The sequence below is a fragment of the Urocitellus parryii genome, chromosome Y, assembly GCF_045843805.1.
Source record: "Urocitellus parryii isolate mUroPar1 chromosome Y, mUroPar1.hap1, whole genome shotgun sequence".
Classification (NCBI taxonomy): domain Eukaryota; kingdom Metazoa; phylum Chordata; class Mammalia; order Rodentia; family Sciuridae; genus Urocitellus; species Urocitellus parryii.
Window position 1 is genome coordinate 48,542,265 of NC_135548.1, and position 144,179 is coordinate 48,686,443.

Below are 144,179 nucleotides of genomic sequence, written 5' to 3' on the forward strand. Positions count from 1 at the left end.
AAATGTCTCACAGGACATAGGAGGGGAATGACCCAAAGGATGAGAGAATGGCTGGAACCGTTCTCAAATGTGCCCATGTAGCCTAAAGTTTGAAGGCATCTAATTGTACTCTAAAACAATTATGAACCTATTCGATCCATTATTAATAAATATCACCACTTTACCACTTGAACCAAATCACAGAAAATTGGAAACAGATGATCATTGGCTTTGATACCTTTACTTCTGTTTCATTACTCAGAGTCGATCAACTCTATACTTCAAGTGACACAGATTTATTACAGAATGCCTAAGATCCTAAGGATCTATTTTAGCTCAGCCCATGGTATTGCTTCATTATTTTATTATTTTGTAAGTAATAAAATATAACTTCATGTTGGATGATATATTCAAGCCATGAATATATCATCCAACATTGTTCTTCCCAAAATATTAGCCCAATTTCTGCGCGCGCTCACTTACTGTTCAGGAATTTTACTAATTGTTTGAAGGTTCTAGAGGACCTGTTAGACTCCTAATGGACAAACCATTACAACATACTCCAGAGAACGGACCAGTGCCATAAGAAGAAAATAAGGTCAGCCTACAGCAATGGGCAGCTGCCTGCCCTCGGCTGGGAGGAGCCCTGGCCATGGCACCAGGGCTGCTGGGCAGCAGAAGCCTCCACAGCCCTGCAGGGAGCCTGGAGCACAGCTCTGCCTAACCATGCTCAGCCCTGGACAGATGCACATGAGTTCCCATCACAGGCTCGAGTGTGACAGTCCCAGGTGCATGCCTGTCATGCCAGCCACCAGGGAGGCTGAGGCAAGAGGAACGTTTGAGGTCAGCCTTGGCAACTTAGACCCCGAGGCAAAGGGGAAATACTTTTACAGGGGTCTCTGAGGGTGTAGCTCAGGTAGGTCACTTGCCTCACAGGCTCAAGGTCCTGGGTTCAATCCCCAGAACCCACGTACACACAAAAAGTGAACTTGGAATATTGTTTAAAATGATGGGTCAGGTACACACAAGGACTTCAATATGACCTCTCAGAGGAGCTCAATTTGAGATCAGACTGAACAAAAGACCACCTGGACCATTGACTCAGTGTCTGAAACCCTCTGTGAGCATGGGAAGCACTGCTGGCAAGACACCAGAGGGCCAAAGCACTTGTGCCCCCTGCAGGGGCGTCTCTTGTCTACCGCCAAAGACTGTTCCCCTCCTGGGGCAGCTGAGAGCAAGCTGGGCCTTGGAGCAAGGACTAGTGCTTTAGATATAGACTATGCAAGCAAGGGGCAATGTCTTTAATAAAACTAAAATTAAAAAGTCACATTGAAAAAATTTTAAAAAGAAGAAAATAAGGTCAAGTAGAGGAAGCCCATTTTCACAGGAAAAAATCCCCCAGTGAAAAGCATCAGAATAGATACCAAGAAAAATACCAACAAAAACAGTGTGCTCCCTCTATGTATCTACTCAACATGCAAAAGTTAGAAAGCTAGATAATACAATCCTGGCCACAGGTAGAGCTATGCAGAAGAGCCACCTGGCAGTGCTTAGTCAAAGAAGTAAACATGCACACTTTGACCTAGAAATTCCACCTGTGTGTAAACCAGGCGGTGCTTAAGCAGTTTCACAAGGGGACATGCACAGGGAAATTTATCCTCAGGTTCTTATAGAGTTGTCTGTGCTTACAGGGAGTTGATGGTTGTCAAGATGCCCACAGCTGCGAAAGTCAAAAGCTAAAAAAATAATAGATGCCAACCTGGATATATTAATAATCCCGTATCTATGATCACCTTCATAAGGTAGCTTCCCAACTTCTGTGTGGAAGTGAGTTTCTCCTTGGCCCATACACTGTTGTGGAGACCACTAGGAGTTCAGCTTTGTGCAGGATCATCTGACCTGGACTTTTGGCAAGACCTGTACAGCCCTCACACATGCTCAGATGCTACAGGACTTTTCAGACCAGTCCAGACAACAGTAGGCATCCATTCATTGTCTGCACTCTACAGATTCCTAGATGCACGACATTCATTACCATCAAATGCAGAATTTTCATCAAAAACTAATATATATATCATTCCAATCTGAATCAAGAAAATCGGAAATATCCCCAAATCCAAAGAGTGGATCCCCATTGTGATGCTACAAGTTGAAAATTCCACAGCTGACCTCATGGGATGGTTCACAGTCAAAAGACAGCTGCATGAAAAATATTGCATGACCTTCCTGCTATTTGAAAAGTGGCATGTGAAGTACACATGCATGTCTTCCTCAGACATGGGTTCATTTGCAAGACACCTTGTGCAATTGAAAATACTCCAAAAGGGGAGAAATCAGAACCATGTCTCCAAAGTATTTCAGCAGAGACCAACTCCATCTGTCTATCTATCTCTCAGTGAGTGTGTGTGCTCTTGTGTGTGTTTGTGTGTCTTTGTTTGTGTTTGTACCATCACAGCTGATACTTCATTGCCCCCATTGGAAAACTGACTCAGATAATGCCATCTGCCAAACTCCTAAAAACCAAAGTTCTTGCTGATAGAATGAAGCATTCCTTCCTGTTGGTTTGGATGTGTCCTTTAGGAATCACTGCTACATTTAGTATACTCAAATCATCACAGTAGATCAGGTAACAAAAACATATATATTTTAAAATAATAATAATATATTAATGGAAACAACAAATACAGGATAGAGTAACAACTGTGTTACTAAACAAGGTCAAGGACAATGGCAAACTATAGATTCAAACTTTGAAGAAAATAGTAATCAATGTAAATATTCCTGGGCTGCCTCAGCCCCGCCCAGGCACACAGCAACAGAATGGTTTTGCAAGCATCCTCAGGAGGGCAGGAGCCTTCTTTGCAGGACGAGAGGGAGGTTGAGGCTCGATCCACCCATCATTCTTTTGGGAGAGGCTCCTTTTCCTCAGCACAAAGTTGGATTTTTTGTGAGGATTCTTGGCATCAAATACGTTGGCCTCTGCTGGAATCCTCAGCTCTGGGGAGAGAGGGGTGTACAAAAAGAAGGTGGCACTCAGGAGGTGCTCCCTAGGACACGCCAACATCTGAGAGCCTGTGCCAGAAAAGGCCAGAGCCACACACCTGAGAGCTCTCCAATTCAGCACCAATACCAACAAAGACAGCCTCCACAGTCCTCCCTGAGGAAGAACTAGGCAGAGCACTTCAACAGACCTAATGTCTGTTCCTACCGAAGGCTTTGGACTCCAGAATATCTCAGGTCCTCTTGCATCTGCCAAAGCACACCACTAGGGTTTGCATCTGAAATCTCCCACAAAAGGCTCCTGTGCCGAAGATTCAGTCCCCACATGAGCCATCTTCATAGGTGGGTTTGGAGGGAAGCATTGGATGGTGAGTGCTCTGATGTCAACATGAAATTCTCATTCAAGATGAATACACTACTGGGGGGTGGGAGGGACTGGAAGAAAGGTTGAGCATGGTTGGAGTAAGACCTAAACAGGGTTGTGCCCTGGGCAACAGTACCTTGTTCCTGTTGGCTCCACTGAATCCTCATTCTCCAAGGAGAGGTCCTCCCTCTCCATCTTTCTCTCTCTCCCTCTCTGCCAGCCTCGTTCTCTCTCTCCCAGTCTATGCCTTTGTGGCAAGGGCTGAGGAGCTCTCCACTGCCACGCACTAGAGCTTTATGGACAGCCTCAGTGCACAACCAAAGAGAAAGCTATGAAACCCAGAGAAAAAAGGCCTAGGATTCCTCCTCTGAGTTATTTTCCTCAAGTATGGCCACAGTGAGGACAGGCTGACCAGCGCGGATACCACGTTAGAGCCATGCTTCTGCGTTGGTGGAGCCCGCCTCCATGTGAACCAGGCTTCTGAGAATGGAGGCCACATTCCAAATACTGCCCTACTGAGAACAATGGTTCCAAAGACCAGCAAAGGGACTGCTTCCCTCCAACAAGGTGTATGGCCCAGTGGTGCCATGACCCCGAGTGGGGGAATACAACATCTGCTTCTCCTTCCTCTGAACATGTGTTTCCTGTCGCCCTCCTCTAACCTAGAGCCTGTTCTCCATCCCTTCTGGGTTGGATGTGGAGATCTCTGCTATGAATTTCTTAGGCTACCAAGGCCCCAGAGAGACTTCCTCTTCCATAGACTCTACTAACCTAACAGTAGGTTAAGATAGGAGACAAGTGATCCTAGAACTCATAGGGATGGTGGTCTTCAGGGTACATAGGCTGGGATAATGGCTGCTGTGGTGTTTGGCTCACAAAAACCAACCAACCAACCAACCAACGAAAAAGCGCTGGCATTATTATCAGATGAGCTCTGTGGCTACGTGCTCAGGAAGCCCTCATCTGACTTTAGTTAGGGATCACAACCTGGCTATTGTGATCACTCCTTGCCTAGTGGACTCAGGTGCGTAAGACCATGGAATTTATGCAAAAACAGATGATTCAGGCTGTCTCCCAGGCTGTGTTTTCTTCCCAATTTCATCCTGTTACTGCTTGCTAGAATCCTGGCAATGCTCTGCCCAGGCAGTGGTTTTTTGGTCACACAGAAGGCTTTCAATAGTACTGCTTCAGTCCACAAAATGCCAGTTCCCTCTTTAGCCCATGCATTCCCATGTTCCTTTGAAACCACTCCTATCCCAGACCATGAAAACATACTGCTCCTGGAGAGAGGCTTTCCTCCTCACTCCTCAAAGATGTCAGCTTTGGATGCCTGTTCATGTCCAGGGGAGGGCACCTGGTGGGGAGCCGCAATATCCACCGGGGTATACCATTGGACCTCAAGACCTTCCACCAGCAGAAGTGCAGTTGGCTTTTTGCACGAACCCAACACACCTGTTGGAGTGTTCTTGGGGGTCAGAGACTACTCTTTGTTGCTAAGAGTTGACCTGAGTCCACATCCTGACCCTTGCTCTCTGCTATCTGATTGTCTCACTTACTCTGATGGCGAGAGATGATTTGGCCCAGCTCATAATCCTCTGGAGTCTCCTCAGTAAGGAAGTGTAGGTCGAGGGCGCTGCGGATGACGACAGGAGCCCTATCGTGGCAGGTCACCTGGAGCAGCATGGGAGACAGGCCTTCAGGAAATGGGCCTTGAAGTGACTACTCAAGGACAGTGGGCAGGGGCATTCTGGAGGCACCTCCACTCTAAATACAAGGGCAACATCCATGACCCTACTACCCGAGGCTGACCTCCTGCTCATCGTGTGGGCTCTTCCCACAGGCTACTAGCCCAATCCTTGTACATAGGACTTCCTGGGCCTGCCATTGCTCTTTGTGGAGCTGCACTCCTCTCGGAGTGAAAGGACCCCACTACCTGCATACAGATGCAATCTCATCCCACAAGTTGGGAGGAATGGGACAATAGCCTCCAAGATCCCAGGTCTGCCCGAGGATGCAGGCGGCATTGGGAATGGCCTAGGCACAAAACCTAGAGGCTTTGGTCTGGATTGCCAGGGCCAAAAACAGACCCAGGAACATGACCACACACAGGAGAGCTGAAAGATAGCCACGAGAGCTCCTGGCCTCCAGAGGCTCAGTGCTGGCTGGGATGTAGGAGGGCACCTCATCCGGCAAGGGTGGTCATTGGGTTACCTGGACATTTAGTGTGCTTGCTCCACATCCATATCGACTCTGCAGAGAGACTCTCTCAGCTCCTTGTTCAAGGAACATGGAGAACCTCACACTGCTGTCCTCCTCCATAGACGTCAGCATCCCATACAAGGGAACCTGCAACCTAGTTCCTGTCCTATTCTCATCTGTCACCCATACCTGTCCCTGCCCTTCTGGACTGCATGCTGCCACCTGACACACAGACTCCCTCAGACATGGCAGTGGACAAGCTGCTGCACTCGCTCATCTCAGCTCCAGCCCTTCACACTGACCTCTCCCTTCTTGATTCCCATCTATCCTCCTGATCATCCAGAAGCTCCAAATTCAAGAGGGCATGAGTAGTCCATGGTATTGGACCAGTGTCTGCTCCCCACCCAGGTGTAAGCACCACGGGACACCCCTGCTCCCAGGCTTACCAGAACACTCTTGGCCATCTCTGGACTTTGTGTTTCTAAGTGGACACGAATTAAGCAGGTGTCTCCCACCTGCTTGTGGGAAAGCGGCCTGGAGGACTTGCAGGTTGATTCTGAGAACTGTGGGGGATGGAACATCAGCAAACCCAGAAACAGAAAGCCACCCCAGACTGTCAGTTGGCTCTATGGGCTTCCAGCAAATATGTCCAGGTGCTGAGGCTTCTTATTTCCTCAGGTCGGAGTGGAATGGCAGCACATGCACAGCTTGAATAAGGTAGGTGTTTACCTCCTTTCCCTTGACCTGGGGGCGTTTCCTCACGATGAAATATTGTATTCCCAGATTCATGGACAGACACACGAGTGAGTGGTCAGAGACCTTGATTTCTGCAGAGCGAAGTGGAGAGAATTGTTAGGTGGCACTCAAGGATTATACCACAAAACACCCACAACCCCTGAGAGTCTCCGCCAGGCCCATCACACTTTGGTATTTTGGGGCCAAGGCCCACTTTCTCTTGGCTGTCAGTTATCCTGAGCCCACTGTGGATCATGTCTCCCCACTGTCTGATTGTCCTACTTACTCTCATCCTCAGACATCATATACAGCAGCTCAAAGTTGTCCACATCCTCATGCTGCAACAAATTTTGGTCCAAGGCCCTGCGGATGAGGCTTGTCACCGTCTCCTGAAAGGTCACCTGGATCAGGGTGGGACAAATGTCATCAGAGAATGGCTTTTAGAAGAGCTACCCAGAAGACTGTGGTCAAACATTCAGGAGAAATCTCAGCTACATATACAAGGGCACAATCTTGTTATCCTGCTACCTGAGTGTGTCCTCCATATACCACCTGGGTTCTTGCAATGTGCTACTAGAACAATCCTGGTACAAATATCTGCCCGTACCTGCCATCTCCCCTCCCCCTGGGGAGCCACATTCCACTCATGTCAAAGGACCAAACTGCCTATGCACAGACACACTCTCATCTCACTGAGATGAGAGCAATGGGCCAGGGATCTGCGCACCAAGTGTGATCTGGGATGCAGGCTGCCTTTGTGGGTGCAAGAGGCAGATGCACTGAAAATTTGGGTCCTGACTGCCACGACACAAAACAGACTCAGATACAAGAGTGTGCACTTGAGTGCTTCATGATAGCTTTGAGAGGCCCTGGCCTCTGGAAGCTCGGTGCGGGTCTGGTTGTCATGATGTACTTGACTCAGCACTGGCAGTCACTGAACATGTCTCCTCTGCAGCTGGACACCTGCAGCATTAGCGTGTCTACTGCACATCCATAGAAATTCTGCCAAGAACCCCTTTAGCTCCGTATTTACCTACATGCAAAGCCTAACATTCCGAAGCTTTGGCATGACCCCCCAGGTGATCCCGACCCCAAAATCCTACACCTAGTCATGCTAAGGAGGATCTCTTCCCTGCCACCAGGAACATATCCCCTCCTACACTTGTGACAAGTCACTGCCACCTCCTCAGCTCCAACTTCACTCATTGAGAATACCAAGTTCTAGGCACTGCAGCCTGCACCCTGGACATATCTCTGCCTTCATCTGTCCACAGCACTTCCGTCTGCACTTCTGGCCTGCAAAACCCACAATGCACAGGCCCACTCACCACTGAAGCTGGGCATGCTGATGCTCTCCCTCCTCAGGTCAAGGCCTTAAGACGGACCTCTCTCTTCTTTATTTCCCACCATAGCCCTGGGGTTGGCTGTGTCTCCTGCCTTCCACTGTGTGAACACCCAGGAGGCAGCCCTGCTGTCGGGCTTACCGGGATGCGCTTTGTCTCCCTCAGGCTCTGTCCCTCTAGGAGGACGTGTACAATGCGGCTGTCTTCCACCTGCTCGCTGGAGTGAAGCAGTGAGGAGCTGCTACTCACAGCTGCTGGGGTCCTGGATGCCACTGCCACAGAAGGTTCCAAGAACTGTGGGGGATGACAACATCAGCAAAGCCCAGCAACTGCACCCCACCCAGCCTGGCAGTTGGCTCTGTGGGCATTCTACAACATCCATCCAGAACCTGAGGTTCTTGTCCCCTTGGAGGATGTGGAGTGGCACCAGGAGTAAAGACTGAAGAAGGTGGCTGTTTTGGGAACAAGAGATCCAGCACCTGCTGGGTGGGGATGAAATCCCAGGAGATTAACCCCATGTTGCTGCTGAAATGTAGGTTCCTCCCACAAATGACAGGCAGGAGCTCATTCCTAAGCTGGTGCTGCCTGTAAGGTTCAAGGCTCTGAACCCTGAAGGGCTCCTCCGTGTTCTGATCATTTTCACCCTGGGTTGGGACCAAGAATGGTGGGTTCAAAATGGAAATGGTGACAAACAGAAAAATGACTTGTGCCAATACACTAGAGTCAAAGCACAATGGGACAGTTCCCATCAGTACAAACACACACACACACACACACACACACACACACACACACACACACACACAGAGTCAGAATAGGAGTTCTGGGCCATTCATCAGGGATCAGACTAGAGGGCCTGCTGGGCTCACCTGCCCTGTGCTACTCACTGTTACTCTTGAGCTCCTCTGCGACAATCGCCAGAGGCTCTGGCGTCTAAGATGAAGCCTCACCCAGTGTATCCACAAAAGGGCTAGTTGGCCCCCCTGAGATTCCTGGGAGCCTGAGGCTCGGCATTGTCTGCAACCACAGGAGAACATCCTTCTCCCTCCAGTGGCTCCAACCAAGTGAGCTCGGATGGCTTGGTCAGTGAAGTGGGTGCCTGGATACCAGGGTTCCATGTTCTGTTTGATCCATTGTCAAGGCAATGATGTCATTTCCTGTGCCCATACCTGAGCCTCTTTTCACATAAGACCACTTTCAACAGCCCTATGGGCTGCCGATTTCTCCTCCATGCCTACCCATCTCAGGTGCGCAGGTGTTCACCAACAACTACCCAACCATCCCCACCAGCATCTGCCCTGCTTGGTGCCACTAGAGTTCCAGCTTGGAGCCTTCAAAAATGCATTCACAACCAGTCCTTCCCTCTCAGCAGCTTTTGGACCCTGGTCCCATCATTGTGCAACTCATGGTGTGCCAGTCTTTTCTGGAAAGTAGGGTAGCATCTAATCTCTAGGGTTTATTGTGTCTATTGGCCCATAACACCCTCTGTTCTCTCTGAAATCAGAGATGGGACTCACAGGTGGCTAAAGCACGAATGTAGAGATGGGATAATCACAAGAAAGGGAGAGACAAAGAATGCACCCTAACTCAATCAGGCCTGTGTCCCACGCAGGGACATGGCCAATGTCCGTCCCATCGTGGCTGCAGTTCCCTCTCTACACCATGGCAAGTTGGAGGGGACTGAGATGCAGAGGCTGCTCCCCTCTGCCATACAACTTCCCAAGGCTTCTCCTAAGATTTCAAAAGGGCCAAGTGTGTCTAGTGTTGTGGTCTCACAGAGACTCCGAGGTACCACAGCATCCTGCTGCCCAGAACCGGTTCACCCCTCACCTCAAGGGGGCTCAGCCTCTGGATTCATGGGAATTGAAGTGGGTACAGGTGATGGGATATCACCTCCAAGACTGAGTTATGCCAAGTCCATGACCCCTGTCTGCATCCCTGTCTCCAGCACCACTCCCCCCTCTCTCTTTCCTCCTCAGAGCAAACAAATCCATTTAGCAAGTGTGTCCTGTGATAAAGACATGACGGTCACCCATCCTCTCATTACAAAAACACTGAGGCTCAGCCAACATGGATCCTACAGGGAACACAGGCATAAACTCAGACTCCGATCCTCCCAGCCGAGCCTCAGTGGAGCCTGGACTCCCAGCCTCCTGAGTCAAGGAAACAGAGGTTCCTAGCCGAGCCACCTTGGATGCAGCCGCACACAAACTGAACTCATCAATGCCCCTTGCTCTCAGTTGTGAGTAAGAGGGGAAGTGGTGTTTCACAACCCTGGACATCAAGGGCAGTCTCCAGGCTTTGGGGTGTGCCCTGGCCTCTGTCTATCTGCCCAGGCTCTCCAACCCACACTGGCCTCTTACCCAACCTCCTCCTAGGGCCAAACTCAATCCTGCCTCTCAATTTCTGCTGCCTTCCCCAACACACTGCTCCCCAAAATGAGCAGGGCTGGCTCTCGGTTATCATGCTGGTGCCAGCAGCAATGCCACCCCACTGACATAATTCTGAGTCCCAACCTAGGCACTCCAGCTGTCTTTGCCACACCTGGCCTGTTTGGGCTCTGGCTCTTGCTCTTTTCTTTCATGTGCATGTGTTTTGAGGTTTTGAGTTTCTCCCACTGCAGAACTGCAGCTGTGGCAGGGTAGAGCTCATGAGGGTGACATTCTGAGCCACATCCAATCCCATCAGGACTGTTCACTGGGGTGACTGCTGGAACACAGTGATGAGTGAACACATGGGAGGTGGTTGGACCCACCTTGCCTCTGAGTGGCTTCGTTTCAGGACAGGAATGTAGGCATGGGAGCCCCTGGCGTGGGATGCTTTGCACAAGGCGTGACCATGGGCTCTCTTTCCTGGCAAAAATGGCTCCACTCAGCATGGAGAGCACTGTCATTCCTGGTGGCTAACAACAGCCCTGGACCCCAGAAAGGAACCCACACTCAAGATTAACGTCTGAGTGTGCGTGTCCTCGAGGAAATGAGGTCTCCTGATCCCAGGTGCAAAGGGGTAAGTCCTCTAACTCCAGGGGCCATGAAGGGACATCTGAGTTTCCCTCGTCCTTCTTTCCCTCTCTAACTAACCACAGTTAGGACCCTGGCCTCATTCCCCAGTGAGGATCATTAGGCTCCATAAAGGACAGTCTCTAAGATGCTCAGTGGACCAACACCCTCTGCACAACCCATAACCCTATTCACCCAAGAGGCAAGAGGATTTCTATTCAGGAAAACCAGGAAAGGGAGAGCCTTTCTCAAGGACACAAGGACATTAGTGAGTGAGGGAGTGATTAATGGATGGAGAACTATTTCCAACACCAACTTCCAGGAGCATATATGGCCCCCTGGAGAATTCTGCAGTGTGTTGGTGATTAAGGAGAACGTGTGAATTCAGGGGTCACTAGGTCCTCTCAGCCATAAGGAGGGAAACTGCCATAAAGGAACTAGGACAAGGGTGCGAGGAATGCTCACTGGTGGGAGATCGGAAGGAAGGAAAGTGTACTCATTAGAAAAGTGTCGCCTGAAAATTCTTAGCCAGCCAAAAGTCGTGCGAACTTGTGTGGGAAAAGAGTCTTTGCACAGTGATGAAGCTAAGAGCTCACATGATGGAACACAGCATCAACTGGGACCAAATCCAATATCTGATATTCTTGTAGGAAGAGGAGAGTCTGGACCCAGATACCAGGGAGACTGGGGGATACCGGATATGTGAGGTTGGAGCCAGGGCGGGATGCCCATATGGGAACCACAGATCGTGGGCAGCAATAGGAGAGTGGGCAAGGGCTGGGAGAGTTGGGGAGACAGTCCCCTTGAAACCTGGGAGGGGTTATGGCACTGGGACAGCCCAACACCTACTGTGTTGAGCCTCTGGAGCTCAACGGAAGACACTTCCTCTGTTGTCGGCCACCCAGTTAACAGAGTTGGGTTGCAGCAGCCTAGGACCCAGCTGAAGGTCTGAGCATGTTGGCCATGCAGGTTGGATCTGGACCACAGACACCCTCATCAGAGATTGTAGGGTCTCAGCCCTGAGGCAAGACAGGCACTAAGTCAGGCCAGGTGGGGAAACGGATAGGCACACACTCTGGGGCCTGGTGCCTGTGTTACTGGGAGCACTTCTGATCGCAATTCCCTCATCTGCTGCCAACACAGGCTACAGAGGAGGGTACAGAAACACAGACCACGGATCCGCCCCACTCAGTGGGCCCAGGCCAACACCACACCCAGCAGCCTCCTGCCATACCCAATGAGTCTCGAAGCGGCCCCCTCTTGCCATCCTGAGAGCTCTTCCCTTCGTCATGTGCCAATAGCTCCCTACTGTCACTGGCAATATCTACTCTGTGAGATGTCAACATCCGTGGGTACTGTTCTCTCATCCCAGGACAGTGTGGTCCCACACACCCTGGTGAAATGGGCCACCTGGAGGCTGGACCTGGAGGTTGTTGAGGCTGAATGGCAGCAGTGGTCCTCTGGCACTTAATATTATTTAAGTTAAAAAAAAAACAAAAACAAAAACAAAAAACGGGTCTTGGTGCTCAAAAATGTTTGATTTGCATATTCTCATCCCCTAACCCCAATATTTTCATTATTTCCTCACATATGAAATCTTACTAGCATAAAGGTAATTTCGTATTAAACAAAGTGGATTGAAATAACATTGGTAAAAATAATCAATCACCATACTTTCAATTTTTGTTCTGCTTTCCTATTAGAAACCACTTGGATACAAGAGAACAGAGGACAGACTCATGGAAATGCTTGAAATGACAAGAAGCTCCCACTCAAGCTCAGCATTCAGTCCTGGACAGGGTAAGACCAGGCCACTTTGACATCTGTGCCAAAGAGTCTACCAGACAGAATCCTCTGACTGATCCCTGACTGAGCCATAGGAACTGGCTAGAAAAGCCTTCACATCCTCAATACATTCTTCACGTCAGAATACTTGACAACCATTGATATCCATCTCTCGTTAACTTGCTCCCCAGCCAACCATTCTTCAACAAATTCAAAGGAGTAACTCATGCAAGCACACAGAAAGGGGTGTTCACTACACACATCCATGTGCGAAAAAGACAACTGGTATTTCTTGTTTGGGCTATTTCAAATGAAATCCCTTCTGCATGACCTCCACAAACCAAAGGAAAATATTTGTGAAATTCCCACGTAGAAGACAAGATACACTTGCCAAGGAGGCAGTGGCAAGAATTTTGACACTCCAAATGTAGAGTGTGTGTTTAGGAAGCAGTCACAGTTTCCATGAGAGAGTCCCATGAAATCAATTAGGAAGATCCATGCTCTAGCCCTACCATGCAAGTGATGTGACTTGAAAGAGTCACTTAGTCTTAGTAACCATCATCACTAACAACTAAGTCAATGAATAAAGGTCCTCAGGTGCCAAGCTACAAAATGTGGGATGAGCATGGATGAGGATGGGTGGGAGAAGTCTCCAACTCTAACACAATTAGGGAAGGATGTGCTGACCTCAAGTGCCTGGGGGGCTGGGATCCTGCCACAGAGGGGGATTCCAAACCTCACATCCCCTGACCCAGGCCAGAAGACCAGGTAGAGTCCAAGGACCCTGGGGTGGCCCAATGGCAATAAAGGTCAAAAGGAACTAGGGATCTGCCTGGTCCCTCAATCCCCTACTCTGAGCAGGGCTGCATGACGAGGCCAGAGGCCATCCACAGCAATCTGCCTTTACAGGAAAACAGGGACTGCAGGCTGCCTCTGGCTCACTGAATCAGGGTGGTGTTTTCATAAAGCAAGACCACTTCCTCACATTTGACCAGCAGCTCATGTGTTGACAGCACAATGACTGACTTGACTCAGGCCCTGATGAATGAAATAGAAAATTCATAGCAAACCCATCTTTAGCTCTTCCACATCATCAGGGGCTCTGATTCAATTCCGTCCAGAAAGGTGTCTGAAATGATTTCTAAACATGCTGGGGACTCACCTCTGTGTGGAACTTTTCAGGAAAAAGGGGATCAAATCTCATGAAGCAACTCTTCTCTCTTCTAGCCCATGGGCAATGCAAGGAACCTGCATGATACCAGAGGCTCACTTCTCTCTTCTCATGTCTTCTGGAAAGGATTCGTTAATGCTTCCTGCAAGGTGAAGCAGAAGCCTGCATCCCCAGCTGCACAGAAGTGTTTTAGGGCAGTGTCTCCCTTAAAACCCAAAAATAAAAAAACAGGTCATTCAACAGGCACATGGATTCGAGTACATGTTCAATGATCCCTCCTCCCTGGAGCCTTCCACATGCCCATCTTCCACATTCACAGAGCAATGCTTGGCCATTCTCAAGACCAGGAGACCATGTTGCTCCTCACCAGGAAGTCAATAAGGAACATGAAGAGAGCAGCATGGATTGCAGAAGGTGGCACATCAAGGATCTTCAGCTCTGCTGCTAGAACACAAGAGCTTAACTTCAGTATTGACTTTTTGCCAACTACCAAGTACGATAGCAGTGTCAAGCCCAATATGCAGATATGCAAGTAGTAGGTGACACCCCGCATCCATTCACAAAAGTGGGCAACATCTGCATCAGAACAAGGAAGTATCTTACCCTTACTCATAAAAATCATCAGAAACAAAATAAAATGGATGCAAGACTTCTCATTTCACTATTAGGTAGCTGTTGGAATTCCCTATTAAATAATACCTCCTCCAAAATAAAAAGTATCTCAGACATGTGTCAACTATTCAATGGATGACATTTTAAAAACTATGGACTTTACTTAATATTTATGTATGCTATATCCCTGCCTAAGGCTCTATGAGAAAGGAGCACATAGAATTGGATCTTTGAAAATCTCACATTTGCTGATAAATATTACTGCTGATCTCAGGCATGGCGAAGTGAAAAGTGGGACTTTGGATATTCCAAGAATGCTATGTTGTGGGCTTGGTGTCCCTGATTCATACATAGCATATGGTTTCTATGAAATCCAGTGAGGGAGCAGGAGTAACGAAGCTGATTGCACAGATGACCTCAGGGAATACTGACAGATAGGCCAAATGAAAAATATGCTCCAGCTAACCATTGGTATTTGGGCTTCTGATCCCAGTCCTGTTTTTAAAAAAGGTGCAGACAGGCAGTGTTCATTAAAAACTGTCTACCATGTAAAAGTGGGTAATTTAAATGGCATCTAGTTACACATCTGATAGAATGGTCTGGCAACATATGAATTTCATTCTAACAACAACAACAACAACAAAACATAGAAAATGAGACATAAAGATAAAACCTTGTCTTCACCAGGATGCCTAAAAATAGGTTTTATTTGGCTCATGCCAATAAATATCTTTCAATAGAATTTCTGATTTCTGAATGAATCCATTCAACTTCATACTGCACAGATCACAAGGTTTTCTTTACAGAATATTCTCTTCTTCTTCTTAAAGCCTCACATAGAAAATGTCTCACAGGACATAGGAGGGGAATGACCCAAAGGATGAGAGAATGGCTGGAACCGTTCTCAAATGTGCCCATGTAGCCTAAAGTTTGAAGGCATCTAATTGTACTCTAAAACAATTATGAACCTATTCGATCCATTATTAATAAATATCACCACTTTACCACTTGAACCAAATCACAGAAAATTGGAAACAGATGATCATTGGCTTTGATACCTTTACTTCTGTTTCATTACTCAGAGTCGATCAACTCTATACTTCAAGTGACACAGATTTATTACAGAATGCCTAAGATCCTAAGGATCTATTTTAGCTCAGCCCATGGTATTGCTTCATTATTTTATTATTTTGTAAGTAATAAAATATAACTTCATGTTGGATGACATATTCAAGCCATGAATATATCATCCAACATTGTTCTTCCCAAAATATTAGCCCAATTTCTGCGCGCGCTCACTTACTGTTCAGGAATTTTACTAATTGTTTGAAGGTTCTAGAGGACCTGTTAGACTCCTAATGGACAAACCATACAACATACTCCAGAGAACGGACGAGTGCCATAAGAAGAAAATAAGGTCAGCCTACAGCAATGGGCAGCTGCCTGCCCTCGGCTGGGAGGAGCCCTGGCCATGGCACCAGGGCTGCTGGGCAGCAGAAGCCTCCACAGCCCTGCAGGGAGCCTGGAGCACAGCTCTGCTTAACCATGCTCAGCCCTGGACAGATGCACATGAGTTCCCATCACAGGCTCGAGTGTGACAGTCCCAGGTGCATGCCTGTCATGCCAGCCACCAGGGAGGCTGAGGCAAGAGGAACGTTTGAGGTCAGCCTTGGCAACTTAGACCCCGAGGCAAAGGGGAAATACTTTTACAAGGGTCTCTGAGGGTGTAGCTCAGGTAGGTCACTTGCCTCACAGGCTCAAGGCCCTGGGTTCAATCCCCAGAACCCACGTACACACAAAAAGTGAACTTGGAATATTGTTTAAAATGATGGATCAGGTACACACAAGGACTTCAATATGACCTCTCAGAGGAGCTCAATTTGAGATCAGACTGAACAAAAGACCACCTGGACCATTGACTCAGTGTCTGAAACCCTCTGTGAGCATGAGAAGCACTGCTGGCAAGACACCAGAGGGCCAAAGCACTTGTGCCCCCTGCAGGGGCGTCTCTTGTCTACCGCCAAAGACTGTTCCCCTCCTGGGGCAGCTGAGAGCAAGCTGGGCCTTGGAGCAAGGACTAGTGCTTTAGATATAGACTATGCAAGCAAGGGGCAATGTCTTTAATAAAACTAAAATTAAAAAGTCACATTGAAAAAATTTTAAAAAGAAGAAAATAAGGTCAAGTAGAGGAAGCCCATTTTCACAGGAAAAAATCCCCCAGTGAAAAGCATCAGAATAGATACCAAGAAAAATACCAACACAAACAGTGTGCTCCCACTATGTATCTACTCAACCTGCAAAAGTTAGAAAGCTAGATAACACAATCCTGGCCACAGGTAGAGCTATGCAGAAGAGCCACCTGGCAGTGCTTAGTCAAAGAAGTAAACATGCACACTTTGACCTAGAAATTCCACCTGTGTGTAAACCAGGCGGTGCTTAAGCAGCTTCACAAGAGGACATGCACAGGGAAATTTATCCTCAGGTTCTTATAGAGTTGTCTGTGCTTACAGGGAGTTCATGGTTGTCAAGATGCCCACAGCTGCGAAAGTCAAAAGCTAAAAAAATAATAGATGCCAACCTGGATATATTAATAATCCCGTATCTATGATCACCTTCATAAGGTAGCTTCCCAACTTCTGTGTGGAAGTGAGTTTCTCCTTGGCCCTTACACTGTTGTGGAGACCACTAGGAGTTCAGCTTTGTGCAGGATCATCTGACCTGGACTTTTGGCAAGACCTGTACAGCCCTCACACATGCTCAGATGCTACAGGACTTTTCAGACCAGTCCAGACAACAGTAGGCATCCATTCATTGTCTGCACTCTACAGATTCCTAGATGCACGACATTCATTACCATCAAATGCAGAATTTTCATCAAAAACTAATATATATATCATTCCAATCTGAATCAAGAAAATCGGAAATATCCCCAAATCCAAAGAGTGGATCCCCATTGTGATGCTACAAGTTGAAAATTCCACAGCTGACCTCATGGGATGGTTCACAGTTAAAAGACAGCTGCATGAAAAATATTGCATGACCTTCCTGCTATTTGAAAAGTGGCATGTGAAGTACACATGCATGTCTTCCTCAGACATGGGTTCATTTGCAAGACACCTTGTGCAATTGAAAATACTCCAAAAGGGGAGAAATCAGAACCATGTCTCCAAAGTATTTCAGCAGAGACCAACTCCATCTGTCTATCTATCTCTCAGTGAGTGTGTGTGCTCTTGTGTGTGTTTGTGTGTCTTTGTTTGTGTTTGTACCATCATAGCTGATACTTCATTGCCCCCATTGGAAAACTGACTCAGATAATGCCATCTGCCAAACTCCTAAAAACCAAAGTTCTTGCTGATAGAATGAAACATTCCTTCCTGTTGGTTTGGATGTGTCCTTTAGGAATCACTGCTACATTTAGTATACTCAAATCATCACAGTAGATCAGGTAACAAAAACATATATATTTTAAAATAATAATAATATATTAATGGAAACAACAAATACAGGATAGAGTAACAACTGTGTTACTAAACAAGGTCAAGGACAATGGCAAACTATAGATTCAAACTTTGAAGAAAATAGTAATCAATGTAAATATTCCTGGGCTGCCTCAGCCCCGCCCAGGCACACAGCAACAGAATGGTTTTGCAAGCATCCTCAGGAGGGCAGGAGCCTTCTTTGCAGGACGAGAGGGAGGTTGAGGCTCGATCCACCCATCATTCTTTTGGGAGAGGCTCCTTTTCCTCAGCACAAAGTTGGATTTTTTGTGAGGATTCTTGGCATAAAGTACGTTGGCCTCTGCTGGAATCCTCAGCTCTGGGGAGAGAGGGGTGTACAAAAAGAAGGTGGCACTCAGGAGGTGCTCCCTAGGACACGCCAACATCTGAGAGCCTGTGCCAGAAAAGGCCAGAGCCACACACCTGAGAGCTCTCCAATTCAGCACCAATACCAACAAAGACAGCCTCCACAGTCCTCCCTGAGGAAGAACTAGGCAGAGCACTTCAACAGACCTAATGTCTGTTCCTACCGAAGGCTTTGGACTCCAGAATATCTCAGGTCCTCTTGCATCTGCCAAAGCACACCACTAGGGTTTGCATCTGAAATCTCCCACAAAAGGCTCCTGTGCCGAAGATTCAGTCCCCACATGAGCCATCTTCATAGGTGGGTTTGGAGGGAAGCATTGGATGGTGAGTGCTCTGATGTCAACATGAAATTCTCATTCAAGATGAATACACTACTGGGGGGTGGGAGGGACTGGAAGAAAGGTTGAGCATGGTTGGAGTAAGACCTAAACAGGGTTGTGCCCTGGGCAACAGTACCTTGTTCCTGTTGGCTCCACTGAATCCTCATTCTCCAAGGAGAGGTCCTCCCTCTCCATCTTTCTCTCTCTCCCTCTCTGCCAGCCTCGATCTCTCTCTCCCAGTCTATGCCTTTGTGGCAAGGGCTGAGGAGCTCTCCACTGCCACACACTAGAGCTTTATGGACAGCCTCAGTGCACAACCAAAGAGAAAGCTATGTAACCCAGAGAAAAAAGGCCTAGGATTCCTCCTCTGAGTTATTTTCCTCAAGTATGGCCACAGTGAGGACAGGCTGACCAGCACGGATACCACGTTAGAGCCATGCTTCTGCATTGGTGGAGCCCGCCTCCATGTGAACCAGGCTTCTGAGAATGGAGGCCACATTCCAAATACTGCCCTACTGAGAACAATGGTTCCAAAGACCAGCAAAGGGACTGCTTCCCTCCAACATGGTGTATGGCCCAGTGGTGCCATGACCCCGAGTGGGGGAATACAACAGCCGCTTCTCCTTCCTCTGAACATGTGTTTCCTGTCGCCCTCCTCTAACCTAGAGCCTGTTCTCCATCCCTTCTGGGTTGGATGTGGAGATCTCTGCTATGAATTTCTTAGGCTACCAAGGCCCCAGAGAGACTTCCTCTTCCATAGACTCTACTAACCTAACAGTAGGTTAAGATAGGAGACAAGTGATCCTAGAACTCATAGGGATGGTGGTCTTCAGGGTACATAGGCTGGGATAATGGCTGCTGTGGTGTTTGGCTCACAAAAACCAACCAACCAACCAACCAACGAAAAAGCGCTGGCATTATTATCAGATGAGCTCTGTGGCTACGTGCTCAGGAAGCCCTCATCTGACTTTAGTTAGGGATCACAACCTGGCTATTGTGATCACTCCTTGCCTAGTGGACTCAGGTGCGTAAGACCATGGAATTTATGCAAAAACAGATGATTCAGGCTGTCTCCCAGGCTGTGTTTTCTTCCCAATTTCATCCTGTTACTGCTTGCTAGAATCCTGGCAATGCTCTGCCCAGGCAGTGGTTTTTTGGTCACACAGAAGGCTTTCAATAGTACTGCTTCAGTCCACAAAATGCCAGTTCCCTCTTTAGCCCATGCATTCCCATGTTCCTTTGAAACCACTCCTATCCCAGACCATGAAAACATACTGCTCCTGGAGAGAGGCTTTCCTCCTCACTCCTCAAAGATGTCAGCTTTGGATGCCTGTTCATGTCCAGGGGAGGGCACCTGGTGGGGAGCCGCAATATCCACCGGGGTATACCATTGGACCTCAAGACCTTCCACCAGCAGAAGTGCAGTTGGCTTTTTGCACGAACCCAACACACCTGTTGGAGTGTTCTTGGGGGTCAGAGACTACTCTTTGTTGCTAAGAGTTGACCTGAGTCCACATCCTGACCCTTGCTCTCTGCTATCTGATTGTCTCACTTACTCTGACGGCGAGAGATGATTTGGCCCAGCTCATAATCCTCTGGAGTCTCCTCAGTAAGGAAGTGTAGGTCGAGGGCGCTGGGGATGACGACAGGAGCCCTATCGTGGCAGGTCACCTGGAGCAGCATGGGAGACAGGCCTTCAGGAAATGGGCCTTGAAGTGACTACTCAAGGACAGTGGGCAGGGGCATTCTGGAGGCACCTCCACTCTAAATACAAGGGCAACATCCATGACCCTACTACCCGAGGCTGACCTCCTGCTCATCGTGTGGGCTCTTCCCACAGGCTACTAGCCCAATCCTTGTACATAGGACTTCCTGGGCCTGCCATTGCTCTTTGTGGAGCTGCACTCCTCTCGGAGTGAAAGGACCCCACTACCTGCATACAGATGCAATCTCATCCCACAAGTTGGGAGGAATGGGACAATAGCCTCCAAGATCCCAGGTCTGCCCGAGGATGCAGGCGGCATTGGGAATGGCCTAGGCACAAAACCTAGAGGATTTGGTCTGGATTGCCAGGGCCAAAAACAGACCCAGGAACATGACCACACACAGGAGAGCTGAAAGATAGCCACGAGAGCTCCTGGCCTCCAGAGGCTCAGTGCTGGCTGGGATGTAGGAGGCCACCTCATCCGGCAAGGGTGGTCATTGGGTTACCTGGACATTTAGTGTGCTTGCTCCACATCCATATCGACTCTGCAGAGAGACTCTCTCAGCTCCTTGTTCAAGGAACATGGAGAACCTCACACTGCTGTCCTCCTCCATAGACGTCAGCATCCCATACAAGGGAACCTGCAACCTAGTTCCTGTCCTATTCTCATCTGTCACCCATACCTGTCCCTGCCCTTCTGGACTGCATGCTGCCACCTGACACACAGACTCCCTCAGACATGGCAGTGGACAAGCTGCTGCACTCGCTCATCTCAGCTCCAGCCCTTCACACTGACCTCTCCCTTCTTGATTCCCATCTATCCTCCTGATCATCCAGAAGCTCCAAATTCAAGAGGGCATGAGTAGTCCATGGTATTGGACCAGTGTCTGCTCCCCACCCAGGTGTAAGCACCACGGGACACCCCTGCTCCCAGGCTTACCAGAACACTCTTGGCCATCTCTGGACTTTGTGTTTCTAAGTGGACACGAATTAAGCAGGTGTCTCCCACCTGCTTGTGGGAAAGCGGCCTGGAGGACTTGCAGGTTGATTCTGAGAACTGTGGGGGATGGAACATCAGCAAACCCAGAAACAGAAAGCCACCCCAGACTGTCAGTTGGCTCTATGGGCTTCCAGCAAATATGTCCAGGTGCTGAGGCTTCTTATTTCCTCAGGTCGGAGTGGAATGGCAGCACATGCACAGCTTGAATAAGGTAGGTGTTTACCTCCTTTCCCTTGACCTGGGGGCGTTTCCTCACGATGAAATATTGTATTCCCAGATTCATGGACAGACACACGAGTGAGTGGTCAGAGACCTTGATTTCTGCAGAGCGAAGTGGAGAGAATTGTTAGGTGGCACTCAAGGATTATACCACAAAACACCCACAACCCCTGAGAGTCTCCGCCAGGCCCATCACACTTTGGTATTTTGGGGCCAAGGCCCACTTTCTCTTGGCTGTCAGTTATCCTGAGCCCACTGTGGATCATGTCTCCCCACTGTCTGATTGTCCTACTTACTCTCATCCTCAGACATCATATACAGCAGCTCAAAGTTGTCCACATCCTCATGCTGCAACAAATTTTGGTCCAAGGCCCTGCGGATGAGGCTTGTCACCGTCTCCTGAAAGGTCACCTGGATCAGGGTGGGACAAATGTCATCAGAGAATGGCTTTTAGAACAGCTACCCAGAATACTGTGGTCAAACATTCAGGAGAAATCTCAGCTACATATACAAGGGCACAATCTTGTTATCCTGCTACCTGAGTGTGTCCTCCATATACCACCTGGGTTCTTGCAATGTGCTACTAGAACAATCCTGGTACAAATATCTGCCTGTACCTGCCATCTCCCCTCCCCCTGGGGAGCCACATTCCACTCATGTCAAAGGACCAAACTGCCTATGCACAGACACACTCTCATCTCACTGAGATGAGAGCAATGGGCCAGGGATCTGCGCACCAAGTGTGATCTGGGATGCAGGCTGCCTTTGTGGGTGGAAGAGGCAGATGCACTGAAAATTTGGGTCCTGACTGCCACGACACAAAACAGACTCAGATACAAGAGTGTGCACTTGAGTGCTTCATGATAGCTTTGAGAGGCCCTGGCCTCTGGAAGCTCGGTGCGGGTCTGGTTGTCATGATGTACTTGACTCAGCACTGGCAGTCACTGAACATGTCTCCTCTGCAGCTGGACACCTGCAGCATTAGCGTGTCTACTGCACATCCATAGAAATTCTGCCAAGAACCCCTTTAGCTCCGCATTTACATACATGCAAAGCCTAACATTCCGAAGCTTTGGCATGACCCCCCAGGTGATCCCGACCCCAAATTCCTACACCTAGTCATGCTAAGGAGGTTCTCTTCCCTGCCACCAGGAACACATCCCCTCCTACACATGTGACAAGTCACTGCCACCTCCTCTGCTCCAACTTCACTCATTGAGAATACCAAGTTCTAGGCACTGCAGCCTGCACCCTGGACATATCTCTGCCTTCATCTGTCCACAGCACTTCCGTCTGCACTTCTGGCCTGCAAAACCCACAATACACAGGCCCACTCACCACTGAAGCTGGGCATGCTGATGCTCTCCCTCCTCAGGTCAAGCCCTTAAGACGGACCTCTCTCTTCTTTATTTCCCACCATAGCCCTGGGGTTGGCTGTGTCTCCTGCCTTCCACTGTGTGGACACCCAGGAGGCAGCCCTGCTGTCGGGCTTACCGGGATGCGCTTTGTCTCCCTCAGGCTCTGTCCCTCTAGGAGGACGTGAACAACGCGGCTGTCTTCCACCTGCTCGCTGGAGTGAAGCAGTGAGGAGCTGCTACTCACAGCTGCTGGGGTCCTGGATGCCACTGCCACAGAAGGTTCCAAGAACTGTGGGGGATGACAACATCAGCAAAGCCCAGCAACTGCACCCCACCCAGCCTGGCAGTTGGCTCTGTGGGCATTCTACAACATCCATCCAGAACCTGAGGTTCTTGTCCCCTTGGAGGATGTGGAGTGGCACCAGGAGTAAAGACTGAAGAAGGTGGCTGTTTTGGGAACAAGAGATCCAGCACCTGCTGGGTGGTTTGAAATCCCAGGACATTAACCCCATGTTGCTGCAGAAATGTAGGTTCCTCCCACAAATGACAGGCAGGAGCTCATTCCTAAGCTGGTCCTGCCTGTAAGGTTCAAGGCTCTGAACCCTGAAGGGCTCCTCCGTGTTCTGATCATTTTCACCCTGGGTTGGGACCAAGAATGGTGGGTTCAAAATGGAAATGGTGACAAACAGAAAAATGACTTGTGCCAATACACTAGAGTCAAAGCACAATGGGACAGTTCCCATCAGTACAAACACACACACACACACACACACACACACACACACACACACACACACAGAGTCAGAAGAGGAGTCCTGGGCCATTCATCAGGGATCAGACTAGAGGGCCTGCTGGGCTCACCTGCCCTGTGCTACTCACTGTTACTCTTGAGCTCCTCTGCGACAATCGCCAGAGGCTCTGGCGTCTAAGATGAAGCCTCACCCAGTGTATCCACAAAAGGGCTAGTTGGCCCCCCTGAGATTCCTGGGAGCCTGAGGCTCGGCATTGTCTGCAACCACAGGAGAACATCCTTCTCCCTCCAGTGGCTCCAACCAAGTGAGCTCGGATGGCTTGGTCAGTGAAGTGGGTGCCTGGATACCAGGGTTCCATGTTCTGTTTGATCCATTGTCAAGGCAATGATGTCATTTCCTGTGCCCATACCTGAGCCTCTTTTCACATAAGACCACTTTCAACAGCCCTATGGGCTGCCGATTTCTCCTCCATGCCTACCCATCTCAGGTGCGCAGGTGTTCACCAACAACTACCCAAACATCCCCACCAGCATCTGCCCTGCTTGGTGCCACTAGAGTTCCAGCTTGGAGCCTTCAAAAATGCATTCACAACCAGTCCTTCCCTCTCAGCAGCTTTTGGACCCTGGTCCCATCATTGTGCAACTCATGGTGTGCCCAGTCTTTTCTGGAAAGTAGGGTAGCATCTAATCTCTAGGGTTTATTGTGTCTATTGGCCCATAACACCCTCTGTTCTCTCTGAAACCAGAGATGGGACTCACAGGTGGCTAAAGCACGAATGTAGAGATGGGATAATCACAAGAAAGGGAGAGACAAAGAATGCACCCTAACTCAATCAGGCCTGTGTCCCACACAGGGACATGGCCAATGTCCGTCCCATCGTGGCTGCAGTTCCCTCTCTACACCATGGCAAGTTGGAGGGGACTGAGATGCAGAGGCTGCTCCCCTCTGCCATACAACTTCCCAAGGCTTCTCCTAAGATTTCAAAAGGGCCAAGTGTGTCTAGTGTTGGGGTCTCACAGAGACTCCGAGGTACCACAGCATCCTGCTGCCCAGAACCGGTTCACCCCTCACCTCAAGGGGGCTCAGCCTCTGGATTCATGGGAATTGAAGTGGGTACAGGTGATGGGATATCACCTCCAAGACTGAGTTATGCCAAGTCCATGACCCCTGTCTGCATCCCTGTCTCCAGCACCACTCCCCCCTCTCTCTTTCCTCCTCAGAGCAAACAAATCCATTTAGCAAGTGTGTCCTGTGATAAAGACATGACGGTCACCCATCCTCTCATTACAAAAACACTGAGGCTCAGCCAACATGGATCCTACAGGGAACACAGGCATAAACTCAGACTCCGATCCTCCCAGCCGAGCCTCAGTGGAGCCTGGACTCCCAGCCTCCTGAGTCAAGGAAACAGAGGTTCCTAGCCGAGCCACCTTGGATGCAGCCGCACACAAACTGAACTCATCAATGCCCCTTGCTCTCAGTTGTGAGTAAGAGGGGAAGTGGTGTTTCACAACCCTGGACATCAAGTGCAGTCTCCAGGCTTTGGGGTGTGCCCTGGCCTCTGTCTATCTGCCCAGGCTCTCCAACCCACACTGGCCTCTTACCCAACCTCCTCCTAGGGCCAAACTCAATCCTGCCTCTCAATTTCTGCTGCCTTCCCCAACACACTGCTCCCCAAAATGAGCAGGGCTGGCTCTCGGTTATCATGCTGGTGCCAGCAGCAATGCCACCCCACTGACATAATTCTGAGTCCCAACCTAGGCACTCCAGCTGTCTTTGCCACACCTGGCCTGTTTGGGCTCTGGCTCTTGCTCTTTTCTTTCATGTGCATGTGTTTTGAGGTTTTGAGTTTCTCCCACTGCAGAACTGCAGCTGTGGCAGGGTAGAGCTCATGAGGGTGACATTCTGAGCCACATCCAATCCCATCAGGACTGTTCACTGGGGTGACTGCTGGAACACAGTGATGAGTGAACACATGGGAGGTGGTTGGACCCACCTTGCCTCTGAGTGGCTTCCTTTCAGGACAGGAATGTAGGCATGGGAGCCCCTGGCGTGGGATGCTTTGCACAAGGCGTGACCATGGGCTCTCTTTCCTGGCAAAAATGGCTCCACTCAGCATGGAGAGCACTGTCATTCCTGGTGGCTAACAACAGCCCTGGACCCCAGAAAGGAACCCACACTCAAGATTAACGTCTGAGTGTGCGTGTCCTCGAGGAAATGATGTCTCCTGATCCCAGGTGCAAAGGGGTAAGTCCTCTAACTCCAGGGGCCATGAAGGGACATCTGAGTTTCCCTCGTCCTTCTTTCCCTCTCTAACTAACCACAGTTAGGACCCTGGCCTCATTCCCCAGTGAGGATCATTAGGCTCCATAAAGGACAGTCTCTAAGATGCTCAGTGGACCAACACCCTCTGCACAACCCATAACCCTATTCACCCAAGAGGCAAGAGGATTTCTATTCAGGAAAACCAGGAAAGGGAGAGCCTTTCTCAAGGACACAAGGACATTAGTGAGTGAGGGAGTGATTAATGGATGGAGAACTATTTCCAACACCAACTTCCAGGAGCATATATGGCCCCCTGGAGAATTCTGCAGTGTGTTGGTGATTAAGGAGAACGTGTGAATTCAGGGGTCACTAGGTCCTCTCAGCCATAAGGAGGGAAACTGCCATAAAGGAACTAGGACAAGGGTGCGAGGAATGCTCACTGGTGGGAGATCGGAAGGAAGGAAAGTGTACTCATTAGAAAAGTGTCGCCTGAAAATTCTTAGCCAGCCAAAAGTCGTGCGAACTTGTGTGGGAAAAGAGTCTTTGCACAGTGATGAAGCTAAGAGCTCACATGATGGAACACAGCATCAACTGGGACCAAATCCAATATCTGATATTCTTGTAGGAAGAGGAGAGTCTGGACCCAGATACCAGGGAGACTGGGGGATACCGGATATGTGAGGTTGGAGCCAGGGCGGGATGCCCATATGGGAACCACAGATCGTGGGCAGCAATAGGAGAGTGGGCAAGGGCTGGGAGAGTTGGGGAGACAGTCCCCTTGAAACCTGGGAGGGGTTATGGCACTGGGACAGCCCAACACCTACTGTGTTGAGCCTCTGGAGCTCAACGGAAGACACTTCCTCTGTTGTCGGCCACCCAGTTAACAGAGTTTGGTTGCAGCAGCCTAGGACCCAGCTGAAGGTCTGAGCATGTTGGCCATGCAGGTTGGATCTGGACCACAGACACCCTCATCAGAGATTGTAGGGTCTCAGCCCTGAGGCAAGACAGGCACTAAGTCAGGCCAGGTGGGGAAACGGATAGGCACACACTCTGGGGCCTGGTGCCTGTGTTACTGGGAGCACTTCTGATCGCAATTCCCTGATCTGCTGCCAACACAGGCTACAGAGGAGGGTACAGAAACACAGACCACGGATCTGCCCCACTCAGTGGGCCCAGGCCAACACCACACCCAGCAGCCTCGTGCCATACCCAATGAGTCTTGAAGCGGCCCCCTCTTCCCATCCTGAGAGCTCTTCCCTTCCTCATGTGCCAATATCTCCCTACTGTCACTGGCAATATCTACTCTGTGAGATGTCAACATCCGTGGGTACTGTTCTCTCATCCCAGGACAGTGTGGTCCCACACACCCTGGTGAAATGGGCCACCTGGAGGCTGGACCTGGAGGTTGTTGAGGCTGAATGGCAGCGGTGGTCCTCTGGCACTTAATATTATTTAAGTTAAACAAAAACAAAAACAAAAACAAAAAACGGGTCTTGGTGCTCAAAAATGTTTGATTTGCATATTCTCATCCCCTAACCCCAATATTTTCATTATTTCCTCACATATGAAATCTTACTAGCATAAAGGTAATTTCGTATTAAACAAAGTGGATTGAAATAACATTGGTAAAAATAATCAATCACCATACTTTCAATTTTTGTTCTGCTTTCCTATTAGAAACCACTTGGATACAAGAGAACAGAGGACAGACTCATGGAAATGCTTGAAATGACAAGAAGCTCCCACTCAAGCTCAGCATTCAGTCCTGGACAGGGTAAGACCAGGCCACTTTGACATCTGTGCCAAAGAGTCTACCAGACAGAATCCTCTGACTGATCCCTGACTGAGCCATAGGAACTGGCTAGAAAAGCCTTCACATCCTCAATACATTCTTCACGTCAGAATACTTGACAACCATTGATATCCATCTCTCGTTAACTTGCTCCCCAGCCAACCATTCTTCAACAAATTCAAAGGAGTAACTCATGCAAGCACACAGAAAGGGGTGTTCACTACACACATCCATGTGCGAAAAAGACAACTGGTATTTCTTGTTTGGGCTATTTCAAATGAAATCCCTTCTGCATGACCTCCACAAACCAAAGGAAAATATTTGTGAAATTCCCACGTAGAAGACAAGATACACTTGCCAAGGAGGCAGTGGCAAGAATTTTGACACTCCAAATGTAGAGTGTGTGTTTAGGAAGCAGTCACAGTTTCCATGAGAGAGTCCCATGAAATCAATTAGGAAGATCCATGCTCTAGCCCTACCATGCAAGTGATGTGACTTGAAAGAGTCACTTAGTCTTAGTAACCATCATCACTAACAACTAAGTCAATGAATAAAGGTCCTCAGGTGCCAAGCTACAAAATGTGGGATGAGCATGGATGAGGATGGGTGGGAGAAGTCTCCAACTCTAACACAATTAGGGAAGGATGTGCTGACCTCAAGTGGCTGGGGGGCTGGGATCCTGCCACAGAGGGGGATTCCAAACTTCACATCCCCTGACCCAGGCCAGAAGACCAGGTAGTGACCAAGGACCCTGGGGTGGCCCAATGGCAATAAAGGTCAAAAGGAACTAGGGATCTGCCTGGTCCCTCAATCCCCTACTCTGAGCAGGGCTGCATGACGAGGCCAGAGGCCATCCACAGCAATCTGCCTTTACAGGAAAACAGGGACTGCAGGCTGCCTCTGGCTCACTGAATCAGGGTGGTGTTTTCATAAAGCAAGACCACTTCCTCACATTTGACCAGCAGCTCATGTGTTGACAGCACAATGACTGACTTGACTCAGGCCCTGATGAATGAAATAGAAAATTCATAGCAAACCCATCTTTAGCTCTTCCACATCATCAGGGGCTCTGATTCAATTCCGTCCAGAAAGGTGTCTGAAATGATTTCTAAACATGCTGGGGACTCACCTCTGTGTGGAACTTTTCAGGAAAAAGGGGATCAAATCTCATGAAGCAACTCTTCTCTCTTCTAGCCCATGGGCAATGCAAGGAACCTGCATGATACCAGAGGCTCACTTCTCTCTTCTCATGTCTTCTGGAAAGGATTCGTTAATGCTTCCTGCAAGGTGAAGCAGAAGCCTGCATCCCCAGCTGCACAGAAGTGTTTTAGGGCAGTGTCTCCCTTAATACCCAAAAATAAAAAAAAACAGGTCATTCAACAGGCACATGGATTCGAGTACATGTTCAATGATCCCTCCTCCCTGGAGCCTTCCACATGCCCATCTTCCACATTCACAGAGCAATGCTTGGCCATTCTCAAGACCAGGAGACCATGATGCTCATCACCAGGAAGTCAATAAGGAACATGAAGAGAGCAGCATGGATTGCAGAAGGTGGCACATCAAGGATCTTCAGCTCTGCTGCTAGAACACAAGAGCTTAACTTCAGTATTGACTTTTTGCCAACTACCAAGTACGATAGCAGTGTCAAGCCCAATATGCAGATATGCAAGTAGTAGGTGACACCCCGCATCCATTCACAAAAGTGGGCAACATCTGCATCAGAACAAGGAAGTATCTTACCCTTACTCATAAAAATCATCAGAAACAAAATAAAATGGATGCAAGACTTCTCATTTCACTATTAGGTAGCTGTTGGAATTCCCTATTAAATAATACCTCCTCCAAAATAAAAAGTATCTCAGACATGTGTCAACTATTCAATGGATGACATTTTAAAAACTATGGACTTTACTTAATATTTATGTATGCTATATCCCTGCCTAAGGCTCTATGAGAAAGGAGCACATAGAATTGGATCTTTGAAAATCTCACATTTGCTGATAAATATTACTGCTGATCTCAGGCATGGCGAAGTGAAAAGTGGGACTTTGGATATTCCAAGAATGCTATGTTGTGGGATTGGTGTCCCTGATTCATACATAGCATATGGTTTCTATGAAATCCAGTGAGGGAGCAGGAGTAACGAAGCTGATTGCACAGATGACCTCAGGGAATACTGACAGATAGGCCAAATGAAAAATATGCTCCAGCTAACCATTGGTATTTGGGCTTCTGATCCCAGTCCTGTTTTTAAAAAAGGTGCAGACAGGCAGTGTTCATTAAAAACTGTCTACCATGTAAAAGTGGGTAATTTAAATGGCATCTAGTTACACATCTGATAGAATGGTCTGGCAACATATGAATTTCATTCTAACAACAACAACAACAACAAAACATAGAAAATGAGACATAAAGATAAAACCTTGTCTTCACCAGGATGCCTAAAAATAGGTTTTATTTGGCTCATGCCAATAAATATCTTTCAATAGAATTTCTGATTTCTGAATGAATCCATTCAACTTCATACTGCACAGATCACAAGGTTTTCTTTACAGAATATTCTCTTCTTCTTCTTAAAGCCTCACATAGAAAATGTCTCACAGGACATAGGAGGGGAATGACCCAAAGGATGAGAGAATGGCTGGAACCGTTCTCAAATGTGCCCATGTAGCCTAAAGTTTGAAGGCATCTAATTGTACTCTAAAACAATTATGAACCTATTCGATCCATTATTAATAAATATCACCACTTTACCACTTGAACCAAATCACAGAAAATTGGAAACAGATGATCATTGGCTTTGATACCTTTACTTCTGTTTCATTACTCAGAGTCGATCAACTCTATACTTCAAGTGACACAGATTTATTACAGAATGCCTAAGATCCTAAGGATCTATTTTAGCTCAGCCCATGGTATTGCTTCATTATTTTATTATTTTGTAAGTAATAAAATATAACTTCATGTTGGATGATATATTCAAGCCATGAATATATCATCCAACATTGTTCTTCCCAAAATATTAGCCCAATTTCTGCGCGCGCTCACTTACTGTTCAGGAATTTTACTAATTGTTTGAAGGTTCTAGAGGACCTGTTAGACTCCTAATGGACAAACCATACAACATACTCCAGAGAACGGACGAGTGCCATAAGAAGAAAATAAGGTCAGCCTACAGCAATGGGCAGCTGCCTGCCCTCGGCTGGGAGGAGCCCTGGCCATGGCACCAGGGCTGCTGGGCAGCAGAAGCCTCCACAGCCCTGCAGGGAGCCTGGAGCACAGCTCTGCCTAACCATGCTCAGCCCTGGACAGATGCACATGAGTTCCCATCACAGGCTCGAGTGTGACAGTCCCAGGTGCATGCCTGTCATGCCAGCCACCAGGGAGGCTGAGGCAAGAGGAACGTTTGAGGTCAGCCTTGGCAACTTAGACCCCAAGGCAAAGGGGAAATACTTTTACAGGGGTCTCTGAGGGTGTAGCTCAGGTAGGTCACTTGCCTCACAGGCTCAAGGCCCTGGGTTCAATCCCCAGAACCCACGTACACACAAAAAGTGAACTTGGAATATTGTTTAAAATGATGGATCAGGTACACACAAGGACTTCAATATGACCTCTCAGAGGAGCTCAATTTGAGATCAGACTGAACAAAAGACCACCTGGACCATTGACTCAGTGTCTGAAACCCTCTGTGAGCATGGGAAGCACTGCTGGCAAGACACCAGAGGGCCAAAGCACTTGTGCCCCCTGCAGGGGCGTCTCTTGTCTACCGCCAAAGACTGTTCCCCTCCTGGGGCAGCTGAGAGCAAGCTGGGCCTTGGAGCAAGGACTAGTGCTTTAGATATAGACTATGCAAGCAAGGGGCAATGTCTTTAATAAAACTAAAATTAAAAAGTCACATTGAAAAAATTTTAAAAAGAAGAAAATAAGGTCAAGTAGAGGAAGCCCATTTTCACAGGAAAAAATCCCCCAGTGAAAAGCATCAGAATAGATACCAAGAAAAATACCAACAAACACATTGTGCTCCCACTATGTATCTACTCAACATGCAAAAGTTAGAAAGCTAGATAATACAATCCTGGCCACAGGTAGAGCTATGCAGAAGAGCCACCTGGCAGTGCTTAGTCAAAGAAGTAAACATGCACACTTTGACCTAGAAATTCCACCTGTGTGTAAACCAGGCGGTGCTTAAGCAGTTTCACAAGGGGACATGCACAGGGAAATTTATCCTCAGGTTTTTATAGAGTTGTCTGTGCTTACAGGGAGTTGATGGTTGTCAAGATGCCCACAGCTGCGAAAGTCAAAAGCTAAAAAAATAATAGATGCCAACCTGGATATATTAATAATCCCGTATCTATGATCACCTTCATAAGGTAGCTTCCCAACTTCTGTGTGGAAGTGTGTTTCTCCTTGGCCCTTACACTGTTGTGGAGACCACTAGGAGTTCAGCTTTGTGCAGGATCATCTGACCTGGACTTTTGGCAAGACCTGTACAGCCCTCACACATGCTCAGATGCTACAGGACTTTTCAGACCAGTCCAGACAACAGTAGGCATCCATTCATTGTCTGCACTCTACAGATTCCTAGATGCACGACATTCATTACCATCAAATGCAGAATTTTCATCAAAAACTAATATATATATCATTCCAATCTGAATCAAGAAAATCGGAAATATCCCCAAATCCAAAGAGTGGATCCCCATTGTGATGCTACAAGTTGAAAATTCCACAGCTGACCTCATGGGATGGTTCACAGTCAAAAGACAGCTGCATGAAAAATATTGCATGACCTTCCTGCTTTGTGAAAAGTGGCATGTGAAGTACACATGCATGTCTTCCTCAGACATGGGTTCATTTGCAAGACACCTTGTGCAATTGAAAATACTCCAAAAGGGGAGAAATCAGAACCATGTCTCCAAAGTATTTCAGCAGAGACCAACTCCATCTGTCTATCTATCTCTCAGTGAGTGTGTGTGCTCTTGTGTGTGTTTGTGTGTCTTTGTTTGTGTTTGTACCATCATAGCTGATACTTCATTGCCCCCATTGGAAAACTGACTCAGATAATGCCATCTGCCAAACTCCTAAAAACCAAAGTTCTTGCTGACAGAATGAAACATTCCTTCCTGTTGGTTTGGATGTGTCCTTTAGGAATCACTGCTACATTTAGTATACTCAAATCATCACAGTAGATCAGGTAACAAAAACATATATATTTTAAAATAATAATAATATATTAATGGAAACAACAAATACAGGATAGAGTAACAACTGTGTTACTAAACAAGGTCAAGGACAATGGCAAACTATAGATTCAAACTTTGAAGAAAATAGTAATCAATGTAAATATTCCTGGGCTGCCTCAGCCCCGCCCAGGCACACAGCAACAGAATGGTTTTGCAAGCATCCTCAGGAGGGCAGGAGCCTTCTTTGCAGGACGAGAGGGAGGTTGAGGCTCGATCCACCCATCATTCTTTTGGGAGAGGCTCCTTTTCCTCAGCACAAAGTTGGATTTTTTGTGAGGATTCTTGGCATCAAATACGTTGGCCTCTGCTGGAATCCTCAGCTCTGGGGAGAGAGGGGTGTACAAAAAGAAGGTGGCACTCAGGAGGTGCTCCCTAGGACACGCCAACATCTGAGAGCCTGTGCCAGAAAAGGCCAGAGCCACACACCTGAGAGCTCTCCAATTCAGCACCAATACCAACAAAGACAGCCTCCACAGTCCTCCCTGAGGAAGAACTAGGCAGAGCACTTCAACAGACCTAATGTCTGTTCCTACCGAAGGCTTTGGACTCCAGAATATCTCAGGTCCTCTTGCATCTGTCAAAGCACACCACTAGGGTTTGCATCTGAAATCTCCCACAAAAGGCTCCTGTGCCGAAGATTCAGTCCCCACATGAGCCATCTTCATAGGTGGGTTTGGAGGGAAGCATTGGATGGTGAGTGCTCTGATGTCAACATGAAATTCTCATTCAAGATGAATACACTACTGGGGGGTGGGAGGGACTGGAAGAAAGGTTGAGCATGGTTGGAGTAAGACCTAAACAGGGTTGTGCCCTGGGCAACAGTACCTTGTTCCTGTTGGCTCCACTGAATCCTCATTCTCCAAGGAGAGGTCCTCCCTCTCCATCTTTCTCTCTCTCCCTCTCTGCCAGCCTCGTTCTCTCTCTCCCAGTCTATGCCTTTGTGGCAAGGGCTGAGGAGCTCTCCACTGCCACACACTAGAGCTTTATGGACAGCCTCAGTGCACAACCAAAGAGAAAGCTATGAAACCCAGAGAAAAAAGGCCTAGGATTCCTCCTCTGAGTTATTTTCCTCAAGTATGGCCACAGTGAGGACAGGCTGACCAGCACGGATACCACGTTAGAGCCATGCTTCTGCGTTGGTGGAGCCCGCCTCCATGTGAACCAGGCTTCTGAGAATGGAGGCCACATTCCAAATACTGCCCTACTGAGAACAATGGTTCCAAAGACCAGCAAAGGGACTGCTTCCCTCCAACATGGCGTATGGCCCAGTGGTGCCATGACCCCGAGTCGGGGAATACAACAGCCGCTTCTCCTTCCTCTGAACATGTGTTTCCTGTCGCCCTCCTCTAACCTAGAGCCTGTTCTCCATCCCTTCTGGGTTGGATGTGGAGATCTCTGCTATGAATTTCTTAGGCTACCAAGGCCCCAGACAGACTTCCTCTTCCATAGACTCTACTAACCTAACAGTAGGTTAAGATAGGAGACAAGTGATCCTAGAACTCATAGGGATGGTGGTCTTCAGGGTACATAGGCTGGGATAATGGCTGCTGTGGTGTTTGGCTCACAAAAACCAACCAACCAACCAACGAAAAAGCGCTGGCATTATTATCAGATGAGCTCTGTGGCTACGTGCTCAGGAAGCCCTCATCTGACTTTAGTTAGGGATCACAACCTGGCTATTGTGATCACTCCTTGCCTAGTGGACTCAGGTGCGTAAGACCATGGAATTTATGCAAAAACAGATGATTCAGGCTGTCTCCCAGGCTGTGTTTTCTTCCCAATTTCATCCTGTTACTGCTTGCTAGAATCCTGGCAATGCTCTGCCCAGGCAGTGGTTTTTTGGTCACACAGAAGGCTTTCAATAGTACTGCTTCAGTCCACAAAATGCCAGTTCCCTCTTTAGCCCATGCATTCCCATGTTCCTTTGAAACCACTCCTATCCCAGACCATGAAAACATACTGCTCCTGGAGAGAGGCTTTCCTCCTCACTCCTCAAAGATGTCAGCTTTGGATGCCTGTTCATGTCCAGGGGAGGGCACCTGGTGGGGAGCCGCAATATCCACCGGGGTATACCATTGGACCTCAAGACCTTCCACCAGCAGAAGTGCAGTTGGCTTTGTGCACGAACCCAACACACCTGTTGGAGTGTTCTTGGGGGTCAGAGACTACTCTTTGTTGCTAAGAGTTGACCTGAGTCCACATCCTGACCCTTGCTCTCTGCTATCTGATTGTCTCACTTACTCTGACGGCGAGAGATGATTTGGCCCAGCTCATAATCCTCTGGATTCTCCTCAGTAAGGAAGTGTAGGTCGAGGGCGCTGCGGATGAAGACAGGAGCCCTATCGTGGCAGGTCACCTGGAGCAGCATGGGAGACAGGCCTTCAGGAAATGGGCCTTGAAGTGACTACTCAAGGACAGTGGGCAGGGGCATTCTGGAGGCACCTCCACTCTAAATACAAGGGCAACATCCATGACCCTACTACCCGAGGCTGACCTCCTGCTCATCGTGTGGGCTCTTCCCACAGGCTACTAGCCCAATCCTTGTACATAGGACTTCCTGGGCCTGCCATTGCTCTTTGTGGAGCTGCACTCCTCTCGGAGTGAAAGGACCCCACTACCTGCATACAGATGCAATCTCATCCCACAAGTTGGGAGGAATGGGACAATAGCCTCCAAGATCCCAGGTCTGCCCGAGGATGCAGGCGGCATTGGGAATGGCCTAGGCACAAAACCTAGAGGCTTTGGTCTGGATTGCCAGGGCCAAAAACAGACCCAGGAACATGACCACACACAGGAGAGCTGAAAGATAGCCACGAGAGCTCCTGGCCTCCAGAGGCTCAGTGCTGGCTGGGATGTAGGAGGGCACCTCATCCGGCAAGGGTGGTCATTGGGTTACCTGGACATTTAGTGTGCTTGCTCCACATCCATATCGACTCTGCAGAGAGACTCTCTCAGCTCCTTGTTCAAGGAACATGGAGAACCTCACACTGCTGTCCTCCTCCATAGACGTCAGCATCCCATACAAGGGAACCTGCAACCTAGTTCCTGTCCTATTCTCATCTGTCACCCATACCTGTCCCTGCCCTTCTGGACTGCATGCTGCCACCTGACACACAGACTCCCTCAGACATGGCAGTGGACAAGCTGCTGCACTCGCTCATCTCAGCTCCAGCCCTTCACACTGACCTCTCCCTTCTTGATTCCCATCTATCCTCCTGATCATCCAGAAGCTCCAAATTCAAGAGGGCATGAGTAGTCCATGGTATTGGACCAGTGTCTGCTCCCCACCCAGGTGTAAGCACCACGGGACACCCCTGCTCCCAGGCTTACCAGAACACTCTTGGCCATCTCTGGACTTTGTGTTTCTAAGTGGACACGAATTAAGCAGGTGTCTCCCACCTGCTTGTGGGAAAGCGGCCTGGAGGACTTGCAGGTTGATTCTGAGAACTGTGGGGGATGGAACATCAGCAAACCCAGAAACAGAAAGCCACCCCAGACTGTCAGTTGGCTCTATGGGCTTCCAGCAAATATGTCCAGGTGCTGAGGCTTCTTATTTCCTCAGGTCGGAGTGGAATGGCAGCACATGCACAGCTTGAATAAGGTAGGTGTTTACCTCCTTTCCCTTGACCTGGGGGCATTTCCTCACGATGAAATATTGTATTCCCAGATTCATGGACAGACACACGAGTGAGTGGTCAGAGACCTTGATTTCTGCAGAGCGAAGTGGAGAGAATTGTTAGGTGGCACTCAAGGATTATACCACAAAACACCCACAACCCCTGAGAGTCTCCGCCAGGCCCATCACACTTTGGTATTTTGGGGCCAAGGCCCACTTTCTCTTGGCTGTCAGTTATCCTGAGCCCACTGTGGATCATGTCTCCCCACTGTCTGATTGTCCTACTTACTCTCATCCTCAGACATCATATACAGCAGCTCAAAGTTGTCCACATCCTCATGCTGCAACAAATTTTGGTCCAAGGCCCTGCGGATGAGGCTTGTCACCGTCTCCTGAAAGGTCACCTGGATCAGGGTGGGACAAATGTCATCAGAGAATGGCTTTTAGAAGAGCTACCCAGAAGACTGTGGTCAAACATTCAGGAGAAATCTCAGCTACATATACAAGGGCACAATCTTGTTATCCTGCTACCTGAGTGTGTCCTCCATATACCACCTGGGTTCTTGCAATGTGCTACTAGAACAATCCTGGTACAAATATCTGCCTGTACCTGCCATCTCCCCTCCCCCTGGGGAGCCACATTCCACTCATGTCAAAGGACCAAACTGCCTATGCACAGACACACTCTCATCTCACTGAGATGAGAGCAATGGGCCAGGGATCTGCGCACCAAGTGTGATCTGGGATGCAGGCTGCCTTTGTGGGTGCAAGAGGCAGATGCACTGAAAATTTGGGTCCTGACTGCCACGACACAAAACAGACTCAGATACAAGAGTGTGCACTTGAGTGCTTCATGATAGCTTTGAGAGGCCCTGGCCTCTGGAAGCTCGGTGCGGGTCTGGTTGTCATGATGTACTTGACTCAGCACTGGCAGTCACTGAACATGTCTCCTCTGCAGCTGGACACCTGCAGCATTAGCGTGTCTACTGCACATCCATAGAAATTCTGCCAAGAACCCCTTTAGCTCCGTATTTACATACATGCAAAGCCTAACATTCCGAAGCTTTGGCATGACCCCCCAGGTGATCCCGACCCCAAATTCCTACACCTAGTCATGCTAAGGAGGTTCTCTTCCCTGCCACCAGGAACACATCCCCTCCTACACATGTGACAAGTCACTGCCACCTCCTCTGCTCCAACTTCACTCATTGAGAATACCAAGTTCTAGGCACTGCAGCCTGCACCCTGGACATATCTCTGCCTTCATCTGTCCACAGCACTTCCGTCTGCACTTCTGGCCTGCAAAACCCACAATACACAGGCCCACTCACCACTGAAGCTGGGCATGCTGATGCTCTCCCTCCTCAGGTCAAGCCCTTAAGACGGACCTCTCTCTTCTTTATTTCCCACCATAGCCCTGGGGTTGGCTGTGTCTCCTGCCTTCCACTGTGTGGACACCCAGGAGGCAGCCCTGCTGTCGGGCTTACCGGGATGCGCTTTGTCTCCCTCAGGCTCTGTCCCTCTAGGAGGACGTGAACAACGCGGCTGTCTTCCACCTGCTCGCTGGAGTGAAGCAGTGAGGAGCTGCTACTCACAGCTGCTGGGGTCCTGGATGCCACTGCCACAGAAGGTTCCAAGAACTGTGGGGGATGACAACATCAGCAAAGCCCAGCAACTGCACCCCACCCAGCCTGGCAGTTGGCTCTGTGGGCATTCTACAACATCCATCCAGAACCTGAGGTTCTTGTCCCCTTGGAGGATGTGGAGTGGCACCAGGAGTAAAGACTGAAGAAGGTGGCTGTTTTGGGAACAAGAGATCCAGCACCTGCTGGGTGGGGATGAAATCCCAGGAGATTAACCCCATGTTGCTGCTGAAATGTAGGTTCCTCCCACAAATGACAGGCAGGAGATCATTCCTAAGCTGGTCCTGCCTGTAAGGTTCAAGGCTCTGAACCCTGAAGGGCTCCTCCGTGTTCTGATCATTTTCACCCTGGGTTGGGACCAAGAATGGTGGGTTCAAAATGCAAATGGTGACAAACAGAAAAATGACTTGTGCCAATACACTAGAGTCAAAGCACAATGGGACAGTTCCCATCAGTACAAACACACACACACACACACACACACACACACACACACACACAGAGTCAGAATAGGAGTTCTGGGCCATTCATCAGGGATCAGACTAGAGGGCCTGCTGGGCTCACCTGCCCTGTGCTACTCACTGTTACTCTTGAGCTCCTCTGCGACAATCGCCAGAGGCTCTGGCGTCTAAGATGAAGCCTCACCCAGTGTATCCACAAAAGGGCTAGTTGGCCCCCCTGAGATTCCTGGGAGCCTGAGGCTCGGCATTGTCTGCAACCACAGGAGAACATCCTTCTCCCTCCAGTGGCTCCAACCAAGTGAGCTCGGATGGCTTGGTCAGTGAAGTGGGTGCCTGGATACCAGGGTTCCATGTTCTGTTTGATCCATTGTCAAGGCAATGATGTCATTTCCTGTGCCCATACCTGAGCCTCTTTTCACATAAGACCACTTTCAACAGCCCTATGGGCTGCCGATTTCTCCTCCATGCCTACCCATCTCAGGTGCGCAGGTGTTCACCAACAACTACCCAAACATCCCCACCAGCATCTGCCCTGCTTGGTGCCACTAGAGTTCCAGCTTGGAGCCTTCAAAAATGCATTCACAACCAGTCCTTCCCTCTCAGCAGCTTTTGGACCCTGGTCCCATCATTGTGCAACTCATGGTGTGCCCAGTCTTTTCTGGAAAGTAGGGTAGCATCTAATCTCTAGGGTTTATTGTGTCTATTGGCCCATAACACCCTCTGTTCTCTCTGAAACCAGAGATGGGACTCACAGGTGGCTAAAGCACAAATGTAGAGATGGGATAATCACAAGAAAGGGAGAGACAAAGAATGCACCCTAACTCAATCAGGCCTGTGTCCCACACAGGGACATGGCCAATGTCCGTCCCATCGTGGCTGCAGTTCCCTCTCTACACCATGGCAAGTTGGAGGGGACTGAGATGCAGAGGCTGCTCCCCTCTGCCATACAACTTCCCAAGGCTTCTCCTAAGATTTCAAAAGGGCCAAGTGTGTCTAGTGTTGGGGTCTCACAGAGACTCCGAGGTACCACAGCATCCTGCTGCCCAGAACCGGTTCACCCCTCACCTCAAGGGGGCTCAGCCTCTGGATTCATGGGAATTGAAGTGGGTACAGGTGATGGGATATCACCTCCAAGACTGAGTTATGCCAAGTCCATGACCCCTGTCTGCATCCCTGTCTCCAGCACCACTCCCCCCTCTCTCTTTCCTCCTCAGAGCAAACAAATCCATTTAGCAAGTGTGTCCTGTGATAAAGACATGACGGTCACCCATCCTCTCATTACAAAAACACTGAGGCTCAGCCAACATGGATCCTACAGGGAACACAGGCATAAACTCAGACTCCGATCCTCCCAGCCGAGCCTCAGTGGAGCCTGGACTCCCAGCCTCCTGAGTCAAGGAAACAGAGGTTCCTAGCCGAGCCACCTTGGATGCAGCCGCACACAAACTGAACTCATCAATGCCCCTTGCTCTCAGTTGTGAGTAAGAGGGGAAGTGGTGTTTCACAACCCTGGACATCAAGTGCAGTCTCCAGGCTTTGGGGTGTGCCCTGGCCTCTGTCTATCTGCCCAGGCTCTCCAACCCACACTGGCCTCTTACCCAACCTCCTCCTAGGGCCAAACTCAATCCTGCCTCTCAATTTCTGCTGCCTTCCCCAACACACTGCTCCCCAAAATGAGCAGGGCTGGCTCTCGGTTATCATGCTGGTGCCAGCAGCAATGCCACCCCACTGACATAATTCTGAGTCCCAACCTAGGCACTCCAGCTGTCTTTGCCACACCTGGCCTGTTTGGGCTCTGGCTCTTGCTCTTTTCTTTCATGTGCATGTGTTTTGAGGTTTTGAGTTTCTCCCACTGCAGAACTGCAGCTGTGGCAGGGTAGAGCTCATGAGGGTGACATTCTGAGCCACATCCAATCCCATCAGGACTGTTCACTGGGGTGACTGCTGGAACACAGTGATGAGTGAACACATGGGAGGTGGTTGGACCCACCTTGCCTCTGAGTGGCTTCCTTTCAGGACAGGAATGTAGGCATGGGAGCCCCTGGCGTGGGATGCTTTGCACAAGGCGTGACCATGGGCTCTCTTTCCTGGCAAAAATGGCTCCACTCAGCATGGAGAGCACTGTCATTCCTGGTGGCTAACAACAGCCCTGGACCCCAGAAAGGAACCCACACTCAAGATTAACGTCTGAGTGTGCGTGTCCTCGAGGAAATGAGGTCTCCTGATCCCAGGTGCAAAGGGGTAAGTCCTCTAACTCCAGGGGCCATGAAGGGACATCTGAGTTTCCCTCGTCCTTCTTTCCCTCTCTAACTAACCACAGTTAGGACCCTGGCCTCATTCCCCAGTGAGGATCATTAGGCTCCATAAAGGACAGTCTCTAAGATGCTCAGTGGACCAACACCCTCTGCACAACCCATAACCCTATTCACCCAAGAGGCAAGAGGATTTCTATTCAGGAAAACCAGGAAAGGGAGAGCCTTTCTCAAGGACACAAGGACATTAGTGAGTGAGGGAGTGATTAATGGATGGAGAACTATTTCCAACACCAACTTCCAGGAGCATATATGGCCCCCTGGAGAATTCTGCAGTGTGTTGGTGATTAAGGAGAACGTGTGAATTCAGGGGTCACTAGGTCCTCTCAGCCATAAGGAGGGAAACTGCCATAAAGGAACTAGGACAAGGGTGCGAGGAATGCTCACTGGTGGGAGATCGGAAGGAAGGAAAGTGTACTCATTAGAAAAGTGTCGCCTGAAAATTCTTAGCCAGCCAAAAGTCGTGCGAACTTGTGTGGGAAAAGAGTCTTTGCACAGTGATGAAGCTAAGAGCTCACATGATGGAACACAGCATCAACTGGGACCAAATCCAATATCTGATATTCTTGTAGGAAGAGGAGAGTCTGGACCCAGATACCAGGGAGACTGGGGGATACCGGATATGTGAGGTTGGAGCCAGGGCGGGATGCCCATATGGGAACCACAGATCGTGGGCAGCAATAGGAGAGTGGGCAAGGGCTGGGAGAGTTGGGGAGACAGTCCCCTTGCAACCTGGGAGGGGTTATGGCACTGGGACAGCCCAACACCTACTGTGTTGAGCCTCTGGAGCTCAACGGAAGACACTTCCTCTGTTGTCGGCCACCCAGTTAACAGAGTTGGGTTGCAGCAGCCTAGGACCCAGCTGAAGGTCTGAGCATGTTGGCCATGCAGGTTGGATCTGGACCACAGACACCCTCATCAGAGATTGTAGGGTCTCAGCCCTGAGGCAAGACAGGCACTAAGTCAGGCCAGGTGGGGAAACGGATAGGCACACACTCTGGGGCCTGGTGCCTGTGTTACTGGGAGCACTTCTGATCGCAATTCCCTGATCTGCTGCCAACACAGGCTACAGAGGAGGGTACAGAAACACAGACCACGGATCTGCCCCACTCAGTGGGCCCAGGCCAACACCACACCCAGCAGCCTCGTGCCATACCCAATGAGTCTCGAAGCGGCCCCCTCTTCCCATCCTGAGAGCTCTTCCCTTCCTCATGTGCCAATAGCTCCCTACTGTCACTGGCAATATCTACTCTGTGAGATGTCAACATCCGTGGGTACTGTTCTCTCATCCCAGGACAGTGTGGTCCCACACACCCTGGTGAAATGGGCCACCTGGAGGCTGGACCTGGAGGTTGTTGAGGCTGAATGGCAGCAGTGGTCCTCTGGCACTTAATATTATTTAAGTTAAAAAAAAAACAAAAACAAAAACAAAAAACGGGTCTTGGTGCTCAAAAATGTTTGATTTGCATATTCTCATCCCCTAACCCCAATATTTTCATTATTTCCTCACATATGAAATCTTACTAGCATAAAGGTAATTTCGTATTAAACAAAGTGGATTGAAATAACATTGGTAAAAATAATCAATCACCATACTTTCAATTTTTGTTCTGCTTTCCTATTAGAAACCACTTGGATACAAGAGAACAGAGGACAGACTCATGGAAATGCTTGAAATGACAAGAAGCTCCCACTCAAGCTCAGCATTCAGTCCTGGACAGGGTAAGACCAGGCCACTTTGACATCTGTGCCAAAGAGTCTACCAGACAGAATCCTCTGACTGATCCCTGACTGAGCCATAGGAACTGGCTAGAAAAGCCTTCACATCCTCAATACATTCTTCACGTCAGAATACTTGACAACCATTGATATCCATCTCTCGTTAACTTGCTCCCCAGCCAACCATTCTTCAACAAATTCAAAGGAGTAACTCATGCAAGCACACAGAAAGGGGTGTTCACTACACACATCCATGTGCGAAAAAGACAACTGGTATTTCTTGTTTGGGCTATTTCAAATGAAATCCCTTCTGCATGACCTCCACAAACCAAAGGAAAATATTTGTGAAATTCCCACGTAGAAGACAAGATACACTTGCCAAGGAGGCAGTGGCAAGAATTTTGACACTCCAAATGTAGAGTGTGTGTTTAGGAAGCAGTCACAGTTTCCATGAGAGAGTCCCATGAAATCAATTAGGAAGATCCATGCTCTAGCCCTACCATGCAAGTGATGTGACTTGAAAGAGTCACTTAGTCTTAGTAACCATCATCACTAACAACTAAGTCAATGAATAAAGGTCCTCAGGTGCCAAGCTACAAAATGTGGGATGAGCATGGATGAGGATGGGTGGGAGAAGTCTCCAACTCTAACACAATTAGGGAAGGATGTGCTGACCTCAAGTGGCTGGGGGGCTGGGATCCTGCCACAGAGGGGGATTCCAAACCTCACATCCCCTGACCCAGGCCAGAAGACCAGGTAGAGTCCAAGGACCCTGGGGTGGCCCAATGGCAATAAAGGTCAAAAGGAACTAGGGATCTGCCTGGTCCCTCAATCCCCTACTCTGAGCAGGGCTGCATGACGAGGCCAGAGGCCATCCACAGCAATCTGCCTTTACAGGAAAACAGGGACTGCAGGCTGCCTCTGGCTCACTGAATCAGGGTGGTGTTTTCATAAAGCAAGACCACTTCCTCACATTTGACCAGCAGCTCATGTGTTGACAGCACAATGACTGACTTGACTCAGGCCCTGATGAATGAAATAGAAAATTCATAGCAAACCCATCTTTAGCTCTTCCACATCATCAGGGGCTCTGATTCAATTCCGTCCAGAAAGGTGTCTGAAATGATTTCTAAACATGCTGGGGACTCACCTCTGTGTGGAACTTTTCAGGAAAAAGGGGATCAAATCTCATGAAGCAACTCTTCTCTCTTCTAGCCCATGGGCAATGCAAGGAACCTGCATGATACCAGAGGCTCACTTCTCTCTTCTCATGTCTTCTGGAAAGGATTCGTTAATGCTTCCTGCAAGGTGAAGCAGAAGCCTGCATCCCCAGCTGCACAGAAGTGTTTTAGGGCAGTGTCTCCCTTAAAACCCAAAAATAAAAAAACAGGTCATTCAACAGGCACATGGATTCGAGTACATGTTCAATGATCCCTCCTCCCTGGAGCCTTCCACATGCCCATCTTCCACATTCACAGAGCAATGCTTGGCCATTCTCAAGACCAGGAGACCATGATGCTCCTCACCAGGAAGTCAATAAGGAACATGAAGAGAGCAGCATGGATTGCAGAAGGTGGCACATCAAGGATCTTCAGCTCTGCTGCTAGAACACAAGAGCTTAACTTCAGTATTGACTTTTTGCCAACTACCAAGTACGATAGCAGTGTCAAGCCCAATATGCAGATATGCAAGTAGTAGGTGACACCCCGCATCCATTCACAAAAGTGGGCAACATCTGCATCAGAACAAGGAAGTATCTTACCCTTACTCATAAAAATCATCAGAAACAAAATAAAATGGATGCAAGACTTCTCATTTCACTATTAGGTAGCTGTTGGAATTCCCTATTAAATAATACCTCCTCCAAAATAAAAAGTATCTCAGACATGTGTCAACTATTCAATGGATGACATTTTAAAAACTATGGACTTTACTTAATATTTATGTATGCTATATCCCTGCCTAAGGCTCTATGAGAAAGGAGCACATAGAATTGGATCTTTGAAAATCTCACATTTGCTGATAAATATTACTGCTGATCTCAGGCATGGCGAAGTGAAAAGTGGGACTTTGGATATTCCAAGAATGCTATGTTGTGGGATTGGTGTCCCTGATTCATACATAGCATATGGTTTCTATGAAATCCAGTGAGGGAGCAGGAGTAACGAAGCTGATTGCACAGATGACCTCAGGGAATACTGACAGATAGGCCAAATGAAAAATATGCTCCAGCTAACCATTGGTATTTGGGCTTCTGATCCCAGTCCTGTTTTTAAAAAAGGTGCAGACAGGCAGTGTTCATTAAAAACTGTCTACCATGTAAAAGTGGGTAATTTAAATGGCATCTAGTTACACATCTGATAGAATGGTCTGGCAACATATGAATTTCATTCTAACAACAACAACAACAACAAAACATAGAAAATGAGACATAAAGATAAAACCTTGTCTTCACCAGGATGCCTAAAAATAGGTTTTATTTGGCTCATGCCAATAAATATCTTTCAATAGAATTTCTGATTTCTGAATGAATCCATTCAACTTCATACTGCACAGATCACAAGGTTTTCTTTACAGAATATTCTCTTCTTCTTCTTAAAGCCTCACATAGAAAATGTCTCACAGTACATAGGAGGGGAATGACACAAAGGATGAGAGAATGGCTGGAACCGTTCTCAAATGTGCCCATGTAGCCTAAAGTTTGAAGGCATCTAATTGTACTCTAAAACAATTATGAACCTATTCGATCCATTATTAATAAATATCACCACTTTACCACTTGAACCAAATCACAGAAAATTGGAAACAGATGATCATTGGCTTTGATACCTTTACTTCTGTTTCATTACTCAGAGTCGATCAACTCTATACTTCAAGTGACACAGATTTATTACAGAATGCCTAAGATCCTAAGGATCTATTTTAGCTCAGCCCATGGTATTGCTTCATTATTTTATTATTTTGTAAGTAATAAAATATAACTTCATGTTGGATGACATATTCAAGCCATGAATATATCATCCAACATTGTTCTTCCCAAAATATTAGCCCAATTTCTGCGCGCGCTCACTTACTGTTCAGGAATTTTACTAATTGTTTGAAGGTTCTAGAGGACCTGTTAGACTCCTAATGGACAAACCATACAACATACTCCAGAGAACGGACGAGTGCCATAAGAAGAAAATAAGGTCAGCCTACAGCAATGGGCAGCTGCCTGCCCTCGGCTGGGAGGAGCCCTGGCCATGGCACCAGGGCTGCTGGGCAGCAGAAGCCTCCACAGCCCTGCAGGGAGCCTGGAGCACAGCTCTGCCTAACCATGCTCAGCCCTGGACAGATGCACATGAGTTCCCATCACAGGCTCGAGTGTGACAGTCCCAGGTGCATGCCTGTCATGCCAGCCACCAGGGAGGCTGAGGCAAGAGGAACGTTTGAGGTCAGCCTTGGCAACTTAGACCCCGAGGCAAAGGGGAAATACTTTTACAGGGGTCTCTGAGGGTGTAGCTCAGGTAGGTCACTTGCCTCACAGGCTCAAGGCCCTGGGTTCAATCCCCAGAACCCACGTACACACAAAAAGTGAACTTGGAATATTGTTTAAAATGATGGGTCAGGTACACACAAGGACTTCAATATGACCTCTCAGAGGAGCTCAATTTGAGATCAGACTGAACAAAAGACCACCTGGACCATTGACTCAGTGTCTGAAACCCTCTGTGAGCATGAGAAGCACTGCTGGCAAGACACCAGAGGGCCAAAGCACTTGTGCCCCCTGCAGGGGCGTCTCTTGTCTACCGCCAAAGACTGTTCCCCTCCTGGGGCAGCTGAGAGCAAGCTGGGCCTTGGAGCAAGGACTAGTGCTTTAGATATAGACTATGCAAGCAAGGGGCAATGTCTTTAATAAAACTAAAATTAAAAAGTCACATTGAAAAAATTTTAAAAAGAAGAAAATAAGGTCAAGTAGAGGAAGCCCATTTTCACAGGAAAAAATCCCCCAGTGAAAAGTATCAGAATAGATACCAAGAAAAATACCAACACAAACAGTGTGCTCCCACTATGTATCTACTCAACCTGCAAAAGTTAGAAAGCTAGATAACACAATCCTGGCCACAGGTAGAGCTATGCAGAAGAGCCACCTGGCAGTGCTTAGTCAAAGAAGTAAACATGCACACTTTGACCTAGAAATTCCACCTGTGTGTAAACCAGGCGGTGCTTAAGCAGCTTCACAAGAGGACATGCACAGGGAAATTTATCCTCAGGTTCTTATAGAGTTGTCTGTGCTTACAGGGAGTTCATGGTTGTCAAGATGCCCACAGCTGCGAAAGTCAAAAGCTAAAAAAATAATAGATGCCAACCTGGATATATTAATAATCCCGTATCTATGATCACCTTCATAAGGTAGCTTCCCAACTTCTGTGTGGAAGTGAGTTTCTCCTTGGCCCTTACACTGTTGTGGAGACCACTAGGAGTTCAGCTTTGTGCAGGATCATCTGACCTGGACTTTTGGCAAGACCTGTACAGCCCTCACACATGCTCAGATGCTACAGGACTTTTCAGACCAGTCCAGACAACAGTAGGCATCCATTCATTGTCTGCACTCTACAGATTCCTAGATGCACGACATTCATTACCATCAAATGCAGAATTTTCATCAAAAACTAATATATATATATCATTCCAATCTGAATCAAGAAAATCGGAAATATCCCCAAATCCAAAGAGTGGATCCCCATTGTGATGCTACAAGTTGAAAATTCCACAGCTGACCTCATGGGATGGTTCACAGTTAAAAGACAGCTGCATGAAAAATATTGCATGACCTTCCTGCTATTTGAAAAGTGGCATGTGAAGTACACATGCATGTCTTCCTCAGACATGGGTTCATTTGCAAGACACCTTGTGCAATTGAAAATACTCCAAAAGGGGAGAAATCAGAACCATGTCTCCAAAGTATTTCAGCAGAGACCAACTCCATCTGTCTATCTATCTCTCAGTGAGTGTGTGTGCTCTTGTGTGTGTTTGTGTGTCTTTGTTTGTGTTTGTACCATCACAGCTGATACTTCATTGCCCCCATTGGAAAACTGACTCAGATAATGCCATCTGCCAAACTCCTAAAAACCAAAGTTCTTGCTGATAGAATGAAACATTCCTTCCTGTTGGTTTGGATGTGTCCTTTAGGAATCACTGCTACATTTAGTATACTCAAATCATCACAGTAGATCAGGTAACAAAAACATATATATTTTAAAATAATAATAATATATTAATGGAAACAACAAATACAGGATAGAGTAACAACTGTGTTACTAAACAAGGTCAAGGACAATGGCAAACTATAGATTCAAACTTTGAAGAAAATAGTAATCAATGTAAATATTTCTGGGCTGCCTCAGCCCCGCCCAGGCACACAGCAACAGAATGGTTTTGCAAGCATCCTCAGGAGGGCAGGAGCCTTCTTTGCAGGACGAGAGGGAGGTTGAGGCTCGATCCACCCATCATTCTTTTGGGAGAGGCTCCTTTTCCTCAGCACAAAGTTGGATTTTTTGTGAGGATTCTTGGCATCAAATACGTTGGCCTCTGCTGGAATCCTCAGCTCTGGGGAGAGAGGGGTGTACAAAAAGAAGGTGGCACTCAGGAGGTGCTCCCTAGGACACGCCAACATCTGAGAGCCTGTGCCAGAAAAGGCCAGAGCCACACACCTGAGAGCTCTCCAATTCAGCACCAATACCAACAAAGACAGCCTCCACAGTCCTCCCTGAGGAAGAACTAGGCAGAGCACTTCAACAGACCTAATGTCTGTTCCTACCGAAGGCTTTGGACTCCAGAATATCTCAGGTCCTCTTGCATCTGCCAAAGCACACCACTAGGGTTTGCATCTGAAATCTCCCACAAAAGGCTCCTGTGCCGAAGATTCAGTCCCCACATGAGCCATCTTCATAGGTGGGTTTGGAGGGAAGCATTGGATGGTGAGTGCTCTGATGTCAACATGAAATTCTCATTCAAGATGAATACACTACTGGGGGGTGGGAGGGACTGGAAGAAAGGTTGAGCATGGTTGGAGTAAGACCTAAACAGGGTTGTGCCCTGGGCAACAGTACCTTGTTCCTGTTGGCTCCACTGAATCCTCATTCTCCAAGGAGAGGTCCTCCCTCTCCATCTTTCTCTCTCTCCCTCTCTGCCAGCCTCGTTCTCTCTCTCCCAGTCTATGCCTTTGTGGCAAGGGCTGAGGAGCTCTCCACTGCCACACACTAGAGCTTTATGGACAGCCTCAGTGCACAACCAAAGAGAAAGCTATGAAACCCAGAGAAAAAAGGCCTAGGACTCCTCCTCTGAGTTATTTTCCTCAAGTATGGCCACAGTGAGGACAGGCTGACCAGCGCGGATACCACGTTAGAGCCATGCTTCTGCGTTGGTGGAGCCCGCCTCCATGTGAACCAGGCTTCTGAGAATGGAGGCCACATTCCAAATACTGCCCTACTGAGAACAATGGTTCCAAAGACCAGCAAAGGGACTGCTTCCCTCCAACATGGTGTATGGCCCAGTGGTGCCATGACCCCGAGTGGGGGAATACAACAGCCGCTTCTCCTTCCTCTGAACATGTGTTTCCTGTCGCCCTCCTCTAACCTAGAGCCTGTTCTCCATCCCTTCTGGGTTGGATGTGGAGATCTCTGCTATGAATTTCTTAGGCTACCAAGGCCCCAGAGAGACTTCCTCTTCCATAGACTCTACTAACCTAACAGTAGGTTAAGATAGGAGACAAGTGATCCTAGAACTCATAGGGATGGTGGTCTTCAGGGTACATAGGCTGGGATAATGGCTGCTGTGGTGTTTGGCTCACAAAAACCAATCAACCAACCAACGAAAAAGCGCTGGCATTATTATCAGATGAGCTCTGTGGCTACGTGCTCAGGAAGCCCTCATCTGACTTTAGTTAGGGATCACAACCTGGCTATTGTGATCACTCCTTGCCTAGTGGACTCAGGTGCGTAAGACCATGGAATTTATGCAAAAACAGATGATTCAGGCTGTCTCCCAGGCTGTGTTTTCTTCCCAATTTCATCCTGTTACTGCTTGCTAGAATCCTGGCAATGCTCTGCCCAGGCAGTGGTTTTTTGGTCACACAGAAGGCTTTCAATAGTACTGCTTCAGTCCACAAAATGCCAGTTCCCTCTTTAGCCCATGCATTCCCATGTTCCTTTGAAACCACTCCTATCCCAGACCATGAAAACATACTGCTCCTGGAGAGAGGCTTTCCTCCTCACTCCTCAAAGATGTCAGCTTTGGATGCCTGTTCATGTCCAGGGGAGGGCACCTGGTGGGGAGCCGCAATATCCACCGGGGTATACCATTGGACCTCAAGACCTTCCACCAGCAGAAGTGCAGTTGGCTTTGTGCACGAACCCAACACACCTGTTGGAGTGTTCTTGGGGGTCAGAGACTACTCTTTGTTGCTAAGAGTTGACCTGAGTCCACATCCTGACCCTTGCTCTCTGCTATCTGATTGTCTCACTTACTCTGACGGCGAGAGATGATTTGGCCCAGCTCATAATCCTCTGGAGTCTCCTCAGTAAGGAAGTGTAGGTCGAGGGCGCTGCGGATGACGACAGGAGCCCTATCGTGGCAGGTCACCTGGAGCAGCATGGGAGACAGGCCTTCAGGAAATGGGCCTTGAAGTGACTACTCAAGGACAGTGGGCAGGGGCATTCTGGAGGCACCTCCACTCTAAATACAAGGGCAACATCCATGACCCTACTACCCGAGGCTGACCTCCTGCTCATCGTGTGGGCTCTTCCCACAGGCTACTAGCCCAATCCTTGTACATAGGACTTCCTGGGCCTGCCATTGCTCTTTGTGGAGCTGCACTCCTCTCGGAGTGAAAGGACCCCACTACCTGCATACAGATGCAATCTCATCCCACAAGTTGGGAGGAATGGGACAATAGCCTCCAAGATCCCAGGTCTGCCCGAGGATGCAGGCGGCATTGGGAATGGCCTAGGCACAAAACCTAGAGGCTTTGGTCTGGATTGCCAGGGCCAAAAACAGACCCAGGAACATGACCACACACAGGAGAGCTGAAAGATAGCCACGAGAGCTCCTGGCCTCCAGAGGCTCAGTGCTGGCTGGGATGTAGGAGGGCACCTCATCCGGCAAGGGTGGTCATTGGGTTACCTGGACATTTAGTGTGCTTGCTCCACATCCATATCGACTCTGCAGAGAGACTCTCTCAGCTCCTTGTTCAAGGAACATGGAGAACCTCACACTGCTGTCCTCCTCCATAGACGTCAGCATCCCATACAAGGGAACCTGCAACCTAGTTCCTGTCCTATTCTCATCTGTCACCCATACCTGTCCCTGCCCTTCTGGACTGCATGCTGCCACCTGACACACAGACTCCCTCAGACATGGCAGTGGACAAGCTGCTGCACTCGCTCATCTCAGCTCCAGCCCTTCACACTGACCTCTCCCTTCTTGATTCCCATCTATCCTCCTGATCATCCAGAAGCTCCAAATTCAAGAGGGCATGAGTAGTCCATGGTATTGGACCAGTGTCTGCTCCCCACCCAGGTGTAAGCACCACGGGACACCCCTGCTCCCAGGCTTACCAGAACACTCTTGGCCATCTCTGGACTTTGTGTTTCTAAGTGGACACGAATTAAGCAGGTGTCTCCCACCTGCTTGTGGGAAAGCGGCCTGGAGGACTTGCAGGTTGATTCTGAGAACTGTGGGGGATGGAACATCAGCAAACCCAGAAACAGAAAGCCACCCCAGACTGTCAGTTGGCTCTATGGGCTTCCAGCAAATATGTCCAGGTGCTGAGGCTTCTTATTTCCTCAGGTCGGAGTGGAATGGCAGCACATGCACAGCTTGAATAAGGTAGGTGTTTACCTCCTTTCCCTTGACCTGGGGGCGTTTCCTCACCATGAAATATTGTATTCCCAGATTCATGGACAGACACACGAGTGAGTGGTCAGAGACCTTGATTTCTGCAGAGCGAAGTGGAGAGAATTGTTAGGTGGCACTCAAGGATTATACCACAAAACACCCACAACCCCTGAGAGTCTCCGCCAGGCCCATCACACTTTGGTATTTTGGGGCCAAGGCCCACTTTCTCTTGGCTGTCAGTTATCCTGAGCCCACTGTGGATCATGTCTCCCCACTGTCTGATTGTCCTACTTACTCTCATCCTCAGACATCATATACAGCAGCTCAAAGTTGTCCACATCCTCATGCTGCAACAAATTTTGGTCCAAGGCCCTGCGGATGAGGCTTGTCACCGTCTCCTGAAAGGTCACCTGGATCAGGGTGGGACAAATGTCATCAGAGAATGGCTTTTAGAAGAGCTACCCAGAAGACTGTGGTCAAACATTCAGGAGAAATCTCAGCTACATATACAAGGGCACAATCTTGTTATCCTGCTACCTGAGTGTGTCCTCCATATACCACCTGGGTTCTTGCAATGTGCTACTAGAACAATCCTGGTACAAATATCTGCCTGTACCTGCCATCTCCCCTCCCCCTGGGGAGCCACATTCCACTCATGTCAAAGGACCAAACTGCCTATGCACAGACACACTCTCATCTCACTGAGATGAGAGCAATGGGCCAGGGATCTGCGCACCAAGTGTGATCTGGGATGCAGGCTGCCTTTGTGGGTGCAAGAGGCAGATGCACTGAAAATTTGGGTCCTGACTGCCACGACACAAAACAGACTCAGATACAAGAGTGTGCACTTGAGTGCTTCATGATAGCTTTGAGAGGCCCTGGCCTCTGGAAGCTCGGTGCGGGTCTGGTTGTCATGATGTACTTGACTCAGCACTGGCAGTCACTGAACATGTCTCCTCTGCAGCTGGACACCTGCAGCATTAGCGTGTCTACTGCACATCCATAGAAATTCTGCCAAGAACCCCTTTAGCTCCGTATTTACCTACATGCAAAGCCTAACATTCCGAAGCTTTGGCATGACCCCCCAGGTGATCCCGACCCCAAATTCCTACACCTAGTCATGCTAAGGAGGTTCTCTTCCCTGCCACCAGGAACACAACCCCTCCTACACATGTGACAAGTCACTGCCACCTCCTCTGCTCCAAATTCACTCATTGAGAATACCAAGTTCTAGGCACTGCAGCCTGCACCCTGGACATATCTCTGCCTTCATCTGTCCACAGCACTTCCGTCTGCACTTCTGGCCTGCAAAACCCACAATACACAGGCCCACTCACCACTGAAGCTGGGCATGCTGATGCTCTCCCTCCTCAGGTCAAGCCCTTAAGACGGACCTCTCTCTTCTTTATTTCCCACCATAGCCCTGGGGTTGGCTGTGTCTCCTGCCTTCCACTGTGTGGACACCCAGGAGGCAGCCCTGCTGTCGGGCTTACCGGGATGCACTTTGTCTCCCTCAGGCTCTGTCCCTCTAGGAGGACGTGAACAACGCGGCTGTCTTCCACCTGCTCGCTGGAGTGAAGCAGTGAGGAGCTGCTACTCACAGCTGCTGGGGTCCTGGATGCCACTGCCACAGAAGGTTCCAAGAACTGTGGGGGATGACAACATCAGCAAACTGCACCCCACCCAGCCTGGCAGTTGGCTCTGTGGGCATTCTACAACATCCATCCAGAACCTGAGGTTCTTGTCCCCTTGGAGGATGTGGAGTGGCACCAGGAGTAAAGACTGAAGAAGGTGGCTGTTTTGGGAACAAGAGATCCAGCACCTGCTGGGTGGGGATGAAATCCCAGGAGATTAACCCCATGTTGCTGCTGAAATGTAGGTTCCTCCCACAAATGACAGGCAGGAGCTCATTCCTAAGCTGGTCCTGCCTGTAAGGTTCAAGGCTCTGAACCCTGAAGGGCTCCTCCGTGTTCTGATCATTTTCACCCTGGGTTGGGACCAAGAATGGTGGGTTCAAAATGGAAATGGTGACAAACAGAAAAATGACTTGTGCCAATAAAGTAGAGTCAAAGCACAATGGGACAGTTCCCATCAGTACAAACACACACACACACACACACACACACACACACACACACACACACACAGAGTCAGAATAGGAGTCCTGGGCCATTCATCAGGGATCAGACTAGAGGGCCTGCTGGGCTCACCTGCCCTGTGCTACTCACTGTTACTCTTGAGCTCCTCTGCGACAATCGCCAGAGGCTCTGGCGTCTAAGATGAAGCCTCACCCAGTGTATCCACAAAAGGGCTAGTTGGCCCCCCTGAGATTCCTGGGAGCCTGAGGCTCGGCATTGTCTGCAACCACAGGAGAACATCCTTCTCCCTCCAGTGGCTCCAACCAAGTGAGCTCGGATGGCTTGGTCAGTGAAGTGGGTGCCTGGATACCAGGGTTCCATGTTCTGTTTGATCCATTGTCAAGGCAATGATGTCATTTCCTGTGCCCATACCTGAGCCTCTTTTCACATAAGACCACTTTCAACAGCCCTATGGGCTGCCGATTTCTCCTCCATGCCTACCCATCTCAGGTGCGCAGGTGTTCACCAACAACTACCCAAACATCCCCACCAGCATCTGCCCTGCTTGGTGCCACTAGAGTTCCAGCTTGGAGCCTTCAAAAATGCATTCACAACCAGTCCTTCCCTCTCAGCAGCTTTTGGACCCTGGTCCCATCATTGTGCAACTCATGGTGTGCCCAGTCTTTTCTGGAAAGTAGGGTAGCATCTAATCTCTAGGGTTTATTGTGTCTATTGGCCCATAACACCCTCTGTTCTCTCTGAAACCAGAGATGGGACTCACAGGTGGCTAAAGCACAAATGTAGAGATGGGATAATCACAAGAAAGGGAGAGACAAAGAATGCACCCTAACTCAATCAGGCCTGTGTCCCACACAGGGACATGGCCAATGTCCGTCCCATCGTGGCTGCAGTTCCCTCTCTACACCATGGCAAGTTGGAGGGGACTGAGATGCAGAGGCTGCTCCCCTCTGCCATACAACTTCCCAAGGCTTCTCCTAAGATTTCAAAAGGGCCAAGTGTGTCTAGTGTTGGGGTCTCACAGAGACTCCGAGGTACCACAGCATCCTGCTGCCCAGAACCGGTTCACCCCTCACCTCAAGGGGGCTCAGCCTCTGGATTCATGGGAATTGAAGTGGGTACAGGTGATGGGATATCACCTCCAAGACTGAGTTATGCCAAGTCCATGACCCCTGTCTGCATCCCTGTCTCCAGCACCACTCCCCCCTCTCTCTTTCCTCCTCAGAGCAAACAAATCCATTTAGCAAGTGTGTCCTGTGATAAAGACATGACGGTCACCCATCCTCTCATTACAAAAACACTGAGGCTCAGCCAACATGGATCCTACAGGGAACACAGGCATAAACTCAGACTCCGATCCTCCCAGCCGAGCCTCAGTGGAGCCTGGACTCCCAGCCTCCTGAGTCAAGGAAACAGAGGTTCCTAGCCGAGCCACCTTGGATGCAGCCGCACACAAACTGAACTCATCAATGCCCCTTGCTCTCAGTTGTGAGTAAGAGGGGAAGTGGTGTTTCACAACCCTGGACATCAAGTGCAGTCTCCAGGCTTTGGGGTGTGCCCTGGCCTCTGTCTATCTGCCCAGGCTCTCCAACCCACACTGGCCTCTTACCCAACCTCCTCCTAGGGCCAAACTCAATCCTGCCTCTCAATTTCTGCTGCCTTCCCCAACACACTGCTCCCCAAAATGAGCAGGGCTGGCTCTCGGTTATCATGCTGGTGCCAGCAGCAATGCCACCCCACTGACATAATTCTGAGTCCCAACCTAGGCACTCCAGCTGTCTTTGCCACACCTGGCCTGTTTGGGCTCTGGCTCTTGCTCTTTTCTTTCATGTGCATGTGTTTTGAGGTTTTGAGTTTCTCCCACTGCAGAACTGCAGCTGTGGCAGGGTAGAGCTCATGAGGGTGACATTCTGAGCCACATCCAATCCCATCAGGACTGTTCACTGGGGTGACTGCTGGAACACAGTGATGAGTGAACACATGGGAGGTGGTTGGACCCACCTTGCCTCTGAGTGGCTTCCTTTCAGGACAGGAATGTAGGCATGGGAGCCCCTGGCGTGGGATGCTTTGCACAAGGCGTGACCATGGGCTCTCTTTCCTGGCAAAAATGGCTCCACTCAGCATGGAGAGCACTGTCATTCCTGGTGGCTAACAACAGCCCTGGACCCCAGAAAGGAACCCACACTCAAGATTAACGTCTGAGTGTGCGTGTCCTCGAGGAAATGAGGTCTCCTGATCCCAGGTGCAAAGGGGTAAGTCCTCTAACTCCAGGGGCCATGAAGGGACATCTGAGTTTCCCTCGTCCTTCTTTCCCTCTCTAACTAACCACAGTTAGGACCCTGGCCTCATTCCCCAGTGAGGATCATTAGGCTCCATAAAGGACAGTCTCTAAGATGCTCAGTGGACCAACACCCTCTGCACAACCCATAACCCTATTCACCCAAGAGGCAAGAGGATTTCTATTCAGGAAAACCAGGAAAGGGAGAGCCTTTCTCAAGGACACAAGGACATTAGTGAGTGAGGGAGTGATTAATGGATGGAGAACTATTTCCAACACCAACTTCCAGGAGCATATATGGCCCCCTGGAGAATTCTGCAGTGTGTTGGTGATTAAGGAGAACGTGTGAATTCAGGGGTCACTAGGTCCTCTCAGCCATAAGGATGGAAACTGCCATAAAGGAACTAGGACAAGGGTGCGAGGAATGCTCACTGGTGGGAGATCGGAAGGAAGGAAAGTGTACTCATTAGAAAAGTGTCGCCTGAAAATTCTTAGCCAGCCAAAAGTCGTGCGAACTTGTGTGGGAAAAGAGTCTTTGCACAGTGATGAAGCTAAGAGCTCACATGATGGAACACAGCATCAACTGGGACCAAATCCAATATCTGATATTCTTGTAGGAAGAGGAGAGTCTGGACCCAGATACCAGGGAGACTGGGGGATACCGGATATGTGAGGTTGGAGCCAGGGCGGGATGCCCATATGGGAACCACAGATCGTGGGCAGCAATAGGAGAGTGGGCAAAGGCTGGGAGAGTTGGGGAGACAGTCCCCTTGAAACCTGGGAGGGGTTATGGCACTGGGACAGCCCAACACCTACTGTGTTGAGCCTCTGGAGCTCAACGGAAGACACTTCCTCTGTTGTCGGCCACCCAGTTAACAGAGTTGGGTTGCAGCAGCCTAGGACCCAGCTGAAGGTCTGAGCATGTTGGCCATGCAGGTTGGATCTGGACCACAGACACCCTCATCAGAGATTGTAGGGTCTCAGCCCTGAGGCAAGACAGGCACTAAGTCAGGCCAGGTGGGGAAACGGATAGGCACACACTCTGGGGCCTGGTGCCTGTGTTACTGGGAGCACTTCTGATCGCAATTCCCTGATCTGCTGCCAACACAGGCTACAGAGGAGGGTACAGAAACACAGACCACGGATCTGCCCCACTCAGTGGGCCCAGGCCAACACCACACCCAGCAGCCTCCTGCCATACCCAATGAGTCTCGAAGCGGCCCCCTCTTGCCATCCTGAGAGCTCTTCCCTTCCTCATGTGCCAATAGCTCCCTACTGTCACTGGCAATATCTACTCTGTGAGATGTCAACATCCGTGGGTACTGTTCTCTCATCCCAGGACAGTGTGGTCCCACACACCCTGGTGAAATGGGCCACCTGGAGGCTGGACCTGGAGGTTGTTGAGGCTGAATGGCAGCAGTGGTCCTCTGGCACTTAATATTATTTAAGTTAAAAAAAAAACAAAAACAAAAACAAAAAACGGGTCTTGGTGCTCAAAAATGTTTGATTTGCATATTCTCATCCCCTAACCCCAATATTTTCATTATTTCCTCACATATGAAATCTTACTAGCATAAAGGTAATTTCGTATTAAACAAAGTGGATTGAAATAACATTGGTAAAAATAATCAATCACCATACTTTCAATTTTTGTTCTGCTTTCCTATTAGAAACCACTTGGATACAAGAGAACAGAGGACAGACTCATGGAAATGCTTGAAATGACAAGAAGCTCCCACTCAAGCTCAGCATTCAGTCCTGGACAGGGTAAGACCAGGCCACTTTGACATCTGTGCCAAAGAGTCTACCAGACAGAATCCTCTGACTGATCCCTGACTGAGCCATAGGAACTGGCTAGAAAAGCCTTCACATCCTCAATACATTCTTCACGTCAGAATACTTGACAACCATTGATATCCATCTCTCGTTAACTTGCTCCCCAGCCAACCATTCTTCAACAAATTCAAAGGAGTAACTCATGCAAGCACACAGAAAGGGGTGTTCACTACACACATCCATGTGCGAAAAAGACAACTGGTATTTCTTGTTTGGGATATTTCAAATGAAATCCCTTCTGCATGACCTCCACAAACCAAAGGAAAATATTTGTGAAATTCCCACGTAGAAGACAAGATACACTTGCCAAGGAGGCAGTGGCAAGAATTTTGACACTCCAAATGTAGAGTGTGTGTTTAGGAAGCAGTCACAGTTTCCATGAGAGAGTCCCATGAAATCAATTAGGAAGATCCATGCTCTAGCCCTACCATGCAAGTGATGTGACTTGAAAGAGTCACTTAGTCTTAGTAACCATCATCACTAACAACTAAGTCAATGAATAAAGGTCCTCAGGTGCCAAGCTACAAAATGTGGGATGAGCATGGATGAGGATGGGTGGGAGAAGTCTCCAACTCTAACACAATTAGGGAAGGATGTGCTGACCTCAAGTGGCTGGGGGGCTGGGATCCTGCCACAGAGGGGGATTCCAAACCTCACATCCCCTGACCCAGGCCAGAAGACCAGGTAGAGTCCAAGGACCCTGGGGTGGCCCAATGGCAATAAAGGTCAAAAGGAACTAGGGATCTGCCTGGTCCCTCAATCCCCTACTCTGAGCAGGGCTGCATGACGAGGCCAGAGGCCATCCACAGCAATCTGCCTTTACAGGAAAACAGGGACTGCAGGCTGCCTCTGGCTCACTGAATCAGGGTGGTGTTTTCATAAAGCAAGACCACTTCCTCACATTTGACCAGCAGCTCATGTGTTGACAGCACAATGACTGACTTGACTCAGGCCCTGATGAATGAAATAGAAAATTCATAGCAAACCCATCTTTAGCTCTTCCACATCATCAGGGGCTCTGATTCAATTCCGTCCAGAAAGGTGTCTGAAATGATTTCTAAACATGCTGGGGACTCACCTCTGTGTGGAACTTTTCAGGAAAAAGGGGATCAAATCTCATGAAGCAACTCTTCTCTCTTCTAGCCCATGGGCAATGCAAGGAACCTGCATGATACCAGAGGCTCACTTCTCTCTTCTCATGTCTTCTGGAAAGGATTCGTTAATGCTTCCTGCAAGGTGAAGCAGAAGCCTGCATCCCCAGCTGCACAGAAGTGTTTTAGGGCAGTGTCTCCCTTAAAACCCAAAAATAAAAAAACAGGTCATTCAACAGGCACATGGATTCGAGTACATGTTCAATGATCCCTCCTCCCTGGAGCCTTCCACATGCCCATCTTCCACATTCACAGAGCAATGCTTGGCCATTCTCAAGACCAGGAGACCATGATGCTCCTCACCAGGAAGTCAATAAGGAACATGAAGAGAGCAGCATGGATTGCAGAAGGTGGCACATCAAGGATCTTCAGCTCTGCTGCTAGAACACAAGAGCTTAACTTCAGTATTGACTTTTTGCCAACTACCAAGTACGATAGCAGTGTCAAGCCCAATATGCAGATATGCAAGTAGTAGGTGACACCCCGCATCCATTCACAAAAGTGGGCAACATCTGCATCAGAACAAGGAAGTATCTTACCCTTACTCATAAAAATCATCAGAAACAAAATAAAATGGATGCAAGACTTCTCATTTCACTATTAGGTAGCTGTTGGAATTCCCTATTAAATAATACCTCCTCCAAAATAAAAAGTATCTCAGACATGTGTCAACTATTCAATGGATGACATTTTAAAAACTATGGACTTTACTTAATATTTATGTATGCTATATCCCTGCCTAAGGCTCTATGAGAAAGGAGCACATAGAATTGGATCTTTGAAAATCTCACATTTGCTGATAAATATTACTGCTGATCTCAGGCATGGCGAAGTGAAAAGTGGGACTTTGGATATTCCAAGAATGCTATGTTGTGGGATTGGTGTCCCTGATTCATACATAGCATATGGTTTCTATGAAATCCAGTGAGGGAGCAGGAGTAACGAAGCTGATTGCACAGATGACCTCAGGGAATACTGACAGATAGGCCAAATGAAAAATATGCTCCAGCTAACCATTGATATTTGGGCTTCTGATCCCAGTCCTGTTTTTAAAAAAGGTGCAGACAGGCAGTGTTCATTAAAAACTGTCTACCATGTAAAAGTGGGTAATTTAAATGGCATCTAGTTACACATCTGATAGAATGGTCTGGCAACATATGAATTTCATTCTAACAACAACAACAACAACAAAACATAGAAAATGAGACATAAAGATAAAACCTTGTCTTCACCAGGATGCCTAAAAATAGGTTTTATTTGGCTCATGCAAATAAATATCTTTCAATAGAATTTCTGATTTCTGAATGAATCCATTCAACTTCATACTGCACAGATGACAAGGTTTTCTTTACAGAATATTCTCTTCTTCTTCTTAAAGCCTCACATAGAAAATGTCTCACAGGACATAGGAGGGGAATGACCCAAAGGATGAGAGAATGGCTGGAACCGTTCTCAAATGTGCCCATGTAGCCTAAAGTTTGAAGGCATCTAATTGTACTCTAAAACAATTATGAACCTATTCGATCCATTATTAATAAATATCACCACTTTACCACTTGAACCAAATCACAGAAAATTGGAAACAGATGATCATTGGCTTTGATACCTTTACTTCTGTTTCATTACTCAGAGTCGATCAACTCTATACTTCAAGTGACACAGATTTATTACAGAATGCCTAAGATCCTAAGGATCTATTTTAGCTCAGCCCATGGTATTGCTTCATTATTTTATTATTTTGTAAGTAATAAAATATAACTTCATGTTGGATGATATATTCAAGCCATGAATATATCATCCAACATTGTTCTTCCCAAAATATTAGCCCAATTTCTGCGCGCGCTCACTTACTGTTCAGGAATTTTACTAATTGTTTGAAGGTTCTAGAGGACCTGTTAGACTCCTAATGGACAAACCATACAACATACTCCAGAGAACGGACGAGTGCCATAAGAAGAAAATAAGGTCAGCCTACAGCAATGGGCAGCTGCCTGCCCTCGGCTGGGAGGAGCCCTGGCCATGGCACCAGGGCTGCTGGGCAGCAGAAGCCTCCACAGCCCTGCAGGGAGCCTGGAGCACAGCTCTGCCTAACCATGCTCAGCCCTGGACAGATGCACATGAGTTCCCATCACAGGCTCGAGTGTGACAGTCCCAGGTGCATGCCTGTCATGCCAGCCACCAGGGAGGCTGAGGCAAGAGGAACGTTTGAGGTCAGCCTTGGCAACTTAGACCCCGAGGCAAAGGGGAAATACTTTTACAGGGGTCTCTGAGGGTGTAGCTCAGGTAGGTCACTTGCCTCACAGGCTCAAGGCCCTGGGTTCAATCCCCAGAACCCACGTACACACAAAAAGTGAACTTGGAATATTGTTTAAAATGATGGGTCAGGTACACACAAGGACTTCAATATGACCTCTCAGAGGAGCTCAATTTGAGATCAGACTGAACAAAAGACCACCTGGACCATTGACTCAGTGTCTGAAACCCTCTGTGAGCATGAGAAGCACTGCTGGCAAGACATCAGAGGGCCAAAGCACTTGTGCCCCCTGCAGGGGCGTCTCTTGTCTACCGCCAAAGACTGTTCCCCTCCTGGGGCAGCTGAGAGCAAGCTGGGCCTTGGAGCAAGGACTAGTGCTTTAGATATAGACTATGCAAGCAAGGGGCAATGTCTTTAATAAAACTAAAATTAAAAAGTCACATTGAAAAAATTTTAAAAAGAAGAAAATAAGGTCAAGTAGAGGAAGCCCATTTTCACAGGAAAAAATCCCCCAGTGAAAAGCATCAGAATAGATACCAAGAAAAATACCAACACAAACAGTGTGCTCCCACTATGTATCTACTCAACCTGCAAAAGTTAGAAAGCTAGATAACACAATCCTGGCCACAGGTAGAGCTATGCAGAAGAGCCACCTGGCAGTGCTTAGTCAAAGAAGTAAACATGCACACTTTGACCTAGAAATTCCACCTGTGTGTAAACCAGGCGGTGCTTAAGCAGCTTCACAAGAGGACATGCACAGGGAAATTTATCCTCAGGTTCTTATAGAGTTGTCTGTGCTTACAGGGAGTTCATGGTTGTCAAGATGCCCACAGCTGCGAAAGTCAAAAGCTAAAAAAATAATAGATGCCAACCTGGATATATTAATAATCCCGTATCTATGATCACCTTCATAAGGTAGCTTCCCAACTTCTGTGTGGAAGTGAGTTTCTCCTTGGCCCTTACACTGTTGTGGAGACCACTAGGAGTTCAGCTTTGTGCAGTATCATCTGACCTGGACTTTTGGCAAGACCTGTACAGCCCTCACACATGCTCAGATGCTACAGGACTTTTCAGACCAGTCCAGACAACAGTAGGCATCCATTCATTGTCTGCACTCTACAGATTCCTAGATGCACGACATTCATTACCATCAAATGCAGAATTTTCATCAAAAACTAATATATATATCATTCCAATCTGAATCAAGAAAATCGGAAATATCCCCAAATCCAAAGAGTGGATCCCCATTGTGATGCTACAAGTTGAAAATTCCACAGCTGACCTCATGGGATGGTTCACAGTTAAAAGACAGCTGCATGAAAAATATTGCATGACCTTCCTGCTATTTGAAAAGTGGCATGTGAAGTACACATGCATGTCTTCCTCAGACATGGGTTCATTTGCAAGACACCTTGTGCAATTGAAAATACTCCAAAAGGGGAGAAATCAGAACCATGTCTCCAAAGTATTTCAGCAGAGACCAACTCCATCTGTCTATCTATCTCTCAGTGAGTGTGTGTGCTCTTGTGTGTGTTTGTGTGTCTTTGTTTGTGTTTGTACCATCACAGCTGATACTTCATTGCCCCCATTGGAAAACTGACTCAGATAATGCCATCTGCCCAACTCCTAAAAACCAAAGTTCTTGCTGATAGAATGAAACATTCCTTCCTGTTGGTTTGGATGTGTCCTTTAGGAATCACTGCTACATTTAGTATACTCAAATCATCACAGTAGATCAGGTAACAAAAACATATATATTTTAAAATAATAATAATATATTAATGGAAACAACAAATACAGGATAGAGTAACAACTGTGTTACTAAACAAGGTCAAGGACAATGGGAAACTATAGATTCAAACTTTGAAGAAAATAGTAATCAATGTAAATATTTCTGGGCTGCCTCAGCCCCGCCCAGGCACACAGCAACAGAATGGTTTTGCAAGCATCCTCAGGAGGGCAGGAGCCTTCTTTGCAGGACGAGAGGGAGGTTGAGGCTCGATCCACCCATCATTCTTTTGGGAGAGGCTCCTTTTCCTCAGCACAAAGTTGGATTTTTTGTGAGTATTCTTGGCATAAAATACGTTGGCCTCTGCTGGAATCCTCAGCTCTGGGGAGAGAGGGGTGTACAAAAAGAAGGTGGCACTCAGGAGGTGCTCCCTAGGACACCCCAACATCTGAGAGACTGTGCCAGAAAAGGCCAGAGCCACACACCTGAGAGCTCTCCAATTCAGCACCAATACCAACAAAGACAGCCTCCACAGTCCTCCCTGAGGAAGAACTAGGCAGAGCACTTCAACAGACCTAATGTCTGTTCCTACCGAAGGCTTTGGACTCCAGAATATCTCAGGTCCTCTTGCATCTGCCAAAGCACACCACTAGGGTTTGCATCTGAAATCTCCCACAAAAGGCTCCTGTGCCGAAGATTCAGTCCCCACATGAGCCATCTTCATAGGTGGGTTTGGAGGGAAGCATTGGATGGTGAGTGCTCTGATGTCAACATGAAATTCTCATTCAAGATGAATACACTACTGGGGGGTGGGAGGGACTGGAAGAAAGGTTGAGCATGGTTGGAGTAAGACCTAAACAGGGTTGTGCCCTGGGCAACAGTACCTTGTTCCTGTTGGCTCCACTGAATCCTCATTCTCCAAGGAGAGGTCCTCCCTCTCCATCTTTCTCTCTCTCCCTCTCTGCCAGCCTCGATCTCTCTCTCCCAGTCTATGCCTTTGTGGCAAGGGCTGAGGAGCTCTCCACTGCCACACACTAGAGCTTTATGGACAGCCTCAGTGCACAACCAAAGAGAAAGCTATGTAACCCAGAGAAAAAAGGCCTAGGATTCCTCCTCTGAGTTATTTTCCTCAAGTATGGCCACAGTGAGGACAGGCTGACCAGCACGGATACCACGTTAGAGCCATGCTTCTGCATTGGTGGAGCCCGCCTCCATGTGAACCAGGCTTCTGAGAATGGAGGCCACATTCCAAATACTGCCCTACTGAGAACAATGGTTCCAAAGACCAGCAAAGGGACTGCTTCCCTCCAACATGGTGTATGGCCCAGTGGTGCCATGACCCCGAGTGGGGGAATACAACAGCCGCTTCTCCTTCCTCTGAACATGTGTTTCCTGTCGCCCTCCTCTAACCTAGAGCCTGTTCTCCATCCCTTCTGGGTTGGATGTGGAGATCTCTGCTATGAATTTCTTAGGCTACCAAGGCCCCAGAGAGACTTCCTCTTCCATAGACTCTACTAACCTAACAGTAGGTTAAGATAGGAGACAAGTGATCCTAGAACTCATAGGGATGGTGGTCTTCAGGGTACATAGGCTGGGATAATGGCTGCTGTGGTGTTTGGCTCACAAAAACCAACCAACCAACCAATGAAAAAGCGCTGGCATTATTATCAGATGAGCTCTGTGGCTACGTGCTCAGGAAGCCCTCATCTGACTTTAGTTAGGGATCACAACCTGGCTATTGTGATCACTCCTTGCCTAGTGGACTCAGGTGCGTAAGACCATGGAATTTATGCAAAAACAGATGATTCAGGCTGTCTCCCAGGCTGTGTTTTCTTCCCAATTTCATCCTGTTACTGCTTGCTAGATTCCTGGCAACGCTCTGCCCAGGCAGTGGTTTTTTGGTCACACAGAAGGCTTTCAATAGTACTGCTTCAGTCCACAAAATGCCAGTTCCCTCTTTAGCCCATGCATTCCCATGTTCCTTTGAAACCACTCCTATCCCAGACCATGAAAACATACTGCTCCTGGAGAGAGGCTTTCCTCCTCACTCCTCAAAGATGTCAGCTTTGGATGCCTGTTCATGTCCAGGGGAGGGCACCTGGTGGGGAGCCGCAATATCCACCGGGGTATACCATTGGACCTCAAGACCTTCCACCAGCAGAAGTGCAGTTGGCTTTGTGCACGAACCCAACACACCTGTTGGAGTGTTCTTGGGGGTCAGAGACTACTCTTTGTTGCTAAGAGTTGACCTGAGTCCACATCCTGACCCTTGCTCTCTGCTATCTGATTGTCTCACTTACTCTGACGGCGAGAGATGATTTGGCCCAGCTCATAATCCTCTGGATTCTCCTCAGTAAGGAAGTGTAGGTCGAGGGCGCTGCGGATGAAGACAGGAGCCCTATCGTGGCAGGTCACCTGGAGCAGCATGGGAGACAGGCCTTCAGGAAATGGGCCTTGAAGTGACTACTCAAGGACAGTGGGCAGGGGCATTCTGGAGGCACCTCCACTCTAAATACAAGGGCAACATCCATGACCCTACTACCCGAGGCTGACCTCCTGCTCATCGTGTGGGCTCTTCCCACAGGCTACTAGCCCAATCCTTGTACATAGGACTTCCTGGGCCTGCCATTGCTCTTTGTGGAGCTGCACTCCTCTCGGAGTGAAAGGACCCCACTACCTGCATACAGATGCAATCTCATCCCACAAGTTGGGAGGAATGGGACAATAGCCTCCAAGATCCCAGGTCTGCCCGAGGATGCAGGCGGCATTGGGAATGGCCTAGGCACAAAACCTAGAGGCTTTGGTCTGGATTGCCAGGGCCAAAAACAGACCCAGGAACATGACCACACACAGGAGAGCTGAAAGATAGCCACGAGAGCTCCTGGCCTCCAGAGGCTCAGTGCTGGCTGGGATGTAGGAGGCCACCTCATCCGGCAAGGGTGGTCATTGGGTTACCTGGACATTTAGTGTGCTTGCTCCACATCCATATCGACTCTGCAGAGAGACTCTCTCAGCTCCTTGTTCAAGGAACATGGAGAACCTCACACTGTTGTCCTCCTCCATAGACGTCAGCATCCCATACAAGGGAACCTGCAACCTAGTTCCTGTCCTATTCTCATCTGTCACCCATACCTGTCCCTGCCCTTCTGGACTGCATGCTGCCACCTGACACACAGACTCCCTCAGACATGGCAGTGGACAAGCTGCTGCACTCGCTCATCTCAGCTCCAGCCCTTCACACTGACCTCTCCCTTCTTGATTCCCATCTATCCTCCTGATCATCCAGAAGCTCCAAATTCAAGAGGGCATGAGTAGTCCATGGTATTGGACCAGTGTCTGCTCCCCACCCAGGTGTAAGCACCACGGGACACCCCTGCTCCCAGGCTTACCAGAACACTCTTGGCCATCTCTGGACTTTGTGTTTCTAAGTGGACACGAATTAAGCAGGTGTCTCCCACCTGCTTGTGGGAAAGCGGCCTGGAGGACTTGCAGGTTGATTCTGAGAACTGTGGGGGATGGAACATCAGCAAACCCAGAAACAGAAAGCCACCCGAGACTGTCAGTTGGCTCTATGGGCTTCCAGCAAATATGTCCAGGTGCTGAGGCTTCTTATTTCCTCAGGTCGGAGTGGAATGGCAGCACATGCACAGCTTGAATAAGGTAGGTGTTTACCTCCTTTCCCTTGACCTGGGGGCGTTTCCTCACGATGAAAGATTGTATTCCCAGATTCATGGACAGACACACGAGTGAGTGGTCAGAGACCTTGATTTCTGCAGAGCGAAGTGGAGAGAATTGTTAGGTGGCACTCAAGGATTATACCACAAAACACCCACAACCCCTGAGAGTCTCCGCCAGGCCCATCACACTTTGGTATTTTGGGGCCAAGGCCCACTTTCTCTTGGCTGTCAGTTATCCTGAGCCCACTGTGGATCATGTCTCCCCACTGTCTGATTGTCCTACTTACTCTCATCCTCAGACATCATATACAGCAGCTCAAAGTTGTCCACATCCTCATGCTGCAACAAATTTTGGTCCAAGGCCCTGCGGATGAGGCTTGTCACCGTCTCCTGAAAGGTCACCTGGATCAGGGTGGGACAAATGTCATCAGAGAATGGCTTTTAGAAGAGCTACCCAGAAGACTGTGGTCAAACATTCAGGAGAAATCTCAGCTACATATACAAGGGCACAATCTTGTTATCCTGCTACCTGAGTGTGTCCTCCATATACCACCTGGGTTCTTGCAATGTGCTACTAGAACAATCCTGGTACAAATATCTGCCTGTACCTGCCATCTCCCCTCCCCCTGGGGAGCCACATTCCACTCATGTCAAAGGACCAAACTGCCTATGCACAGACACACTCTCATCTCACTGAGATGAGAGCAATGGGCCAGGGATCTGCGCACCAAGTGTGATCTGGGATGCAGGCTGCCTTTGTGGGTGGAAGAGGCAGATGCACTGAAAATTTGGGTCCTGACTGCCACGACACAAAACAGACTCAGATACAAGAGTGTGCACTTGAGTGCTTCATGATAGCTTTGAGAGGCCCTGGCCTCTGGAAGCTCGGTGCGGGTCTGGTTGTCATGATGTACTTGACTCAGCACTGGCAGTCACTGAACATGTCTCCTCTGCAGCTGGACACCTGCAGCATTAGCGTGTCTACTGCACATCCATAGAAATTCTGCCAAGAACCCCTTTAGCTCCGCATTTACATACATGCAAAGCCTAACATTCCGAAGCTTTGGCATGACCCCCCAGGTGATCCCGACCACAAATTCCTACACCTAGTCATGCTAAGGAGGTTCTCTTCCCTGCCACCAGGAACACATCCCCTCCTACACATGTGACAAGTCACTGCCACCTCCTCTGCTCCAACTTCACTCATTGAGAATACCAAGTTCTAGGCACTGCAGCCTGCACCCTGGACATATCTCTGCCTTCATCTGTCCACAGCACTTCCGTCTGCACTTCTGGCCTGCAAAACCCACAATACACAGGCCCACTCACCACTGAAGCTGGGCATGCTGATGCTCTCCCTCCTCAGGTCAAGCCCTAAGACGGACCTCTCTCTTCTTTATTTCCCACCATAGCCCTGGGGTTGGCTGTGTCTCCTGCCTTCCACTGTGTGGACACCCAGGAGGCAGCCCTGCTGTCGGGCTTACCGGGATGCGCTTTGTCTCCCTCAGGCTCTGTCCCTCTAGGAGGACGTGAACAACGCGGCTGTCTTCCACCTGCTCGCTGGAGTGAAGCAGTGAGGAGCTGCTACTCACAGCTGCTGGGGTCCTGGATGCCACTGCCACAGAAGGTTCCAAGAACTGTGGGGGATGACAACATCAGCAAAGCCCAGCAACTGCACCCCACCCAGCCTGGCAGTTGGCTCTGTGGGCATTCTACAACATCCATCCAGAACCTGAGGTTCTTGTCCCCTTGGAGGATGTGGAGTGGCACCAGGAGTAAAGACTGAAGAAGGTGGCTGTTTTGGGAACAAGAGATCCAGCACCTGCTGGGTGGGGATGAAATCCCAGGACATTAACCCCATGTTGCTGCAGAAATGTAGGTTCCTCCCACAAATGACAGGCAGGAGCTCATTCCTAAGCTGGTCCTGCCTGTAAGGTTCAAGGCTCTGAACCCTGAAGGGCTCCTCCGTGTTCTGATCATTTTCACCCTGGGTTGGGACCAAGAATGGTGGGTTCAAAATGGAAATGGTGACAAACAGAAAAATGACTTGTGCCAATACACTAGAGTCAAAGCACAATGGGACAGTTCCCATCAGTACAAACACACACACACACACACACACACACACACACACAGAGTCAGAATAGGAGTCCTGGGCCATTCATCAGGGATCAGACTAGAGGGCCTGCTGGCCTCACCTGCCCTGTGCTACTCACTGTTACTCTTGAGCTCCTCTGCGACAATCGCCAGAGGCTCTGGCGTCTAAGATGAAGCCTCACCCAGTGTATCCACAAAAGGGCTAGTTGGCCCCCCTGAGATTCCTGGGAGCCTGAGGCTCGGCATTGTCTGCAACCACAGGAGAACATCCTTCTCCCTCCAGTGGCTCCAACCAAGTGAGCTCGGATGGCTTGGTCAGTGAAGTGGGTGCCTGGATACCAGGGTTCCATGTTCTGTTTGATCCATTGTCAAGGCAATGATGTCATTTCCTGTGCCCATACCTGAGCCTCTTTTCACATAAGACCACTTTCAACAGCCCTATGGGCTGCCGATTTCTCCTCCATGCCTACCCATCTCAGGTGCGCAGGTGTTCACCAACAACTACCCAAACATCCCCACCAGCATCTGCCCTGCTTGGTGCCACTAGAGTTCCAGCTTGGAGCCTTCAAAAATGCATTCACAACCAGTCCTTCCCTCTCAGCAGCTTTTGGACCCTGGTCCCATCATTGTGCAACTCATGGTGTGCCCAGTCTTTTCTGGAAAGTAGGGTAGCATCTAATCTCTAGGGTTTATTGTGTCTATTGGCCCATAACACCCTCTGTTCTCTCTGAAACCAGAGATGGGACTCACAGGTGGCTAAAGCACAAATGTAGAGATGGGATAATCACAAGAAAGGGAGAGACAAAGAATGCACCCTAACTCAATCAGGCCTGTGTCCCACACAGGGACATGGCCAATGTCCGTCCCATCGTGGCTGCAGTTCCCTCTCTACACCATGGCAAGTTGGAGGGGACTGAGATGCAGAGGCTGCTCCCCTCTGCCATACAACTTCCCAAGGCTTCTCCTAAGATTTCAAAAGGGCCAAGTGTGTCTAGTGTTGGGGTCTCACAGAGACTCCGAGGTACCACAGCATCCTGCTGCCCAGAACCGGTTCACCCCTCACCTCAAGGGGGCTCAGCCTCTGGATTCATGGGAATTGAAGTGGGTACAGGTGATGGGATATCACCTCCAAGACTGAGTTATGCCAAGTCCATGACCCCTGTCTGCATCCCTGTCTCCAGCACCACTCCCCCCTCTCTCTTTCCTCCTCAGAGCAAACAAATCCATTTAGCAAGTGTGTCCTGTGATAAAGACATGACGGTCACCCATCCTCTCATTACAAAAACACTGAGGCTCAGCCAACATGGATCCTACAGGGAACACAGGCATAAACTCAGACTCCGATCCTCCCAGCCGAGCCTCAGTGGAGCCTGGACTCCCAGCCTCCTGAGTCAAGGAAACAGAGGTTCCTAGCCGAGCCACCTTGGATGCAGCCGCACACAAACTGAACTCATCAATGCCCCTTGCTCTCAGTTGTGAGTAAGAGGGGAAGTGGTGTTTCACAACCCTGGACATCAAGTGCAGTCTCCAGGCTTTGGGGTGTGCCCTGGCCTCTGTCTATCTGCCCAGGCTCTCCAACCCACACTGGCCTCTTACCCAACCTCCTCCTAGGGCCAAACTCAATCCTGCCTCTCAATTTCTGCTGCCTTCCCCAACACACTGCTCCCCAAAATGAGCAGGGCTGGCTCTCGGTTATCATGCTGGTGCCAGCAGCAATGCCACCCCACTGACATAATTCTGAGTCCCAACCTAGGCACTCCAGCTGTCTTTGCCACACCTGGCCTGTTTGGGCTCTGGCTCTTGCTCTTTTCTTTCATGTGCATGTGTTTTGAGGTTTTGAGTTTCTCCCACTGCAGAACTGCAGCTGTGGCAGGGTAGAGCTCATGAGGGTGACATTCTGAGCCACATCCAATCCCATCAGGACTGTTCACTGGGGTGACTGCTGGAACACAGTGATGAGTGAACACATGGGAGGTGGTTGGACCCACCTTGCCTCTGAGTGGCTTCCTTTCAGGACAGGAATGTAGGCATGGGAGCCCCTGGCGTGGGATGCTTTGCACAAGGCGTGACCATGGGCTCTCTTTCCTGGCAAAAATGGCTCCACTCAGCATGGAGAGCACTGTCATTCCTGGTGGCTAACAACAGCCCTGGACCCCAGAAAGGAACCCACACTCAAGATTAACGTCTGAGTGTGCGTGTCCTCGAGGAAATGAGGTCTCCTGATCCCAGGTGCAAAGGGGTAAGTCCTCTAACTCCAGGGGCCATGAAGGGACATCTGAGTTTCCCTCGTCCTTCTTTCCCTCTCTAACTAACCACAGTTAGGACCCTGGCCTCATTCCCCAGTGAGGATCATTAGGCTCCATAAAGGACAGTCTCTAAGATGCTCAGTGGACCAACACCCTCTGCACAACCCATAACCCTATTCACCCAAGAGACAAGAGGATTTCTATTCAGGAAAACCAGGAAAGAGAGAGCCTTTCTCAAGGACACAAGGACATTAGTGAGTGAGGGAGTGATTAATGGATGGAGAACTATTTCCAACACCAACTTCCAGGAGCATATATGGCCCCCTGGAGAATTCTGCAGTGTGTTGGTGATTAAGGAGAACGTGTGAATTCAGGGGTCACTAGGTCCTCTCAGCCATAAGGAGGGAAACTGCCATAAAGGAACTAGGACAAGGGTGCGAGGAATGCTCACTGGTGGGAGATCGGAAGGAAGGAAAGTGTACTCATTAGAAAAGTGTCGCCTGAAAATTCTTAGCCAGCCAAAAGTCGTGCGAACTTGTGTGGGAAAAGAGTCTTTGCACAGTGATGAAGCTAAGAGCTCACATGATGGAACACAGCATCAACTGGGACCAAATCCAATATCTGATATTCTTGTAGGAAGAGGAGAGTCTGGACCCAGATACCAGGGAGACTGGGGGATACCGGATATGTGAGGTTGGAGCCAGGGCGGGATGCCCATATGGGAACCACAGATCGTGGGCAGCAATAGGAGAGTGGGCAAAGGCTGGGAGAGTTGGGGAGACAGTCCCCTTGAAACCTGGGAGGGGTTATGGCACTGGGACAGCCCAACACCTACTGTGTTGAGCCTCTGGAGCTCAACGGAAGACACTTCCTCTGTTGTCGGCCACCCAGTTAACAGAGTTGGGTTGCAGCAGCCTAGGACCCAGCTGAAGGTCTGAGCATGTTGGCCATGCAGGTTGGATCTGGACCACAGACACCCTCATCAGAGATTGTAGGGTCTCAGCCCTGAGGCAAGACAGGCACTAAGTCAGGCCAGGTGGGGAAACGGATAGGCACACACTCTGGGGCCTGGTGCCTGTGTTACTGGGAGCACTTCTGATCGCAATTCCCTGATCTGCTGCCAACACAGGCTACAGAGGAGGGTACAGAAACACAGACCACGGATCTGCCCCACTCAGTGGGCCCAGGCCAACACCACACCCAGCAGCCTCGTGCCATACCCAATGAGTCTCGAAGCGGCCCCCTCTTGCCATCCTGAGAGCTCTTCCCTTCCTCATGTGCCAATAGCTCCCTACTGTCACTGGCAATATCTACTCTGTGAGATGTCAACATCCGTGGGTACTGTTCTCTCATCCCAGGACAGTGTGGTCCCACACACCCTGGTGAAATGGGCCACCTGGAGGCTGGACCTGGAGGTTGTTGAGGCTGAATGGCAGCAGTGGTCCTCTGGCACTTAATATTATTTAAGTTAAAAAAAAAACAAAAACAAAAACAAAAAACGGGTCTTGGTGCTCAAAAATGTTTGATTTGCATATTCTCATCCCCTAACCCCAATATTTTCATTATTTCCTCACATATGAAATCTTACTAGCATAAAGGTAATTTCGTATTAAACAAAGTGGATTGAAATAACATTGGTAAAAATAATCAATCACCATACTTTCAATTTTTGTTCTGCTTTCCTATTAGAAACCACTTGGATACAAGAGAACAGAGGACAGACTCATGGAAATGCTTGAAATGACAAGAAGCTCCCACTCAAGCTCAGCATTCAGTCCTGGACAGGGTAAGACCAGGCCACTTTGACATCTGTGCCAAAGAGTCTACCAGACAGAATCCTCTGACTGATCCCTGACTGAGCCATAGGAACTGGCTAGAAAAGCCTTCACATCCTCAATACATTCTTCACGTCAGAATACTTGACAACCATTGATATCCATCTCTCGTTAACTTGCTCCCCAGCCAACCATTCTTCAACAAATTCAAAGGAGTAACTCATGCAAGCACACAGAAAGGGGTGTTCACTACACACATCCATGTGCGAAAAAGACAACTGGTATTTCTTGTTTGGGCTATTTCAAATGAAATCCCTTCTGCATGACCTCCACAAACCAAAGGAAAATATTTGTGAAATTCCCACGTAGAAGACAAGATACACTTGCCAAGGAGGCAGTGGCAAGAATTTTGACACTCCAAATGTAGAGTGTGTGTTTAGGAAGCAGTCACAGTTTCCATGAGAGAGTCCCATGAAATCAATTAGGAAGATCCATGCTCTAGCCCTACCATGCAAGTGATGTGACTTGAAAGAGTCACTTAGTCTTAGTAACCATCATCACTAACAACTAAGTCAATGAATAAAGGTCCTCAGGTGCCAAGCTACAAAATGTGGGATGAGCATGGATGAGGATGGGTGGGAGAAGTCTCCAACTCTAACACAATTAGGGAAGGATGTGCTGACCTCAAGTGGCTGGGGGGCTGGGATCCTGCCACAGAGGGGGATTCCAAACCTCACATCCCCTGACCCAGGCCAGAAGACCAGGTAGAGTCCAAGGACCCTGGGGTGGCCCAATGGCAATAAAGGTCAAAAGGAACTAGGGATCTGCCTGGTCCCTCAATCCCCTACTCTGAGCAGGGCTGCATGACGAGGCCAGAGGCCATCCACAGCAATCTGCCTTTACAGGAAAACAGGGACTGCAGGCTGCCTCTGGCTCACTGAATCAGGGTGGTGTTTTCATAAAGCAAGACAACTTCCTCACATTTGACCAGCAGCTCATGTGTTGACAGCACAATGACTGACTTGACTCAGGCCCTGATGAATGAAATAGAAAATTCATAGCAAACCCATCTTTAGCTCTTCCACATCATCAGGGGCTCTGATTCAATTCCGTCCAGAAAGGTGTCTGAAATGATTTCTAAACATGCTGGGGACTCACCTCTGTGTGGAACTTTTCAGGAAAAAGGGGATCAAATCTCATGAAGCAACTCTTCTCTCTTCTAGCCCATGGGCAATGCAAGGAACCTGCATGATACCAGAGGCTCACTTCTCTCTTCTCATGTCTTCTGGAAAGGATTCGTTAATGCTTCCTGCAAGGTGAAGCAGAAGCCTGCATCCCCAGCTGCACAGAAGTGTTTTAGGGCAGTGTCTCCCTTAAAACCCAAAAATAAAAAAACAGGTCATTCAACAGGCACATGGATTCGAGTACATGTTCAATGATCCCTCCTCCCTGGAGCCTTCCACATGCCCATCTTCCACATTCACAGAGCAATGCTTGGCCATTCTCAAGACCAGGAGACCATGATGCTCCTCACCAGGAAGTCAATAAGGAACATGAAGAGAGCAGCATGGATTGCAGAAGGTGGCACATCAAGGATCTTCAGCTCTGCTGCTAGAACACAAGAGCTTAACTTCAGTATTGACTTTTTGCCAACTACCAAGTACGATAGCAGTGTCAAGCCCAATATGCAGATATGCAAGTAGTAGGTGACACCCCGCATCCATTCACAAAAGTGGGCAACATCTGCATCAGAACAAGGAAGTATCTTACCCTTACTCATAAAAATCATCAGAAACAAAATAAAATGGATGCAAGACTTCTCATTTCACTATTAGGTAGCTGTTGGAATTCCCTATTAAATAATACCTCCTCCAAAATAAAAAGTATCTCAGACATGTGTCAACTATTCAATGGATGACATTTTAAAAACTATGGACTTTACTTAATATTTATGTATGCTATATCCCTGCCTAAGGCTCTATGAGAAAGGAGCACATAGAATTGGATCTTTGAAAATCTCACATTTGCTGATAAATATTACTGCTGATCTCAGGCATGGCGAAGTGAAAAGTGGGACTTTGGATATTCCAAGAATGCTATGTTGTGGGATTGGTGTCCCTGATTCATACATAGCATATGGTTTCTATGAAATCCAGTGAGGGAGCAGGAGTAACGAAGCTGATTGCACAGATGACCTCAGGGAATACTGACAGATAGGCCAAATGAAAAATATGCTCCAGCTAACCATTGATATTTGGGCTTCTGATCCCAGTCCTGTTTTTAAAAAAGGTGCAGACAGGCAGTGTTCATTAAAAACTGTCTACCATGTAAAAGTGGGTAATTTAAATGGCATCTAGTTACACATCTGATAGAATGGTCTGGCAACATATGAATTTCATTCTAACAACAACAACAACAACAAAACATAGAAAATGAGACATAAAGATAAAACCTTGTCTTCACCAGGATGCCTAAAAATAGGTTTTATTTGGCTCATGCCAATAAATATCTTTCAATAGAATTTCTGATTTCTGAATGAATCCATTCAACTTCATACTGCACAGATCACAAGGTTTTATTTACAGAATATTCTCTTCTTCTTCTTAAAGCCTCACATAGAAAATGTCTCACAGGACATAGGAGGGGAATGACCCAAAGGATGAGAGAATGGCTGGAACCGTTCTCAAATGTGCCCATGTAACCTAAAGTTTGAAGGCATCTAATTGTACTCTAAAACAATTATGAACCTATTCGATCCATTATTAATAAATATCACCACTTTACCACTTGAACCAAATCACAGAAAATTGGAAACAGATGATCATTGGCTTTGATACCTTTACTTCTGTTTCATTACTCAGAGTCGATCAACTCTATACTTCAAGTGACACAGATTTATTACAGAATGCCTAAGATCCTAAGGATCTATTTTAGCTCAGCCCATGGTATTGCTTCATTATTTTATTATTTTGTAAGTAATAAAATATAACTTCATGTTGGATGACATATTCAAGCCATGAATATATCATCCAACATTGTTCTTCCCAAAATATTAGCCCAATTTCTGCGCGCGCTCACTTACTGTTCAGGAATTTTACTAATTGTTTGAAGGTTCTAGAGGACCTGTTAGACTCCTAATGGACAAACCATACAACATACTCCAGAGAACGGACGAGTGCCATAAGAAGAAAATAAGGTCAGCCTACAGCAATGGGCAGCTGCCTGCCCTCGGCTGGGAGGAGCCCTGGCCATGGCACCAGGGCTGCTGGGCAGCAGAAGCCTCCACAGCCCTGCAGGGAGCCTGGAGCACAGCTCTGCCTAACCATGCTCAGCCCTGGACAGATGCACATGAGTTCCCATCACAGGCTCGAGTGTGACAGTCCCAGGTGCATGCCTGTCATGCCAGCCACCAGGGAGGCTGAGGCAAGAGGAACGTTTGAGGTCAGCCTTGGCAACTTAGACCCCGAGGCAAAGGGGAAATACTTTTACAGGGGTCTCTGAGGGTGTAGCTCAGGTAGGTCACTTGCCTCACAGGCTCAAGGCCCTGGGTTCAATCCCCAGAACCCACGTACACACAAAAAGTGAACTTGGAATATTGTTTAAAATGATGGATCAGGTACACACAAGGACTTCAATATGACCTCTCAGAGGAGCTCAATTTGAGATCAGACTGAACAAAAGACCACCTGGACCATTGACTCAGTGTCTGAAACCCTCTGTGAGCATGAGAAGCACTGCTGGCAAGACACCAGAGGGCCAAAGCACGTGTGCCCCCTGCAGGGGCGTCTCTTGTCTACCGCCAAAGACTGTTCCCCTCCTGGGGCAGCTGAGAGCAAGCTGGGCCTTGGAGCAAGGACTAGTGCTTTAGATATAGACTATGCAAGCAAGGGGCAATGTCTTTAATAAAACTAAAATTAAAAAGTCACATTGAAAAAATTTTAAAAAGAAGAAAATAAGGTCAAGTAGAGGAAGCCCATTTTCACAGGAAAAAATCCCCCAGTGAAAAGCATCAGAATAGATACCAAGAAAAATACCAACACAAACAGTGTGCTCCCACTATGTATCTACTCAACCTGCAAAAGTTAGAAAGCTAGATAACACAATCCTGGCCACAGGTAGAGCTATGCAGAAGAGCCACCTGGCAGTGCTTAGTCAAAGAAGTAAACATGCACACTTTGACCTAGAAATTCCACCTGTGTGTAAACCAGGCGGTGCTTAAGCAGTTTCACAAGGGGACATGCACAGGGAAATTTATCCTCAGGTTCTTATAGAGTTGTCTGTGCTTACAGGGAGTTGATGGTTGTCAAGATGCCCACAGCTGCGAAAGTCAAAAGCTAAAAAAATAATAGATGCCAACCTGGATATATTAATAATCCCGTATCTATGATCACCTTCATAAGGTAGCTTCCCAACTTCTGTGTGGAAGTGTGTTTCTCCTTGGCCCTTACACTGTTGTGGAGACCACTAGGAGTTCAGCTTTGTGCAGGATCATCTGACCTGGACTTTTGGCAAGACCTGTACAGCCCTCACACATGCTCAGATGCTACAGGACTTTTCAGACCAGTCCAGACAACAGTAGGCATCCATTCATTGTCTGCACTCTACAGATTCCTAGATGCACGACATTCATTACCATCAAATGCAGAATTTTCATCAAAAACTAATATATATATATCATTCCAATCTGAATCAAGAAAATCGGAAATATCCCCAAATCCAAAGAGTGGATCCCCATTGTGATGCTACAAGTTGAAAATTCCACAGCTGACCTCATGGGATGGTTCACAGTCAAAAGACAGCTGCATGAAAAATATTACATGACCTTCCTGCTATGTGAAAAGTGGCATGTGAAGTACACATGCATGTCTTCCTCAGACATGGGTTCATTTGCAAGACACCTTGTGCAATTGAAAATACTCCAAAAGGGGAGAAATCAGAACCATGTCTCCAAAGTATTTCAGCAGAGACCAACTCCATCTGTCTATCTATCTCTCAGTGAGTGTGTGTGCTCTTGTGTGTGTTTGTGTGTCTTTGTTTGTGTTTGTACCATCATAGCTGATACTTCATTGCCCCGATTGGAAAACTGACTCAGATAATGCCATCTGCCAAACTCCTAAAAACCAAAGTTCTTGCTGACAGAATGAAACATTCCTTCCTGTTGGTTTGGATGTGTCCTTTAGGAATCACTGCTACATTTAGTATACTCAAATCATCACAGTAGATCAGGTAACAAAAACATATATATTTTAAAATAATAATAATATATTAATGGAAACAACAAATACAGGATAGAGTAACAACTGTGTTACTAAACAAGGTCAAGGACAATGGCAAACTATAGATTCAAACTTTGAAGAAAATAGTAATCAATGTAAATATTCCTGGGCTGCCTCAGCCCCGCCCAGGCACACAGCAACAGAATGGTTTTGCAAGCATCCTCAGGAGGGCAGGAGCCTTCTTTGCAGGACGAGAGGGAGGTTGAGGCTCGATCCACCCATCATTCTTTTGGGAGAGGCTCCTTTTCCTCAGCACAAAGTTGGATTTTTTGTGAGGATTCTTGGCATCAAATACGTTGGCCTCTGCTGGAATCCTCAGCTCTGGGGAGAGAGGGGTGTACAAAAAGAAGGTGGCACTCAGGAGGTGCTCCCTAGGACACGCCAACATCTGAGAGCCTGTGCCAGAAAAGGCCAGAGCCACACACCTGAGAGCTCTCCAATTCAGCACCAATACCAACAAAGACAGCCTCCACAGTCCTCCCTGAGGAAGAACTAGGCAGAGCACTTCAACAGACCTAATGTCTGTTCCTACCGAAGGCTTTGGACTCCAGAATATCTCAGGTCCTCTTGCATCTGCCAAAGCACACCACTAGGGTTTGCATCTGAAATCTCCCACAAAAGGCTCCTGTGCCGAAGATTCAGTCCCCACATGAGCCATCTTCATAGGTGGGTTTGGAGGGAAGCATTGGATGGTGAGTGCTCTGATGTCAACATGAAATTCTCATTCAAGATGAATACACTACTGGGGGGTGGGAGGGACTGGAAGAAAGGTTGAGCATGGTTGGAGTAAGACCTAAACAGGGTTGTGCCCTGGGCAACAGTACCTTGTTCCTGTTGGCTCCACTGAATCCTCATTCTCCAAGGAGAGGTCCTCCCTCTCCATCTTTCTCTCTCTCCCTCTCTGCCAGCCTCGTTCTCTCTCTCCCAGTCTATGCCTTTGTGGCAAGGGCTGAGGAGCTCTCCACTGCCACACACTAGAGCTTTATGGACAGCCTCAGTGCACAACCAAAGAGAAAGCTATGAAACCCAGAGAAAAAAGGCCTAGGATTCCTCCTCTGAGTTATTTTCCTCAAGTATGGCCACAGTGAGGACAGGCTGACCAGCACGGATACCACGTTAGAGCCATGCTTCTGCGTTGGTGGAGCCCGCCTCCATGTGAACCAGGCTTCTGAGAATGGAGGCCACATTCCAAATACTGCCCTACTGAGAACAATGGTTCCAAAGACCAGCAAAGGGACTGCTTCCCTCCAACATGGCGTATGGCCCAGTGGTGCCATGACCCCGAGTGGGGGAATACAACAGCCGCTTCTCCTTCCTCTGAACATGTGTTTCCTGTCGCCCTCCTCTAACCTAGAGCCTGTTCTCCATCCCTTCTGGGTTGGATGTGGAGATCTCTGCTTTGAATTTCTTAGGCTACCAAGGCCCCAGACAGACTTCCTCTTCCATAGACTCTACTAACCTAACAGTAGGTTAAGATAGGAGACAAGTGATCCTAGAACTCATAGGGATGGTGGTCTTCAGGGTACATAGGCTGGGATAATGGCTGCTGTGGTGTTTGGCTCACAAAAACCAACCAACCAACCAACGAAAAAGCGCTGGCATTATTATCAGATGAGCTCTGTGGCTACGTGCTCAGGAAGCCCTCATCTGACTTTAGTTAGGGATCACAACCTGGCTATTGTGATCACTCCTTGCCTAGTGGACTCAGCTGCGTAAGACCATGGAATTTATGCAAAAACAGATGATTCAGGCTGTCTCCCAGGCTGTGTTTTCTGTTACTGCTTGCTAGAATCCTGGCAATGCTCTGCCCAGGCAGTGGTTTTTTGGTCACACAGAAGGCTTTCAATAGTACTGCTTCAGTCCACAAAATGCCAGTTCCCTCTTTAGCCCATGCATTCCCATGTTCCTTTGAAACCACTCCTATCCCAGACCATGAAAACATACTGCTCCTGGAGAGAGGCTTTCCTCCTCACTCCTCAAAGATGTCAGCTTTGGATGCCTGTTCATGTCCAGGGGAGGGCACCTGGTGGGGAGCCGCAATATCCACCGGGGTATACCATTGGACCTCAAGACCTTCCACCAGCAGAAGTGCAGTTGGCTTTGTGCACGAACCCAACACACCTGTTGGAGTGTTCTTGGGGGTCAGAGACTACTCTTTGTTGCTAAGAGTTGACCTGAGTCCACATCCTGACCCTTGCTCTCTGCTATCTGATTGTCTCACTTACTCTGACGGCGAGAGATGATTTGGCCCAGCTCATAATCCTCTGGATTCTCCTCAGTAAGGAAGTGTAGGTCGAGGGCGCTGCGGATGACGACAGGAGCCCTATCGTGGCAGGTCACCTGGAGCAGCATGGGAGACAGGCCTTCAGGAAATGGGCCTTGAAGTGACTACTCAAGGACAGTGGGCAGGGGCATTCTGGAGGCACCTCCACTCTAAATACAAGGGCAACATCCATGACCCTACTACCCGAGGCTGACCTCCTGCTCATCGTGTGGGCTCTTCCCACAGGCTACTAGCCCAATCCTTGTACATAGGACTTCCTGGGCCTGCCATTGCTCTTTGTGGAGCTGCACTCCTCTCGGAGTGAAAGGACCCCACTACCTGCATACAGATGCAATCTCATCCCACAAGTTGGGAGGAATGGGACAATAGCCTCCAAGATCCCAGGTCTGCCCGAGGATGCAGGCGGCATTGGGAATGGCCTAGGCACAAAACCTAGAGGCTTTGGTCTGGATTGCCAGGGCCAAAAACAGACCCAGGAACATGACCACACACAGGAGAGCTGAAAGATAGCCACGAGAGCTCCTGGCCTCCAGAGGCTCAGTGCTGGCTGGGATGTAGGAGGGCACCTCATCCGGCAAGGGTGGTCATTGGGTTACCTGGACATTTAGTGTGCTTGCTCCACATCCATATCGACTCTGCAGAGAGACTCTCTCAGCTCCTTGTTCAAGGAACATGGAGAACCTCACACTGCTGTCCTCCTCCATAGACGTCAGCATCCCATACAAGGGAACCTGCAACCTAGTTCCTGTCCTATTCTCATCTGTCACCCATACCTGTCCCTGCCCTTCTGGACTGCATGCTGCCACCTGACACACAGACTCCCTCAGACATGGCAGTGGACATGCTGCTGCACTCGCTCATCTCAGCTACAGCCCTTCACACTGACCTCTCCATTCTTGATTCCCATCTATCCTCCTGATCATCCAGAAGCTCCAAATTCAAGAGGGCATGAGTAGTCCATGGTATTGGACCAGTGTCTGCTCCCCACCCAGGTGTAAGCACCACGGGACACCCCTGCTCCCAGGCTTACCAGAACACTCTTGGCCATCTCTGGACTTTGTGTTTCTAAGTGGACACGAATTAAGCAGGTGTCTCCCACCTGCTTGTGGGAAAGCGGCCTGGAGGACTTGCAGGTTGATTCTGAGAACTGTGGGGGATGGAACATCAGCAAACCCAGAAACAGAAAGCCACCCCAGACTGTCAGTTGGCTCTATGGGCTTCCAGCAAATATGTCCAGGTGCTGAGGCTTCTTATTTCCTCAGGTCGGAGTGGAATGGCAGCACATGCACAGCTTGAATAAGGTAGGTGTTTACCTCCTTTCCCTTGACCTGGGGGCATTTCCTCACGATGAAATATTGTATTCCCAGATTCATGGACAGACACACGAGTGAGTGGTCAGAGACCTTGATTTCTGCAGAGCGAAGTGGAGAGAATTGTTAGGTGGCACTCAAGGATTATACCACAAAACACCCACAACCCCTGAGAGTCTCCGCCAGGCCCATCACACTTTGGTATTTTGGGGCCAAGGCCCACTTTCTCTTGGCTGTCAGTTATCCTGAGCCCACTGTGGATCATGTCTCCCCACTGTCTGATTGTCCTACTTACTCTCATCCTCAGACATCATATACAGCAGCTCAAAGTTGTCCACATCCTCATGCTGCAACAAATTTTGGTCCAAGGCCCTGCGGATGAGGCTTGTCACCGTCTCCTGAAAGGTCACCTGGATCAGGGTGGGACAAATGTCATCAGAGAATGGCTTTTAGAAGAGCTACCCAGAAGACTGTGGTCAAACATTCAGGAGAAATCTCAGCTACATATACAAGGGCACAATCTTTTTATCCTGCTACCTGAGTGTGTCCTCCATATACCACCTGGGTTCTTGCAATGTGCTACTAGAACAATCCTGGTACAAATATCTGCCTGTACCTGCCATCTCCCCTCCCCCTGGGGAGCCACATTCCACTCATGTCAAAGGACCAAACTGCCTATGCACAGACACACTCTCATCTCACTGAGATGAGAGCAATGGGCCAGGGATCTGCGCACCAAGTGTGATCTGGGATGCAGGCTGCCTTTGTGGGTGCAAGAGGCAGATGCACTGAAAATTTGGGTCCTGACTGCCACGACACAAAACAGACTCAGATACAAGAGTGTGCACTTGAGTGCTTCATGATAGCTTTGAGAGGCCCTGGCCTCTGGAAGCTCAGTGCGGGTCTGGTTGTAATGATGTACTTGACTCAGCACTGGCAGTCACTGAACATGTCTCCTCTGCAGCTGGACACCTGCAGCATTAGCGTGTCTACTGCACATCCATAGAAATTCTGCCAAGAACCCCTTTAGCTCCGTATTTACATACATGCAAAGCCTAACATTCCGAAGCTTTGGCATGACCCCCCAGGTGATCCCGACCCCAAATTCCTACACCTAGTCATGCTAAGGAGGTTCTCTTCCCTGCCACCAGGAACACATCCCCTCCTACACATGTGACAAGTCACTGCCACCTCCTCTGCTCCAACTTCACTCATTGAGAATACCAAGTTCTAGGCACTGCAGCCTGCACCCTGGACATATCTCTGCCTTCATCTGTCCACAGCACTTCCGTCTGCACTTCTGGCCTGCAAAACCCACAATACACAGGCCCACTCACCACTGAAGCTGGGCATGCTGATGCTCTCCCTCCTCAGGTCAAGCCCTTAAGACGGACCTCTCTCTTCTTTATTTCCCACCATAGCCCTGGGGTTGGCTGTGTCTCCTGCCTTCCACTGTGTGGACACCCAGGAGGCAGCCCTGCTGTCGGGCTTACCGGGATGCGCTTTGTCTCCCTCAGGCTCTGTCCCTCTAGGAGGACGTGAACAACGCGGCTGTCTTCCACCTGCTCGCTGGAGTGAAGCAGTGAGGAGCTGCTACTCACAGCTGCTGGGGTCCTGGATGCCACTGCCACAGAAGGTTCCAAGAACTGTGGGGGATGACAACATCAGCAAAGCCCAGCAACTGCACCCCACCCAGCCTGGCAGTTGGCTCTGTGGGCATTCTACAACATCCATCCAGAACCTGAGGTTCTTGTCCCCTTGGAGGATGTGGAGTGGCACCAGGAGTAAAGACTGAAGAAGGTGGCTGTTTTGGGAACAAGAGATCCAGCACCTGCTGGGTGGGGATGAAATCCCAGGAGATTAACCCCATGTTGCTGCTGAAATGTAGGTTCCTCCCACAAATGACAGGCAGGAGCTCATTCCTAAGCTGGTCCTGCCTGTAAGGTTCAAGGCTCTGAACCCTGAAGGGCTCCTCCGTGTTCTGATCATTTTCACCCTGGGTTGGGACCAAGAATGGTGGGTTCAAAATGGAATTGGTGACAAACAGAAAAATGACTTGTGCCAATACACTAGAGTCAAAGCACAATGGGACAGTTCCCATCAGTACAAACACACACACACACACACACACACACACACACAGAGTCAGAATAGGAGTCCTGGGCCATTCATCAGGGATCAGACTAGAGGGCCTGCTGGCCTCACCTGCCCTGTGCTACTCACTGTTACTCTTGAGCTCCTCTGCGACAATCGCCAGAGGCTCTGGCGTCTAAGATGAAGCCTCACCCAGTGTATCCACAAAAGGGCTAGTTGGCCCCCCTGAGATTCCTGGGAGCCTGAGGCTCGGCATTGTCTGCAACCACAGGAGAACATCCTTCTCCCTCCAGTGGCTCCAACCAAGTGAGCTCGGATGGCTTGGTCAGTGAAGTGGGTGCCTGGATACCAGGGTTCCATGTTCTGTTTGATCCATTGTCAAGGCAATGATGTCATTTCCTGTGCCCATACCTGAGCCTCTTTTCACATAAGACCACTTTCAACAGCCCTATGGGCTGCCGATTTCTCCTCCATGCCTACCCATCTCAGGTGCGCAGGTGTTCACCAACAACTACCCAAACATCCCCACCAGCATCTGCCCTGCTTGGTGCCACTAGAGTTCCAGCTTGGAGCCTTCAAAAATGCATTCACAACCAGTCCTTCCCTCTCAGCAGCTTTTGGACCCTGGTCCCATCATTGTGCAACTCATGGTGTGCCCAGTCTTTTCTGGAAAGTAGGGTAGCATCTAATCTCTAGGGTTTATTGTGTCTATTGGCCCATAACACCCTCTGTTCTCTCTGAAACCAGAGATGGGACTCACAGGTGGCTAAAGCACGAATGTAGAGATGGGATAATCACAAGAAAGGGAGAGACAAAGAATGCACCCTAACTCAATCAGGCCTGTGTCCCACACAGGGACATGGCCAATGTCCGTCCCATCGTGGCTGCAGTTCCCTCTCTACACCATGGCAAGTTGGAGGGGACTGAGATGCAGAGGCTGCTCCCCTCTGCCATACAACTTCCCAAGGCTTCTCCTAAGATTTCAAAAGGGCCAAGTGTGTCTAGTGTTGGGGTCTCACAGAGACTCCGAGGTACCACAGCATCCTGCTGCCCAGAACCGGTTCACCCCTCACCTCAAGGGGGCTCAGCCTCTGGATTCATGGGAATTGAAGTGGGTACAGGTGATGGGATATCACCTCCAAGACTGAGTTATGCCAAGTCCATGACCCCTGTCTGCATCCCTGTCTCCAGCACCACTCCCCCCTCTCTCTTTCCTCCTCAGAGCAAACAAATCCATTTAGCAAGTGTGTCCTGTGATAAAGACATGACGGTCACCCATCCTCTCATTACAAAAACACTGAGGCTCAGCCAACATGGATCCTACAGGGAACACAGGCATAAACTCAGACTCCGATCCTCCCAGCCGAGCCTCAGTGGAGCCTGGACTCCCAGCCTCCTGAGTCAAGGAAACAGAGGTTCCTAGCCGAGCCACCTTGGATGCAGCCGCACACAAACTGAACTCATCAATGCTCTCAGTTGTGAGTAAGAGGGGAAGTGGTGTTTCACAACCCTGGACATCAAGTGCAGTCTCCAGGCTTTGGGGTGTGCCCTGGCCTCTGTCTATCTGCCCAGGCTCTCCAACCCACACTGGCCTCTTACCCAACCTCCTCCTAGGGCCAAACTCAATCCTGCCTCTCAATTTCTGCTGCCTTCCCCAACACACTGCTCCCCAAAATGAGCAGGGCTGGCTCTCGGTTATCATGCTGGTGCCAGCAGCAATGCCACCCCACTGACATAATTCTGAGTCCCAACCTAGGCACTCCAGCTGTCTTTGCCACACCTGGCCTGTTTGGGCTCTGGCTCTTGCTCTTTTCTTTCATGTGCATGTGTTTTGAGGTTTTGAGTTTCTCCCACTGCAGAACTGCAGCTGTGGCAGGGTAGAGCTCATGAGGGTGACATTCTGAGCCACATCCAATCCCATCAGGACTGTTCACTGGGGTGACTGCTGGAACACAGTGATGAGTGAACACATGGGAGGTGGTTGGACCCACCTTGCCTCTGAGTGGCTTCCTTTCAGGACAGGAATGTAGGCATGGGAGCCCCTGGCGTGGGATGCTTTGCACAAGGCGTGACCATGGGCTCTCTTTCCTGGCAAAAATGGCTCCACTCAGCATGGAGAGCACTGTCATTCCTGGTGGCTAACAACAGCCCTGGACCCCAGAAAGGAACCCACACTCAAGATTAACGTCTGAGTGTGCGTGTCCTCGAGGAAATGAGGTCTCCTGATCCCAGGTGCAAAGGGGTAAGTCCTCTAACTCCAGGGGCCATGAAGGGACATCTGAGTTTCCCTCGTCCTTCTTTCCCTCTCTAACTAACCACAGTTAGGACCCTGGCCTCATTCCCCAGTGAGGATCATTAGGCTCCATAAAGGACAGTCTCTAAGATGCTCAGTGGACCAACACCCTCTGCACAACCCATAACCCTATTCACCCAAGAGGCAAGAGGATTTCTATTCAGGAAAACCAGGAAAGGGAGAGCCTTTCTCAAGGACACAAGGACATTAGTGAGTGAGGGAGTGATTAATGGATGGAGAACTATTTCCAACACCAACTTCCAGGAGCATATATGGCCCCCTGGAGAATTCTGCAGTGTGTTGGTGATTAAGGAGAACGTGTGAATTCAGGGGTCACTAGGTCCTCTCAGCCATAAGGAGGGAAACTGCCATAAAGGAACTAGGACAAGGGTGCGAGGAATGCTCACTGGTGGGAGATCGGAAGGAAGGAAAGTGTACTCATTAGAAAAGTGTCGCCTGAAAATTCTTAGCCAGCCAAAAGTCGTGCGAACTTGTGTGGGAAAAGAGTCTTTGCACAGTGATGAAGCTAAGAGCTCACATGATGGAACACAGCATCAACTGGGACCAAATCCAATATCTGATATTCTTGTAGGAAGAGGAGAGTCTGGACCCAGATACCAGGGAGACTGGGGGATACCGGATATGTGAGGTTGGAGCCAGGGCGGGATGCCCATATGGGAACCACAGATCGTGGGCAGCAATAGGAGAGTGGGCAAGGGCTGGGAGAGTTGGGGAGACAGTCCCCTTGAAACCTGGGAGGGGTTATGGCACTGGGACAGCCCAACACCTACTGTGTTGAGCCTCTGGAGCTCAACGGAAGACACTTCCTCTGTTGTCGGCCACCCAGTTAACAGAGTTTGGTTGCAGCAGCCTAGGACCCAGCTGAAGGTCTGAGCATGTTGGCCATGCAGGTTGGATCTGGACCACAGACACCCTCATCAGAGATTGTAGGGTCTCAGCCCTGAGGCAAGACAGGCACTAAGTCAGGCCAGGTGGGGAAACGGATAGGCACACACTCTGGGGGCTGGTGCCTGTGTTACTGGGAGCACTTCTGATCGCAATTCCCTGATCTGCTGCCAACACAGGCTACAGAGGAGCGTACAGAAACACAGACCACGGATCTGCCCCACTCAGTGGGCCCAGGCCAACACCACACCCAGCAGCCTCGTGCCATACCCAATGAGTCTCGAAGCGGCCCCCTCTTCCCATCCTGAGAGCTCTTCCCTTCCTCATGTGCCAATAGCTCCCTACTGTCACTGGCAATATCTACTCTGTGAGATGTCAACATCCGTGGGTACTGTTCTCTCATCCCAGGACAGTGTGGTCCCACACACCCTGGTGAAATGGGCCACCTGGAGGCTGGACCTGGAGGTTGTTGAGGCTGAATGGCAGCGGTGGTCCTCTGGCACTTAATATTATTTAAGTTAAACAAAAACAAAAACAAAAACAAAAAACGGGTCTTGGTGCTCAAAAATGTTTGATTTGCATATTCCCATCCCCTAACCCCAATATTTTCATTATTTCCTCACATATGAAATCTTACTAGCATAAAGGTAATTTCGTACTAAACAAAGTGGATTGAAATAACATTGGTAAAAATAATCAATCACCATACTTTCAATTTTTGTTCTGCTTTCCTATTAGAAACCACTTGGATACAAGAGAACAGAGGACAGACTCATGGAAATGCTTGAAATGACAAGAAGCTCCCACTCAAGCTCAGCATTCAGTCCTGGACAGGGTAAGACCAGGCCACTTTGACATCTGTGCCAAAGAGTCTACCAGACAGATTCCTCTGACTGATCCCTGACTGAGCCATAGGAACTGGCTAGAAAAGCCTTCACATCCTCAATACATTCTTCACGTCAGAATACTTGACAACCATTGATATCCATCTCTCGTTAACTTGCTCCCCAGCCAACCATTCTTCAACAAATTCAAAGGAGTAACTCATGCAAGCACACAGAAAGGGGTGTTCACTACACACATCCATGTGCGAAAAAGACAACTGGTATTTCTTGTTTGGGCTATTTCAAATGAAATCCCTTCTGCATGACCTCCACAAACCAAAGGAAAATATTTGTGAAATTCCCACGTAGAAGACAAGATACACTTGCCAAGGAGGCAGTGGCAAGAATTTTGACACTCCAAATGTAGAGTGTGTGTTTAGGAAGCAGTCACAGTTTCCATGAGAGAGTCCCATGAAATCAATTAGGAAGATCCATGCTCTAGCCCTACCATGCAAGTGATGTGACTTGAAAGAGTCACTTAGTCTTAGTAACCATCATCACTAACAACTAAGTCAATGAATAAAGGTCCTCAGGTGCCAAGCTACAAAATGTGGGATGAGCATGGATGAGGATGGGTGGGAGAAGTCTCCAACTCTAACACAATTAGGGAAGGATGTGCTGACCTCAATTGGCTGGGGGGCTGGGATCCTGCCACAGAGGGGGATTCCAAACCTCACATCCCCTGACCCAGGCCAGAAGACCAGGTAGAGTCCAAGGACCCTGGGGTGGCCCAATGGCAATAAAGGTCAAAAGGAACTAGGGATCTGCCTGGTCCCTCAATCCCCTACTCTGAGCAGGGCTGCATGACGAGGCCAGAGGCCATCCACAGCAATCTGCCTTTACAGGAAATCAGGGACTGCAGGCTGCCTCTGGCTCACTGAATCAGGGTGGTGTTTTCATAAAGCAAGACCACTTCCTCACATTTGACCAGCAGCTCATGTGTTGACAGCACAATGACTGACTTGACTCAGGCCCTGATGAATGAAATAGAAAATTCATAGCAAACCCATCTTTAGCTCTTCCACATCATCAGGGGCTCTGATTCAATTCCGTCCAGAAAGGTGTCTGAAATGATTTCTAAACATGCTGGGGACTCACCTCTGTGTGGAACTTTTCAGGAAAAAGGGGATCAAATCTCATGAAGCAACTCTTCTCTCTTCTAGCCCATGGGCAATGCAAGGAACCTGCATGATACCAGAGGCTCACTTCTCTCTTCTCATGTCTTCTGGAAAGGATTCGTTAATGCTTCCTGCAAGGTGAAGCAGAAGCCTGCATCCCCAGCTGCACAGAAGTGTTTTAGGGCAGTGTCTCCCTTAAAACCCAAAAATAAAAAAAAAACAGGTCATTCAACAGGCACATGGATTCGAGTACATGTTCAATGATCCCTCCTCCCTGGAGCCTTCCACATGCCCATCTTCCACATTCACAGAGCAATGCTTGGCCATTCTCAAGACCAGGAGACCATGATGCTCATCACCAGGAAGTCAATAAGGAACATGAAGAGAGCAGCATGGATTGCAGAAGGTGGCACATCAAGGATCTTCAGCTCTGCTGCTAGAACACAAGAGCTTAACTTCAGTATTGACTTTTTGCCAACTACCAAGTACGATAGCAGTGTCAAGCCCAATATGCAGATATGCAAGTAGTAGGTGACACCCCGCATCCATTCACAAAAGTGGGCAACATCTGCATCAGAACAAGGAAGTATCTTACCCTTACTCATAAAAATCATCAGAAACAAAATAAAATGGATGCAAGACTTCTCATTTCACTATTAGGTAGCTGTTGGAATTCCCTATTAAATAATACCTCCTCCAAAATAAAAAGTATCTCAGACATGGGTCAACTATTCAATGGATGACATTTTAAAAACTATGGACTTTACTTAATATTTATGTATGCTATATCCCTGCCTAAGGCTCTATGAGAAAGGAGCACATAGAATTGGATCTTTGAAAATCTCACATTTGCTGATAAATATTACTGCTGATCTCAGGCATGGCGAAGTGAAAAGTGGGACTTTGGATATTCCAAGAATGCTATGTTGTGGGATTGGTGTCCCTGATTCATACATAGCATATGGTTTCTATGAAATCCAGTGAGGGAGCAGGAGTAACGAAGCTGATTGCACAGATGACCTCAGGGAATACTGACAGATAGGCCAAATGAAAAATATGCTCCAGCTAACCATTGGTATTTGGGCTTCTGATCCCAGTCCTGTTTTTAAAAAAGGTGCAGACAGGCAGTGTTCATTAAAAACTGTCTACCATGTAAAAGTGGGTAATTTAAATGGCATCTAGTTACACATCTGATAGAATGGTCTGGCAACATATGAATTTCATTCTAACAACAACAACAACAACAAAACATAGAAAATGAGACATAAAGATAAAACCTTGTCTTCACCAGGATGCCTAAAAATAGGTTTTATTTGGCTCATGCCAATAAATATCTTTCAATAGAATTTCTGATTTCTGAATGAATCCATTCAACTTCATACTGCACAGATCACAAGGTTTTCTTTACAGAATATTCTCTTCTTCTTCTTAAAGCCTCACATAGAAAATGTCTCACAGGACATAGGAGCGGAATGAGCCAAAGGATGAGATAATGGCTGGAACCGTTCTCAAATGTGCCCATGTAGCCTAAAGTTTGAAGGCATCTAATTGTACTCTAAAACAATTATGAACCTATTCGATCCATTATTAATAAATATCACCACTTTACCACTTGAACCAAATCACAGAAAATTGGAAACAGATAATCATTGGCTTTGATACCTTTACTTCTGTTTCATTACTCAGAGTCGATCAACTCTATACTTCAAGTGACACAGATTTATTACAGAATGCCTAAGATCCTAAGGATCTATTTTAGCTCAGCCCATGGTATTGCTTCATTATTTTATTATTTTGTAAGTAATAAAAAATAACTTCATGTTGGATGATATATTCAAGCCATGAATATATCATCCAACATTGTTCTTCCCAAAATATTAGTACAATTTCTGCGCGCGCTCACTTACTGTTCAGGAATTTTACTAATTGTTTGAAGGTTCTAGAGGACCTGTTAAACTCCTAATGGACAAAACATACAACATACTCCAGAGAACGGACGAGTGCCATAAGAAGAAAATAAGGTCAGCCTACAGCAATGGGCAGCTGCCTGCCCTCGGCTGGGAGGAGCCCTGGCCATGGCACCAGGGCTGCTGGGCAGCAGAAGCCTCCACAGCCCTGCAGGGAGCCTGGAGCACAGCTCTGCCTAACCATGCTCAGCCCTGGACAGATGCACATGAGTTCCCATCACAGGCTCGAGTGTGACAGTCCCAGGTGCATGCCTGTCATGCCAGCCACCAGGGAGGCTGAGGCAAGAGGAACGTTTGAGGTCAGCCTTGGCAACTTAGACCCTGAGGCAAAGGGGAAATACGTTTACAGGGGTCTCTGAGGGTGTAGCTCAGGTAGGTCACTTGCCTCACAGGCTCAAGGCCCTGGGTTCAATCCCCAGAACCCACGTACACACAAAAAGTGAACTTGGAATATTGTTTAAAATGATGGGTCAGGTACACACAAGGACTTCAATATGACCTCTCAGAGGAGCTCAATTTGAGATCAGACTGAACAAAAGACCACCTGGACCATTGACTCAGTGTCTGAAACCCTCTGTGAGCATGGGAAGCACTGCTGGCAAGACACCAGAGGGCCAAAGCACTTGTGCCCCCTGCAGGGGCGTCTCTTGTCTACCGCCAAAGACTGTTCCCCTCCTGGGGCAGCTGAGAGCAAGCTGGGCCTTGGAGCAAGGACTAGTGCTTTAGATATAGACTATGCAAGCAAGGGGCAATGTCTTTAATAAAACTAAAATTAAAAAGTCACATTGAAAAAATTTTAAAAAGAAGAAAATAAGGTCAAGTAGAGGAAGCCCATTTTCACAGGAAAAAATCCCCCAGTGAAAAGCATCAGAATAGATACCAAGAAAAATACCAACAAACACAGTGTGCTCCCACTATGTATCTACTCAACATGCAAAAGTTAGAAAGCTAGATAATACAATCCTGGCCACAGGTAGAGCTATGCAGAAGAGCCACCTGGCAGTGCTTAGTCAAAGAAGTAAACATGCACACTTTGACCTAGAAATTCCACCTGTGTGTAAACCAGGCGGTGCTTAAGCAGTTTCACAAGGGGACATGCACAGGGAAATTTATCCTCAGGTTCTTATAGAGTTGTCTGTGCTTACAGGGAGTTGATGGTTGTCAAGATGCCCACAGCTGCGAAAGTCAAAAGCTAAAAAAATAATAGATGCCAACCTGGATATATTAATAATCCCGTATCTATGATCACCTTCATAAGGTAGCTTCCCAACTTCTGTGTGGAAGTGAGTTTCTCCTTGGCCCTTACACTGTTGTGGAGACCACTAGGAGTTCAGCTTTGTGCAGTATCATCTGACCTGGACTTTTGGCAAGACCTGTACAGCCCTCACACATGCTCAGTTGCTACAGGACTTTTCAGACCAGTCCAGACAACAGTAGGCATCCATTCATTGTCTGCACTCTACAGATTCCTAGATGCACAACATTCATTACCATCAAATGCAGAATTTTCATCAAAAACTAATATATATATCATTCCAATCTGAATCAAGAAAATCGGAAATATCCCCAAATCCAAAGAGTGGATCCCCATTGTGATGCTACTAGTTGAAAATTCCACAGCTGACCTCATGGGATGGTTCACAGTCAAAAGACAGCTGCATGAAAAATATTACATGACCTTCCTGCTATGTGAAAAGTGGCATGTGAAGTACACATGCATGTCTTCCTCAGACATGGGTTCATTTGCAAGACACCTTGTGCAATTGAAAATACTCCAAAAGGGGAGAAATCAGAACCATGTCTCCAAAGTATTTCAGCAGAGACCAACTCCATCTGTCTATCTATCTCTCAGTGAGTGTGTGTGCTCTTGTGTGTGTTTGTGTGTCTTTGTTTGTGTTTGTACCATCACAGCTGATACTTCATTGCCCCCATTGGAAAACTGACTCAGATAATGCCATCTGCCAAACTCCTAAAAACCAAGGTTCTTGCTGATAGAATGAAACATTCCTTCCTGTTGGTTTGGATGTGTCCTTTAGGAATCACTGCTACATTTAGTATACTCAAATCATCACAGTAGATCAGGTAACAAAAACATATATATTTTAAAATAATAATAATATATTAATGGAAACAACAAATAAAGGATAGAGTAACAACTGTGTTACTAAACAAGGTCAAGGACAATGGCAAACTATAGATTCAAACTTTGAAGAAAATAGTAATCAATGTAAATATTCCTGGGCTGCCTCAGCCCCGCCCAGGCACACAGCAACAGAATGGTTTTGCAAGCATCCTCAGGAGGGCAGGAGCCTTCTTTGCAGGACGAGAGGGAGGTTGAGGCTCGATCCACCCATCATTCTTTTGGGAGAGGCTCCTTTTCCTCAGCACAAAGTTGGATTTTTTGTGAGGATTCTTGGCATCAAATACGTTGGCCTCTGCTGGAATCCTCAGCTCTGGGGAGAGAGGGGTGTACAAAAAGAAGGTGGCACTCAGGAGGTGCTCCCTAGGACACGCCAACATCTCAGAGCCTGTGCCAGAAAAGGCCAGAGCCACACACCTGAGAGCTCTCCAATTCAGCACCAATACCAACAAAGACAGCCTCCACAGTCCTCCCTGAGGAAGAACTAGGCAGAGCACTTCAACAGACCTAATGTCTGTTCCTACCGAAGGCTTTGGACTCCAGAATATCTCAGGTCCTCTTGCATCTGCCAAAGCACACCACTAGGGTTTGCATCTGAAATCTCCCACAAAAGGCTCCTGTGCCGAAGATTCAGTCCCCACATGAGCCATCTTCATAGGTGGGTTTGGAGGGAAGCATTGGATGGTGAGTGCTCTGATGTCAACATGAAATTCTCATTCAAGATGAATACACTACTGGGGGGTGGGAGGGACTGGAAGAAAGGTTGAGCATGGTTGGAGTAAGACCTAAACAGGGTTGTGCCCTGGGCAACAGTACCTTGTTCCTGTTGGCTCCACTGAATCCTCATTCTCCAAGGAGAGGTCCTCCCTCTCCATCTTTCTCTCTCTCCCTCTCTGCCAGCCTCGTTCTCTCTCTCCCAGTCTATGCCTTTGTGGCAAGGGCTGAGGAGCTCTCCACTGCCACACACTAGAGCTTTATGGACAGCCTCAGTGCACAACCAAAGAGAAAGCTATGAAACCCAGAGAAAAAAGGCCTAGGACTCCTCCTCTGAGTTATTTTCCTCAAGTATGGCCACAGTGAGGACAGGCTGACCAGCGCGGATACCACGTTAGAGCCATGCTTCTGCGTTGGTGGAGCCCGCCTCCATGTGAACCAGGCTTCTGAGAATGGAGGCCACATTCCAAATACTGCCCTACTGAGAACAATGGTTCCAAAGACCAGCAAAGGGACTGCTTCCCTCCAACATGGTGTATGGCCCAGTGGTGCCATGACCCCGAGTGGGGGAATACAACAGCCGCTTCTCCTTCCTCTGAACATGTGTTTCCTGTCGCCCTCCTCTAACCTAGAGCCTGTTCTCCATCCCTTCTGGGTTGGATGTGGAGATCTCTGCTATGAATTTCTTAGGCTACCAAGGCCCCAGAGAGACTTCCTCTTCCATAGACTCTACTAACCTAACAGTAGGTTAAGATAGGAGACAAGTGATCCTAGAACTCATAGGGATGGTGGTCTTCAGGGTACATAGGCTGGGATAATGGCTGCTGTGGTGTTTGGCTCACAAAAACCAACCAACCAACCAACGAAAAAGCGCTGGCATTATTATCAGATGAGCTCTGTGGCTACGTGCTCAGGAAGCCCTCATCTGACTTTAGTTAGGGATCACAACCTGGCTATTGTGATCACTCATTGCCTAGTGGACTCAGCTGCGTAAGACCATGGAATTTATGCAAAAACAGATGATTCAGGCTGTCTCCCAGGCTGTGTTTTCTTCCCAATTTCATCCTGTTACTGCTTGCTAGAATCCTGGCAATGCTCTGCCCAGGCAGTGGTTTTTTGGTCACACAGAAGGCTTTCAATAGTACTGCTTCAGTCCACAAAATGCCAGTTCCCTCTTTAGCCCATGCATTCCCATGTTCCTTTGAAACCACTCCTATCCCAGACCATGAAAACATACTGCTCCTGGAGAGAGGCTTTCCTCCTCACTCCTCAAAGATGTCAGCTTTGGATGCCTGTTCATGTCCAGGGGAGGGCACCTGGTGGGGAGCCGCAATATCCACCGGGGTATACCATTGGACCTCAAGACCTTCCACCAGCAGAAGTGCAGTTGGCTTTGTGCACGAACCCAACACACCTGTTGGAGTGTTCTTGGGGGTCAGAGACTACTCTTTGTTGCTAAGAGTTGACCTGAGTCCACATCCTGACCCTTGCTCTCTGCTATCTGATTGTCTCACTTACTCTGACGGCGAGAGATGATTTGGCCCAGCTCATAATCCTCTGGATTCTCCTCAGTAAGGAAGTGTAGGTCGAGGGCGCTGCGGATGACGACAGGAGCCCTATCGTGGCAGGTCACCTGGAGCAGCATGGGAGACAGGCCTTCAGGAAATGGGCCTTGAAGTGACTACTCAAGGACAGTGGGCAGGGGCATTCTGGAGGCACCTCCACTCTAAATACAAGGGCAACATCCATGACCCTACTACCCGAGGCTGACCTCCTGCTCATCGTGTGGGCTCTTCCCACAGGCTACTAGCCCAATCCTTGTACATAGGACTTCCTGGGCCTGCCATTGCTCTTTGTGGAGCTGCACTCCTCTCGGAGTGAAAGGACCCCACTACCTGCATACAGATGCAATCTCATCCCACAAGTTGGGAGGAATGGGACAATAGCCTCCAAGATCCCAGGTCTGCCCGAGGATGCAGGCGGCATTGGGAATGGCCTAGGCACAAAACCTAGAGGCTTTGGTCTGGATTGCCAGGGCCAAAAACAGACCCAGGAACATGACCACACACAGGAGAGCTGAAAGATAGCCACGAGAGCTCCTGGAATCCAGAGGCTCAGTGCTGGCTGGGATGTAGGAGGGCACCTCATCCGGCAAGGGTGGTCATTGGGTTACCTGGACATTTAGTGTGCTTGCTCCACATCCATATAGACTCTGCAGAGAGACTCTCTCAGCTCCTTGTTCAAGGAACATGGAGAACCTCACACTGCTGTCCTCCTCCATAGACGTCAGCATCCCATACAAGGGAACCTGCAACCTAGTTCCTGTCCTATTCTCATCTGTCACCCATACCTGTCCCTGCCCTTCTGGACTGCATGCTGCCACCTGACACACAGACTCCCTCAGACATGGCAGTGGACAAGCTGCTGCACTCGCTCATCTCAGCTCCAGCCCTTCACACTGACCTCTCCCTTCTTGATTCCCATCTATCCTCCTGATCATCCAGAAGCTCCAAATTCAAGAGGGCATGAGTAGTCCATGGTATTGGACCAGTGTCTGCTCCCCACCCAGGTGTAAGCACCACGGGACACCCCTGCTCCCAGGCTTACCAGAACACTCTTGGCCATCTCTGGACTTTGTGTTTCTAAGTGGACACGAATTAAGCAGGTGTCTCCCACCTGCTTGTGGGAAAGCGGCCTGGAGGACTTGCAGGTTGATTCTGAGAACTGTGGGGGATGGAACATCAGCAAACCCAGAAACAGAAAGCCACCCCAGACTGTCAGTTGGCTCTATGGGCTTCCAGCAAATATGTCCAGGTGCTGAGGCTTCTTATTTCCTCAGGTCGGAGTGGAATGGCAGCACATGCACAGCTTGAATAAGGTAGGTGTTTACCTCCTTTCCCTTGACCTGGGGGCGTTTCCTCACCATGAAATATTGTATTCCCAGATTCATGGACAGACACACGAGTGAGTGGTCAGAGACCTTGATTTCTGCAGAGCGAAGTGGAGAGAATTGTTAGGTGGCACTCAAGGATTATACCACAAAACACCCACAACCCCTGAGAGTCTCCGCCAGGCCCATCACACTTTGGTATTTTGGGGCCAAGGCCCACTTTCTCTTGGCTGTCAGTTATCCTGAGCCCACTGTGGATCATGTCTCCCCACTGTCTGATTGTCCTACTTACTCTCATCCTCAGACATCATATACAGCAGCTCAAAGTTGTCCACATCCTCATGCTGCAACAAATTTTGGTCCAAGGCCCTGCGGATGAGGCTTGTCACCGTCTCCTGAAAGGTCACCTGGATCAGGGTGGGACAAATGTCATCAGAGAATGGCTTTTAGAAGAGCTACCCAGAAGACTGTGGTCAAACATTCAGGAGAAATCTCAGCTACATATACAAGGGCACAATCTTGTTATCCTGCTACCTGAGTGTGTCCTCCATATACCACCTGGGTTCTTGCAATGTGCTACTAGAACAATCCTGGTACAAATATCTGCCTGTACCTGCCATCTCCCCTCCCCCTGGGGAGCCACATTCCACTCATGTCAAAGGACCAAACTGCCTATGCACAGACACACTCTCATCTCACTGAGATGAGAGCAATGGGCCAGGGATCTGCGCACCAAGTGTGATCTGGGATGCAGGCTGCCTTTGTGGGTGCAAGAGGCAGATGCACTGAAAATTTGGGTCCTGACTGCCACGACACAAAACAGACTCAGATACAAGAGTGTGCACTTGAGTGCTTCATGATAGCTTTGAGAGGCCCTGGCCTCTGGAAGCTCGGTGCGGGTCTGGTTGTCATGATGTACTTGACTCAGCACTGGCAGTCACTGAACATGTCTCCTCTGCAGCTGGACACCTGCAGCATTAGCGTGTCTACTGCACATCCATAGAAATTCTGCCAAGAACCCCTTTAGCTCCGTATTTACCTACATGCAAAGCCTAACATTCCGAAGCTTTGGCATGACCCCCCAGGTGATCCCGACCCCAAATTCCTACACCTAGTCATGCTAAGGAGGTTCTCTTCCCTGCCACCAGGAACACAACCCCTCCTACACATGTGACAAGTCACTGCCACCTCCTCTGCTCCAAATTCACTCATTGAGAATACCAAGTTCTAGGCACTGCAGCCTGCACCCTGGACATATCTCTGCCTTCATCTGTCCACAGCACTTCCGTCTGCACTTCTGGCCTGCAAAACCCACAATACACAGGCCCACTCACCACTGAAGCTGGGCATGCTGATGCTCTCCCTCCTCAGGTCAAGCCCTTAAGACGGACCTCTCTCTTCTTTATTTCCCACCATAGCCCTGGGGTTGGCTGTGTCTCCTGCCTTCCACTGTGTGGACACCCAGGAGGCAGCCCTGCTGTCGGGCTTACCGGGATGCGCTTTGTCTCCCTCAGGCTCTGTCCCTCTAGGAGGACGTGAACAACGCGGCTGTCTTCCACCTGCTCGCTGGAGTGAAGCAGTGAGGAGCTGCTACTCACAGCTGCTGGGGTCCTGGATGCCACTGCCACAGAAGGTTCCAAGAACTGTGGGGGATGACAACATCAGCAAACTGCACCCCACCCAGCCTGGCAGTTGGCTCTGTGGGCATTCTACAACATCCATCCAGAACCTGAGGTTCTTGTCCCCTTGGAGGATGTGGAGTGGCACCAGGAGTAAAGACTGAAGAAGGTGGCTGTTTTGGGAACAAGAGATCCAGCACCTGCTGGGTGGGGATGAAATCCCAGGAGATTAACCCCATGTTGCTGCTGAAATGTAGGTTCCTCCCACAAATGACAGGCAGGAGCTCATTCCTAAGCTGGTCCTGCCTGTAAGGTTCAAGGCTCTGAACCCTGAAGGGCTCCTCCGTGTTCTGATCATTTTCACCCTGGGTTGGGACCAAGAATGGTGGGTTCAAAATGGAAATGGTGACAAACAGAAAAATGACTTGTGCCAATAAAGTAGAGTCAAAGCACAATGGGACAGTTCCCATCAGTACAAACACACACACACACACACACACACACACACACACACACACACACACAGAGTCAGAATAGGAGTCCTGGGCCATTCATCAGGGATCAGACTAGAGGGCCTGCTGGGCTCACCTGCCCTGTGCTACTCACTGTTACTCTTGAGCTCCTCTGCGACAATCGCCAGAGGCTCTGGCGTCTAAGATGAAGCCTCACCCAGTGTATCCACAAAAGGGCTAGTTGGCCCCCCTGAGATTCCTGGGAGCCTGAGGCTCGGCATTGTCTGCAACCACAGGAGAACATCCTTCTCCCTCCAGTGGCTCCAACCAAGTGAGCTCGGATGGCTTGGTCAGTGAAGTGGGTGCCTGGATACCAGGGTTCCATGTTCTGTTTGATCCATTGTCAAGGCAATGATGTCATTTCCTGTGCCCATACCTGAGCCTCTTTTCACATAAGACCACTTTCAACAGCCCTATGGGCTGCCGATTTCTCCTCCATGCCTACCCATCTCAGGTGCGCAGGTGTTCACCAACAACTACCCAAACATCCCCACCAGCATCTGCCCTGCTTGGTGCCACTAGAGTTCCAGCTTGGAGCCTTCAAAAATGCATTCACAACCAGTCCTTCCCTCTCAGCAGCTTTTGGACCCTGGTCCCATCATTGTGCAACTCATGGTGTGCCCAGTCTTTTCTGGAAAGTAGGGTAGCATCTAATCTCTAGGGTTTATTGTGTCTATTGGCCCATAACACCCTCTGTTCTCTCTGAAACCAGAGATGGGACTCACAGGTGGCTAAAGCACAAATGTAGAGATGGGATAATCACAAGAAAGGGAGAGACAAAGAATGCACCCTAACTCAATCAGGCCTGTGTCCCACACAGGGACATGGCCAATGTCCGTCCCATCGTGGCTGCAGTTCCCTCTCTACACCATGGCAAGTTGGAGGGGACTGAGATGCAGAGGCTGCTCCCCTCTGCCATACAACTTCCCAAGGCTTCTCCTAAGATTTCAAAAGGGCCAAGTGTGTCTAGTGTTGGGGTCTCACAGAGACTCCGAGGTACCACAGCATCCTGCTGCCCAGAACCGGTTCACCCCTCACCTCAAGGGGGCTCAGCCTCTGGATTCATGGGAATTGAAGTGGGTACAGGTGATGGGATATCACCTCCAAGACTGAGTTATGCCAAGTCCATGACCCCTGTCTGCATCCCTGTCTCCAGCACCACTCCCCCCTCTCTCTTTCCTCCTCAGAGCAAACAAATCCATTTAGCAAGTGTGTCCTGTGATAAAGACATGACGGTCACCCATCCTCTCATTACAAAAACACTGAGGCTCAGCCAACATGGATCCTACAGGGAACACAGGCATAAACTCAGACTCCGATCCTCCCAGCCGAGCCTCAGTGGAGCCTGGACTCCCAGCCTCCTGAGTCAAGGAAACAGAGGTTCCTAGCCGAGCCACCTTGGATGCAGCCGCACACAAACTGAACTCATCAATGCTCTCAGTTGTGAGTAAGAGGGGAAGTGGTGTTTCACAACCCTGGACATCAAGTGCAGTCTCCAGGCTTTGGGGTGTGCCCTGGCCTCTGTCTATCTGTCCAGGCTCTCCAACCCACACTGGCCTCTTACCCAACCTCCTCCTAGGGCCAAACTCAATCCTGCCTCTCAATTTCTGCTGCCTTCCCCAACACACTGCTCCCCAAAATGAGCAGGGCTGGCTCTCGGTTATCATGCTGGTGCCAGCAGCAATGCCACCCCACTGACATAATTCTGAGTCCCAACCTAGGCACTCCAGCTGTCTTTGCCACACCTGGCCTGTTTGGGCTCTGGCTCTTGCTCTTTTCTTTCATGTGCATGTGTTTTGAGGTTTTGAGTTTCTCCCACTGCAGAACTGCAATTGTGGCAGGGTAGAGCTCATGAGGGTGACATTCTGAGCCACATCCAATCCCATCAGGACTGTTCACTGGGGTGACTGCTGGAACACAGTGATGAGTGAACACACGGGAGGTGGTTGGACCCACCTTGCCTCTGAGTGGCTTCCTTTCAGGACAGGAATGTAGGCATGGGAGCCCCTGGCGTGGGATGCTTTGCACAAGGCGTGACCATGGGCTCTCTTTCCTGGCAAAAATGGCTCCACTCAGCATGGAGAGCACTGTCATTCCTGGTGGCTAACAACAGCCCTGGACCCCAGAAAGGAACCCACACTCAAGATTAACGTCTGAGTGTGCGTGTCCTCGAGGAAATGAGGTCTCCTGATCCCAGGTGCAAAGGGGTAAGTCCTCTAACTCCAGGGGCCATGAAGGGACATCTGAGTTTCCCTCGTCCTTCTTTCCCTCTCTAACTAACCACAGTTAGGACCCTGGCCTCATTCCCCAGTGAGGATCATTAGGCTCCATAAAGGACAGTCTCTAAGATGCTCAGTGGACCAACACCCTCTGCACAACCCATAACCCTATTCACCCAAGAGGCAAGAGGATTTCTATTCAGGAAAACCAGGAAAGGGAGAGCCTTTCTCAAGGACACAAGGACATTAGTGAGTGAGGGAGTGATTAATGGATGGAGAACTATTTCCAACACCAACTTCCAGGAGCATATATGGCCCCCTGGAGAATTCTGCAGTGTGTTGGTGATTAAGGAGAACGTGTGAATTCAGGGGTCACTAGGTCCTCTCAGCCATAAGGAGGGAAACTGCCATAAAGGAACTAGGACAAGGGTGCGAGGAATGCTCACTGGTGGGAGATCGGAAGGAAGGAAAGTGTACTCATTAGAAAAGTGTCGCCTGAAAATTCTTAGCCAGCCAAAAGTCGTGCGAACTTGTGTGGGAAAAGAGTCTTTGCACAGTGATGAAGCTAAGAGCTCACATGATGGAACACAGCATCAACTGGGACCAAATCCAATATCTGATATTCTTGTAGGAAGAGGAGAGTCTGGACCCAGATACCAGGGAGACTGGGGGATACCGGATATGTGAGGTTGGAGCCAGGGCGGGATGCCCATATGGGAACCACAGATCGTGGGCAGCAATAGGAGAGTGGGCAAGGGCTGGGAGAGTTGGGGAGACAGTCCCCTTGCAACCTGGGAGGGGTTATGGCACTGGGACAGCCCAACACCTACTGTGTTGAGCCTCTGGAGCTCAACGGAAGACACTTCCTCTGTTGTCGGCCACCCAGTTAACAGAGTTTGGTTGCAGCAGCCTAGGACCCAGCTGAAGGTCTGAGCATGTTGGCCATGCAGGTTGGATCTGGACCACAGACACCCTCATCAGAGATTGTAGGGTCTCAGCCCTGAGGCAAGACAGGCACTAAGTCAGGCCAGGTGGGGAAACGGATAGGCACACACTCTGGGGGCTGGTGCCTGTGTTACTGGGAGCACTTCTGATCGCAATTCCCTGATCTGCTGCCAACACAGGCTACAGAGGAGGGTACAGAAACACAGACCACGGATCTGCCCCACTCAGTCGGCCCAGGCCAACACCACACCCAGCAGCCTCGTGCCATACCCAATGAGTCTCGAAGCGGCCCCCTCTTCCCATCCTGAGAGCTCTTCCCTTCCTCATGTGCCAATAGCTCCCTACTGTCACTGGCAATATCTACTCTGTGAGATGTCAACATCCGTGGGTACTGTTCTCTCATCCCAGCACAGTGTGGTCCCACACACCCTGGTGAAATGGGCCACCTGGAGGCTGGACCTGGAGGTTGTTGAGGCTGAATGGCAGCGGTGGTCCTCTGGCACTTAATATTATTTAAGTTAAACAAAAACAAAAACAAAAAAACGGGTCTTGGTGCTCAAAAATGTTTGATTTGCATATTCTCATCCCCTAACCCCAATATTTTCATTATTTCCTCACATATGAAATCTTACTAGCATAAAGGTAATTTCGTATTAAACAAAGTGGATTGAAATAACATTGGTAAAAATAATCAATCACCATACTTTCAATTTTTGTTCTGCTTTCCTATTAGAAACCACTTGGATACAAGAGAACAGAGGACAGACTCATGGAAATGCTTGAAATGACAAGAAGCTCCCACTCAAGCTCAGCATTCAGTCCTGGACAGGGTAAGACCAGGCCACTTTGACATCTGTGCCAAAGAGTCTACCAGACAGAATCCTCTGACTGATCCCTGACTGAGCCATAGGAACTGGCTAGAAAAGCCTTCACATCCTCAATACATTCTTCACGTCAGAATACTTGACAACCATTGATATCCATCTCTCGTTAACTTGCTCCCCAGCCAACCATTCTTCAACAAATTCAAAGGAGTAACTCATGCAAGCACACAGAAAGGGGTGTTCACTACACACATCCATGTGCGAAAAAGACAACTGGTATTTCTTGTTTGGGCTATTTCAAATGAAATCCCTTCTGCATGACCTCCACAAACCAAAGGAAAATATTTGTGAAATTCCCACGTAGAAGACAAGATACACTTGCCAAGGAGGCAGTGGCAAGAATTTTGACACTCCAAATGTAGAGTGTGTGTTTAGGAAGCAGTCACAGTTTCCATGAGAGAGTCCCATGAAATCAATTAGGAAGATCCATGCTCTAGCCCTACCATGCAAGTGATGTGACTTGAAAGAGTCACTTAGTCTTAGTAACCATCATCACTAACAAGTAAGTCAATGAATAAAGGTCCTCAGGTGCCAAGCTACAAAATGTGGGATGAGCATGGATGAGGATGGGTGGGAGAAGTCTCCAACTCTAACACAATTAGGGAAGGATGTGCTGACCTCAATTGGCTGGGGGGCTGGGATCCTGCCACAGAGGGGGATTCCAAACCTCACATCCCCTGACCCAGGCCAGAAGACCAGGTAGAGTCCAAGGACCCTGGGGTGGCCCAATGGCAATAAAGGTCAAAAGGAACTAGGGATCTGCCTGGTCCCTCAATCCCCTACTCTGAGCAGGGCTGCATGACGAGGCCAGAGGCCATCCACAGCAATCTGCCTTTACAGGAAAACAGGGACTGCAGGCTGCCTCTGGCTCACTGAATCAGGGTGGTGTTTTCATAAAGCAAGACCACTTCCTCACATTTGACCAGCAGCTCATGTGTTGACAGCACAATGACTGACTTGACTCAGGCCCTGATGAATGAAATAGAAAATTCATAGCAAACCCATCTTTAGCTCTTCCACATCATCAGGGGCTCTGATTCAATTCCGTCCAGAAAGGTGTCTGAAATGATTTCTAAACATGCTGGGGACTCACCTCTGTGTGGAACTTTTCAGGAAAAAGGGGATCAAATCTCATGAAGCAACTCTTCTCTCTTCTAGCCCATGGGCAATGCAAGGAACCTGCATGATACCAGAGGCTCACTTCTCTCTTCTCGTGTCTTCTGGAAAGGATTCGTTAATGCTTCCTGCAAGGTGAAGCAGAAGCCTGCATCCCCAGCTGCACAGAAGTGTTTTAGGGCAGTGTCTCCCTTAAAACCCAAAAATAAAAAAACAGGTCATTCAACAGGCACATGGATTCGAGTACATGTTCAATGATCCCTCCTCCCTGGAGCCTTCCACATGCCCATCTTCCACATTCACAGAGCAATGCTTGGCCATTCTCAAGACCAGGAGACCATGATGCTCATCACCAGGAAGTCAATAAGGAACATGAAGAGAGCAGCATGGATTGCAGAAGGTGGCACATCAAGGATCTTCAGCTCTGCTGCTAGAACACAAGAGCTTAACTTCAGTATTGACTTTTTGCCAACTACCAAGTACGATAGCAGTGTCAAGCCCAATATGCAGATATGCAAGTAGTAGGTGACACCCCGCATCCATTCACAAAAGTGGGCAACATCTGCATCAGAACAAGGAAGTATCTTACCCTTACTCATAAAAATCATCAGAAACAAAATAAAATGGATGCAAGACTTCTCATTTCACTATTAGGTAGCTGTTGGAATTCCCTATTAAATAATACCTCCTCCAAAATAAAAAGTATCTCAGACATGTGTCAACTATTCAATGGATGACATTTTAAAAACTATGGACTTTACTTAATATTTATGTATGCTATATCCCTGCCTAAGGCTCTATGAGAAAGGAGCACATAGAATTGGATCTTTGAAAATCTCACATTTGCTGATAAATATTACTGCTGATCTCAGGCATGGCGAAGTGAAAAGTGGGACTTTGGATATTCCAAGAATGCTATGTTGTGGGCTTGGTGTCCCTGATTCATACATAGCATATGGTTTCTATGAAATCCAGTGAGGGAGCAGGAGTAACGAAGCTGATTGCACAGATGACCTCAGGGAATACTGACAGATAGGCCAAATGAAAAATATGCTCCAGCTAACCATTGGTATTTGGGCTTCTGATCCCAGTCCTGTTTTTAAAAAAGGTGCAGACAGGCAGTGTTCATTAAAAACTGTCTACCATGTAAAAGTGGGTAATTTAAATGGCATCTAGTTACACATCTGATAGAATGGTCTGGCAACATATGAATTTCATTCTAACAACAACAACAACAACAAAACATAGAAAATGAGACATAAAGATAAAACCTTGTCTTCACCAGGATGCCTAAAAATAGGTTTTATTTGGCTCATGCCAATAAATATCTTTCAATAGAATTTCTGATTTCTGAATGAATCCATTCAACTTCATACTGCACAGATCACAAGGTTTTCTTTACAGAATATTCTCTTCTTCTTCTTAAAGCCTCACATAGAAAATGTCTCACAGGACATAGGAGGGGAATGACCCAAAGGATGAGAGAATGGCTGGAACCGTTCTCAAATGTGCCCATGTAGCCTAAAGTTTGAAGGCATCTAATTGTACTCTAAAACAATTATGAACCTATTCGATCCATTATTAATAAATATCACCACTTTACCACTTGAACCAAATCACAGAAAATTGGAAACAGATGATCATTGGCTTTGATACCTTTACTTCTGTTTCATTACTCAGAGTCGATCAACTCTATACTTCAAGTGACACAGATTTATTACAGAATGCCTAAGATCCTAAGGATCTATTTTAGCTCAGCCCATGGTATTGCTTCATTATTTTATTATTTTGTAAGTAATAAAAAATAACTTCATGTTGGATGATATATTCAAGACATGAATATATCATCCAACATTGTTCTTCCCAAAATATTAGCCCAATTTCTGCGCGCGCTCACTTACTGTTCAGGAATTTTACTAATTGTTTGAAGGTTCTAGAGGACCTGTTAGACTCCTAATGGACAAACCATACAACATACTCCAGAGAACGGACGAGTGCCATAAGAAGAAAATAAGGTCAGCCTACAGCAATGGGCAGCTGCCTGCCCTCGGCTGGGAGGAGCCCTGGCCATGGCACCAGGGCTGCTGGGCAGCAGAAGCCTCCACAGCCCTGCAGGGAGCCTGGAGCACAGCTCTGCCTAACCATGCTCAGCCCTGGACAGATGCACATGAGTTCCCATCACAGGCTCGAGTGTGACAGTCCCAGGTGCATGCCTGTCATGCCAGCCACCAGGGAGGCTGAGGCAAGAGGAACGTTTGAGGTCAGCCTTGGCAACTTAGACCCCGAGGCAAAGGGGAAATACTTTTACAGGGGTCTCTGAGGGTGTAGCTCAGGTAGGTCACTTGCCTCACAGGCTCAAGGCCCTGGGTTCAATCCCCAGAACCCACGTACACACAAAAAGTGAACTTGGAATATTGTTTAGAATGATGGATCAGGTACACACAAGGACTTCAACATGACCTCTCAGAGGAGCTCAATTTGAGATCAGACTGAACAAAAGACCACCTGGACCATTGACTCAGTGTCTGAAACCCTCTGTGAGCATGGGAAGCACTGCTGGCAAGACACCAGAGGGCCAAAGCACTTGTGCCCCCTGCAGGGGCGTCTCTTGTCTACCAACAAAGACTGTTCCCCTCCTGGGGCAGCTGAGAGCAAGCTGGGCCTTGGAGCAAGGACTAGTGCTTTAGATATAGACTATGCAAGCAAGGGGCAATGTCTTTAATAAAACTAAAATTAAAAAGTCACATTGAAAAAATTTTAAAAAGAAGAAAATAAGGTCAAGTAGAGGAAGCCCATTTTCACAGGAAAAAATCCCCCAGTGAAAAGCATCAGAATAGATACCAAGAAAAATACCAACAAACACAGTGTGCTCCCACTATGTATCTACTCAACATGCAAAAGTTAGAAAGCTAGATAATACAATCCTGGCCACAGGTAGAGCTATGCAGAAGAGCCACCTGGCAGTGCTTAGTCAAAGAAGTAAACATGCACACTTTGACCTAGAAATTCCACCTGTGTGTAAACCAGGCGGTGCTTAAGCAGTTTCACAAGGGGACATGCACAGGGAAATTTATCCTCAGGTTCTTATAGAGTTGTCTGTGCTTACAGGGAGTTGATGGTTGTCAAGATGCCCACAGCTGCGAAAGTCAAAAGCTAAAAAAATAATAGATGCCAACCTGGATATATTAATAATCCCGTATCTATGATCACCTTCATAAGGTAGCTTCCCAACTTCTGTGTGGAAGTGAGTTTCTCCTTGGCCCTTACACTGTTGTGGAGACCACTAGGAGTTCAGCTTTGTGCAGGATCATCTGACCTGGACTTTTGGCAAGACCTGTACAGCCCTCACACATGCTCAGATGCTACAGGACTTTTCAGACCAGTCCAGACAACAGTAGGCATCCATTCATTGTCTGCACTCTACAGATTCCTAGATGCACGACATTCATTACCATCAAATGCAGAATTTTCATCAAAAACTAATATATATATATATATATCATTCCAATCTGAATCAAGAAAATCGGAAATATCCCCAAATCCAAAGAGTGGATCCCCATTGTGATGCTACAAGTTGAAAATTCCACAGCTGACCTCATGGAATGGTTCACAGTCAAAAGACAGCTGCATGAAAAATATTACATGACCTTCCTGCTATGTGAAAAGTGGCATGTGAAGTACACATGCATGTCTTCCTCAGACATGGGTTCATTTGCAAGACACCTTGTGCAATTGAAAATACTCCAAAAGGGGAGAAATCAGAACCATGTCTCCAAAGTATTTCAGCAGAGACCAACTCCATCTGTCTATCTATCTCTCAGTGAGTGTGTGTGCTCTTGTGTGTGTTTGTGTGTCTTTGTTTGTGTTTGTACCATCATAGCTGATACTTCATTGCCCCCATTGGAAAACTGACTCAGATAATGCCATCTGCCAAACTCCTAAAAACCAAAGTTCTTGCTGATAGAATGAAACATTCCTTCCTGTTGGTTTGGATGTGTCCTTTAGGAATCACTGCTACATTTAGTATACTCAAATCATCACAGTAGATCAGGTAACAAAAACATATATATTTTAAAATAATAATAATATATTAATGGAAACAACAAATACAGGATAGAGTAACAACTGTGTTACTAAACAAGGTCAAGGACAATGGCAAACTATAGATTCAAACTTTGAAGAAAATAGTAATCAATGTAAATATTCCTGGGCTGCCTCAGCCCCGCCCAGGCACACAGCAACAGAATGGTTTTGCAAGCATCCTCAGGAGGGCAGGAGCCTTCTTTGCAGGACGAGAGGGAGGTTGAGGCTGGATCCACCCATCATTCTTTTGGGAGAGGCTCCTTTTCCCCAGCACAAAGGTGGATTTTTTGTGAGGATTCTTGGCATCAAATACGTTGGCCTCTGCTGGAATCCTCAGCTCTGGGGAGAGAGGGGTGTACAAAAAGAAGGTGGCACTCAGGAGGTGCTCCCTAGGACACGCCAACATCTGAGAGCCTGTGTCAGAAAAGGCCAGAGCCACACACCTGAGAGCTCTCCAATTCAGCACCAATACCAACAAAGACAGCCTCCACAGTCCTCCCTGAGGAAGAACTAGGCAGAGCACTTCAACAGACCTAATGTCTGTTCCTACCGAAGGCTTTGGACTCCAGAATATCTCAGGTCCTCTTGCATCTGCCAAAGCACACCACTAGGGTTTGCATCTGAAATCTCCCACAAAAGGCTCCTGTGCCGAAGATTCAGTCCCCACATGAGCCATCTTCATAGGTGGGTTTGGAGGGAAGCATTGGATGGTGAGTGCTCTGATGTCAACATGAAATTCTCATTCAAGATGAATACACTACTGGGGGGTGGGAGGGACTGGAAGAAAGGTTGAGCATGGTTGGAGTAAGACCTAAACAGGGTTGTGCCCTGGGCAACAGTACCTTGTTCCTGTTGGCTCCACTGAATCCTCATTCTCCAAGGAGAGGTCCTCCCTCTCCATCTTTCTCTCTCTCCCTCTCTGCCAGCCTCGTTCTCTCTCTCCCAGTCTATGCCTTTGTGGCAAGGGCTGAGGAGCTCTCCACTGCCACACACTAGAGCTTTATGGACAGCCTCAGTGCACAACCAAAGAGAAAGCTATGAAACCCAGAGAAAAAAGGCCTAGGATTCCTCCTCTGAGTTATTTTCCTCAAGTATGGCCACAGTGAGGACAGGCTGACCAGCACGGATACCACGTTAGAGCCATGCTTCTGCGTTGGTGGAGCCCGCCTCCATGTGAACCAGGCTTCTGAGAATGGAGGCCACATTCCAAATACTGCCCTACTGAGAACAATGGTTCCAAAGACCAGCAAAGGGACTGCTTCCCTCCAACATGGTGTATGGCCCAGTGGTGCCATGACCCCGAGTGGGGGAATACAACAGCCGCTTCTCCTTCCTCTGAACATGTGTTTCCTGTCGCCCTCCTCTAACCTAGAGCCTGTTCTCCATCCCTTCTGGGTTGGATGTGGAGATCTCTGCTATGAATTTCTTAGGCTACCAAGGCCCCAGACAGACTTCCTCTTCCATAGACTCTACTAACCTAACAGTAGGTTAAGATAGGAGACAAGTGATCCTAGAACTCATAGGGATGGTGGTCTTCAGGGTACATAGGCTGGGATAATGGCTGCTGTGGTGTTTGGCTCACAAAAACCAACCAACCAACCAACGAAAAAGCGCTGGCATTATTATCAGATGAGCTCTGTGGCTACGTGCTCAGGAAGCCCTCATCTGACTTTAGTTAGGGATCACAACCTGGCTATTGTGATCACTCCTTGCCTAGTGGACTCAGGTGCGTAAGACCATGGAATTTATGCAAAAACAGATGATTCAGGCTGTCTCCCAGGCTGTGTTTTCTTCCCAATTTCATCCTGTTACTGCTTGCTAGAATCCTGGCAATGCTCTGCCCAGGCAGTGGTTTTTTGGTCACACAGAAGGCTTTCAATAGTACTGCTTCAGTCCACAAAATGCCAGTTCCCTCTTTAGCCCATGCATTCCCATGTTCCTTTGAAACCACTCCTATCCCAGACCATGAAAACATACTGCTCCTGGAGAGAGGCTTTCCTCCTCACTCCTCAAAGATGTCAGCTTTGGATGCCTGTTCATGTCCAGGGGAGGGCACCTGGTGGGGAGCCGCAATATCCACCGGGGTATACCATTGGACCTCAAGACCTTCCACCAGCAGAAGTGCAGTTGGCTTTGTGCACGAACCCAACACACCTGTTGGAGTGTTCTTGGGGGTCAGAGACTACTCTTTGTTGCTAAGAGTTGACCTGAGTCCACATCCTGACCCTTGCTCTCTGCTATCTGATTGTCTCACTTACTCTGACGGCGAGAGATGATTTGGCCCAGCTCATAATCCTCTGGATTCTCCTCAGTAAGGAAGTGTAGGTCGAGGGCGCTGCGGATGACGACAGGAGCCCTATCGTGGCAGGTCACCTGGAGCAGCATGGGAGACAGGCCTTCAGGAAATGGGCCTTGAAGTGACTACTCAAGGACAGTGGGCAGGGGCATTCTGGAGGCACCTCCACTCTAAATACAAGGGCAACATCCATGACCCTACTACCCGAGGCTGACCTCCTGCTCATCGTGTGGGCTCTTCCCACAGGCTACTAGCCCAATCCTTGTACATAGGACTTCCTGGGCCTGCCATTGCTCTTTGTGGAGCTGCACTCCTCTCGGAGTGAAAGGACCCCACTACCTGCATACAGATGCAATCTCATCCCACAAGTTGGGAGGAATGGGACAATAGCCTCCAAGATCCCAGGTCTGCCCGAGGATGCAGGCGGCATTGGGAATGGCCTAGGCACAAAACCTAGAGGCTTTGGTCTGGATTGCCAGGGCCAAAAACAGACCCAGGAACATGACCACACACAGGAGAGCTGAAAGATAGCCACGAGAGCTCCTGGCCTCCAGAGGCTCAGTGCTGGCTGGGATGTAGGAGGGCACCTCATCCGGCAAGGGTGGTCATTGGGTTACCTGGACATTTAGTGTGCTTGCTCCACATCCATATCGACTCTGCAGAGAGACTCTCTCAGCTCCTTGTTCAAGGAACATGGAGAACCTCACACTGCTGTCCTCCTCCATAGACGTCAGCATCCCATACAAGGGAACCTGCAACCTAGTTCCTGTCCTATTCTCATCTGTCACCCATACCTGTCCCTGCCCTTCTGGACTGCATGCTGCCACCTGACACACAGACTCCCTCAGACATGGCAGTGGACAAGCTGCTGCACTCGCTCATCTCAGCTCCAGCCCTTCACACTGACCTCTCCCTTCTTGATTCCCATCTATCCTCCTGATCATCCAGAAGCTCCAAATTCAAGAGGGCATGAGTAGTCCATGGTATTGGACCAGTGTCTGCTCCCCACCCAGGTGTAAGCACCACGGGACACCCCTGCTCCCAGGCTTACCAGAACACTCTTGGCCATCTCTGGACTTTGTGTTTCTAAGTGGACACGAATTAAGCAGGTGTCTCCCACCTGCTTGTGGGAAAGCGGCCTGGAGGACTTGCAGGTTGATTCTGAGAACTGTGGGGGATGGAACATCAGCAAACCCAGAAACAGAAAGCCACCCGAGACTGTCAGTTGGCTCTATGGGCTTCCAGCAAATATGTCCAGGTGCTGAGGCTTCTTATTTCCTCAGGTCGGAGTGGAATGGCAGCACATGCACAGCTTGAATAAGGTAGGTGTTTACCTCCTTTCCCTTGACCTGGGGGCGTTTCCTCACCATGAAAGATTGTATTCCCAGATTCATGGACAGACACACGAGTGAGTGGTCAGAGACCTTGATTTCTGCAGAGCGAAGTGGAGAGAATTGTTAGGTGGCACTCAAGGATTATACCACAAAACACCCACAACCCCTGAGAGTCTCCGCCAGGCCCATCACACTTTGGTATTTTGGGGCCAAGGCCCACTTTCTCTTGGCTGTCAGTTATCCTGAGCCCACTGTGGATCATGTCTCCCCACTGTCTGATTGTCCTACTTACTCTCATCCTCAGACATCATATACAGCAGCTCAAAGTTGTCCACATCCTCATGCTGCAACAAATTTTGGTCCAAGGCCCTGCGGATGAGGCTTGTCACCGTCTCCTGAAAGGTCACCTGGATCAGGGTGGGACAAATGTCATCAGAGAATGGCTTTTAGAAGAGCTACCCAGAAGACTGTGGTCAAACATTCAGGAGAAATCTCAGCTACATATACAAGGGCACAATCTTGTTATCCTGCTACCTGAGTGTGTCCTCCATATACCACCTGGGTTCTTGCAATGTGCTACTAGAACAATCCTGGTACAAATATCTGCCTGTACCTGCCATCTCCCCTCCCCCTGGGGAGCCACATTCCACTCATGTCAAAGGACCAAACTGCCTATGCACAGACACACTCTCATCTCACTGAGATGAGAGCAATGGGCCAGGGATCTGCGCACCAAGTGTGATCTGGGATGCAGGCTGCCTTTGTGGGTGGAAGAGGCAGATGCACTGAAAATTTGGGTCCTGACTGCCACGACACAAAACAGACTCAGATACAAGAGTGTGCACTTGAGTGCTTCATGATAGCTTTGAGAGGCCCTGGCCTCTGGAAGCTCGGTGCGGGTCTGGTTGTCATGATGTACTTGACTCAGCACTGGCAGTCACTGAACATGTCTCCTCTGCAGCTGGACACCTGCAGCATTAGCGTGTCTACTGCACATCCATAGAAATTCTGCCAAGAACCCCTTTAGCTCCGTATTTACATACATGCAAAGCCTAACATTCCGAAGCTTTGGCATGACCCCCCAGGTGATCCCGACCCCAAATTCCTACACCTAGTCATGCTAAGGAGGTTCTCTTCCCTGCCACCAGGAACACATCCCCTCCTACACATGTGACAAGTCACTGCCACCTCCTCTGCTCCAACTTCACTCATTGAGAATACCAAGTTCTAGGCACTGCAGCCTGCACCATGGACATATCTCTGCCTTCATCTGTCCACAGCACTTCCGTCTGCACTTCTGGCCTGCAAAACCCACAATACACAGGCCCACTCACCACTGAAGCTGGGCATGCTGATGCTCTCCCTCCTCAGGTCAAGCCCTTAAGACGGACCTCTCTCTTCTTTATTTCCCACCATAGCCCTGGGGTTGGCTGTGTCTCCTGCCTTCCACTGTGTGGACACCCAGGAGGCAGCCCTGCTGTCGGGCTTACCGGGATGCGCTTTGTCTCCCTCAGGCTCTGTCCCTCTAGGAGGACGTGAACAACGCGGCTGTCTTCCACCTGCTCGCTGGAGTGAAGCAGTGAGGAGCTGCTACTCACAGCTGCTGGGGTCCTGGATGCCACTGCCACAGAAGGTTCCAAGAACTGTGGGGGATGACAACATCAGCAAAGCCCAGCAACTGCACCCCACCCAGCCTGGCAGTTGGCTCTGTGGGCATTCTACAACATCCATCCAGAACCTGAGGTTCTTGTCCCCTTGGAGGATGTGGAGTGGCACCAGGAGTAAAGACTGAAGAAGGTGGCTGTTTTGGGAACAAGAGATCCAGCACCTGCTGGGTGGGGATGAAATCCCAGGAGATTAACCCCATGTTGCTGCTGAAATGTAGGTTCCTCCCACAAATGACAGGCAGGAGCTCATTCCTAAGCTGGTCCTGCCTGTAAGGTTCAAGGCTCTGAACCCTGAAGGGCTCCTCCGTGTTCTGATCATTTTCACCCTGGGTTGGGACCAAGAATGGTGGGTTCAAAATGGAAATGGTGACAAACAGAAAAATGACTTGTGCCAATACACTAGAGTCAAAGCACAATGGGACAGTTCCCATCAGTACAAACACACACACACACACACACACACACACACACACACACACACACACAGTCAGAATAGGAGTCCTGGGCCATTCATCAGGGATCAGACTAGAGGGCCTGCTGGGCTCACCTGCCCTGTGCTACTCACTGTTACTCTTGAGCTCCTCTGCGACAATCGCCAGAGGCTCTGGCGTCTAAGATGAAGCCTCACCCAGTGTATCCACAAAAGGGCTAGTTGGCCCCCCTGAGATTCCTGGGAGCCTGAGGCTCGGCATTGTCTGCAACCACAGGAGAACATCCTTCTCCCTCCAGTGGCTCCAACCAAGTGAGCTCGGATGGCTTGGTCAGTGAAGTGGGTGCCTGGATACCAGGGTTCCATGTTCTGTTTGATCCATTGTCAAGGCAATGATGTCATTTCCTGTGCCCATACCTGAGCCTCTTTTCACATAAGACCACTTTCAACAGCCCTATGGGCTGCCGATTTCTCCTCCATGCCTACCCATCTCAGGTGCGCAGGTGTTCACCAACAACTACCCAAACATCCCCACCAGCATCTGCCCTGCTTGGTGCCACTAGAGTTCCAGCTTGGAGCCTTCAAAAATGCATTCACAACCAGTCCTTCCCTCTCAGCAGCTTTTGGACCCTGGTCCCATCATTGTGCAACTCATGGTGTGCCCAGTCTTTTCTGGAAAGTAGGGTAGCATCTAATCTCTAGGGTTTATTGTGTCTATTGGCCCATAACACCCTCTGTTCTCTCTGAAACCAGAGATGGGACTCACAGGTGGCTAAAGCACAAATGTAGAGATGGGATAATCACAAGAAAGGGAGAGACAAAGAATGCACCCTAACTCAATCAGGCCTGTGTCCCACACAGGGACATGGCCAATGTCCGTCCCATCGTGGCTGCAGTTCCCTCTCTACACCATGGCAAGTTGGAGGGGACTGAGATGCAGAGGCTGCTCCCCTCTGCCATACAACTTCCCAAGGCTTCTCCTAAGATTTCAAAAGGGCCAAGTGTGTCTAGTGTTGGGGTCTCACAGAGACTCCGAGGTACCACAGCATCCTGCTGCCCAGAACCGGTTCACCCCTCACCTCAAGGGGGCTCAGCCTCTGGATTCATGGGAATTGAAGTGGGTACAGGTGATGGGATATCACCTCCAAGACTGAGTTATGCCAAGTCCATGACCCCTGTCTGCATCCCTGTCTCCAGCACCACTCCCCCCTCTCTCTTTCCTCCTCAGAGCAAACAAATCCATTTAGCAAGTGTGTCCTGTGATAAAGACATGACGGTCACCCATCCTCTCATTACAAAAACACTGAGGCTCAGCCAACATGGATCCTACAGGGAACACAGGCATAAACTCAGACTCCGATCCTCCCAGCCGAGCCTCAGTGGAGCCTGGACTCCCAGCCTCCTGAGTCAAGGAAACAGAGGTTCCTAGCCGAGCCACCTTGGATGCAGCCGCACACAAACTGAACTCATCAATGCCCCTTGCTCTCAGTTGTGAGTAAGAGGGGAAGTGGTGTTTCACAACCCTGGACATCAAGTGCAGTCTCCAGGCTTTGGGGTGTGCCCTGGCCTCTGTCTATCTGCCCAGGCTCTCCAACCCACACTGGCCTCTTACCCAACCTCCTCCTAGGGCCAAACTCAATCCTGCCTCTCAATTTCTGCTGCCTTCCCCAACACACTGCTCCCCAAAATGAGCAGGGCTGGCTCTCGGTTATCATGCTGGTGCCAGCAGCAATGCCACCCCACTGACATAATTCTGAGTCCCAACCTAGGCACTCCAGCTGTCTTTGCCACACCTGGCCTGTTTGGGCTCTGGCTCTTGCTCTTTTCTTTCATGTGCATGTGTTTTGAGGTTTTGAGTTTCTCCCACTGCAGAACTGCAGCTGTGGCAGGGTAGAGCTCATGAGGGTGACATTCTGAGCCACATCCAATCCCATCAGGACTGTTCACTGGGGTGACTGCTGGAACACAGTGATGAGTGAACACACGGGAGGTGGTTGGACCCACCTTGCCTCTGAGTGGCTTCCTTTCAGGACAGGAATGTAGGCATGGGAGCCCCTGGCGTGGGATGCTTTGCACAAGGCGTGACCATGGGCTCTCTTTCCTGGCAAAAATGGCTCCACTCAGCATGGAGATCACTGTCATTCCTGGTGGCTAACAATAGCCCTGGACCCCAGAAAGGAACCCACACTCAAGATTAACGTCTGAGTGTGCGTGTCCTCGAGGAAATGAGGTCTCCTGATCCCAGGTGCAAAGGGGTAAGTCCTCTAACTCCAGGGGCCATGAAGGGACATCTGAGTTTCCCTCGTCCTTCTTTCCCTCTCTAACTAACCACAGTTAGGACCCTGGCCTCATTCCCCAGTGAGGATCATTAGGCTCCATAAAGGACAGTCTCTAAGATGCTCAGTGGACCAACACCCTCTGCACAACCCATAACCCTATTCACCCAAGAGGCAAGAGGATTTCTATTCAGGAAAACCAGGAAAGGGAGAGCCTTTCTCAAGGACACAAGGACATTAGTGAGTGAGGGAGTGATTAATGGATGGAGAACTATTTCCAACACCAACTTCCAGGAGCATATATGGCCCCCTGGAGAATTCTGCAGTGTGTTGGTGATTAAGGAGAACGTGTGAATTCAGGGGTCACTAGGTCCTCTCAGCCATAAGGAGGGAAACTGCCATAAAGGAACTAGGACAAGGGTGCGAGGAATGCTCACTGGTGGGAGATCGGAAGGAAGGAAAGTGTACTCATTAGAAAAGTGTCGCCTGAAAATTCTTAGCCAGCCAAAAGTCGTGCGAACTTGTGTGGGAAAAGAGTCTTTGCACAGTGATGAAGCTAAGAGCTCACATGATGGAACACAGCATCAACTGGGACCAAATCCAATATCTGATATTCTTGTAGGAAGAGGAGAGTCTGGACCCAGATACCAGGGAGACTGGGGGATACCGGATATGTGAGGTTGGAGCCAGGGCGGGATGCCCATATGGGAACCACAGATCGTGGGCAGCAATAGGAGAGTGGGCAAGGGCTGGGAGAGTTGGGGAGACAGTCCCCTTGAAACCTGGGAGGGGTTATGGCACTGGGACAGCCCAACACCTACTGTGTTGAGCCTCTGGAGCTCAACGGAAGACACTTCCTCTGTTGTCGGCCACCCAGTTAACAGAGTTTGGTTGCAGCAGCCTAGGACCCAGCTGAAGGTCTGAGCATGTTGGCCATGCAGGTTGGATCTGGACCACAGACACCCTCATCAGAGATTGTAGGGTCTCAGCCCTGAGGCAAGACAGGCACTAAGTCAGGCCAGGTGGGGAAACGGATAGGCACACACTCTGGGGGCTGGTGCCTGTGTTACTGGGAGCACTTCTGATCGCAATTCCCTGATCTGCTGCCAACACAGGCTACAGAGGAGGGTACAGAAACACAGACCACGGATCTGCCCCACTCAGTGGGCCCAGGCCAACACCACACCCAGCAGCCTCGTGCCATACCCAATGAGTCTCGAAGCGGCCCCCTCTTCCCATCCTGAGAGCTCTTCCCTTCCTCATGTGCCAATAGCTCCCTACTGTCACTGGCAATATCTACTCTGTGAGATGTCAACATCCGTGGGTACTGTTCTCTCATCCCAGGACAGTGTGGTCCCACACACCCTGGTGAAATGGGCCACCTGGAGGCTGGACCTGGAGGTTGTTGAGGCTGAATGGCAGCGGTGGTCCTCTGGCACTTAATATTATTTAAGTTAAAAAAAAACAAAAACAAAAACAAAAAACGGGGGTAGAGGCAGTGGAGGAGACAGCGGGAGAGATTCTTAATAAAGGTACTAAGAAAGAATGTAACACAGGAAAATAATTAAATATTTTCACTGTGGAAGAAGAGAACACAAGAGGAATCTTTGGAGAAGACAGGAGAGTTCAGTTGTTTTGAAAAGCAAGGAATCCATGCCCTCCATTGCTGGGGATCTCCAAGTCACTTGCTGATTTTGCTGAGCCAGGTCTGGGTGCCATCCTTAAATGGAAGAGAATATTTACAAAAGAAAATACATTCTTCAGGGGAGTGGGGACATTGCTACCTCGAGGAATTACTTATGAGTTGAAGTCTCAAGCTGTTTTCTCATAAAGACCACAGAACAGAAATATTAAATAAAGAACATGGCGGCGAAGGGACTGCATCACCCCAGGGCGCCGCGTCACTAAGTGGGAGAAAGACGATGCAAAACGGCTGAAGGATATCTTTGGGAAGTTCAAGTGAAATTGAGGTGCTCCAGAATCTAGTGGACAGATTTCCATTGTGCGAAGTTCGGCTCTGAGAGCTCCATTTCCCCGCACGGAGGGTCGCATAGCCTGACAGGCGATCGCCCCGCGGCTGGAGTCTGTGGCGCGCGCCGGGGAGCGGCAGGGTGCCGGAGCGGGGGAACAGAGATACGGATCCGGGGGGGCTCCCGCCAGTGGTACATCGGAGCCCTTAGCGCTGAGTTCCGGCTTTGAAACAGAGGAGAGAAGAGGCCCAGTTTGGCTCCAGACACTGGTCGGACCACAGTGGAGAACAGCAGCCGCCATTTCGGAGAGATGATGTAATCATCCCCGTGTTCTACTGATCTCAGCCCATTCAACTACGAACAGGTGATAACAGGCTGGTATTTGCCTGCTTCTAGCAGACAGATTTTCTGCTCAGGCTCGGGGCGGGGGTTCTTGTGGAGAATACTCCTAGAGGCTCGTGCCTGGCAAGGCGAGCGCCGGGCACTGAGCAGCTGGTTTCGGGTTCCCGGGGCTAACCTGGCCCAGGTCTGAGGAAACTGCGGAGACTGCCGGCGGAGGCCAGCTCCAAGTGGAGCGTGCGCTGAGCTTGGGGCGACTGGGTTCTGACTCCCGGAACAGTTTTGGCCTGGGGCTGGGAAACCCGTGGCGTCGCTCCCTGGAGCCAGCTCCCAGCGGAGAGTGTATCAGATCGGAGAGGCGGGGTTCCGGCTACCTAAGCTGCTTTGGCCCAAGGCTAGGGAACCGGCAGTGACTGCTTCTCAATCAGGGTCCGGCGGGGTGTTGTAGGGACAGAGTGGATCTTCCTCCTGCGCCCAGAGCAGTCCAAGTGACCCGCCGGCGTGGTGCCATGACACCCCAAACGCAGCTGGGGCTGAAGAGAGCAGCCGCCCACGCATAGAATAGGACCAGCGATTCCGCGGCGCAGCAGCCAAGTAACCTCATTTGGAGTAGGGGCTGTGCGGAGCTGCCATCCGAGCAAGCAGGGCAGGCAGACCTGCCGCCAACTGGCAAGACAGGCCAGGTAGCTTGCCAGCGGGGTGGACACGTAACACCGAGGCAGTCGCGTCACACTGGTTGGAGTGGGGGTGGAGCAGGGTCGCCGCCCGGGTCCGGAGGGGGCTCAGCAACCCGTTGGAGAGGTAGTTAGGTACCCCCATTGGGAGTGGGGGCTGTGCAGAACTGCAACCCACCGGCCTAGAGGTCTGCCAGCGCGGTAGACTCGTCACACCAATTGGAGCGGGGGGCCCAGCTGAGCCGCCACCCACATCCAGATCAGGACCAACGATCCCAGGGCGTGGTAGTTAAGTTACCACAATTGGAGAGGGGGCAGAGCAAAGCCACCACCCGTGCCCGCAGCGGGGGCAGACCTGCGACCGATCAGCGGGGTAGACAGACCACCATAATTAGAGGAGGAGCACAGCCAATACCCGCCCTGCAAGGGAGACTTCCCAACTATACAAGAGCAACATAAATAAATAGGGGGTAAATTTCAAAAACACAACAGTGGCACCAAGCAGAAAGAAACGTCAGCAGTATGAAAAGACAAGGAAAGAAAGGACCACAAGCAATGCAGGTCAACTCAACTTTAGAAGAGGTAATAGCTGCAACAGATGGAATGTCAGATAAAGACATCAGGATTTATATGCTTCAGATGATCTGGAGTCTCAAGGAAGACATGAGACAGCAAAATCAGACAATGAAAGATCACATTGACAAACAAATCCAGGAAGTAAAAGATCAATTTCACAGGGAGATAGAGGTAATAAAAAACAAACAAATAGAAATTCTAGAAATGCAGGAAGCTATAAACCAACTTAAAAACTCAATTGAGAATACTACCAGCAGAGTAGATCACTTAGAAGAGAGAACATCAGACAATGAAGACAAAGTATTTCAACTGGAAAAGAACATAGACAGCTCAGCAAGTCTGCTAAGAAACCATGAGCAGAACATCCAAGAATTATGGGATAATATCAAAAGACCAAATTTAAGAGTCATTGGGATACAGGAAGGCACAGAGCTCCAAACCAAAGGAATAAAAAGTCTTTTCAGTGAAATAATACGAGAAAACTTCCCAGACTTGAAGAATGAGACAGAATCCCAAATCCTAGAAGCCTACAGGACGCCGAATGTGCAAAATCTTAAGAGATCCACACCTAGACACATTATAATGAAAATGTCCAACATACAGAATAAGGAGAGAATTTTAAAAGCTGCAAGAGAAAGAAAGCAGATTACATTTAGGGGTAAACCAATCAGGATAACAGCTGATCTCTCAACACAGACTCTGAAAGCTAGAAGATCCTGGAATAACATATTTCAAACACTGAAAGAAAATGGGTTCCAACCAAGAATCGTGTATCCGGCGAAATTAAGCTTCAGATTAGAAGATGAAATTAAAACCTTCCACGATAAACAAAAGTTAAAAGAATTCGCAGCTAGAAAACCATCTCTTCAAAAAATCCTTGGCAAAACATTACAGGAAGAGGAAATGGAAAATAACTTTGAAAACCAACAATGGGAGGTAGGACAGTAAAGGGGGGAAAGTAGTCAAAGAGGATAACAAATCAGGTTTAGTAACATCAATAAACAAATATGGATAGAAGAACAAACCATATCTCAATAATAACCCTAAATGTTAATGGCTTAAACTCACCAATTAAGAGACACAGGCTAGTAGAATGGATCAAAAAACAAGACCCAACAATATGCTGTCTACAGGAGACGCATTTGATAGGAAAAGATATACATAGACTGAAGGTGAAAGGTTGGGAAAAATCATATCACTCATATGGACCGCGGAAACAAGCAGGAGTGTCCATACTCATATCTAATAAAATAGATTTCAAGCCAAAGCTAATCAAAAGGGATATAGAAGGACACTTCATACTGCTCAAGGGAACCATACACCAACAAGACATAACAATCATAAATATATATGCCCCAAATAATGGTGCAGCTGTGTTCATCAAGCAAACTCTTCTCAAGTTCAAGAGTCTAATAGACCAACATACAATAATCATGGGAGACTTCAACACACCTCTCTCACCACTGGACAGATCTTCCAAACAAAAGTTAAATAAGGAAACTATAGAACTCAATAACACAATTAACAACCTAGACTTAATTGACATATATAGACTATACCACCCAACATCAAGTAGCTACACTTTTTTCTCAGCAGCACATGGAACCTTCTCAAAAATAGACCATATACTATGTCACAGGGCAACTCTTAGACAATACAAAGGGGTAGAGATAATACCATGCATCTTATCTGATCATAATGGAATGAAACTGAAAATCAATGATAAAAGAAGAAAGGAAAAATCAAGCATCACCTGGAGAATGAACAATAGGTTGCTGAGTGATCAATGGGTTTTAGAAGACATCAAGGAGGAAATTAAAAAATTCCTAGAGTTAAATGAAAACACAGACACAACATATCGGAATCTATGGGACACATTGAAAGCAGTTCTAAGAGGAAAATTCATTGCTTGGAGTTCATTCCTCAAAAAAAGAAAAAACCAACAAATAAATGATCTCATACTTCATCTCAAAATCCTAGAAAAAGAAGAGCAAAACAACAGCAAAAGAAGTAGAAGGCAAGAAATAATTAAAATCAGAGCTGAAATTAATGAAATTGAAACAAAAGAAACAATTGAAAAAATTGACAAAACTAAAAGCTGGTTCTTTGAAAAAATAAATAAAATTGACAGACCCTTAGCCATGCTAACGAAGAGAAGAAGAGAGAGAACCCAAATTACTAGCATACGGGATGAAAAAGGCAATATCACAACAGACACTTCAGAAATACAGAAGATAATCAGAAATTACTTTGAATCCTTATACTCCAATAAAATAGAAGATACTGAAGGCATAGATAAATTCCTTGAGTCCTATGATCTGCCCAGATTGAGCCAGGAGGATATAGACAACCTAAACAGACCAATAACAATAGAGGAAATAGAAGAAACCATCAAAAGACTACCAACTAAGAAAAGCCCAGGACCGGATGGGTATACAGCAGAGTTTTACAAAACCTTTAAAGAGGAACTAACACCAATACTTTTCAAGCTATTTCAGGAAATAGAAAAAGAGGGAGAACTTCCAAATTCATTCTACGAGGCCAACATCACCCTGATTCCGAAACCAGACAAAGACACGTCAAAGAAGGAAAACTACAGACCAATATCTCTAATGAACCTTGACGCAAAAATCCTCAATAAAATTCTGGCGAATCGGATTCAAATACATATCAAAAAAATTATACATCATGATCAAGTAGGATTCATCCCTGGTATGCAAGGCTGGTTTAATATACGGAAATCAATAAATGTTATCCACCACATCAACAGACTTAAAAATAAGAACCATATGATCATCTCAATAGATGCAGAAAAAGCATTCGACAAAGTACAGCATCCCTTTATGTTCAAAACGCTAGAAAAATTAGGGATAACAGGATCATACCTCAACATTGTAAAAGCAATCTATGATAAGCCACAGGCCAGCATCATTCTGAATGGAGAAAAATTGAAGGCATTCCCTCTAAGATCTGGTACAAGACAGGGATGCCCTCTCTCACCACTTCTGTTCAACATAGTCCTCGAAACACTGGCTAGAGCAATTAGACAGACAAAAGAAATTAAAGGCATAAAAATAGGAAAAGAAGAACTTAAATTATCACTATTTGCAGATGATATGATTCTATACCTAGCAGACCCAAAAGGGTCTACAAAGAAGCTATTAGAGCTAATAAATGAATTCAGCAAAGTGGCAGGATATAAGATCAACACGCATAAATCAAAGGCATTCCTGTATATCAGCGACAAATCCTCTGAAACGGAAATGAGGACAACTACTCCATTCACAATATCCCCCCAAAAAATAAAATACTTGGGAATCAACCTAACAAAAGAGGTGAAAGATTTATACAATGAAAATTACAGAACCCTAAAGAAAGACACAGAAGAAGACCTTAGAAGATGGAAAAACATACCCTGCTCATGGATAGGCAGAACTAACATCATGGCGATATTACCAAAAGTTCTCTATAAGTACAATGCAATGCCAATCAAAATCCCAACAGCATATCTTGTAGAAATCGATAAAAGAATCATGAAATTCATATGGAATAATAAAAGACCCAGAATAGCAAAAACAATACTAAGCAGGAAGTGTGAATCAGGCGGTATAGCGATACCAGACTTCAAACTATACTACAGAGCAATAGTAACAAAAACAGCATGGTACTGGTACCAAAACAGGCGGGTGGACCAATGGTACAGAATAGAGGACACAGTAACCAATCCACAAAACTACAACTATCTTATATTTGATAAAGGGGCTAAAAGCATGCAATGGAGGAAGGATAGCATCTTCAACAAATGGTGCTGGGAAAACTGGAAATCCATTTGCACCAAAATGAATCTGAATCCCTATCTCTCGCCGTGCACAAAAGTTAACTCAAAATGGATCAAGGAGCTTGATATTAAATCAGAGACACGGCATCTGATAGAAGAAAAAGTTGGTTATGATCTTCACACTGTGGGATCGGGCTCCAAATTCCTCAATAGGACACCCATAGCGCTAGAGTTAACAAATAGAATCAACAAATGGGACTTACTCAAACTAAAAAGTTTTTTCTCAGCAAAAGAAACAATAAGAGAGATAAACAGGGAGCCTACATCCTGGGAACAAATCTTTACTCCACACACTTCAGATAGAGCCCTAATAACCAGAATATACAAAGAAATCAAAAAATTAGACAATAAGATAACAAATAACCCAATCAATAAATGGGCCAAGGACCTGAACAGACACTTCTCAGAGGAGGACATACAATCAATCAACAAGTACATGAAAAAATGCTCACCATCGCTAGTAGTCAGAGAAATGCAAATCAAAACTACCCTAAGATACCATCTCACTCCAGTAAGTCTGGCAGCCATTAGGAAGTCAAACAACAATAAGTGCTGGAGAGGATGCGGTGAAAAGGGCACTCTTGTTCATTGCTGGTGGGACTGCAAATTGGTGCAGCCAATTTGGAAAGCAGTATGGAGATTTCTCGGAAAGCTGGGAATGGAACCACCATTTGACCCAGCTATTCCCCTTCTCGGTCTATTCCCTAAAGCCCTAACAAGAGCATGCTACAGGGACACTGCTACATCGATGTTCATAGCAGCTCAATTCACGATAGCAAGACTGTGGAACCAGCCTAGATGCCCTTCAATAGATGAATGGATAAAAAAAATGTGGCATTTATATACAATGGAGTATTATTCTGCATTAAAAAATGACAAAATCATAGAATTTGGAGGGAAATGGATGGCATTAGAGCAGATTATGCTAAGTGAAGCTAGTCAATCTTTAAAAAACAAATACCAAATGACTCCTTTGATATAAGGGGAGTTAACAAGGACAGGAAATTTACATTAAACAGGGATGAGAGGTGGGAGGGAAAGGGAGTGAGAAGGGAAAGTGCATGGAAATGGAAGGCGATCCTCAGGGTTATACAAAATGTCATATAAGAGGAATGGAGGGGTAAGACAAGATAATACAAATGGAAGAAATGATTTACAGTAAAAGGGGTAGAGAGAGAAAAGGGGAGGGGGGGAGGGGAGGGAAGGGGAGGGGAGGGGGGATAGTAGAGAATAGGACAGACAGCAGAATACATCAGACACTAGAAAGGCAATATGTCAATCAATGGAAGGGTAACTGATGTGATACAGCAATTTGTATACGGGGTAAAAGGGGGAGTTCATAATCCACTTGAATCAAACCGTGTAATATGATGTATTAAGAACTATGTAATGTTATGAACGACCAATAAAAAAAAAAAGAAAAAAAAAAAAAGAAATATTAAATAAAAATTTAAAGTAATAAAAAAAAAAAAAACGGGTCTTGGTGCTCAAAAATGTTTGATTTGCATATTCTCATCCCCTAACCCCAATATTTTCATTATTTCCTCACATATGAAATCTTACTAGCATAAAGGTAATTTCGTATTAAACAAAGTGGATTGAAATAACATTGGTAAAAATAATCAATCACCATACTTTCAATTTTTGTTCTGCTTTCCTATTAGAAACCACTTGGATACAAGAGAACAGAGGACAGACTCATGGAAATGCTTGAAATGACAAGAAGCTCCCACTCAAGCTCAGCATTCAGTCCTGGACAGGGTAAGACCAGGCCACTTTGACATCTGTGCCAAAGAGTCTACCAGACAGAATCCTCTGATCCCTGACTGAGCCATAGGAACTGGCTAGAAAAGCCTTCACATCCTCAATACATTCTTCACGTCAGAATACTTGACAACCATTGATATCCATCTCTCGTTAACTTGCTCCCCAGCCAACCATTCTTCAACAAATTCAAAGGAGTAACTCATGCAAGCACACAGAAAGGGGTGTTCACTACACACATCCATGTGCGAAAAAGACAACTGGTATTTCTTGTTTGGGCTATTTCAAATGAAATCCCTTCTGCATGACCTCCACAAACCAAAGGAAAATATTTGTGAAATTCCCACGTAGAAGACAAGATACACTTGCCAAGGAGGCAGTGGCAAGAATTTTGACACTCCAAATGTAGAGTGTGTGTTTAGGAAGCAGTCACAGTTTCCATGAGAGAGTCCCATGAAATCAATTAGGAAGATCCATGCTCTAGCCCTACCATGCAAGTGATGTGACTTGAAAGAGTCACTTAGTCTTAGTAACCATCATCACTAACAAGTAAGTCAATGAATAAAGGTCCTCAGGTGCCAAGCTACAAAATGTGGGATGAGCATGGATGAGGATGGGTGGGAGAAGTCTCCAACTCTAACACAATTAGGGAAGGATGTGCTGACCTCAATTGGCTGGGGGGCTGGGATCCTGCCACAGAGGGGGATTCCAAACCTCACATCCCCTGACCCAGGCCAGAAGACCAGGTAGAGTCCAAGGACCCTGGGGTGGCCCAATGGCAATAAAGGTCAAAAGGAACTAGGGATCTGCCTGGTCCCTCAATCCCCTACTCTGAGCAGGGCTGCATGACGAGGCCAGAGGCCATCCACAGCAATCTGCCTTTACAGGAAAACAGGGACTGCAGGCTGCCTCTGGCTCACTGAATCAGGGTGGTGTTTTCATAAAGCAAGACCACTTCCTCACATTTGACCAGCAGCTCATGTGTTGACAGCACAATGACTGACTTGACTCAGGCCCTGATGAATGAAATAGAAAATTCATAGCAAACCCATCTTTAGCTCTTCCACATCATCAGGGGCTCTGATTCAATTCCGTCCAGAAAGGTGTCTGAAATGATTTCTAAACATGCTGGGGACTCACCTCTGTGTGGAACTTTTCAGGAAAAAGGGGATCAAATCTCATGAAGCAACTCTTCTCTCTTCTAGCCCATGGGCAATGCAAGGAACCTGCATGATACCAGAGGCTCACTTCTCTCTTCTCATGTCTTCTGGAAAGGATTCGTTAATGCGTCCTGCAAGGTGAAGCAGAAGCCTGCATCCCCAGCTGCACAGAAGTGTTTTAGGGCAGTGTCTCCCTTAAAACCCAAAAATAAAAAAAAACAGGTCATTCAACAGGCACATGGATTCGAGTACATGTTCAATGATCCCTCCTCCCTGGAGCCTTCCACATGCCCATCTTCCACATTCACAGAGCAATGCTTGGCCATTCTCAAGACCAGGAGACCATGATGCTCCTCACCAGGAAGTCAATAAGGAACATGAAGAGAGCAGCATGGATTGCAGAAGGTGGCACATCAAGGATCTTCAGCTCTGCTGCTAGAACACAAGAGCTTAACTTCAGTATTGACTTTTTGCCAACTACCAAGTACGATAGCAGTGTCAAGCCCAATATGCAGATATGCAAGTAGTAGGTGACACCCCGCATCCATTCACAAAAGTGGGCAACATCTGCATCAGAACAAGGAAGTATCTTACCCTTACTCATAAAAATCATCAGAAACAAAATAAAATGGATGCAAGACTTCTCATTTCACTATTAGGTAGCTGTTGGAATTCCCTATTAAATAATACCTCCTCCAAAATAAAAAGTATCTCAGACATGGGTCAACTATTCAATGGATGACATTTTAAAAACTATGGACTTTACTTAATATTTATGTATGCTATATCCCTGCCTAAGGCTCTATGAGAAAGGAGCACATAGAATTGGATCTTTGAAAATCTCACATTTGCTGATAAATATTACTGCTGATCTCAGGCATGGCGAAGTGAAAAGTGGGACTTTGGATATTCCAAGAATGCTATGTTGTGGGATTGGTGTCCCTGATTCATACATAGCATATGGTTTCTATGAAATCCAGTGAGGGAGCAGGAGGAACGAAGCTGATTGCACAGATGACCTCAGGGAATACTGACAGATAGGCCAAATGAAAAATATGTTCCAGCCAACCATTGGTATTTGGGCTTCTGATCCCAGTCCTGTTTTTAAAAAAGGTGCAGACAGGCAGTGTTCATTAAAAACTGTCTACCATGTAAAAGTGGGTAATTTAAATGGCATCTAGTTACACATCTGATAGAATGGTCTGGCAACATATGAATTTCATTCTAACAACAACAACAACAACAAAACATAGAAAATGAGACATAAAGATAAAACCTTGTCTTCACCAGGATGCCTAAAAATAGGTTTTATTTGGCTCATGCCAATAAATATCTTTCAATAGAATTTCTGATTTCTGAATGAATCCATTCAACTTCATACTGCACAGATCACAAGGTTTTCTTTACAGAATATTCTCTTCTTCTTCTTAAAGCCTCACATAGAAAATGTCTCACAGGACATAGGAGGGCTAAAGTTTGAAGGCATCTAATTGTACTCTAAAACAATTATGAACCTATTCGATCCATTATTAATAAATATCACCACTTTACCACTTGAACCAAATCACAGAAAATTGGAAACAGATGATCATTGGCTTTGATACCTTTACTTCTGTTTCATTACTCAGAGTCGATCAACTCTATACTTCAAGTGACACAGATTTATTACAGAATGCCTAAGATCCTAAGGATCTATTTTAGCTCAGCCCATGGTATTGCTTCATTATTTTATTATTTTGTAAGTAATAAAATATAACTTCATGTTGGATGATATATTCAAGCCATGAATATATCATCCAACATTGTTCTTCCCAAAATATTAGCCCAATTTCTGCGCGCGCTCACTTACTGTTCAGGAATTTTACTAATTGTTTGAAGGTTCTAGAGGACCTGTTAGACTCCTAATGGACAAACCATACAACATACTCCAGAGAACGGACGAGTGCCATAAGAAGAAAATAAGGTCAGCCTACAGCAATGGGCAGCTGCCTGCCCTCGGCTGGGAGGAGCCCTGGCCATGGCACCAGGGCTGCTGGGCAGCAGAAGCCTCCACAGCCCTGCAGGGAGCCTGGAGCACAGCTCTGCCTAACCATGCTCAGCCCTGGACAGATGCACATGAGTTCCCATCACAGGCTCGAGTGTGACAGTCCCAGGTGCATGCCTGTCATGCCAGCCACCAGGGAGGCTGAGGCAAGAGGAACGTTTGAGGTCAGCCTTGGCAACTTAGACCCCGAGGCAAAGGGGAAATACTTTTACAGGGGTCTCTGAGGGTGTAGCTCAGGTAGGTCACTTGCCTCACAGGCTCAAGGCCCTGGGTTCAATCCCCAGAACCCACGTACACACAAAAAGTGAACTTGGAATATTGTTTAAAATGATGGGTCAGGTACACACAAGGACTTCAATATGACCTCTCAGAGGAGCTCAATTTGAGATCAGACTGAACAAAAGACCACCTGGACCATTGACTCAGTGTCTGAAACCCTCTGTGAGCATGGGAAGCACTGCTGGCAAGACACCAGAGGGCCAAAGCACTTGTGCCCCCTGCAGGGGCGTCTCTTGTCTACCGCCAAAGACTGTTCCCCTCCTGGGGCAGCTGAGAGCAAGCTGGGCCTTGGAGCAAGGACTAGTGCTTTAGATATAGACTATGCAAGCAAGGGGCAATGTCTTTAATAAAACTAAAATTAAAAAGTCACATTGAAAAAATTTTAAAAAGAAGAAAATAAGGTCAAGTAGAGGAAGCCCATTTTCACAGGAAAAAATCCCCCAGTGAAAAGCATCAGAATAGATACCAAGAAAAATACCAACAAACACAGTGTGCTCCCACTATGTATCTACTCAACATGCAAAAGTTAGAAAGCTAGATAATACAATCCTGGCCACAGGTAGAGCTATGCAGAAGAGCCACCTGGCAGTGCTTAGTCAAAGAAGTAAACATGCACACTTTGACCTAGAAATTCCACCTGTGTGTAAACCAGGCGGTGCTTAAGCAGTTTCACAAGGGGACATGCACAGGGAAATTAATCCTCAGGTTCTTATAGAGTTGTCTGTGCTTACAGGGAGTTGATGGTTGTCAAGATGCCCACAGCTGCGAAAGTCAAAAGCTAAAAAAATAATAGACGCAAACCTGGATATATTAATAATCCCGTATCTATGATCACCTTCATAAGGTAGCTTCCCAACTTCTGTGTGGAAGTGTGTTTCTCCTTGGCCCTTACACTGTTGTGGAGACCACTAGGAGTTCAGCTTTGTGCAGGATCATCTGACCTGGACTTTTGGCAAGACCTGTACAGCCCTCACACATGCTCAGATGCTACAGGACTTTTCAGACCAGTCCAGACAACAGTAGGCATCCATTCATTGCCTGCACTCTACAGATTCCTAGATGCACGACATTCATTACCATCAAATGCAGAATTTTCATCAAAAACTAATATATATATCATTCCAATCTGAATCAAGAAAATCGGAAATATCCCCAAATCCAAAGAGTGGATCCCCATTGTGATGCTACAAGTTGAAAATTCCACAGCTGACCTCATGGGATGGTTCACAGTCAAAAGACAGCTGCATGAAAAATATTACATGACCTTCCTGCTATGTGAAAAGTGGCATGTGAAGTACACATGCATGTCTTCCTCAGACATGGGTTCATTTGCAAGACACCTTGTGCAATTGAAAATACTCCAAAAGGGGAGAAATCAGAACCATGTCTCCAAAGTATTTCAGCAGAGACCAACTCCATCTGTCTATCTGTCTCTCAGTGAGTGTGTGTGCTCTTGTGTGTGTTTGTGTGTCTTTGTTTGTGTTTGTACCATCATAGCTGATACTTCATTGCCCCCATTGGAAAACTGACTCAGATAATGCCATCTGCCAAACTCCTAAAAACCAAAGTTCTTGCTGATAGAATGAAACATTCCTTCCTGTTGGTTTGGATGTGTCCTTTAGGAATCACTGCTACATTTAGTATACTCAAATCATCACAGTAGATCAGGTAACAAAAACATATATATTTTAAAATAATAATAATATATTAATGGAAACAACAAATACAGGATAGAGTAACAACTGTGTTACTAAACAAGGTCAAGGACAATGGCAAACTATAGATTCAAACTTTGAAGAAAATAGTAATCAATGTAAATATTCCTGGGCTGCCTCAGCCCCGCCCAGGCACACAGCAACAGAATGGTTTTGCAAGCATCCTCAGGAGGGCAGGAGCCTTCTTTGCAGGACGAGAGGGAGGTTGAGGCTCGATCCACCCATCATTCTTTTGGGAGAGGCTCCTTTTCCTCAGCACAAAGTTGGATTTTTTGTGAGGATTCTTGGCATAAATTACGTTGGCCTCTGCTGGAATCCTCAGCTCTGGGGAGAGAGGGGTGTACAAAAAGAAGGTGGCACTCAGGAGGTGCTCCCTAGGACACGCCAACATCTGAGAGCCTGTGCCAGAAAAGGCCAGAGCCACACACCTGAGAGCTCTCCAATTCAGCACCAATACCAACAAAGACAGCCTCCACAGTCCTCCCTGAGGAAGAACTAGGCAGAGCACTTCAACAGACCTAATGTCTGTTCCTACCGAAGGCTTTGGACTCCAGAATATCTCAGGTCCTCTTGCATCTGCCAAAGCACACCACTAGGGTTTGCATCTGAAATCTCCCACAAAAGGTTCCTGTGCCGAAGATTCAGTCCCCACATGAGCCATCTTCATAGGTGGGTTTGGAGGGAAGCACTGGATGGTGAGTGCTCTGATGTCAACATGAAATTCTCATTCAAGATGAATACACTACTGGGGGGTGGGAGGGACTGGAAGAAAGGTTGAGCATGGTTGGAGTAAGACCTAAACAGGGTTGTGCCCTGGGCAACAGTACCTTGTTCCTGTTGGCTCCACTGAATCCTCATTCTCCAAGGAGAGGTCCTCCCTCTCCATCTTTCTCTCTCTCCCTCTCTGCCAGCCTCGTTCTCTCTCTCCCAGTCTATGCCTTTGTGGCAAGGGCTGAGGAGCTCTCCACTGCCACACACTAGAGCTTTATGGACAGCCTCAGTGCACAACCAAAGAGAAAGCTATGAAACCCAGAGAAAAAAGGCCTAGGATTCCTCCTCTGAGTTATTTTCCTCAAGTATGGCCACAGTGAGGACAGGCTGACCAGCACGGATACCACGTTAGAGCCATGCTTCTGCGTTGGTGGAGCCCGCCTCCATGTGAACCAGGCTTCTGAGAATGGAGGCCACATTCCAAATACTGCCCTACTGAGAACAATGGTTCCAAAGACCAGCAAAGGGACTGCTTCCCTCCAACATGGTGTATGGCCCAGTGGTGCCATGACCCCGAGTGGGGGAATACAACAGCCGCTTCTCCTTCCTCTGAACATGTGTTTCCTGTCGCCCTCCTCTAACCTAGAGCCTGTTCTCCATCCCTTCTGGGTTGGATGTGGAGATCTCTGCTATGAATTTCTTAGGCTACCAAGGCCCCAGACAGACTTCCTCTTCCATAGACTCTACTAACCTAACAGTAGGTTAAGATAGGAGACAAGTGATCCTAGAACTCATAGGGATGGTGGTCTTCAGGGTACATAGGCTGGGATAATGGCTGCTGTGGTGTTTGGCTCACAAAAACCAACCAACCAACCAACGAAAAAGCGCTGGCATTATTATCAGATGAGCTCTGTGGCTACGTGCTCAGGAAGCCCTCATCTGACTTTAGATAGGGATCACAACCTGGCTATTGTGATCACTCCTTGCCTAGTGGACTCAGGTGCGTAAGACCATGGAATTTATGCAAAAACAGATGATTCAGGCTGTCTCCCAGGCTGTGTTTTCTTCCCAATTTCATCCTGTTACTGCTTGCTAGAATCCTGGCAATGCTCTGCCCAGGCAGTGGTTTTTTGGTCACACAGAAGGCTTTCAATAGTACTGCTTCAGTCCACAAAATGCCAGTTCCCTCTTTAGCCCATGCATTCCCATGTTCCTTTGAAACCACTCCTATCCCAGACCATGAAAACATACTGCTCCTGGAGAGAGGCTTTCCTCCTCACTCCTCAAAGATGTCAGCTTTGGATGCCTGTTCATGTCCAGGGGAGGGCACCTGGTGGGGAGCCGCAATATCCACCGGGGTATACCATTGGACCTCAAGACCTTCCACCAGCAGAAGTGCAGTTGGCTTTGTGCACGAACCCAACACACCTGTTGGAGTGTTCTTGGGGGTCAGAGACTACTCTTTGTTGCTAAGAGTTGACCTGAGTCCACATCCTGACCCTTGCTCTCTGCTATCTGATTGTCTCACTTACTCTGACGGCGAGAGATGATTTGGCCCAGCTCATAATCCTCTGGATTCTCCTCAGTAAGGAAGTGTAGGTCGAGGGCGCTGCGGATGACGACAGGAGCCCTATCGTGGCAGGTCACCTGGAGCAGCATGGGAGACAGGCCTTCAGGAAATGGGCCTTGAAGTGACTACTCAAGGACAGTGGGCAGGGGCATTCTGGAGGCACCTCCACTCTAAATACAAGGGCAACATCCATGACCCTACTACCCGAGGCTGACCTCCTGCTCATCGTGTGGGCTCTTCCCACAGGCTACTAGCCCAATCCTTGTACATAGGACTTCCTGGGCCTGCCATTGCTCTTTGTGGAGCTGCACTCCTCTCGGAGTGAAAGGACCCCACTACCTGCATACAGATGCAATCTCATCCCACAAGTTGGGAGGAATGGGAAAATAGCCTCCAAGATCCCAGGTCTGCCCGAGGATGCAGGCGGCATTGGGAATGGCCTAGGCACAAAACCTAGAGGCTTTGGTCTGGATTGCCAGGGCCAAAAACAGACCCAGGAACATGACCACACACAGGAGAGCTGAAAGATAGCCACGAGAGCTCCTGGCCTCCAGAGGCTCAGTGCTGGCTGGGATGTAGGAGGGCACCTCATCCGGCAAGGGTGGTCATTGGGTTACCTGGACATTTAGTGTGCTTGCTCCACATCCATATCGACTCTGCAGAGAGACTCTCTCAGCTCCTTGTTCAAGGAACATGGAGAACCTCACACTGCTGTCCTCCTCCATAGACGTCAGCATCCCATACAAGGGAACCTGCAACCTAGTTCCTGTCCTATTCTCATCTGTCACCCATACCTGTCCCTGCCCTTCTGGACTGCATGCTGCCACCTGACACACAGACTCCCTCAGACATGGCAGTGGACAAGCTGCTGCACTCGCTCATCTCAGCTCCAGCCCTTCACACTGACCTCTCCCTTCTTGATTCCCATCTATCCTCCTGATCATCCAGAAGCTCCAAATTCAAGAGGGCATGAGTAGTCCATGGTATTGGACCAGTGTCTGCTCCCCACCCAGGTGTAAGCACCACGGGACACCCCTGCTCCCAGGCTTACCAGAACACTCTTGGCCATCTCTGGACTTTGTGTTTCTAAGTGGACACGAATTAAGCAGGTGTCTCCCACCTGCTTGTGGGAAAGCGGCCTGGAGGACTTGCAGGTTGATTCTGAGAACTGTGGGGGATGGAACATCAGCAAACCCAGAAACAGAAAGCCACCCCAGACTGTCAGTTGGCTCTATGGGCTTCCAGCAAATATGTCCAGGTGCTGAGGCTTCTTATTTCCTCAGGTCGGAGTGGAATGGCAGCACATGCACAGCTTGAATAAGGTAGGTGTTTACCTCCTTTCCCTTGACCTGGGGGCGTTTCCTCACCATGAAAGATTGTATTCCCAGATTCATGGACAGACACACGAGTGAGTGGTCAGAGACCTTGATTTCTGCAGAGCGAAGTGGAGAGAATTGTTAGGTGGCACTCAAGGATTATACCACAAAACACCCACAACCCCTGAGAGTCTCCGCCAGGCCCATCACACTTTGGTATTTTGGGGCCAAGGCCCACTTTCTCTTGGCTGTCAGTTATCCTGAGCCCACTGTGGATCATGTCTCCCCACTGTCTGATTGTCCTACTTACTCTCATCCTCAGACATCATATACAGCAGCTCAAAGTTGTCCACATCCTCATGCTGCAACAAATTTTGGTCCAAGGCCCTGCGGATGAGGCTTGTCACCGTCTCCTGAAAGGTCACCTGGATCAGGGTGGGACAAATGTCATCAGAGAATGGCTTTTAGAAGAGCTACCCAGAAGACTGTGGTCAAACATTCAGGAGAAATCTCAGCTACATATACAAGGGCACAATCTTGTTATCCTGCTACCTGAGTGTGTCCTCCATATACCACCTGGGTTCTTGCAATGTGCTACTAGAACAATCCTGGTACAAATATCTGCCTGTACCTGCCATCTCCCCTCCCCCTGGGGAGCCACATTCCACTCATGTCAAAGGACCAAACTGCCTATGCACAGACACACTCTCATCTCACTGAGATGAGAGCAATGGGCCAGGGATCTGCGCACCAAGTGTGATCTGGGATGCAGGCTGCCTTTGTGGGTGGAAGAGGCAGATGCACTGAAAATTTGGGTCCTGACTGCCACGACACAAAACAGACTCAGATACAAGAGTGTGCACTTGAGTGCTTCATGATAGCTTTGAGAAGCCCTGGCCTCTGGAAGCTCGGTGCGGGTCTGGTTGTCATGATGTACTTGACTCAGCACTGGCAGTCACTGAACATGTCTCCTCTGCAGCTGGACACCTGCAGCATTAGCGTGTCTACTGCACATCCACAGAAATTCTGCCAAGAACCCCTTTAGCTCCGTATTTACATACATGCAAAGCCTAACATTCCGAAGCTTTGGCATGACCCCCCAGGTGGTCCCGACCCCAAATTCCTACACCTAGTCATGCTAAGGAGGTTCTCTTCCCTGCCACCAGGAACATATCCCCTCCTACACATGTGACAAGTCACTGCCACCTCCTCTGCTCCAACTTCACTCATTGAGAATACCAAGTTCTAGGCACTGCAGCCTGCACCCTGGACATATCTCTGCCTTCATCTGTCCACAGCACTTCCGTCAGCACTTCTGGCCTGCAAAACCCACAATACACAGGCCCACTCACCACTGAAGCTGGGCATGCTGATGCTCTCCCTCCTCAGGTCAAGCCCTTAAGACGGACCTCTCTCTTCTTTATTTCCCACCATAGCCCTGGGGTTGGCTGTGTCTCCTGCCTTCCACTGTGTGGACACCCAGGAGGCAGCCCTGCTGTCGGGCTTACCGGGATGCGCTTTGTCTCCCTCAGGCTCTGTCCCTCTAGGAGGACGTGAACAACGCGGCTGTCTTCCACCTGCTCGCTGGAGTGAAGCAGTGAGGAGCTGCTACTCACAGCTGCTGGGGTCCTGGATGCCACTGCCATAGAAGGTTCCAAGAACTGTGGGGGATGACAACATCAGCAAAGCCCAGCAACTGCACCCCACCCAGCCTGGCAGTTGGCTCTGTGGGCATTCTACAACATCCATCCAGAACCTGACGTTCTTGTCCCCTTGGAGGATGTGGAGTGGCACCAGGAGTAAAGACTGAAGAAGGTGGCTGTTTTGGGAACAAGAGATCCAGCACCTGCTGGGTGGGGATGAAATCCCAGGAGATTAACCCCATGTTGCTGCTGAAATGTAGGTTCCTCCCACAAATGACAGGCAGGAGCTCATTCCTAAGCTGGTCCTGCCTGTAAGGTTCAAGGCTCTGAACCCTGAAGGGCTCCTCCGTGTTCTGATCATTTTCACCCTGGGTTGGGACCAAGAATGGTGGGTTCAAAATGGAATTGGTGACAAACAGAAAAATGACTTGTGCCAATACACTAGAGTCAAAGCACAATGGGACAGTTCCCATCAGTACAAACACACACACACACACACACACACACACACACACACACACACACAGAGTCAGAAGAGGAGTCCTGGGCCATTCATCAGGGATCAGACTAGAGGGCCTGCTGGGCTCACCTGCCCTGTGCTACTCACTGTTACTCTTGAGCTCCTCTGCGACAATCGCCAGAGGCTCTGGCGTCTAAGATGAAGCCTCACCCAGTGTATCCACAAAAGGGCTAGTTGGCCCCCCTGAGATTCCTGGGAGCCTGAGGCTCGGCATTGTCTGCAACCACAGGAGAACATCCTTCTCCCTCCAGTGGCTCCAACCAAGTGAGCTCGGATGGCTTGGTCAGTGAAGTGGGTGCCTGGATACCAGGGTTCCATGTTCTGTTTGATCCATTGTCAAGGCAATGATGTCATTTCCTGTGCCCATACCTGAGCCTCTTTTCACATAAGACCACTTTCAACAGCCCTATGGGCTGCCGATTTCTCCTCCATGCCTACCCATCTCAGGTGCGCAGGTGTTCACCAACAACTACCCAAACATCCCCACCAGCATCTGCCCTGCTTGGTGCCACTAGAGTTCCAGCTTGGAGCCTTCAAAAATGCATTCACAACCAGTCCTTCCCTCTCAGCAGCTTTTGGACCCTGGTCCCATCATTGTGCAACTCATGGTGTGCCCAGTCTTTTCTGGAAAGTAGGGTAGCATCTAATCTCTAGGGTTTATTGTGTCTATTGGCCCATAACACCCTCTGTTCTCTCTGAAACCAGAGATGGGACTCACAGGTGGCTAAAGCACAAATGTAGAGATGGGATAATCACAAGAAAGGGAGAGACAAAGAATGCACCCTAACTCAATCAGGCCTGTGTCCCACACAGGGACATGGCCAATGTCCGTCCCATCGTGGCTGCAGTTCCCTCTCTACACCATGGCAAGTTGGAGGGGACTGAGATGCAGAGGCTGCTCCCCTCTGCCATACAACTTCCCAAGGCTTCTCCTAAGATTTCAAAAGGGCCAAGTGTGTCTAGTGTTGGGGTCTCACAGAGACTCCGAGGTACCACAGCATCCTGCTGCCCAGAACCGGTTCACCCCTCATCTCAAGGGGGCTCAGCCTCTGGATTCATGGGAATTGAAGTGGGTACAGGTGATGGGATATCACCTCCAAGACTGAGTTATGCCAAGTCCATGACCCCTGTCTGCATCCCTGTCTCCAGCACCACTCCCCCCTCTCTCTTTCCTCCTCAGAGCAAACAAATCCATTTAGCAAGTGTGTCCTGTGATAAAGACATGACGGTCACCCATCCTCTCATTACAAAAACACTGAGGCTCAGCCAACATGGATCCTACAGGGAACACAGGCATAAACTCAGACTCCGATCCTCCCAGCCGAGCCTCAGTGGAGCCTGGACTCCCAGCCTCCTGAGTCAAGGAAACAGAGGTTCCTAGCCGAGCCACCTTGGATGCAGCCGCACACAAACTGAACTCATCAATGCCCCTTGCTCTCAGTTGTGAGTAAGAGGGGAAGTGGTGTTTCACAACCCTGGACATCAAGTGCAGTCTCCAGGCTTTGGGGTGTGCCCTGGCCTCTGTCTATCTGCCCAGGCTCTCCAACCCACACTGGCCTCTTACCCAACCTCCTCCTAGGGCCAAACTCAATCCTGCCTCTCAATTTCTGCTGCCTTCCCCAACACACTGCTCCCCAAAATGAGCAGGGCTGGCTCTCGGTTATCATGCTGGTGCCAGCAGCAATGCCACCCCACTGACATAATTCTGAGTCCCAACCTAGGCACTCCAGCTGTCTTTGCCACACCTGGCCTGTTTGGGCTCTGGCTCTTGCTCTTTTCTTTCATGTGCATGTGTTTTGAGGTTTTGAGTTTCTCCCACTGCAGAACTGCAGCTGTGGCAGGGTAGAGCTCATGAGGGTGACATTCTGAGCCACATCCAATCCCATCAGGACTGTTCACTGGGGTGACTGCTGGAACACAGTGATGAGTGAACACATGGGAGGTGGTTGGACCCACCTTGCCTCTGAGTGGCTTCCTTTCAGGACAGGAATGTAGGCATGGGAGCCCCTGGCGTGGGATGCTTTGCACAAGGCGTGACCATGGGCTCTCTTTCCTGGCAAAAATGGCTCCACTCAGCATGGAGAGCACTGTCATTCCTGGTGGCTAACAACAGCCCTGGACCCCAGAAAGGAACCCACACTCAAGATTAACGTCTGAGTGTGCGTGTCCTCGAGGAAATGAGGTCTCCTGATCCCAGGTGCAAAGGGGTAAGTCCTCTAACTCCAGGGGCCATGAAGGGACATCTGAGTTTCCCTCGTCCTTCTTTCCCTCTCTAACTAACCACAGTTAGGACCCTGGCCTCATTCCCCAGTGAGGATCATTAGGCTCCATAAAGGACAGTCTCTAAGATGCTCAGTGGACCAACACCCTCTGCACAACCCATAACCCTATTCACCCAAGAGGCAAGAGGATTTCTATTCAGGAAAACCAGGAAAGGGAGAGCCTTTCTCAAGGACACAAGGACATTAGTGAGTGAGGGAGTGATTAATGGATGGAGAACTATTTCCAACACCAACTTCCAGGAGCATATATGGCCCCCTGGAGAATTCTGCAGTGTGTTGGTGATTAAGGAGAACGTGTGAATTCAGGGGTCACTAGGTCCTCTCAGCCATAAGGAGGGAAACTGCCATAAAGGAACTAGGACAAGGGTGCGAGGAATGCTCACTGGTGGGAGATCGGAAGGAAGGAAAGTGTACTCATTAGAAAAGTGTCGCCTGAAAATTCTTAGCCAGCCAAAAGTCATGCGAACTTGTGTGGGAAAAGAGTCTTTGCACAGTGATGAAGCTAAGAGCTCACATGATGGAACACAGCATCAACTGGGACCAAATCCAATATCTGATATTCTTGTAGGAAGAGGAGAGTCTGGACCCAGATACCAGGGAGACTGGGGGATACCGGATATGTGAGGTTGGAGCCAGGGCGGGATGCCCATCTGGGAACCACAGATCGTGGGCAGCAATAGGAGAGTGGGCAAGGGCTGGGAGAGTTGGGGAGACAGTCCCCTTGAAACCTGGGAGGGGTTATGGCACTGGGACAGCCCAACACCTACTGTGTTGAGCCTCTGGAGCTCAACGGAAGACACTTCCTCTGTTGTCGGCCACCCAGTTAACAGAGTTTGGTTGCAGCAGCCTAGGACCCAGCTGAAGGTCTGAGCATGTTGGCCATGCAGGTTGGATCTGGACCACAGACACCCTCATCAGAGATTGTAGGGTCTCAGCCCTGAGGCAAGACAGGCACTAAGTCAGGCCAGGTGGGGAAACGGATAGGCACACACTCTGGGGGCTGGTGCCTGTGTTACTGGGAGCACTTCTGATCGCAATTCCCTGATCTGCTGCCAACACAGGCTACAGAGGAGCGTACAGAAACACAGACCACGGATCTGCCCCACTCAGTGGGCCCAGGCCAACACCACACCCAGCAGCCTCGTGCCATACCCAATGAGTCTCGAAGCGGCCCCCTCTTCCCATCCTGAGAGCTCTTCCCTTCCTCATGTGCCAATAGCTCCCTACTGTCACTGGCAATATCTACTCTGTGAGATGTCAACATCCGTGGGTACTGTTCTCTCATCCCAGGACAGTGTGGTCCCACACACCCTGGTGAAATGGGCCACCTGGAGGCTGGACCTGGAGGTTGTTGAGGCTGAATGGCAGCGGTGGTCCTCTGGCACTTAATATTATTTAAGTTAAAAAAAAAAAACAAAAACAAAAACAAAAAACGGGTCTTGGTGCTCAAAAATGTTTGATTTGCATATTCTCATCCCCTAACCCCAATATTTTCATTATTTCCTCACATATGAAATCTTACTAGCATAAAGGTAATTTCGTATTAAACAAAGTGGATTGAAATAACATTGGTAAAAATGATCAATCACCATACTTTCAATTTTTGTTCTGCTTTCCTATTAGAAACCACTTGGATACAAGAGAACAGAGGACAGACTCATGAAAATGCTTGAAATGACAAGAAGCTCCCACTCAAGCTCAGCATTCAGTCCTGGACAGGGTAAGACCAGGCCACTTTGACATCTGTGCCAAAGAGTCTACCAGACAGAATCCTCTGACTGATCCCTGACTGAGCCATAGGAACTGGCTAGAAAAGCCTTCACATCCTCAATACATTCTTCACGTCAGAATACTTGACAACCATTGATATCCATCTCTCGTTAACTTGCTCCCCAGCCAACCATTCTTCAACAAATTCAAAGGAGTAACTCATGCAAGCACACAGAAAGGGGTGTTCACTACACACATCCATGTGCGAAAAAGACAACTGGTATTTCTTGTTTGGGCTATTTCAAATGAAATCCCTTCTGCATGACCTCCACAAACCAAAGGAAAATATTTGTGAAATTCCCACGTAGAAGACAAGATACACTTGCCAAGGAGGCAGTGGCAAGAATTTTGACACTCCAAATGTAGAGTGTGTGTTTAGGAAGCAGTCACAGTTTCCATGAGAGAGTCCCATGAAATCAATTAGGAAGATCCATGCTCTAGCCCTACCATGCAAGTGATGTGACTTGAAAGAGTCACTTAGTCTTAGTAACCATCATCACTAACAAGTAAGTCAATGAATAAAGGTCCTCAGGTGCCAAGCTACAAAATGTGGGATGAGCATGGATGAGGATGGGTGGGAGAAGTCTCCAACTCTAACACAATTAGGGAAGGATGTGCTGACCTCAATTGGCTGGGGGGGCTGGGATCCTGCCACAGAGGGGGATTCCAAACCTCACATCCCCTGACCCAGGCCAGAAGACCAGGTAGAGTCCAAGGACCCTGGGGTGGCCCAATGGCAATAAAGGTCAAAAGGAACTAGGGATCTGCCTGGTCCCTCAATCCCCTACTCTGAGCAGGGCTGCATGACGAGGCCAGAGGCCATCCACAGCAATCTGCCTTTACAGGAAAACAGGGACTGCAGGCTGCCTCTGGCTCACTGAATCAGGGTGGTGTTTTCATAAAGCAAGACCACTTCCTCACATTTGACCAGCAGCTCATGTGTTGACAGCACAATGACTGACTTGACTCAGGCCCTGATGAATGAAATAGAAAATTCATAGCAAACCCATCTTTAGCTCTTCCACATCATCAGGGGCTCTGATTCAATTCCGTCCAGAAAGGTGTCTGAAATGATTTCTAAACATGCTGGGGACTCACCTCTGTGTGGAACTTTTCAGGAAAAAGGGGATCAAATCTCATGAAGCAACTCTTCTCTCTTCTAGCCCATGGGCAATGCAAGGAACCTGCATGATACCAGAGGCTCACTTCTCTCTTCTCGTGTCTTCTGGAAAGGATTCGTTAATGCTTCCTGCAAGGTGAAGCAGAAGCCTGCATCCCCAGCTGCACAGAAGTGTTTTAGGGCAGTGTCTCCCTTAAAACCCAAAAATAAAAAAAACAGGTCATTCAACAGGCACATGGATTCGAGTACATGTTCAATGATCCCTCCTCCCTGGAGCCTTCCACATGCCCATCTTCCACATTCACAGAGCAATGCTTGGCCATTCTCAAGACCAGGAGACCATGATGCTCATCACCAGGAAGTCAATAAGGAACATGAAGAGAGCAGCATGGATTGCAGAAGGTGGCACATCAAGGATCTTCAGCTCTGCTGCTAGAACACAAGAGCTTAACTTCAGTATTGACTTTTTGCCAACTACCAAGTACGATAGCAGTGTCAAGCCCAATATGCAGATATGCAAGTAGTAGGTGACACCCCGCATCCATTCACAAAAGTGGGCAACATCTGCATCAGAACAAGGAAGTATCTTACCCTTACTCATAAAAATCATCAGAAACAAAATAAAATGGATGCAAGACTTCTCATTTCACTATTAGGTAGCTGTTGGAATTCCCTATTAAATAATACCTCCTCCAAAATAAAAAGTATCTCAGACATGTGTCAACTATTCAATGGATGACATTTTAAAAACTATGGACTTTACTTAATATTTATGTATGCTATATCCCTGCCTAAGGCTCTATGAGAAAGGAGCACATAGAATTGGATCTTTGAAAATCTCACATTTGCTGATAAATATTACTGCTGATCTCAGGCATGGCGAAGTGAAAAGTGGGACTTTGGATATTCCAAGAATGCTATGTTGTGGGATTGGTGTCCCTGATTCATACATAGCATATGATTTCTATGAAATCCAGTGAGGGAGCAGGAGTAACGAAGCTGATTGCACAGATGACCTCAGGGAATACTGACAGATAGGCCAAATGAAAAATATGCTCCAGCTAACCATTGGTATTTGGGCTTCTGATCCCAGTCCTGTTTTTAAAAAAGGTGCAGACAGGCAGTGTTCATTAAAAACTGTCTACCATGTAAAAGTGGGTAATTTAAATGGCATCTAGTTACACATCTGATAGAATGGTCTGGCAACATATGAATTTCATTCTAACAACAACAACAACAACAAAACATAGAAAATGAGACATAAAGATAAAACCTTGTCTTCACCAGGATGCCTAAAAATAGGTTTTATTTGGCTCATGCAAATAAATATCTTTCAATAGAATTTCTGATTTCTGAATGAATCCATTCAACTTCATACTGCACAGATCACAAGGTTTTCTTTACAGAATATTCTCTTCTTCTTCTTAAAGCCTCACATAGAAAATGTCTCACAGGACATAGGAGGGGAATGACCCAAAGGATGAGAGAATGGCTGGAACCGTTCTCAAATGTGCCCATGTAGCCTAAAGTTTGAAGGCATCTAATTGTACTCTAAAACAATTATGAACCTATTCGATCCATTATTAATAAATATCACCACTTTACCACTTGAACCAAATCACAGAAAATTGGAAACAGATGATCATTGGCTTTGATACCTTTACTTCTGTTTCATTACTCAGAGTCGATCAACTCTATACTTCAAGTGACACAGATTTATTACAGAATGCCTAAGATCCTAAGGATCTATTTTAGCTCAGCCCATGGTATTGCTTCATTATTTTATTATTTTGTAAGTAATAAAATATAACTTCATGTTGGATGATATATTCAAGCCATGAATATATCATCCAACATTGTTCTTCCCAAAATATTAGCCCAATTTCTGCACGTGCTCACTTACTGTTCAGGAATTTTACTAATTGTTTGAAGGTTCTAGAGGACCTGTTAGACTCCTAATGGACAAACCATACAACATACTCCAGAGAACGGACGAGTGCCATAAGAAGAAAATAAGGTCAGCCTACAGCAATGGGCAGCTGCCTGCCCTCGGCTGGGAGGAGCCCTGGCCATGGCACCAGGGCTGCTGGGCAGCAGAAGCCTCCACAGCCCTGCAGGGAGCCTGGAGCACAGCTCTGCCTAACCATGCTCAGCCCTGGACAGATGCACATGAGTTCCCATCACAGGCTCGAGTGTGACAGTCCCAGGTGCATGCCTGTCATGCCAGCCACCAGGGAGGCTGAGGCAAGAGGAACGTTTGAGGTCAGCCTTGGCAACTTAGACCCTGAGGCAAAGGGGAAATACGTTTACAGGGGTCTCTGAGGGTGTAGCTCAGGTAGGTCACTTGCCTCACAGGCTCAAGGCCCTGGGTTCAATCCCCAGAACCCACGTACACACAAAAAGTGAACTTGGAATATTGTTTAAAATGATGGGTCAGGTACACACAAGGACTTCAATATGACCTCTCAGAGGAGCTCAATTTGAGATCAGACTGAACAAAAGACCACCTGGACCATTGACTCAGTGTCTGAAACCCTCTGTGAGCATGGGAAGCACTGCTGGCAAGACACCAGAGGGCCAAAGCACTTGTGCCCCCTGCAGGGGCGTCTCTTGTCTACTGCCAAAGACTGTTCCCCTCCTGGGGCAGCTGAGAGCAAGCTGGGCCTTGGAGCAAGGACTAGTGCTTTAGATATAGACTATGCAAGCAAGGGGCAATGTCTTTAATAAAACTAAAATTAAAAAGTCACATTGAAAAAATTTTAAAAAGAAGAAAATAAGGTCAAGTAGAGGAAGCCCATTTTCACAGGAAAAAATTCCCCAGTGAAAAGCATCAGAATAGATACCAAGAAAAATACCAACAAACACAGTGTGCTCCCACTATGTATCTACTCAACCTGCAAAAGTTAGAAAGCTAGATAATACAATCCTGGCCACAGGTAGAGCTATGCAGAAGAGCCACCTGGCAGTGCTTAGTCAAAGAAGTAAACATGCACACTTTGACCTAGAAATTCCACCTGTGTGTAAACCAGGCGGTGCTTAAGCAGTTTCACAAGGGGACATGCACAGGGAAATTTATCCTCAGGTTCTTATAGAGTTGTCTGTGCTTACAGGGAGTTGATGGTTGTCAAGATGCCCACAGCTGCGAAAGTCAAAAGCT